We start from the raw sequence: 144,179 nt of genomic DNA, 5'->3' as shown, positions 1-144,179 counted from the left end.
AATTCATGATCAGCTCCGTGCGACTATGGCAAACCCTCTAATAACACAGTAAGTTCAAGGTCATTCAAAGACAGAATTACATTTATGGAAAGTTTTGCATTTTATTAAAGAAGACAAAATTTAAGCTAAAAAGGCATGACTAGAAGCACCAGAATGTTAAATTATTATGTATAATTCTGTGATTCAGAAACAGGAATTAGCTGATGCTTAAGGCAATGAACTGTTGAAGTTTTAATGTGGAAAGCTCTGCCTATTGCCATTAATAAGAACTGGCCTGAGAAATAGTTCTCTCTCACATGCTGCAAACATCCATGCAATGATGCCCAGCTGCAGCTTCTTCTGAAATCCACCTTAATACACACCAAGACTTTTTATAATTCTGACATTTACTTTCAGAAAATGAATAACACATAGTGATGAGTAGGGCCACAAAGTTCAAATTTGGGATTAACCTGTTTTGAATGTACTATACAGAGATATGACAAGGGCAGGATCCATTAAAATGGTGGACACACCATATCACACAATGAGGCACAATGTAACTATGCATCCCTTCTATCAGTAATGGTACATTAACAGTATTTTTTGTCACATAATAAATATATGGGGTGAAGGAAGCAATTACAATATGCAAAAATTGTTTGAAAATCCTCCTGAAAGTATGAGCTTAAATGTTTAACAGATGCTGCAATGCATATTCATCCTTAAAATATTCTTAGCAGTAAGAAGGGAGAATCAAGTTTGCATATTTTAAACAAAACAGTACTATGACAGTTTTCTGCATTTAAACCTAATTTTGTTTATTTATTTCATCTAAAATGATACATTGAGGTTTTATACACAATATTTGGCTTCTTTTCTGAAGTGTTAATTCTCTAAAGCACTTTTATATGGCAACATGAATTTCAACCAAGATCTCCTTTAATTCATTTTAGTTCTCAGAAAGTCTGCTTCTCTTTGAACTTCTGGTGCAATTTCAAGCAAAACAGTACCCAGTCCAAAGTAAATGTCTGTTCTAAACCAGCCTAGTCACACAGAGACTGCACAGTAACTAGTTGTATTTATATTATTTGGTTTGTGCTATAGATGTTTTAATCCTTCACAATATGGACTATCTCTTTGTTCTTGAAAAATCTCTTACTGGTTAATGCAAAAGGTAAACACCGAGCCGTAATTTTGAAATGTCAGAGAAATTTAGTAAATTTTAAAACAAATAAAAACACCCATAAAAGATGGGATGCATCATCATCCATTTCTAAAGGATAAAGTCATAAAAATTTATTAGAATTTCTCTTGCCTTTTTTTCATCATTAATGTAAGAACTCATGATATCAAATTTTAACTTGAAGACTTGTCCTCATGGTTTGATTATGACAAAAAAAAAAAATTAAGCTCTTACGTGCAAATCTAGAAAGAAGCTATGAAGTCAATTTTATTTTCAAAACTCAGATATGAGTTCAGCTAACTATATTTGCAGTTTTCTGATCAAATGTTTAGAAACTTCAGTTCCCTTAGGTCTACGTGTCAATTCTTTCATACATTGAAGTCAAAGGCAAAATTCCAGCTGACTTCAGTGAAGTACTAGAAAATATTACATAAACATAAAGAGTTTTTCAAAAACACTCAAACCCTACAAATAACAACATAGAAATATCTGCATGTTTTTATTAAATACATTGACATATATTCATTTACATATTGTCCTAATAATATAAAAATTTTATGTTAGATAGACCATCCTGGAATCTCTTTATTGAAAAGCTTCTCATAAGTTAATAAAGCTTTAACATTTCTGAAAACTGTATTTTTCCATCTGTAGTTTTTAAGTGTTTCTTATATCTGTCAAAACAGCACATGGACACAAACACATTTAAAGTAATATAGTCACAGAAAAATAGTTTACTCTGCATTTTCATTATCAAAAATCAAAAACTGAGAAAATTATTTTAAGCTTCAGCATTGTAGTAAGAAATGTGTCTGGACCATTAAAAGAAGACAAACTTCTTTTTTCTCTAGAGGTCAATTAGCTCATTTTTTATTTTGTTGTAAGATGTCTCACTGCTATTGTTCCTTGCTTATTCATTAGTTAAAAGTTTGACCTCTAGTTTGATTCCTGCATTTTAAAAATGCATTGAACATTAATAACAACAACAAGTAGGAGCTTATTGATTACAGAAATTAATAAAATTTGTCCTAGACCAGGTTAATGCAGTCCTGTGCCTTTGACAAGATCTAATTTGGCAGGATTCTGGTTAGAGTTAAATGAATGGCAAAAATCACAATTACTTCAGGTCAAGTTTTTGCCTAAAGTGGCATCAAATCTTTACTGTGTTTTTTGAGCTACACAAGACAAATTATCTTTAAGATAATTCATATTTAATGAAAGACGGCTAACAATTCTTTGAGGATTTTTTTTTTTTTTTTTTAAGAAATTATAGATGTTACCTGAAGTAATGTTACAGAAAAGTTATCTTCCCATTAGCTCTTTCCTGGCCAGGAAGTTGTTATAACCATGACACATCTATCATCAGCAAATGATTATTCATTTATTTTCTCACATGCATGAAATTACTTGAAGTTTCACTGTTACTCTATTCTGCATTTGCACCAGTCTTCTCTGTGATAGCGTATATGTTCTATAGCATTGTTCTTGAAGTTCTGACATCAGAAAACTATACCTTCAAGGTCTCCAATACCAGCCTTTTCACTTATTTACAGGTCATTGATCTTAGTATTGGATATAGTTTGGAAATATATTACTGTTAAATTTGTCCCAGATCATTTGTAATGATTTTCTACAGTGTGTTTATAATGAACTCAAAATAAATTTGTATGGCAATCTACTGCTCACATAATTGTGAACTAATCATTACTTATTAGTGTGACAGACACCAGTGGATGATACTTTTAAACGCAGACAATATAGGAGTTGAATATCCAGCTTCAGGTGTAATTTGATGGATAAGAGTAGCTAACAGTTAAGAGGAGTTCACCAATTCTAAGAAAAATGAGAAGGATGTAATACTTTAATTTGCTAATAGTAAGAAATAAAGTATGGGACAGAATGGTCAATAATAAGTACTCCCTACTGCTGGGTTGTGATTACAGGTGAGAATTGTTGCAAAGCGCTCAACCTCAAAGCAAAACTGGAATTTTATTCAGTGCTGAGTAGTCATGTCTTAATTCTTTAATTTGAGAACTAATCCTTGATTCTATTACCTTTGCTGCCAACATTATAGTTAAGCTAACTGATTGCTTCTTCAACAAAGTCGGTTGTATACAACTTAACAATTCAATCAGAGACCCAGTGATTTGTTGGGTAGAAATGCCATGCCATTGGGCTGCATAAGCGCAAATGGGCATGTTAGACATAGCTTGGCAGTTCTCCATATCGAGCATTACAAGTTTCAAAGGATTCTATGTATGCATAAAGAAAATTCTGTTTATGAGAGCCAGCCTGTAGCTCATTCCTACTTCTGGTTAGTCACTCTATTCAGACACTTCTGTCACTGCTTCTGCAACATGAAGCAATGTGTTGGCAGCTGTGTTCATCTTTCAAACCGTAAAAAGTTAGAATAAACATCATTAATTCAGTATCGGGCAGGATAAAAGTTGGGATGCAAGATGAACAGTAAAATTTAAGGTACAGTAGATTCTAAGAATTTGAGTTGAGAGAAAAAGGTGATAACTACATTGAAAATAAATCTGCAGTTACAGTAGAGCACCGAGTATTTCATTTTTTGATAATACAAAACCTCTCCAGCAGCCAGTCACTGAAATTACTTGTTAGGCACACATAAACCTGTCTGAAGCAGGTTATTTAAAAATGCATTCTGCAATTCTTAGCCCAGAACAACTTGCTAGTTTCTCTCTATTATGCTATTTATATCCCTGTCTTCTAAAGAAGCTGGTACTTGAGTTGACAGAGCAGAGCTCCCAGATCAGGTGTTGCACTGGAGAGACTGCACAGCCACAGGGACTGACAGTGTCCAGATCCACAACTTCCAACAGACCCACTGAAGAAAATGGGACTAGCTGCAAAATGTGGGTCTGGATCTGAACTTATAACTCAAAATATCATTCTGTATCCATTTTTATTACAAAACCTATTCCACTATTGCACATGGGGGTTTTGGGGTCTACTTCTTCTCCCTCCAATTTTCTTATTTTTGGACGTGACTGTGGCCTTATTTTGACTAATTTTTGAGCAACACTACTTCACTAGTTTCAAGGAAACCAAATTTCTTTTACAGTGATGGACTTTTGATGTGATCATTGTCAATGTTTGACTCATTTTGCAAAAAGTAGATATTTTTCCCCCATTTGCTGTCACTATGGCAACGACATTCAATGACTTGCTGTGGCAGCATCGGCAGGTGTGGGTGTCACGATGAAAATGAAGCCATAAAAATATTCCTCTTGGCAACAAATTAAATCTGAAGTGGAGTCATATTACTGTTTTCTCTCCACACAGCTATCTTTTCCATGCTATCTTTTCACCAGACTGCTAAAAGTCCCTGGTTGCTATTTCTAAACTGTGTGATGCATGAAAAATTTTTTGCTTTGGTACTTTTAAGATTGGAGGCTGCTGATGCAGAGTTCTCATGCTAATAAATTCAGGATTTAGCATTTACCTTGGCTCTTTAAGGCTATATTTTATTACTTCCCGTAATTACAGAAAAGACCTGAGCATGCCTTGGGTGATACATACAGTATAAATATGAATATTGATTCAGGTCAGTCAGTCAACCAGTACAATATAGTACATTTACCTTTCTATGTTCATCTTTGGTCGCCACAGACAAATAATGTAAAAGGAATTAGAACCATAAATAAAGATCATGCATGGGAAGAATAGCTCTGACAGAAGATGTAGTACATAATAAATATGCACATGAGAGAAACATGAATAAGATAACTAGTATTTTAGCTTCTGTAGTAGTGCTCTCAATCGTGCCATGAACCAGATGCCAACTGTGGCCCCTAGAGGCCAGCTATTAATTCCTTGGCTAAGCAGCAATATAACCAACATTACTTAAAGCACAGGCTGTTTCTCCTCTGCTCTTTAACTATCCCACAGTGCTGAAATTGTAATGAAGAGGGATATGGAGATCAGCCAGATAGTAATTTGCTATCCAGTCAACTGGATATAACTGCACAAGGAGAGGTTTTTTTCTTTTTATGCTTCTTATCAAATTAAGGTTAAATACATCTGGTTTCTTAAAATTCCTCCTTTCACTCCCTTAAGTATATGTACTTCCAAGTGACCTTCTTATTTGTAGATCCACAGATTGGATAGGACACACGCTGCATGGTGCTAATCCAGCCAAAGATTAAAAAGCATTCTTAACTTTATGAGCAATCCCACTCTCATTGAATCAAAGAGTGTTAGCTAAGTTTTAAGAGAAATATATGTGTAAGTGCTTTGCTCAATAAGATATAAAGTTTTTATATTTCTACTTTTTCCTTGAGAAATAATTGATTCTTAAAAAAAAAAAAAAAAGAAAAAATAGAAAATCTGAAATCTAGTTATGTTCTGAATATTATAATAATGTTGTTTAGTAAGAATAGAAGTTTACTGGTATTTCAACTCTCAAAATAGTATTCATATTTACAAAAAAACTGCATACTGTGTTGATCCTGGCTGGCAGATATGCCTTTATCCTGTCAGTCACTCACTTCCTCTCACAGCAAGATGGAGGAGAGAATTGGAAGAGGGTAAGTGAATTACAGAGAGTTTAATAAGTGAAGGAGAGAAAAACAGAGAAAATTAAAAAATGGAAAAAATAGGAAAAAATAGTGATTCAAAGGCACTGAGCTCCTCTCACAAGTAGACTGATGATCACCCAGCCCTCAAGAAATGGCTATCTGCACCAAACCCATCTCCCCTCCAGTTTTAATGATGCTTATGGTGTAATATGGTGTGGAGTATCCTTTTGGCTGGTTGGGATCAGCTGTCCCTGCTGTGTCCCCCTGCCAGTCACTTGCCCACTCCCAACCTAATCACTGGTGGGGCAGAGTGAAAGACAGAGGAGGCCTTGCCACTGTGCAAGCCCTGCTCAGGGATAGTCAAAATATTGGTGTTATCAACACTGTTTTGGTAACAAATACAAGCCACACACTACCATGGATGCTATAAAAAAGTTAATTCCACCCCAGCCAGATCCAGAAGAGCTGTAATTCCAGAAAAATACATAGAATTAAAATAAATTTTAAAAATAAGTTGCAATATTTTATGCATCAAAGCACTATTAGATAGTTTTGCAAGTAGAACTGATTCTTTCCATTAAAAACCAAAAAGTGTGAAGATGAGCCTGCACTAAACCCAGACTCTAATATCTTTCCACTAGACTGATGATCCAGCAGTTTTTTTCTAGTCTTACTTCCCGTGAATAGTACCGCTTCCACATACTGTTTATTTCATCAAGAGAACTTGCCAAGCTTTCTTCTTATAATCAAGGCACCAGAATTTTTCCTACATGGGATCCAACCCAACATCCAAAACCAGTTTTGAGAAATGTTATTTTGATCTAGGCCACAGTCTAGCATGAACTTTTACCAACCTACGGCTCAGTGAGTGGCCTCTGCTAAGTTAAACAGATCTGATCAACACTGTTACATACTAGTAGGCCACATAATACCTCTTCCAAAACAGATCTGAAGCAAGTAATAACATTGTCTTTTGCTCCATTCTCCTATATATTCAACTCATAAGCAAGGTTGTTGGTCAATGATCCTGACATATAAACTCTTGGAAATGTTAAATTCTTTTAGAGAAATATCAATTAACGCCTGACCATTTAGTTGCTATTCTGTCTGGCAAACCTTTATGGGATTCTTAAATAACAGCTGAATGAATAATGGAGTTCATCTAGAAAAGAGAGGCTAAATTATTTCAAAGTGGCATTTACCAGAATTATATTATTGAAAAGCACATTATTATATTACTTTTTCCTTCACAGTACAATGAAATATAACATATTTTTTGAGAGGTCAATAACATTTCACTTTCTTCAGTTAAATTGATTTGATTTCTGACTTAACAGTTGCTCTGTATGCCTTAACAACTAAGTCTATCCAACTGTACCACAGCAGGAAAGCTTTTAAAGTGACGGTCTAAGGAACAGAATGTAAATATCTTCAGATTTTCTATTCAAGCATATTGATAAGTACACACCTGCTGAAATGCAAGGATATTCCAAGAAACATGTAACAGAGTTTCAGTACCAAAATTAATTTGAATTCTTATAAATTTATGTAACAATTTATACAATTTATACTTTATAAATAGGGGAATAATTCTGGAGACATTCTTGTTTTCTTTCCAGAGCTAACAAGTTATTATTCTTAAAATCCCCTGAGCAACCAAGTGCAGTCTCAGGTATCCTCAAAAACAGCACAATTCCCTCTGAACACAATTTGTCTTGATTTCATTTGTTTTTGAAAACTGTCAAGTGTATAACAAATGAACATCATTATTAGCATCATAAGTCTGTTAGGATTATTGAACAACGAATAATGTGGAAATATCATGCATGAGTCTGATTCAAGTCTCCATTTATCAGCCTGCCCAAGATCTACTTGCAAAGACTGTATCAACCACTTCCAGTTTTTTATAAAACCCTCTTCGCTCATACATTGTAAGGAGGAAAATGTCAACATTTCTAATTGCCATTTGGAAGGCCAAAAGGGGTTGGGGGAAATGCCACCACAGAAGTCTTGCTATACATCTGTCCTCCCAAATTTGGCTGCTTTGGAAAACTAGACTTTCATACTCTCTCATCTCAATTATTTAAAGTATATAGAGACTTCAAAAGTAACGAATATTCCTCTCCAAGTAAGGCTAGTGAAAGTCGAAAGTGTTCAAAGATGCATCCTAGCATTTTACAGGATGAAGCTGAAAGGCACCTCACTGTGCAGGAAGAAGGCAGGCATGCCTCTTGGAAATGGGTTACTGTAAGCTGACTCCAAATAACACAACAAGCTTTGTCAGACCTGTTCACACTCTCTCTTTTACCTAAAATTCTTCATTCACAAGCTCTGACAATTTGCAATGCGACAGCTTAAGAATTTAACCTTCTCATTCTTTTTCCCTGCCCCCATGCCTTGGCAGAGAAAACAAAATGGGCAGAGTCTGTATGAGGATCACAGAGTCATTCTGGTGGGAAGGAAACTCAAGACCCTGTCAGCCTCCTCATTGCCTACCTTGACACTACACAGTCTGCTCACCTCTTCCACAGCTTCTTCCTCTGCAACTCAACCACGATCACCATCTCCTCCAGAGGAGGAGAGACAATAGGCAACTTCTGAACCCCAAGAGCAGCAACATCCTTCCAGAGCTCCTGCTGTGTCAGTGCCTCTGATGCGTCAGGACAGCATCTTTAGCTGGTGCTGGGATCATCCTGGCACATCACTACCACATCACTACACACTGTCAAGCAATCCCATGCTGTCTAAAGCAGAATTTTTAGCACCCTTTACATCCACCTTCACTGCCAAAGTCACTATTAGTTGCTCCTTTTTTCTGGACTCCTGTTAATCACAGAATCACAGAATGTTAGGGATTGGAAGGGACCTCAAAAGATCATCTAGTCCAATCCCCCTGCCAGAGCAGGAACACCTAGGTGAGGTTACACAGGAATGCATCCAGGCAGGTTTTGAATGTCTCCAGAGAAGGAGACTCCACAACCAACCTGGGCAGCCTGTTTCAGTGTTCTGTCACCCTCACTATGAAGAGGTTTCTTCTCAAATTTAAATAGAACTTCCTGTGTTCCAGTTTACACCCACTGCCCCTTGTCTTATCATTGATTGTCACCAAGAAGAGCCTGGCTCCATCCTCGTGACAAGATAAATGCTGAAAAGTAGCCAGTCATCTGATATATGTAAATCACGCATCAGTTAAAGTCTAAACATGGAGACTTTCCCTAATTGAGAACTGGTTAATCATGAAACACCTAACAGAAGACACTACATGCAGATTCACCCAGAAGCAACTAAAAGCTGAAGTCCAAATCTAAACAAAGCCATGGTTGGTGGGCTGCAGCATGGAGCACACCTCAAACCCTTGCAGAAAGTTCAGGAGTTCCTGGAGGAGAGGCCCCTCTCTGCAGCAATCATCAGCCTGGCATCTGCCTATGATGCACACAACATTGAGTCTTCAGTGAGGGCCAAAGCTGAGTGTGGGCTCCAGCAGGGTCCACAGCTCAGGAGAGATGTCTGCAGTGGACTTCAGAGGCAAGCAGCTTTGTGCAACTGTTGTCAGTCTTTCTCACAACTAGGCAGATCCAGGTTGAAGGCCACTTCCAGGATGGTCAGTCTCATGCTGACTGCAACACTGTGTTTTCCAGACAGCCCCTCCACTCCTACATGGAGATGGCTGTCCTGCACCTGATCTGGTGCCCACCTCATTGTGAAAGCAGTGTTGGGCCTGCTTCTCTCAGGCCCCCAAGTGCTCAGGTTTTTGCAGCAAGACCTGAGGAGGGATCTGCCCACAGCTTCTCCCATCTCCTTCCGCTTTTGTTCCTGGCAATCTCCTTGCCACTGTCTCTGGAGCTGAGCTAGCTATGTGGCAAACTGGCTACATCAGGAGTGAAAACGTCAGATGATTTTTCATCTACTTACTGAAGGACGGGACAGGAAGACATGGCTGGTATCAGAAGGAAGACCACAGTGGAGACAAAAGGAGTATCATCTTAGTTTGTTAGATCTGTCTCATGGCATTACACTTGGAAATCTTTGTTTTCCCTGTAATCCAAAGAGTATCTGCATTTTTCAACTGAGACCTAGCAAACACTTTCCTAGTTTTTTATTATACGAGACATAGCTGTTGTGGGAACAGTATGTATGAAGCATGGAGGGTTAGACATTTGCCCCTTTTGCTCTGATTATGGTTACAGCCCAATTTATGTGTTCCATACAGAAAAAATAGTCACAAATCTGGAATGCCCATTTAGGAATGTATATCCGAGGGCATTCTTCTACAAGATGTTATTCATGCTTCCTTGTTTCTGATATGTAAGAAGAAATTACGTTGGAATTTTCCTTGTTCTGAGTTTGAGAGAGATTTCTTTATGTATGTATGAACAAATGAACAAATATCATGAGGTACTTTTTTCTAGTGAAATCCCTACTTTAAAAAACGTGCTTAACAAATTTGTATACAGCATTTATGAGTTAGTCAATATTCAGTCATGATGACTTATGATGAGAATGATCTGTTAACACTCTTTGACAGCTATCAGAAACACTAGATTAAGGTGGCTTGATATAATACTGTTCATGTAAATAAACAGAGCACTAGAGATTGCAAAACTGTTTAAATCAGGTTTAGCAGATAACTGGGACAATGTTACCCTCGGCAGAAGATGAACTGAGAATAGCACATAAATTATTTAATGCTGGGTTTGTGAAGGGTTTGGTATGCCAATTTTGATGAACAAAATACTTGAACAAAATACAACAAAGTTTCTCTTTTCAAGATGCACAAAATTATGTCTCAATCTTGGATATTTTTTTCTTAACATCTCCCTTCTAGAGATTTCACTATTCCTCAAGCCACAGCCTCCATGTGGATGTAGCGATTTTGCCAGATTGGCACACACAGAGCTTCTAAAAATATTCCAGTACAACTAAAATCTTTTAAACCCTAAACATTTTGTATATGAACTCAGGAAAAGACATTACTCTCCATAAACAGAAACATGTCAATGACCTGTATTTTAAAAGCTGATATTGTCTATCCAAAATAACCAACTGTGCAGGAAGAAATCCCATCAGAGTTCCAGACCCGAGCGGATGGAGGAAGAAATGCAGCCAACTCAATGTGAGTGATAAAGCATACTTCAACTTTATTGCCCGAGATAGCGTGCATTTATACCAAATACCATAATTATGCATACTTGTCTCTATCTAATAGGCTAAGCACTAAAAGGTTACATTTACTTACTCCACCTACTTGGGTTTAGCTAGCTATGCGCATCCCGCATTCTTCTGACTCTTATCTCTTCAAGGATATCCTGACCCTGCCTTAGTTAGTACTTTTCCGTTCCCCCCTTTTCCCACGGCCTAATAGACAAGCTAACTAAGGCCTACTTATGTCAACTAAAATGGGCTCTGCTCGTACAGTTGCTTGGTGGACTCATGTCCATGCTCCTTGAGCCAATCCCCGACACAACTGAACATGTTCCTTGCCAGTGAACAGACTAATAGGCGGTGTCCATCCTATCCATCACTCATAATTTCAGTGTTTGCATGAGCAGTCACCATCATTTCTATTGACACACAGCACTTGTAAAACATCCAAGTGGCACTGACGTAGTAGCACCATCATAGATGGAAAATGGAAATCTGCCAAAATATAAATGAAGTTTTATGGTATGCAAGGCCTTCTTAGGGAAATTCTATTCTCAGAACATATGGGGTTAAAGCACTGCATTCATACTAGAGATCATATCTGTAACTATTTGAGTAAAATAGCACATCCACAACTGATAATCACACCAATCTAAAATGTATGCATGATCTCAAAGACTAAAACCTTTTCCATTATTATCATATGTAAATTAAATTTGGGTGCAAAATGTACTGAGACAAGGTGGAGTAATTTCTAGAGAAATTTGAATTGAATGCACTCATTCCACCAGCTGGTTAAAAGAAATAAGTAAAAAGCAATCAGTAAAGTGAACAAAAACCTGAAGTCATATCTGAATTTCTAAGCTCACAGTGTCAGAGCCCAGGGTGAGAGGCAGAGCAGCTTCGACTGTCTCCTAGGGGTTCACATTCATGGCTGGCCTGGCATGGTGCAGCCCCACGGCCTTAGGGCAGCCTGCTGGGAAAGAGCTGGGACTGGAAAACCTGCAAGGAACCTCCCTGGGCTCTCCCTGCCTCCTCAGGCCCTCATCCTTCACCTGCTTGTTCTCAGCCTTGCACCACAACTACCTTGACCCACTGGCTTGGCTTCCTGGCTTGGCCTCGGACCTGTGCCACATTGATGCAGTACGGCACTGCTGGCCTCCTTGTCCTTGCAAAGCTGCCTGCTCTCTTGCTGCCTCATACATGTACTCAAAACAGATCTAGTATTAAATGCTCAAAAGCATGGACTTATTATTTATGACTGCTAAAGATATGACAAATCAGGATGAAATCCAAAATCACATGCCGGAAGTACATGGGTTTAGATTCATCTCCTGTATGTCAACATTAAACACAGGCCTATAGTCAACAGAAAATGACCCTTGGGGCTCACAGAAATCCAGCATGTTTGCTTAATTGTGGTTTTGTTGCCACTATAATGCCACTACAATAAACCAAGTGAGAACTCAAAACCCAAGACAGGCACAGAATTTCATAAAGCAAACTGAGGACCTTTTCTATGGCACTGTCAACCATACCTTTAATTCAATAAATGATTTTCTTCATCAAGACTATTCTAGAGCTCAAAATTTGCCAAAGTTCCAAATGACAGGGAAACACAGTAATGAACGTATTTCATGTACTATCATTCAGTTCACATTTTCACTTGTGGATCTTAACTACCCAAAGTGGATAAGTAACTGTTTTTAGAATTTTGGTGTAACAACGAGGTCAGAGTTCAGGATCTTGAAAGAAGAAGAAATCAAATCCAGTAACTTCGACAGGAAAAAATATCCACAAATGTAACAAAGGTCAAATAATGCAAATAAGATTAATATCAATCATAACTTCGCAAAGATTTAACTGTCCATTGCAGCAAAAAATGTCACTTTACTGTCACCAGATAAAATTACTGTGACTGATTGGCAAATTTCATTTTTATCTCCTGTCATGAACTACTAAAGCATTATAATAAGCTATGTAAGTACTAAAGAGACTGTTCAGCTTTATCAATTTTGACAGCTAACCCCAGGAAACATTTGCTTCTGTGATAACTGGATGTTCTCATTATTTTGTTGCCTTTTTTTTTTTTTTTTTTTTTTATTATTTTAAGCAGCTCTTCTGGTGGTTTTCAAAGGTCCCACCTCTATACCTCTAGAATATAGCAAATACATTACAGTACATAGTCAGTATATAGGAAGAGTTCACAGTGTTATGCCTAATTCAAACAGCAAGTTCTAACGTGCTGCAATAGCCAATAGAACTCTTCTGTAGGGCTCCTTAACTACTTAACTACAATGTGTTTGCCCTCTCCTCTCCCATATCCAGTTTGCCGATGTTTGCTTTTAACCTCCTCAAAATTCAGGGGGTTTTGTAATCTCTATGATTAAAACTCTCCTGGTAGATGTTGGTCTTCTAAAGCAATAGTACTGTCACTTGTCTAGGTTGTTATTACCCTCATTTGTCCCTTTTCAGTTTAGAAAGTCACTGCAAGAATCATCTTTCACGCTCAAAAATCAGAGATCATCTTATTTTTTTTATCAGTTTATTGGCTTCTTACAGTTTCTGACTTCTCATAAGCCTGAGTCATCCTCCTTAATTTCTTTTCTTGTTTGCTTTTGCCCAGTAACCTCACGATCCTACCAATTCTTCCGTGCTACATCTTCGTCTGCTTAAGCCTTCCCACCTTTCAACATACAGCTTCAACACCAGTCCTAATCTACTGAAAAATGTCACCTCAGAGAAACGGATACAATTGTACCTGTATGCTTGATAATTGTTGGTGTACAACAACTGGCCATTAAAAACGTCTGCATATTTGAAATGAGCCAGATAGCAGATCTATGTTTCAAGCATCTAGAACAGTATACCTGTTCTCCCGTGCCTTGGAAACTGACTTTACATTCTCATTTTCTTCGTTGCTGCTCCGAGTTAAGTAGCAATTTCTCATATCTTGGGTAAATTTCAAAATCTTTGGAACAAGAAACACACACTTAACTCATGCTGATAAAAGTATCTTTCATAGTGGCCCACACGGATGTGTTGATTGTGATTATTTACTAAGGTCTTAGGTGAGATTTTCAAGCTTATTTCATGTGCAGTGAGCTGTTATGCAAAATTTAACACTTACTGTAAGTTTCTCTGCTGGCTTGAATTAGCATTTTATTCTGAACTTGGTTATAGAAAACCAATGGTTTTGGATAGCCTTTTATTTAGAATGAACATTAGGCACATGGAAAATTTATTCTGTCTTATGCTTTCCTAGTTGATATTCTTGCCATAACTCATTCTTTCTCACCTTCTAAAATTACATTATAGTAAGCAAGCCCAAAATATTATTTTATTCCAAAAGTGCTTATATAATTTTTTTAAAAATACCAATTTAAAAAAATACATGCATTTGCTGACATTTATGTTACTCTGCTTCACTGTACCTCCTTTATCACCTATGCTTTATTACCCATGAAGTCAGTATGGTTTAGTCATGTCTTTCCACTGGGGAGAATTAGATTCAATACTGCAACCATTTAATTTTTTACTATCCCCTACAATTTAATTTATATTTCACCTTGAATTGTTAATAACTTCTTCCCTTTACGCATTTGCACTTAAATAAAGGCAGAAAGTTCATTGACAATGCAATGTCGACTCTGGACTTCTACCTTTATTAATTCATTTTAACCTACTTCATCTGTTTGGGGGTTTTTGTTTGGGGTGTTTGTTTGTTTGTTTGTTTGTTTGTTTGAAACTGTTTAATATTATTCTTTAAGGCTCTGTTTAGCTACCAATTAATTACTTGACTCAGGTTAAACGCAAACACAGAAAGCTGATGTTGCAGAGTCTGTTTTCCCATTAGCTACTGAAAAGCCTTCTCCATGTAAGTCTTCCTTTTTATTATTTCCCATTAGAGTGAGAAAGCTCCATTTTAATGCAAAAAAAGTTTGATGGCATTTTATTTAATAGGTTTGCTTTTTGCAGTAGCCTTCTTAGTTAAAAAATAAGAATCCAAATGAATGAAAGGAGTGCTACACTCATTAGATCCTATGCATGACAAAAAAAGGAAAACAAAGGCTGACTTAGTCTCTCAGCAAAGACTGCCAAGAAACTTGTAAGATTAGTCAGAATCGAGAATTTAAAAATTAGAAGCAAAAGGCAATAGCAAATATAGCAAAAAACGCTGCTGCTTGAGTTTATTCCCTATATGGCTTGTTCAGAGTCTGCTAACTCTGAGAAGACTGAATGGATTTATATTTAAATTCATCAGCCAGAAGTGAAATGTGCAGTCAATAAGATACTACAATTGTGTTTAAAAAATTACAGGAATTTAAACTTTTTTTTACAAATTGCATAGAAAGAGGTGGAAAAATATAGATATAGCAGCAGGGGAGTTCAGTTTTCAAGTACTCAAGAAATCACCATCTATTTTTAAAGTAGTCTCTTACTGGGACTACTGGCAATGGTAATTAGCTAAAATTGACAAGGTATTCATTGTGACATATTATGACAGGAAAGAATTTGTAACACATCTCTGCTTTAGCACTTCAATATATTATAATAAGTTATCCTCATGGCCTCAGAAGGATATTCAAGTCTCCTCTTTTTTTTTATGTTTTCTAAATCTGTCACATTTTCTAGTGTATTTCTAGTGTATTTTCTAGTGTATTTTCTAGTGTATTTCTAGTGTATTTTCTAGTGTATTACTGTAAGTACTTCTATATCATCAAACTGTTTATAGAGTCTCTCTATAAAATACAGTTTGTATCTCCTAATCACTGACTTATTGACTTTTACCTCAATGCATAGCTACATAGAAGATTTCTTCTTGCTAAAGTATAAAAATCTTGCAGCGTAATTTACTGTTTACCTTGAAATACAGGAAATCTTTGACACTTCAGAAGTAATCATTCTAAGAGTTAGGTTTTTGATTTATTATTTGTTTGGGAATTATGAAGCTTTGATTTTTTTTTTTCTTTGGTTAGTACTGCATTTTAGTGCATCTCAGAGAGCAAAAGAGTTTAGGAGTACATTAAAAATTGCTCAACACTTTAAAACCTTTTCTTGCTTAAAGCTATTAATGACACATCATCAGAAACACTAGATGACTGCCTAAACTTTACACTAATGCCTCTCAGATGAAAGGATTTTTTGACATGCGAAACAGCACAGGCAGGCAGCTAGGAGTAACTACAAAAGAATATTGCATATCCTTGTTTTTTCTTTTCAGTTGGTTTATAAAGCAAAATGTGCCCTTCTGACATTGATCATTAAGCACCAGCGGTGAGGGAAGTGAAAAGGGCACTTTCCTTCAACAGTAGTCACAACCCCTATTAATATAAACACTATGGAAGTCTTCTAATACCTCCTATATGATATTGTTATTCAAGCAGTAGTTCAGTGTCCTTAGCTGAACTGGAAGCTCTCCAGCACAGGCGCTGTGCAATCAAGTATTTAAGTAAGTTAATAAGACAATAAAGTCTGCTTTTTAAAACTTAGAGCCCACAGAGCATGGATACATCTCTGTTCTGTGCCAGGTTTTTTGTAATTCAACAGCTTTCTATGAGAATTTCCACTTAAAAAGCATGATAGATACAAAAAAAGCTATAATTCATAACTGTAAAGCTGCAGTATGTAACATCTAAGGGTTTGTTTTGGGTCTATGCAATAGTCTAGCCCAATTACAAGATTATTGCTTCAGTGGTAATTTGTGTGTTCATTAAATGCAGAGGAACATAAATGGAGGGTAATGTCCTTTTGCCACTCATTAGTCTTGATAATAAATCACAAACCCTAGATTCTCTGAATAAAAATGACTGTGTTTGGCTAGCATCAGCAGCATCTTTTCATGGAGACTCTGCATAGGGCTGAGAGTTCATTTCCTTTCAAAAACTAGAAATTCTAGGAGATACTGCTAAATCCCTGTCCATAGCTCTACATCAAAAAAAGTCAGTTATGCGACACAGATCTTGGTTTAAAAGCACATTCTTCTCCATGTCATACAAAATGCTGAAGTAGAAAAATTCACCATTCGTGTTTCAGATACTGTGAGAGAATTTCATGTTTTCAGTGATATGACTGGCACCATCTTGAATGTTGTCATACAATGGCCTGAGCAGAACTGTTCATGGGGGTCTCTGAAAACACTGCTAGTCTGCACTAGGCAGTAATAGAATTCATCATTTCAAGATGCTGGGTCTGATAAGATTACACTTACAGCACTGAGCAAGCAACTTCCTGCACACAGAACAGGAGCCTCAATGGCACATGCCACAGGTTTTATTTCCGTGGTGTAGTAAGTCCCAGAATTTGATCACAGAGTATTTTCACAAGAGCTACTGAGACCTGAACTTTTAAAGCAAGTTTTCTTTAAAAGTATTTTTTATTCTTTCTTTACTATATCCTCCCAGTGTTTTTTTCCTGATGTCCATTCAGTAACACACAGCATGCAAATCACCCAGACATTACCTTCAGGAAACTCAGACCTAACAGAAAATGCTTGAAGTAATGCACTAAATCAAAATAACTTTTTTATTTTTTAAGCTGCATACTAAGAAAAAAGCTAGAGATATGAAATACGGTCTTGAAAAGATCATCCTCTGATTAAGGCAAGGGACTGGAAGCCAACAAGTTTCAGCCTCTACCATAGCTCTGTCTCAGATCCTTAATAACCTTGGGATGTTTTTCACATCTGAAAACAATGATGATAACAACTGTCCAAAAGTCTCAAAAGGTCCCTCTGAGGCTTTACTCTTCAATGTTATTAAGAGTGATGAACTGTTTGTCAGAAGGCAATAAAGTACACAACACTATTATTTCATGTGGAGTGGATGGTAAGAACCATGACTTCTGGCAGAATGACCCCTTTTCTTTCTGGGTTCATGTCTACAAGTATTAGAGACTGACACCTGGGCCTCTTCCATTTTTAAAAATGTTTGAAGCATCACTTCAGTTCTCCGCTTCTCTGAGCAGAAAATGATAAGGCCCTTCCTGGTCTCCATAGGATTTTCTCTATTTTATAGTAGTAATGTAGGAATACTAACTACCGGTAAAATAATTTAACTTTAATAAATTTAATTTAATAATTTAAGTTACAGACTGTGATACATTGATCCACATTTGAGCATGAAACTAGGCAGATGCCATCTATGGAGCTGACTGAGCAACAGCTCAGAATCGGATTATTGCTTCTAGTTAAAGACACTTCCAGACTAAGTAGTTGTAGAGGAAATGATACCTACAAATGTCTCAAGATCAGAATTAGGAAGAATCCAATTCTGTATATAGGCACTAAGAGCAGGGTGGGGAAGGAAAGGCTGTGTTTCATTGTTTTGCGTATTTATGGTTGACATGCAGAACTCTTTTGCATTCAGTATGAAGTAGTCACCGTGTTTATAGAATAAATGTGTCTATGACAGAAATAGTATGTAGTCTCTCGAAATAAGTTTCTTATCATTCTGTGATTCTGTGATTATTTTTTACTAAAAAGAGCATGATGAACATTAGATCACCAGTTTCTACTGAAATGTTGGACTTCCTGAAGGCTGTTGGATCCAGATTAAAAATTTAGTAGAGCTTCCACAGATCCACATGTATAGTTCATAAAGTTGTTTAATTAATAGTAAAGCTCATTATGAATTTTCCACACAAATGAAAAACCTAAAATCTGATTTCCTGATGTAAAGTCAAAATCAAATACTCCATTGTAGTTCCCTCTGACTCACACATTTTATACTGCACCAAAAAGTACATTCTTGTTTTCAAAATAACAAAACATTAAATAGCATTTCTCAGACTCTGCATTGCATTATGGAAATCATATGTCAGGTTTCCATTCCCTTTTGGCCTAGGCTCTCCAAATGAACATTTCCCACAATGCAATATGAACTTCTCTTTGCTCAAGCTGGCTGGTGGTACATGAGAGAAAAATTTGAATTCACCATGAAAGAAACTGGAAAGCAGAAAGGACCCTGGATGAAAAGGCATTGCATAATGTATTCAGAATAGTCTTTGATTCTTTAGTCAACTACTGGAGTGCTGAAATGTCACCAACTATCAGTTTAAAAAAGAAAAAAAAGCTGAAAGCTGACTGGTATCTCTCAAAGCAACGTTACAAATACATCAAATTTGCTGTCACTTAAGTGCATTCTTAGTGTCAGAGTAGTTTGTGTCAAACTCTCAGTGTCACAGTCCTTCTTCTTGGCAGTGCATGAGCGACTGCCAATATGCTCTAGAAAAAGTTCAACTTCACAGAATTCTAAGAAAAACATTCACTCTTCTAGAACAATTTCCTGTAGTATTTTATTCTCATACCCCATTTATGTGTAAAAACTCTTTAGAATTTTCTGACAATATCTGTCTGCTTAAAAATAAAGAAATAAATACAGAGACATGTCAGCTTTACTAAATCTCCTTAAGAAACGACGTGTTTCCGGAATGTTTCCAGTGGATACCTGATGAGGTGGGAGAGGGGGAGTACTGCAAGTTTTTGTCAGTGAAACCTGGACCAGCTCTAGCAGAGTGCCACATCCTGACAACTCTTTGGAGAATCTTTGCTCTTCTGAGATAAGCACTCTCAAAAGGATTACTGCTCACTCAGTCCTAGAAAGTGATTTCCCTTAATCCAGATCAATAGACTGGCAGATCTATTTGCAGACCACAATCTCTAAAACATCTTTCGGAACCCAAGAATCATATATCAGCCTTTTTTGCTGCCTTTCTTCCACCATTGAGTTGGCTGGAGTTTTTCCTGAAGGAAAAGATGTGGAATAAAGGTGAGCACATATTCGCATGTCTAGTGGTGTAAAAGGAAAATATTGCAGAACATTGTTTCCTGACCACTGTTTCAGGGGAACAGAAACTTCTTTTTATTTCTGTTTCCTTTTGGCAGCTCTTGTTTCACAGTGAGGCCCAGATGGGGCAGGGAAATAAGGGAGTACACAAAGTTCAAATAAGAAACAGATGTTGGGAAAAAGTGTTGAAACAATACTCAATGTCTCAACAGCTATTTGTTTCAGCACAAAGACTGTAATGAAAATACATTATAAGAAAGCATGTATCAGTATTCTGATGGAAATTAAGAACACATTAAGAACACAGCTTTTAAAAGTAACCTTACAAAGTTAAACATACTGAAACACTTTCATATTTAAATAATTATTAACTAATTTTAGGATTTAGATAATTACATTCTAATCTAACAATACAGAGCTTGGTAATATGATTTTGTAAGTTATTAGATAGCAAATTATTTTGAAATTAAATTCGTAGGCAAAAACACAACTGAAATCAGAGCTAGCAATGATATGCTAGTTTTCCAGCAGCTCCAGCAGGAGCTTTTGCAACTGCCATTGTTTTAGTACTTGTAGAGTAAACTAAATACCATAATCTTAAATCACTAATGACCATGAAGACTTTTCAGAAATGAAAGTCCTATTTGTTTCAAAAGTCAAAATCTAGACTGACCCAACCACAGTTTTTCACGTACTCTTTTTTCTCTACAAGCAAGCCGATTGTCTTTTTTAGTTACACGTACACAGTGATGTCTCCAGTGAGGATCTGAAAGCATGTATAGCAAGATAGCTTTTCTATCACACTGTTATATATACACTGATTTTGGGAAAAGAACATGGTCTATGGAATACTTACTACTTCATTTTTTCCCTTGCAAGAGGTCAATGTCATGTTATGGTTGCAGGTTGTTGGTTAGGCTATCTGAGGGGCTTTCAAGGGCACTTTGTCAAGTTGTATTTTTCTGAAGGGAATGCCACTTCAGTCCCATTACTGCTCGCTATCATACCTTGCAAAGAATTCAAAATGAACAACTGAAGAAACATATTTCTTACATTGGTTGAAATGTATCTGGTTATGTATCTGACTATTTCATATATACATTCATACATTTAATATATTTTTTGAGCTGGATTAGAGTATATATCTCACTACTTCATATATTACAATATGAACTCAAGATATAGATATAGATATAGATATATAGATATAGATATAAATATAGATATAGATATATATACCCAGTGAAGTATATACATATATATATCTTGAGTTCTGCCAGCTCTGCTTCAGTAGTGAAGAGGCCTTTTCTAGAAGTGTTCAAACATTTCAGTAATTTTAAAACTCTACCCTCTAACTTCAGCTGCTGTAATTCGATGTTGCAATTTTGCTTTCACCTACTGCCCATGAAATTTGTTGCCACAAATCACATTGGCAGCAACCACTTGTAATGACAACTCTCCTATAGAAGACTGCTGTAATAATCACCCTAGTACCAAGCAATTTGGAGTGAATCAACAGGAACACTATTGCTAGCGCAATTCTGTTCCTCACATTTCTTGTTCTCTTGAAATGAGAGATTACAGATGTGAGGTGGTGTTCACATCTAAGCTTGAATAACTGTGGCTTGTAGACAGACAGATTGATTTTTACATGCTTCAGAAAATCCCAAAGCTCTAGCTGTATTTTTTTTTTTGACTTATAAAAAGGTGAATATTAAAGTAAACTTTAGACAAACATTGTTGGACTTTCAGAGAAAAGTTTTATATTCTTGAGAAAGCACAAGATTTAAGGACATATATACAAAATTGACTTCTACCAATACACAAAGCTAAAAGGCCTTCATGAAAGAAAGCAGTTTTACGGCTAAGTTCCTCCCTATTCATAAAAATTGTAAAATACACAATGAAAGTCAAGATTGTATCTACACATCACATTATGTCACCATCTACTGCAGGGCGACAATAAACCATGGCAGATGCTCTCTGTTAACCTCCCATCCTCCCCGCATAGGAAAGGTAATAGGAGGAAAAGAGAGAGAGACTTGCAAGTTGGAAAAGTTTTAAATGCTTTATTAACGCTACTAATAAATAGAGAAAATAATACAATATATACAAAACCAATCTTGTATTTCCCAGGTGTAATGCAGCATTCCACCCTCTTGGGCAGACCTGGCATTGCTTCAGCAACTGCAGGGCAAGCACCTGGAAGTCCTGGGCTGGACTCCACAGTAAAGCAGAACTGGATTCAGGAATGTAGGGTCTAGCACCAGGCCTTGGGTAGCAGGCACGACAGGCAGGGTTCTCTTCAGTTGCCGGCCATGGTAGAAGAGAGCAAGACCCTCATGATCTTGTACTTTTATAGGGTGTATGACATGTATGGGGTGGAATACTCAGTTGGTTTTAGTCACCTGGTCTGTCCTCCCCTTCTTGCAAATATGCCCCTCTCACTTATGGGACATGTGAAATTTTATCAGTATCCTTGGTTGCTATAGCAATAAATCTAAGCATAGGCCTCTTCTGCATACCATTTTTCACCTTACCAGCTCCAGAGTGAACAGCATCTCAAAAAACATGCAGCTAAATTCAGAAAAGTGTAGTTAGTTAGAAGAACTTAGCTGAAAGGAAAATTCACTAAAAGAGAAATGATCTTGTTTTTAACAAAACCAGGACACATTATAGGTATTTTATACATATGTGCTTATATATATGTGTTATATTTATCACATATTCTAAATAAGCCAGGGCCTACATTTTGGAAGCACAGATGTTAAACTTGTAATACAAGAGCAAGTTTACTTTCAAATCAAAGTCAAAACACCTGACTGGTTTCTAGCAACTTTAAATAATATTTAGGATCTTGTGATTTAATTCAACTTCCAAAAAATTATTTATTAGTGTCGAGGGTTAAGATTGCGGGGTGACAATAAAACCCTGGCAGATGTATTGTTAACCCCCTCTTCCTACCCCCACTTCCCTTTTTTTGCCCTTCCCTCTCCCTCCTTTCCACTAAGGAGAGGTGATTGGGAGGAAAAGAAGGACAGAGAGAAGAGAGTTGGAAAAAATTAAAGATGTTTTACTAATGCTACTAATAAGAATAGAGAAAATAATACAAAATATACAAAACCAATCTTGAAAGTCTCAGCAACTGCAGAGCCGGCAACCAAAGTCCTGGATTAGACTCTGCAGCCAATCAGAGCTGGATTCAGTCTGTCACTAGGCCTCAGTTTGCAGGGACGACTAGCAAGGTCCTCTCCTAATGTTGGCCATAAGGAAAAAGGGAAAAGAGACGAGATCCTCCTGATCTCACACTTTTATATGAAGTATTCACGTGAATTGAATGTTATACACAGTTGGTCAGTTTCTTGGTCACTTGTTTCTCGTCGCCCCTCTTGTGAGATGTCCATCCATGCTTATCAATAAGTTTGCATTCCATTGCTAGGTTTACCAAAACATGTGTCTGGTTCTCCAGGAAAATGCAGTTAATATGAAGGCTTTAGCTGACAGGAAAATTCACTAAAAAAGAAACTCGTTTTTAGCAAAACCAGGACAATGAGTTTTTAATTTACTCATATTTTCTGGGTCTCAGATTTTAAACACAGTCAAGACAAAAAAGCTCCAGGGCAGTAAAATCAGCTAATAATACACAAGTGTTAAGAGTTTTGTTATCTTGAAAAAGTGATCTCCCATGGCCTGAACATCTCTGCATCTCACCCCTGCTGTCAAGATTTGCCTTGAAGATTGAATAAGAAATAATTATCTTAAACAGTGTGAACTTTCAGAATAAAAGTGTGAACTTTCAGAAAGCTGTCCCTTCTGGCAGTGCCAAGTCCTTGATTAATTCCAGCAGTAGTCTTAATATTCTTTCTCCAAAACAAAAATTAAAGAATTTCAGTATCAGCACAGCAAAAGATGGGATACATGCTTATAAACCCTTTGAAGTCTCCTTCAATCAGTGAATACTTCCTTCCTAAAGGTTCTCCCAGGTTTTGGTGGTAGAAGACAGGCTATTTATTTGTTAGTGAGCAAAATTTGTAAGGACAGCTGTAATAAACAATTAGAGCTGACTGTTGAGTGATGTCTGAAGGCATTGCTCAGTGATATTAAAAGCTGGAGAATTTCTCCTTCCATATGCACCTTAATTGGTAGTTGTATAACTTAAAGTTACAAATATCAGCTTTACGTTTTTACTCTGTCTTGTACGAGAAAGAAAACACACTGTTCCAATACATGTGCTGTGCCCCATGGCCCGTATCACATGGATAACTATTTTCACAGGCTACTATTCCTATCACGTAGAACTATCACACACCAGACACATGGTGTAAAACCTGCTTACCGTAATTTAACAAGCACTTTCATGGATTTATATTCATAAAGCAGACAGAATTTGGCCAGTATTTCTTTAATATTATTACAAACTATTTTCTCTCTGCTGACTTCAGCAGAAAGAGAACCCACTTGATCAATGTATCACTATAAATACACTACAAAATGTATTTGAACATCCATGTAAATGAATGTTAGTGGGTTTTGAAACTCCTACTGATAACAGCCAATAATAAGCCCTGTAGGGTTTCTTCATTTAGATGTATTATCCTAATTGTAAATCAGACTCCTGAGAATCACATAAAATATGTTTTTGCAAGACTTGTGCATTTTTTCAGCTTTCGAACCATTGGGAGAAGTACTAACTTCTTCTGTCAGTACAATCATTCCTCAATTTACCAAACATGTCCAAAATGCATTTAACACTTCTTGCCATTGAACTGACAAACATAACAATGAAAGAGGTTTCATTACAGAGGCTCTAAATAATATTCTGCATGGATAAGCAAATTTTATTAAATTATTTGCTGAAAAATCCAGGTGTAATCAACCTAGAGCTATAAAAAAAAATTGGGTTAAACTTATTCATTTCGAGAAGAAAAATGGAGGAATAGAAACTGGAATTCAGAAACCAAGGGAGAAGAGATTGTGTCATCTACTCATGTCGAGGTTTTAATTGCAGGGTGACAATAAAACCATAGCAGACGTATTGTTAAACCCCTCTCCCTGCGCTTTCCCCTTCAGCCCCTCCCTCTTCCCCCTTCCCACTAAGGACAGGCAATCGGGAGGGAAAGAAGGACAGAGAGAAGAGAAATGGAAAAATTAAAAATATTTTACTAATGCTACTGATAAGAATAGAGAAAATAATACAAAATATACAAAACCAATCTTGAAAGTGCCAGCAACTGCAGAGCTGGCACCCAAGGTCCTGGATTGGACTCTGCAGCCAACCGGAGCTGGATTCAGTCTGTCACCAGGCCTCAGTTTGCAGGGACAACTAGCAAAGTCCTCTCCTAATGTCGGCCATAAGGAAATAAAGGGACGAGATCCTCATGATCTCCCACTTTTATATGAAGTATTCACATGAATGGGATGTTATACTCTGTTGGTTAGTTTCTTGGTCACCTGTTTCTCATTGCCCCTCTCGCAAGATGTCCTTCCATTGTTATCAATAACCTCTCATTCCAATGCTATGTTTACCAAAACATGTATCTGGTTTTCCAGGAAAATGCAGCTAATATGAAGGCTTTAGCTGACAGGCAAATTCACTAAAAGAGAAACTTGTGTTTAACAAAAACAGGACAACTCAAAATCCAATAGCTGTGTCTATTTCTGTTTTTTCCTTCACCACAGACATGAGAACAGCTATTTCCTATAGCAGCGTTAGAAACATCATGTTAGGGTATATCTTAAGGTGGATTTTTTTCTTTTTGAAGTTGCCCTATAAATGCTTGCATCAGAGAGATAAAGTGAGGAAGACTTTTTAACCCATTCCTTAAGGAATGCAACACAGAGAATACCAAAACCTGGACTCTAGACCTTGCTGTACTGAACACTAAATTTGTATAACTTCAGAAGACATATACAAGACCAACTCATAGAATAGCTCAGAAGTTCATACACAAGATATATGAGGACAAACCAAGTGAAACTGCAATTCCTACTCTATCATCAAATTTAGAACTAAGTTGCTATAACAGACTTGATGGAAATAGTTGAATGACTGGAATGTTAATGTTGTTAATGTTAATATTAATATAGAATGTGTGGAGATATCTTCTTGTGTATCAAGAACAGGTCTTCCCTAATGTTCAGGATGTGGAGGGAAACCTGCTGAAAATATATACATTTTGATAAAATCAGAAAACAAGAATTTATCACTGAGCACTAATAATGTTACAGCAGTAATCTACTATAGATAACCCGAATCAGGGACCTCAGATGGAGCAGGAATATTATGAGTCAATAATAGAATCATTCAAAGCATCACACATGGCAGTAACTGGGGATTTTTAACCATTCAGACATCCATCGCAAAAAGAGTATGACAAAAGAAAGACCACACAGAAACTTCTTTGAATAAAGTGGTGGTAATTAATTGATAACTTTTCAGTAATTTGTCAGACAATAATACAAAGAAAGGTGTAGCAAGAAAAATATTTATATTCTAGATGCATTTCCAAATGCTGTTCTACACAATAAGAAAGATGTGGTTTAAATGGGAACTGCAAAACTGACATAAATGGCCACTATTTTAAATCTATAATCATCTAGTTCTGAGTTTTTTTTCTTTAAGTTTCCATGTTTGATGTCAGGCCACAAAAAATAAATTATTCACACTGCATTTTTCAGGCTATTCATGTATGGTGAATCTGCTCATTCCTTTTGCTGTACTTGCATAGTCCATGGAGGCTCATGTATTACTTTAATGACTGTATTATCATTCAAAAAGCAGTGTGGAAATTGGCTTCTGGTCTTTTTCACTGATTTTCCTTTTTAGTGGTATCATAAACAAACTCAACATCTCTAATAGAAATACCTCTTAGAGGTAGTAGAAAAATCCCCATTGGTCAGATCATTACAATAAAACAAACCCTCTGCCCCTTCCAAACCACTCGGGACTCGAGCAATCTTAATTAGTGAGCTTTAACAAGAGACTTGACATTAATTTGTATTTAAAAAGTATGGCTAAGTGAATGAATTACTTACACAAGCTGAAGCCAAACTCTATATGCATGAAGCCTGCGCACAAGGGTGGTTATGCACCGCAGATTTTAGATACCCTGATTTCAGCCTAGATTTTCTGGTTCCCAGTTGAACTACTCTTAGCAATGAGTTTTTGCCAGCTTTGAACTTCCAGCAGCCCTGCAATTGTCTTACTTGACCCTCACATAAATTAAAGCACCCTGACAGCCTGCTGCCAGAAACTGCAGAGAAAAATTCAGTAGCTAAGGACTACCCTGACCTTGCTTCCCCAGGAGCTTCCATGTCAGGGTGAGGACTATGATCAGAACCTATTAGCATTCTTTACCCTCCTAGAAGTTGTGCACAGAAGTCATATGAGGCTGACCTATCAACTTTGTATCTACTTACCAAAACTATTGTGTTGCACAATAGTCATGCAGAGTCAGGTCCTTCACCTACAAATAAATGAATAAGAAACTAGAAGGACTGACTTGATTTTCCTTTGGAAGTCAGTGGTTAAAATATTGTTAATGAAGTAGATAGGCCATGAAGCTGAAAAACAAAAACCAAATTTATTTTGTTGGCTTGAGCTCAAATTTGAGCACTTACAAACTCAACAATTTAAATTCTGAAATCCTGAGTGGTCTGAAAAGACCTTCTTAACATGTCTCTTATGGCTGTCCATCTTTCTAAAATTATGCCAGAGGACAGCATACATCATGTGCCAGCAAAAAATCAGAGGATGTGAAATAATTTCACAGGATTTCTTATTCATATATTCATTTGAAAATTACTCTTGAAATATTCTTCTTTCTGATTGGAACAAATTGAATATCCTTGTTCATTTCCCAGGCTTGACTGCCATGAATAGAAGAATTACAATCAGGTATTAATCAAGATGCTGTTATGGGCTGTAGGGATTTTGTATATTTGTTGGCAGAAAACCAGACAAGATCACTATGTGCGTGCATTTCTTCATAAAATATCTGATATTCATTCAGAGCTGTATATCACCATGACTGCCATCCACTTATGGATATTCACTTATGCTGACCATTTTCAGGAGAACTCACATGCATATTTACTTACTATATCAGGCCAGTCATAACTTTCCATAATTAATAACAATAAAGAGCCTACAACCAGTCCTAAAATATTGTGACTGAATGATTGCCTGCCACTGTTGTCTTCTGTTGCAGCAGAAGCATCTGGCCAAAACATTCACTTTCAGCTTCTCTCCTATTCTCTTTGCTTTTAAAACAACAAAATCTGCTCAGACCTGTGTCTGCTCTAGTTCAGCTGTGCAGATGCTGCTGCACCAGCCTTATGAAGACTTTGTGAATTAATTCCTGTAATTTTTTCTCAGTAGTACAAAAGACTTTCCTATTTATTCTCTCATGTAGAATCAAAACAGAGTCACAGGTCCGTGATGCCAATATGCACACACACAGAGAAGTCAGATGGTTATAGAAAAAAAAAAGGAACACTTATCTATACCTCATTTATTAGCAGGATTAATAGTTTTGCTAATGCTAAAAAATTCAAGAAAAAAAGCAAATAAGAAATTATAATATTCTTCCTGCAGTAATTTTAAATTAAAATGTAGAGTTTAATAAAACTTCTGAAGTACTAGCTGAAATCTTCAATTCACTTGCAAGAGAAAATGAAAAAATAAAAAACAAATGAACAAACAACAACAGACATTGCTACTTACACATTATTTCACAGCTTATTCCATCAAAGACAGGATTTTACTACAGAAATGAAAGACAGACCAAGTTAAAACCAAGACCAGATGTATATCTTTAGGTAATTTGAAAAAAAAAAAAGGAAGAAAACTCAGGAAATCCCTGATGATCACCAGGCAGAGCTTGGATGCAGTCTGCTCTTCAATGAACTAAAAAGCCAGGTCTAATTTGGAGAGTGTGAAGAAAACCATGGCTGATGCCCAAACTGTGCAGTAATACCATCCATGAGTGTCACATGTTCTAGCATATTCCTCTACTCACTTGCTACAGAAAGTCCACTTTCTTAGAAAATTATGTCAGAAAATGAAAAATCAGAAACGGGAATGCATCCTCTTTTGTGCAAATCACTCAGGTCTATTGACTAAATCTCTTTACCATTCTAGAAGAAATCCAGATGACCAAAATACTAGATTCTACCATTGAATCCCACAAGATATGACTGAAAGTTGCTAAAAAAAAAAAAAAAAAAAAAAGGAATGAGACTTGCATCATAATCAGTGGGCACAATTACTTCCATAAGGTATTTATAGACGCTGATAAGATCACCTTGAGCTTTCTCAGGGCTCTCTTAAATGCTCCTTTATGCTCTAGGCCTGTAGTCATCCTCATGATGCTTTCCTTGACTTCATCCAGGATGTCCATATCTCTCTTGCACTGAGAAGCCCAGAACTGGACCAAGTTTCAGATGTCTCTCACCAGGTCTGAGTGGAAGGATCTTCTCCCTCAACATACTGCCACACCTTTCCTAATGTAACCCAGGTGTGTGAACCAACACAGGCTCCTTGCAAGAAGCGAGCAGAGGCCATGAATGCAATTGCAAAGAGCAAGTTTTATTTTAGTTACCTCTCTACCAGGGGATCTCTGAAGCAGCACCTAAGCTCCCAGGCAGAGGTGACACAAGTGGGGACACAGGCACTGCAGAATTCAGCCATGGTAGAAGATCACTGGGCCTGCTGCATTTTCCTGTATTTCAAGGCTTCCAGCAGGCACAGCCTCACACTCTTTCACTCAAAGCAGGAATTTCAGGCATAATGATAAGGCGCCTTAGAGTTTCTCCCAGGCCCATGCTATCTAACACAGAGGTTCTATTTGTCAAGCACACAAGGTCAGTAAAACAATTAGTGTGATGTATGTGCTTTTTCTTCACCCAGCTGCAGCCACTTGAGCATATTTACAATTAGCCTCCTTGCCATTCTTGTGCAATTCCCATACACCAGGAGACCGCTAGCCTTCTTTGCCATGAGGCTGCATTGCTTGTTCATGGTCAGCTACAGTCCAGCAGAACATCAAGGTCCTTTCCTGCCAAGTTGCTTTCAAGCCTGACAGCCCCCAGCACAGGTGGGGCAAGGGTTCATTGCTACCCAGGGGCAAGTCTTGACTTTTTCCTTGGCTAAACTTCAGATTACCTCTCTGTCCATTTCACCAGCCTATCCACATCTCTCTCAATGGCACTGTAACTATTTGGTGTACCCTTCCAAAATGTTATCTTCTGCAAACTTCTTGAACAACACACTCTGTCCTATCATTAGTGAAGACGTTAAATACTACTGACCCCCGCACAGAACCCTGCGGTATAACACCTGTTACTGGTCCCGAGTTACATGTTCTTCATGCTGCTATCAAAATCCTTTCTTATCAGCAGTCCAGCCAGTTTTTGATCCAGGTCACTGTCATAGAACCATAGAGGAAAGGACACACAAGAATCATCAAGCCCAATTCTCTGTCACTGCACAGGACAAGCCCCAAAATCACACTGTATTTCTGAGGGCATTATCTAATTTCTTCTGAATATTGACAGCATTGGGGCTATGACTGCCTTCCTGGGGAGCCTGTTTCAGTGCTCCACCACACTCCAGGTGAAGAACCTCTTCCTAATATCCAAACTAAACCTCCCCTGGCACATCTTCCTGCCACTCTCTCAGGTCCTGTCATTGGTCGCCAGAGAGATCAGCACCTGCTCCTCCTCCTTGCCTTGTGAGGAAGCTGTAGACCACGATGAGGCCTCCTCTCAGTTTCCTCTTCTCAAGGCTGAACAAACCAAGTGATTTTAGCTGCTCCTCATATGGATTCCCCTCTAAACACTTCATGACATTCGTGGCCCTCCTCCGGGCACTCTCCCGTAGCTTTATATCCTTTTTATCCAGTGGCACCCAGAACTGCACACAGTGCTCCAGGTGAGGCCGCACCACCACAGAGCAGAGCTGGACAATCACCTCCCTTGCCCAGCTGGCAATGCTGTGCTGGATACACCCAGGACATGGTTGGCCCTCTTGGCTGCCAGAACACACTGCTGGCTCATGTTCAACTTGCTGTTGACCATAACTTCCAGATCCCTCTCTACGGAGCTGCTCTCCAGCATCTCATATGCTAGGTCTGTATGTATAGCCAGGGCTGCTGTGTCCCAGGTGCAAAATCCAGCATTTGTCCTTGTTAAACTTCATGCAGTTGGGGAATGCCCATCTCTCTAATTTGTCTAGATCCCTCTGCAGGGCTTCTCTGACCTTGAGCGTGTCAACAGCTCTTCCCTGTTTCGTGTCATTCGTACCTTCTTTGAAAGTCCTTCAAGTCCTGCATCCAAGTCATTTATAAGACGTTGAAGAGCACTGGCCCTAAGATGGATCCTTGAGGAACTCAGATTGTGAGTGGTCACCAGCCTGACATAACCACATTTACTAGAACCCATCAGCCACTTGCTCACCCACTGCATTATGTGTTCATTCAGCTGGATGCTGGATATTTTGTACAGGGAATTGCTATGAGAGACAGTGTCAAAAGTGTTACTGAAATCCAAAAAAATCACATTGACTGGGTTCCCTTAGACAATGAGACAGATAATCTTGTCATAGAAGATAATTAAGTTTGTTAAGCCTGACTTTCGCTGCATGAACCAATGCTAGCTGGGACCCTCTACATAGTCCTTGCTTCCTCAGTTTGCCTGTGCAGATGATAGGATATATGATGTCACAAGCTTTACTGAATTAGAGACAAACAACCACTGTTCATGTCGCCCATCAAGCTAGTCACCTCACCATAGAAGGTTATGAGGTTAGTCAAATGTGATTTCCCCATTGTAACTCTGCTGACTATCCTCAGTCAGCTGCTTTTCCTTTATATTTTTGTAAGTGGTTTGCAGCACTATGTGCTCCATTCATCCCCATCAGCCATTGAGGAAAGGCTGCCTGGCCTTCTCAGCTGTCAGGAATCTCCCTGCAATGTCCCCTCAGTTGGCTTTGCCAGGACCTTTTAAAAATGACTGACTGGTGACAATGGCCAGCTTCCTCATCAACTAAGGGTCCACTCCAGCAGGTCCCATGGACTTGTGTATGTCCACTTTGTTGAACTGTTCCCTAACCTGACCCTCCTCCTCCAAGGGTTGATCTTCCTTGATCTGGACTTTCCCACCAGTTCCAGGGATCCAGTACTCCTGGAGGCTCCTCTTACCTGCACTAAAGACTGCAATGGACAATGATTGATTGCAGTGGCCTTTTGAATGTACTTCATCTGAAATCTCCTGTCCACTCATCAGTGGGCTCACATTTTCCCTGGTCTTCCTTTGCCTGCTGATATTCCTGCAGAATATTCCTCCTTTTTTGTTTCTTTTTCTCAGGATTCCAAATTCCACCAGCTTGGGGTCACTGTTAGCAACAGTGCCCCTGACCTTCATCTTGCTGACCAGTTCCTCCTTCTTTGTATATACCAGGTCTCGCAGAGCATCTTCTACCGTTGGCTTGTCAATCATCTATGCTAGAAAGTTGCTATCAGCATTCACCAAAAATCTCCTGGATTGCTTGACAGCTGCAGTTCATATCTCTGCAGCAGAGAGTGGGGCAATTCAAGTCTGCAAGAGGCTGTGGACATGAGGTTCCTTTAACTTGTCTGAAGAAGGCCTCACCTATGCCCCAGGGACACTCCACGTGGCCAACGGGGAAAGCTGGTGGTGGAGAAAGTTGGGCTGGGGTGGGGAGGCTCAAGCCAGCACTGGTGTCACTGCTGGCGAGGGACACTGTGTGCAATCACACTACCCTTCATGCACCCAGTACTTTCACCTTGAAAACTTAGCAGGAGCAAGCCCCAGAGACGCCCCTTTGCCTCTGCCCCTTTCACTTTTGGATTTTTCCCCACTCTCTCTTCCACTGTCCTCCTTCTAAAGCCTCCTCACACACAATGTGGAAACTGGCCAGATGGGAGCTAATGGGTGTAGGGCCATCCGCCCACCTCCTTTTTTCATGCTGGCCCAGAGATTAGGAGATGCATCTTCCACCTCCTTGGGGTGGGGTGGGGGAGGTGTGAGGAGGTCTTTCTGCCCAGCCAAGCTGGTGCAGGGGCTTCTCTCGTCCCCTTTGAGGGGCTGGGGTGAGTCCCTGGTCTGGATGGAGCACGTGGTGTCCTGGGTGTAATGGGAGGTGAGGGCAGGAGGAGGCAGGCAGGACACTGATGGCAGAGCTCCAGCACTGTGGGTGCTGGTGGGGAGCACGGGGGAAATCAGATACTAACCATGGCCGGGCCTTGTGGGTACACGGCACCCCAAGAGAGGAGACTGCTATGGTGCTTTGAACTGCATCGCAGGGCGTGCACCCAGTGTCATGGGCAGCCTTTGCCCGCTGGGAGCTGTGTAACATCCGAAAGTTGTGCTCTGCAGATGGGATGGGGTGCATGAATTGATCTGGAAAGGGGTCTTCATCTTTGTATCAGAAATAGTGTGGCCAGCAGGACAAGGAAAGTAATTGTCTTGTACTTGGCACTGGTGAGGCCCCCCTCAAATACTGTGTTCAGTTTTTCAACCTCTCACTACATGAAAGGCATTGAGGTGCTGGAGCAAGTTCAAACAAGAGCAACAATGCTGGTGAAGGGTCTGGACCACAAGTCTCATGAGGAGCGGCTGAAGAAACTGGGGCTGTTTAGCCTGGAGAAAAGGAGGACACCTTATCACTCTCTACAGCTATGTGAAAGGAGGTTGTAGTGACATGAATAACCCCTTCTCCCAAATAAGAAATGATAGGACGAGAGGAAATGGCCTCAAGTTGCACCAGGGGAGGTATAGATTGGATATCAGGAAAAAAATCTTTGGGGAAAGGGTTGTCAGCTGTTGGAACAGCCTGCCCAGGGAAGTGGTGGAGTCACCATCCCTGACGGTGTGTAGATGTGGCCCTTAGGGATTCAGTTTAGAGATGGGCTTGGCAGTGCTAGGTTTCCAGTTGGACTTGATGATCTTAAAGGGCTTTTCCAACCTAAATGATTCTATGATTCTATTAATTACCTGAGAACAAAGCCCAAAACTAAAAAAATATACTGCCTTCCTGAGGTGTCACTTAGCTATATTCAGCATCCACACTGCAACGCTCACTAATCCCAGAAGTTCTCTCTTTGTGTCATTAAAAAAAACAAAGAAACAAACGAACACTTTTTTTTTTTTTTCCCCCTAGTTGGAAATTTCTCAGTTTATTTATAAAATAACTCCATAATTTTGGATGCTGCTGGTAATGCCAAAGGGGACTTAAAAGCTTAGTGAGCTTGTTAATATGTGATTTTGCTAGATTTTCACAACCAGTCAAATACCAAAGAAAAGTATAACCAAAAGATTTAATTATCTCACAAAATGAAAGGTGATTAGTGGAACAGATTAAGAAATACAAGTTGTTTATTGCTAGAAATTTTGTATATATAAGTTCTCACAAAGAAGTAATTTTATTCCTGAAAATACAACAAAACTGAAAGATAAAGTCAGCACCACAAGTTTCCTGGAAGCTCAAAAATAAGGAAATCTGTGCCTGTAGCATAAATATTACGCCAGTCATTCACTTACCATCACTTTCCTACCAAGCCCACTTCTCTTCAAAATGAATATAGAAATCAGTGTGTAGCCTCTGATGGTGCTGTCAAACATGACTGTAATAGAGAAAATGTGTCTTTGACAGTAATAATAATATATTTTCAGTCTTCAGAAATCAGGAAATTATGTCGAGTTTTTACTGGTTCATAGCAAACATTCAACAATTGCTTTGATATTGGAAAGACACCAGATTTTTTCCATCATTTTGTGGCTTGAAAGCTCAGTGAGTTTAATCAATGCCAAGGGATCAAGTTACATAAACTCTGGGTATATCACATAATGTGCTTTTTTGCAATGATAGAGAGTGCTATTAAATGAAATCCTTTTTGCTGGTTGTGCTGGTTCAACAACTCAGTAAATTAAGAAGACATATCAATTTTTCATCTGTATTTTTCGACTCCAGTTATAAAAACCTTGAAATACAATTCTGCTAACGCTGCTGCAGTTACAGATTCATCATTCAGAATTTTCACTACAGACTCTTACTCTGAAAGCTACATCATAAAATTGTATTTAGGTATTAACATTATCTTCAGATTGCTTTCTAAAACTAATTGTAAACTATTTCTAAGCCAGAACCACATAAAGAAAACTTTAAAGCATTAGGTCTCCAATTTTTTTTTGTTCGTGTAAGCTGTATAAAACAAAAAGCAGCCTGTTTTATAAACTAGATTTTGAACAGAGATTACCCAAAATTTAGTTCTAATCTTTTGCTGATTTTAATGAATAAATGATGCTTTTATCTTTGACAAATTGTTACTGCACATGAGTACCCATTTATTGGACCCACAGGTTTAGAAGTAGAATTTACTGTTCTGAAGTCGCTACAATATGTCTGTTATACGAATCTTTAAATTGACTCATAATGTACTTTCCTATTCAGATTTGTAACAGATGACCATGTGAATACATATAAGGGCAGTTTTTGAAGTATCTATTAGAATATAAAATACAGTATGTACTTAATACTGCGACTTTTATTAATTCTTAGCTACCTGAAGTTTTTCGAACCTGCTTTAGTTTTGTGATTATGCTCATAAGTGCCAGCAGCTGCATCTTTAAAGCCAGACCAGTGACAGAAAAAGTGATAATTTCAAAAACTACTGTGAATAACTAACTACTTTAAGGAGACTTTTAGTATATTCTAGACTTTAATTTACACTTTGTTGACTTTTTTTTAAAAGAAATGTGAAATTTTTTTCTAGTATAAATTCAGTTTGAGAACAGGATATGAGAACAATCCCTTTAAAAAGCTTAGGTTAAAATGCAGCAATCCTTTGTACGTTCTAGTCAAAACAACTGTTAATTAGCAGACTGAAAGAAATTCAGAGGATTTACACTGTAAAGAATTTGGTTTTGTATGTGTGCTATCTTTCTTGATATATCAAAACTCACATCAGTATCAACCCTAAAACAGGATTCCCATTAATCACCACCTAACGGTGTTATGCAAATATGCAATTCCAAAGCAGTACTGTTCCAAACTCTGATTATGAAAAACTCTAATCATTTGAGCTACCAAAGTAAGGCTTCACTTAAGAAGTGTATAGCTTCCACCAGATCACCTTCTGGTCTGTTTGATGAGTTCCTTTCATTCAGCTCCTCTAAGGGAGGAATCCTGGTTGAATTTTGCTCAGCTCCACAGACTTAACTCATATACCAGTTTTAAAGGGGAAAGAAAACAGAGCGAGATTGATCAGTCAGATGCCCCTTAGAATAGACTATGAGACTCCAATCCCCCAAATGCTTTTGCTCACGAACCTGATGAAAGGTGACGTTGAGTCAAACACTGACTTTCAGTTGTCATGGGGTCAAAAAATACCTTGTGATATCTGGATTAAATCATGTCTGTTTATGATTCCAGACTGAGGTAGACAGTAAATACCAACTACACTCAGCACATATCTTAGCTTTTCTTCACAACCACAATGATACCCATGCCAAGATTCATCCTACCTAATACTTCATTGAGACATTAAGCTAAGAATCTAGTCACCCTAGACTTCTACTATCCTCAGCAACAAGATCTTAGATAAGCTTAAGTGCTTTCCGGAAGTATCCCAGTGTCTCCCTCTGAAGGGAATGGAAGGGACAATTAATGCTGATTTGACCCCTGATTAAAAATCCTGCTTGAAAGGCTAACATTGGGTGTGATGAACTCCAGCCTTCAGACTTTCCTATACAGAGAATTCATATTTATAAAATCTAAATTCCGGAATAAAATAATTCCTGGTTTGTCAGAGTACAATTAGGCTATGATGCTTTACTTTATATTTTCACATAAGCAACTAAAATTATTCTATAGATGCTAAATTCTCTTTCATTTTAGCCAAGAAGTTTCTCATGCCCTCATCTGTACACATCTCTCCATTTGTACTGACCCCATGCTATTCCTGATCCCACTTATTTTCAGTTTCATACTATGCTTTATTCTTTCCTTGTCCACTTATACCCTGCAGCTTTTTCTTTAAAATTAAGTCAGCAGACAGCCCCATTAATGCCATCAGCCACCCCAGCTGCTATCCCATAGACACTTTCCCTGTCCATCTCCAAACTCGATCATCCACTTCTGAATTCCCTTCCAGGGACTCATTAGTAGGATTTATCCTATATAGCTTTCACCCAAGACACCATATGCACTCCCAATGCATCTTTTACTATGAAATCCAATAACCTCTCACTGAGAGTCAGATCCACTTCACTCTCATCTTTCCCAGAATATCACTTGTTTGTCTGCTATGACAAAGACTCATTGTTAATCTTAATATTGAATGCTCACACAGTTTCCACTCATGGTATGTCTGTTCAGAGCACTTCTGCACCTTAATTTCAAGTGATTCTCCTGCAAGGGGTTGGAGAGAGCTGAGTCTTTTGTCCTTTTCTCCCCGACATATAGGTGTATACTGGGCATCAGAGCCCATATTCCGGGCCTTAAATATTCAGAAAACTTTGTTGTCTAAGTCATAATGATTTTGTTTTGCCCTAAACACACAGTTTATCCTATTCGCTCATGGAGATGATACACTGATCAAGGTTTCTGTTATGACTTTTGTATTACAATCACTGCTACATCATAGTCTCCACCCTGACTAATACAGTCCTGTGCCTTGGCACTGTATGCATAGATCATCTTCCTAGAAAGTAACTTTCACCTTACCTCCCTTCTCTTTGCAGCATCCATTATGCATTAAATACAAGCTTCTTATGTTCACTTTCAAGATCTTAATAGTCTTTCCAAGACTCTACTGGAGTCCACAGAAAACTGTGTGTAGACAGTTATTATGAGAAGGTTGGAGAGCCAGCAGTGTCCAAGCTGATGTCTGCCTCTCAGTGCTGCTCAGCAGTGCAAGCAAACAATAGTGCCATGAAGATGAATAGGAGTGCGGCCAGCAGGTTGAGGGAGGTGCTTTTGCCCCTCTACTCCGCTCTGATGAGACCCCACCTGGAGTGCTGAGTCCAGCACTGGAGCCATCAGCACAGGCAAGACATGGAGCTGTTGGAGAGGGTCCAGAGGAGGCGACAAAAAATGTTCATAAGGATGGAACAGCTCTGCTATGAGGACAGGCTGACAGGATTGGGGCTGTTCAGCCTGAAGAAGGGAAGGCTCTCGGAGATCTTATTGCAGCCTTTAAGTACTTAAAAGGGGCCTATAAGAAAGATGAGGATAGACTTTCTAGCAAGGCTTGTTATGACAGCGTGAGGGGTAATGGTTTTAAACTAAAAGAGGGAAGATCAAGGATAGACATGAGGAAGAAATTTTTGACAATGTGGATGGTAAAGCACTGGCACAGGTTGCCCAGAGAGTCGGTGGATGCCCCATCCTTGGAGACATTCGAGGCCAGGCTGGACAGGGCTCTGAGCAACGTGATCTAGCTGAAGATGTCCCTTCTCAATGCAGTGAGGTTGGACTCGATGACCTTTGAAGGCCCCTTCCAACCTGAACTGTTCTATGATTCTATGATTCTATAACATGCACATGGCTTCTGGACAACTCAGAGCAAAACAAGCTTGAGTTTGCTTCAAATAGAAGCAAACAGTATTTGAAATGGAGGAACTGCACTTCCGAGTCTGCTCACAATATACTGTGTATTTACAGGGTAGTATGTAAAGGAGCAGAAAGTTACACCAAAATGCATTAAACTAGAAAATGCCAGAAGGCAACAATCCTTTGTAGAAATCCAACTGTACATCGTCTGTCTTCTCTGACAGATGTCAAACTACTTTTCTACTTTGAAGAATCTTGATTTCTTATTACTATGTATTTGAAAAAACATATTTAATATATTTTGAAATAGGCCTTTAATTGTATTAGAAATGTAATTAAAATGCTGGCACCTTTCTCTCAAGAAGTTTTGCACTATGTCTTTGCAATTACTGCCACTGTTCTGGAATACATTTTAATAGCTATTTCAGTTGGATACGTTGACAAAATCCACTGCTTGCAAAGCATCTGCAAAAAATGCTACACCAGGCGACATTACTCCTATGGTGGAGTGTTTCTAGACTCTCCTGTACTCCATATTTTAAACTTGTACAAAGTTGTAGCCTGTCACAAGAAAAAAAAAAAAAAATAAAACCAAAACACAACAACAAAAACACCCCCCACAAAAAAAAATAACCAAACTAACAACCAAAAAAAAACCACCCCAAAACCAAAACAAGAATATGCTTAATATGTGAAATACTTTCCGTTTAAGCTTCTTATATTATTGTGTTAACACATGGAATCTACTGTGCCATACATGTATGTCTGAGCCCACTTATAGCTGGATCTTATTTTGGTCAAGCCAACATGCTGCAAGATGCTAGTGGCATTATTTCTGTAATGATGTGTTTTACAAACGCCAGGTAGTTGCTATAATATAGGTGATTTAATGATATTAATTCACACAAAAAATCCACTGAACACACTCTTTAGAAAAAAATCAGTCAGAAAATGCAACTACCTTGTTTTTAACACAATAACAAGCCATATATGAAGATACAGTAATGTGGTTATTAATTTAATTATCATATTGATATGTGAGCTCTTATTTCTGTAAGAAAAATATTGAAAAATATATATTAAAAAATTCCCTGGTCATCTATAAAAATGTGTTATTAAATGGGTTATTCTGACTTCCAAGACAGAATAGAAAAATTGCCTCTTGTTATTGCAGATAACTTGTCACTTTCCTCACTTCTAAAAATTTTTGTGTCTTCATACACACTTACTGGCTACTGCCCTTAGGTACACACTAGAACATGCTGTTCACTGAAATTCAGTGTATTCAATCCTAAGTGACCACATCCTCTGTTATTAAAGAAGCAGAATTAACTTTGAGATTGCTTCTTACTTAGAATCCATTCAATGTTCCATCACACTGCAAGCACTTAGATTTCGAAAATATTTCTGAATTTAAAGGATATTTTCATGTTTATTAAAAAAAGACTCTGGAAAGATGATCTTGTGGTGAACACCAGTGTGGAACATTAAGTTTAAATGAGTACTGCACATTGTCTTCTCCTGCAACCCATCATAAATCACTTAATAATTCCTATATCCTACACTTTCCTTCTATCAGAAGCAGTTTCAGTAGTTCACTTGCATATTTCAGTTGCTTGTTGTGTGATGCTGAAATTTTGTTTTACTACTTATATGTAAAGAGCTAAGTAAAAACGAATATCTTAACATCAGATAGATCCTCTTATTATAATTAAAAAATAAATACTACAATTTCCAATAAAAGAAAGGAAGCAAGTCCAAAACAGATGCCTTGGTATGCATAAGAAACTCCTCTAGGAAAACTCAGAGCACAAGCTGCTATACAGGAAGCTACAAGTCGCAGAACACCTTCTGGTTTTGTGGTCCTCAATGTCTAGTTAACATTATTGGCACTTTCATTATGTGAAACTTTCTAAACTCTTAAATAGGGTCACAAAACATGAAAACTAATTGAAATTGCTAAAATTTACTTATTTTCCTTTTCAATACAAAACACACTTAACACATATTTCTTTACATCTGTACTGTGCATATGAATGCAAGTGACTGCAATAATCATGAATCTCAGTAAGTGCTCAAAAAATATGACTTATATGCACGGCCTCTGGGATCAAGGCCAGATGTAGCTTCAAGATGGTCTGCACAGCTGCTGCCACATCACAGAAGCCTGGAGAGTGCCAAGATAAAGGGAGGGAGATGGGAGCCAGTCATAACCCCATTTTTCCCTAAATAGCCTACCGCTCTGAATCCCTTGTATTGTTTTGAAAAATATTATGTCCTACAAATACATGCTGCCCTGCCATGTGCACACACAGGCATCTGTGCTCAAAGCAGAGAAGATGGTTCAGAAAAATTTGTTCAAACACTGAGGAAGCATGCCAACATATCTGAATGAAATACTGACATGAAAGGAAGAAAGGTCAGAACAAAGCATCGAAGTATGAAAGTGTTATATGGGGCAATGCCTCAAAGCATCCTAACTGTGACAAGCTGACAAGAAAATCTTGACTTAGAATGAAGTGAGGTCAAAAAATAGTATGACAAAGAGCCAATGAACCAGCTGTGAGGCACAGTGATTCTAAGTTCTGGAAGGTCACAAAGATTTAAAAAGATGAATGCAACAAAAACGTATATTTTTATCAGTGACTGACTGAGTAACAAGAAAACAAAACTGTTGGATGAAGAACGGCCAGAAGTATGTCATCAGGATCTACAAGAAACTTGCAAAGCAAATAATTTTAGTGTCCAGAGGAAATGGAATGGAAAATTGAAGTTATGACCCGGTAGGCTACACAGACAGGAAACAACCCTAACTGATGTGAGGCCAGGCTGGCACTGGTTGGAGTCACAGAACCACATCTGTCTCCCTGGTCCCACTTTTTTCTTCCTCTTTGCTGCAGTGCACAATGGAATTTTAGACTGGCATATCTAGGAATTAGTTCTGCTTCAAAGCTCAGGACAAAGGCAAGCATCTCTTTATTTTCCTCAGAAGATCTTCCCATGTTGTTCCTGATTCCAATTTTACACTCAGTGTACATAAATCCAACCTTGATATGAGATCATATTCTTTAATTTTTAAAAATATATTGATGGTGTTGAGTGCATCACATCCACATCTGCTTTATATGAAGACATGATCAAATGCATCTACTTCTCATGTAGAACAGTATAGCTGTTTGCCATCAGTGTTACTAAAAAGCAAAGAATAGTCTATGATGGTCAGCTGACTTTAGGTAGGCTGGATGTAACTGCCCAAGTCACAATCTTTCCAAAACAGCAGCTGTGGTAAACACTCCTCACCTGCAGTTAGAGCCAAAGCATTCTCAACAACAATATGTTTAACCTGGAATTCAGCTTCTGTTGTAACAAAATACCTTTACTACATTATGAAGGCATGGCTTTAAAGTAGTTTCAGTTGGGTCTTTATTGATCCAAATGAAAACTAGATTGATACTGAAAAAATGGAACTGGAAAGTTTTACTATGAAGGATTAGTCTGGTCTGGTCCTACTTGCATGTAAGACTTGATAAAAATTGTAAAGGTGATTTAGCTGCAATTCACGTACAAGAGATTCCCGAACGCCAACTAAAAATCAAACATTAAAACACAGCAAGATCTAAATGCTAGATCCTGCAGAAAAAAATGCATTACAGAGACAGCTGACAACAATTGTAGTTGTCTAGTCAGACTTCAAAGAAGAATTCCGGGCACAACAGTGCCATCCAGCGGCCAGCTAACTGCTGGTGAATGTCCAAAGAATTTCCCGAAACTGATATTATTCGTATAAACAAAGGGGTTTATAACAACTCGTATAAACAAAAAGGTTTTATATTTAAAACAAGTTCTCCAAATATTTTCAAATATTATCTCAGTTCTTTTGAATGCTGAAACAGATAAACAGTGATGTGAAACAACTGATTCATTTTCTAAACATGCTAAGACTTCCTTACATTCAGACACAAGTTTTGTGAAAGTCCTGTTTCAATAAAATAGAAAAATATTTGTAACAATTTAAATCAACAATTCATTCTAAAACAATAAACTGGAAATAATGAGGAAAAAGTCTCATGAAACGTTGCCAAAATTTCAGACTGAGATCTCACAAAGTCAAAAACACATGCTCAGCCCCACTTCACCACAAATATTGAAAATGAACTGTGCATACAAAATTTTATGCAGCTGGAGCTTCAGATGACCTTATTTCAGCACAAACTATACTCTGCGTCCTCCACAAGTGGAAAAAATCAGTCTGAAAATTTCAAAGCAGTTTGAAAATCGTGGCTGGTTTTGCATCATAGGGAAAAACAAGGAGTGAGGATAAGACAAAACCTATAAATGCAGAATTGTGCACTGTTTACTCATGTAATGTTTTTCGGGCTGGCAGCAACAAGAGGAGAAAAGCAAGAATCCCAGATCATTTCTAAGATTATAAACTACTAGTGATAGAGGGAACTAACACTTTAAGGATGCCTAGTTTAGAGCTTTATGTAAACAATTTTAAGAAAAGACAGAACCCCATCGAATGCTAAGATAAGAAGTTTTTCAGCGCCTAGCTGCAGACTTGAGGAGGCGAGATAATGAAGATTTACAGCAAAATGGAGGGAACCAGACTGGTTTCAACCGACGTGGCAGCTTGTGTTCCAGTCAATTCAACATAATGAGCCAAAAGTAAGAAGTTCACTGTGGCGAAGCTGACGGAGCCTTCACCCAAAGATCCCCGAAGACCCCACCTGAAGACCGCCAGACGGCACTGCGCAGGCGTAACAGGGAGGGGTCAAGGAGGAGACTACGGAAATGATTAACTAGGGCTCAGTAAGAAGCGGGGAGAGGTTATAAATATCTACAGGCGTTCCTGGGGTCGTTATGACTATGTAACACCTTACTGTATTTAAACACACCTCTTATTGTTAGAAGTTGCGCATTAATGGTGGAATGATTCCCCCTTGTGCCCGACGTCAAAATAAACATATCTGCTTTATAACCTTGTGGGTTGTAAAGTTTTATGACTTTATAGGTTGTAAAGTTGTTTCCGCGCGTCACTAGGTGGGGCAGATGTCTTATAGTTTGAGGATTCAGACATCTTCTCAGGTCTTCGCTCTGGCCGGCCGATGACGGGATGCAGCAACACAAGCACAAGGCCGCAGTGCCAGGGTCACCACGAGCCAGCCGAGCGGCTCGGGCAGGTCAGCCGGGAGATCCTCTTCCTGCCCACGTCGCTTATCACCCGCCGGAGTCAGAAGGAGACTCTCTTCACCCCCATTTCTAAAGAAACGCGACTGCGGGCTGGGTGGCCTGCGCGGTGCAAGGTCCCCGCACTTCATAATGCCCCGCCCCGCCTCCCCAGGGCACGGTGGGAGCCGCCGGAAGCCGGCGCGGCCAGGGCGGAGTCGGAGGACCGCGGCCCGCAAGAGTTAGCCTAGAGAGGCTCTAGCCATAGAGCGCCAGCCTGGAGCGGGCCTGCCGCCGCGCGCGAGGCGCATGCGTCCGGTTTCGCTTCGTGCTGCGGCGTGGGGAGCGCTCGGAGGGACGGCGGAGCTGTACGGGCAGGGGCCGGCACCATGGCTCCCGTGCTGAACCTCAACAACGAGGTGAGCCGTCCTCTCCCGCGTTCCGTGCGGCGGCGGTCGGAGCAGGCCGGCGGGGGCAGGGCGGGAGGCCTTGGCGCGGAGAGCCTGGCGGGACAGGTGGAGGCAGCGGCCATGGGAGGGTTCTGCTCACCGGGAGCCGAGGAAGTGGCGGAGCTGGGGAAGTGGCAGAGCTGGGCGGCAGCGTGTCACCCTGCGAGCGAGCCGGGATGGACTCCATCCTCCCCAGAGCCGCGTGGCTACCTGGAGTGGTGGGAACGGCCCTGGCGCGGCCCTGGCCGGGCTGTCGCCATGTGGCCTGAGGCAGCTGCCGCCGTCCCCCCAAGGGAAACGCCGCTCACCGCTCTGGCCCCCAGCAAAAGGGCTGTGTGGTGAAGGAAAATCCGCCTTGCGAAAATAAACCACGTCTAAGGGGGTGCTGTGCAATTGTCTACACGTGTGCCTCGGTTCTACATCCTGTCACTGCGTGTCATATCGTTATTATATCGTGTTATCTCTTACCGTGTTTGTGTTCACACTGAAGTTTTGCAGGTGATTCTAGTGAACCTACCAAAGTCCCAGCTGCCTGTCTCCTGGATAGCAAAGATATGATGTTGCTTTATTTTCTTGGGTGTGGAGGGACTGAGAACGACAAATTAATGGGTTAGATTTAATTTTTTACTCTTTTGTAAGAAGGTTGGTGTTTCATATTTCTTTCATTTTTTTGCTACTCTATAAAGTGAATTTAATTAGTTAAATGTGTTTCACTTGTGATGGGCTTTGACTACATGTTTGCAAATTATTGTTTATAATAAGTCTGACAGAACTAAACTGTCTTCTTTAAACTGCTACTGCAGCACCTGAAGAGTATCTGACAGTTCTGCTGAGCGTGGGTTGTATCAGCTTCTGCAGATGGCATTGTGCACTTCCTGGATTCCTAGATAATTCACAGTATAATTCAAGTTACAATTTGTCACTAACAGAACCAAAATGACAGATTGTACAAACATTCTCAGATTACGTTTGTATTTAAAGTAAGTTTTATGTTCTATGCATACAATGACTCTGAGAGAGGTAGATTTTCAAGTGAAGAATTTAGTGAGAAGTAGTCTGTTCATCAGAAGAAATGTGATTTGCTATTACATAAAATATAGATATTTAATGGGTAGTTTATTACAGGTTTTCAGTCCTTACTCTTAACAAATGTAAGGTCAAATGTGAGCGATTGCACATTGAAATATGCCAGTGAACCACTGAAGAAGCAGGGGAGTATTTCCTGCATTTCTGAAGCAGCAATTTCTTTGACTGATCAAGTTCAGGTGGTGATTCATAGTCTTTCAGCTAAGATACACTTGTGTAACAAGAGATGAAAAAAGCATTGTTTGACTGAGTAATGACCAAACTGTTCTTGAGAAAAAAAAATAGAATACAGTGAGTTTCTGTACAAAAGTTTAAAAGTTACAGTATGGACACTAGGCACACTAGGCATCTTGTTCCTTCTTATAGTTCAAAGTCACCCTATCCTAAGAGGAAACTGAAAGTAAGTTCTTAAATGTTCTGGAGGTGGGAGATTTCATCAGAGTTTGGACAAAAATTAGGCACTCTCTAATAAACGTGTCTGAGCCTGATCTGTCTAAGACTAGAATGGAGACTTGGTATGAATAGGTTAAACAATTTTTTCCATTTCTACATTTCATAAGAATGAGAGCCATATTATTTTAATATGGTGAGTAGTTATAAAATCTGAAATACGCATTTTTTTTAAATAATACTTGGATATTCTCTGTATTTATTAAAGTTACTGAGATGCTCTTGTGTAAGCACATTTTGCTTTCAAGAGATATTTACCTTCCTCTAATTAAATGTGAAATAGTGGAATTTGACCATGAATAAAGTAATGATTTTAGAAAGACTGGATTTACAGTAGTTCTGTGTAAGAATTTGTAAATTCAGCTGTATTATATTTACATATTCCATATTCTAATTCTGGCCAAGGCAGACTTTAGCTATTAATATAATAAAATACAATGGTTCGCTAAATGATAGAGTCCTAAGAAATTTTCAGATGACAGGTTGCTTTTTTTGTTGTTTTTTTTACCAGTTCATGTTTTGATTACAGGAAGAGCAAATAGTCTAAGAACAGTGTTTCTGAGTAACATAATTTGGTACCTTTCCTAATGTTAATTGACCTTTAGTTTCATTACTTCCTATTATATGTTTGGTACTAGCAACTGATGAAAGAAATAGTTATTGATGTGCAAAAACTCTTTTCTTGAATGTCTTCAGTATTCCTATGAACAGTATTGTCATAAGTAAAAGTTGCACAGCGTCTCCTTTATGCAGATAACATACATTTATTTCTGAATGTGAAGGACAATGACTTACCACTTGAGTAGCTAACTTCAGGTCTGTGCCATTCGATGGCGGAATTTGTTCTGGTATTACTGTCCTGATGAAAACAAAACTAAAAAACCCTCACACACTTAATGGAAAGTTTTGTTACTACACTGTAAAAATCAAGACTTTGGTTCTGATATAGTAATGAAGTAAAGTGTATACATGTTTTGAAATTAGAGGATATTCAACTGGGTGATGATGTAACCTCTTATCACCAAAGAAACTTGAAAGTTAACTATTATTATTATGAAAAGCTAATCCTCTAAGTAAATAAGACAAATAAAAGACCGATGTGTGTCTCCTTTCTGACAGCTTTTGGATTCATTGGCTAATTTTAGAGAATTTGGAAAAGAGTAGAGACCTCAGAAGTGTTTGTTTTGTGGGTTTTTTGTTGTTGCTGTTGTTGTTTGGTTTGGGTTGTTTTGTTTAAGTTATTGTTTGATTAAAGAATAGTGCCTTTGCGAAGCAACATGCTCCCAACTGTTCTGACTTTATAGGAAACAAAGAATGAAAATGTCATTCTGTTCAGGTGATTGTATGAATAGGCTCTGAAATTATTGTACAGAGGTAAGTATCCTGGGTGAAAATAAGAGGGAATTGCAGTTGTTGTGATAAGGTGAAATTAGACAGAAAAAGGTAAGAAATCAGTCATCATTATTCAGCTATACACAGAATAATTAGTTTAGACATACTGTTCATCGTTTATTGTATTTTTTCGTGTAAAATTGTTTGTATCAATTAACAGCTTCAGAAACTCAGGTTATTTCCATGTTAACAAATAGCTGTTGTGCTAGAAGGGCATAAATGTTCTTTTTCTCTAATTCATGTATAGCTAGATAATAACAGCAAAAAGCAAGTTAGCAAGGTCTGGTAATTTTAAGAAGCGATCAGCTTTCTGCTGGCAAGTGTGGTACAGTTTCAGTGTGCCTGCATGACTGAAAAATTAAGATTGAAAAGAGTTAAAAAACATGAATTTTTTTGTAATCCAAACATTCGATTCCTGTATGGGATTATTGCATTTTTATTTCTGAGCCCAAAGAAGAGCTGGGGGGAGTGGAGGAAGTAAAGACCGGAGAAAGTTACAAAGTAAAACAGTGAAGACTGGGGTTTTTGAGGAAGAAGAGGAAAATGCAGTATTTCTTACCATTATTACTCGTGTTCTTTTGTACAAGGAAAAACATGACTTGTATAATGACAAAGTTAAGTTTTGCAATTATTATGCATCAACTGTATAAGATCATGCATGCTTTTGCAGGGTTTATCTGTATTAAGCCTAATTCTCATCTTGTGTTTAATTTTATAGGCATGCAGGCTGAAGGAATATTTTAAAAAAAAAACAATTGCTGTCTTCTACATGTTTCTTATTTTGAAAAGCTTGCTAAGAATTTTCAGGTGTCTTGTCACAGAATAGCTTCCAAAGTTAAACTTTTCTGGAAACATGTGCTAGATGGCAGCACATAATCATTAACTGCCATGGACAAGGACAAGTTTAAACAGAAGATGGCTCATGTTTAATGTGAAAAATGATCGTTGTTGATCAGCAATATACAATAGAATGAAACTGAAGCTTTTGAATGGGAACCAACCCAGATTTGTGGTTTTGTTTTTTTTTTCAGAACCCAGCCTTCTTCAATTTTGTTCTGTTTTTACAGTCGTACTTTGCTAGAATTGATCTTCTGTTCAGTGTGCGGTGTCTCAGACATGCAACATGCTCCCTGCAGGAGTGTGATTCTCTGATGGTGGTTTCGTGGGCAGCTGTACTCTCTGCTTCTAGAGCCGGACCTTCTCATTCCTTTTTCCTGATCCATTCCAGCCACATGGTCCTGCCTCCCCTTTCTGTGAGCAGACTCATTTTTTTTTGCTAGGGCAGTTTCCTCCTGTTGGTAGTAGGGTCTCACAGGGAATGAGAGCAGGAGAAACGTAGGACCAGGGGTGAGTGGGCCGGGGATGGAGGAGTACTGTCCCACTTCCACTACAGTGAACTATTCACTTGACTTAGAGGGCTGGTGAAATGGTGCCATTCATCTCAATTAAGTGTTTGCCTTTAGGCAGTGACATTTTTGTGAAATAAGCATAAGGTTTGGGAAGGGCGTTCAACCAGCAAAATTTAAAATAGTCAGGATGATTATATGATGTGCTATTATGTTGTCTGGCAGGTGTTTATGTTTTGGAAATTAGCTAGTGGTCAAAGCTACAAGGGTGGGAGAACTAGAGGGTTCAACGAGGAAACCACAGAACCCCTTCTGTTTGTCTGATCTTGATAATGTTACATGATGAGTTCTTTGGAGAAGAATATTATCATTTCACTGTTATAAGTAAGTTTATATTTCTTTTTGGAAAACGTGACCTGGGGTATATCAAGGGGAAAACCAAACAAATAAAAAACCAACCACACCAATGTAGTCTCTTACCTGTTGCAAAAGAACTCTTAAAAGAAGTTGCAGTTCAGTTAAGTAAAGCAAAATTTAAATTTCAGGAGTTGTATTCGCCATAGTAATCAGAGAGGTGAACTCTTAGACCTTCTTTCTTGGGCTTTCTTTGAAATTACTTTTCACTATCATGAACAAGCTGATGTGAGCATTCAGTTTTTTAGTATATTATATCCAAACGGCTAATGTTACTTAAGGAATGTTGTGATATTCTTAAATGCATTCCTAGACCTTCTTTACCAGTGATAAAAAAGAATTCTAGATGGAAACTTTCAAGATAACAATGACTGAGTACTTTAGGCGTTATGGTGTTTAAAGTGGTCTGAAATACTAGGCATCCAGCCCAGTGCGGTGATCCAGGCTTCTCTTTGAAATAAAGTAGCTACCTTCAAAGATCTGATTTGTGTGCTATCCTCTGGGGGATGTGGTGATCTAGGCGTTCTTTAGGGCAATTTAATATCCCTGTGTGCTAACTTTTTATCTACCTAAAGGGAAGGTGAGGAAGCTGGTGTATAGGTCCTCTCAGCCTTAGATGAGTTGAATCCAGTGATTCAGTGACCAGCAGAGTGCACTAATCACAAACACCAACAAATATGAGTGCTGGGCTACTGTCTGGCAAAAAAGGTGGATTATGTGGGTGAGGGGTGCTTGGTCATATGTTTCACCAGTTTCTGTAGGAAAAGTCATTGGCAGTGCTCCAAAGGCTGCTTATCCAACAATTAACATAAAATACATGAGCTCCATCAAAAGAAGTACTGGAATTCTGAACTCTTTACCCCTGAGGAAATTCTTCTTGCTGTTTTACAGATGAGTTCCCTTTTGGTGTTTTGTCTCTGACTTACAAGCCTTGTTTTTTCCAGTACCTATCCAGCATGCTGGCCTAGCCACTCGCTTGATGTAGAAGCATTTGTATTAGGCTTCTTCACATTGAATAGGGTCTGTAATTTTAGACTTTTCAGTCTGATAAATGCCCCAACACCTGAACTGTTCCTCAGATGGTGAACACAAGTGCTGTTACTGTTCTGAGCTGTCTGCCAATATTGTTAAGCTGGATCAGAGTGTCTCTGTCTTCGGCAACTTAAGTCAGCTTTAGGTTCACCTGTGACCACTTCAAAATTATTTTTAAGGCAAGGTGATTAGCACTTAGTTTTGAAAAAGTACTGGTCCCTAGGGTGCTCTGTAGTCAAAATTAGAGCTGTGGCCGAATTCTGGCAATGCCAAGATCTGTGTATCCCTGACATGCATATGGTCCTAAATACTTCTTTGAAGCTGGTCATACCATCTCTCATATGTCACTGAAATCAGTCTAAAGTCTTGGAAAGGTCAAGAGAACTGAGAAAAAACATATCTCTACATAATTCAAAACCAAATAACTAGTCTATTCTATGAGTTTATTTCTCATACTGGGAAATCACCACTTTTTGCTGTAAATTACAGGTCTGCGCATAGTTAGAAAGCAAGCAGGACTTTTTCTTTAAATGTTGGTGTACTTGGCAGCAGTCATTTTAGCTCTATAGAAGTGCATGTAAAAATTCTTGCATTACTTGTGTTACTACGAAATAACTCTAAGTACAGCAGTTTCTTGAAGGAGAAGAAAACTGCTAGTTTGGGCTCGAATTCTGCTTAAAACTGTTCAAGTGTTAAATTACTGACATTCTTTTACAGACCATGTAAATGTCCTAAGGAAAAGGTCTTTTGAAAGCTTATGAAATTTCCAAAGTTATACTCTGTGAGATAGAATTCTGAGGAATTGTGGCTTTTTTTTTCCTTCCTGGGAGCTGTTCCAGCAGCTGTTTCTAAAGTTTCTAGAGTTGCCACATCATCAGTTATATTAACAGCAAATTCTGATCTGCTGTTCACACAGATTTTGTTCCAGCAGATTCCTGAAGCAATTAAACATAGTAATCTGTGCAGTTTTTTATGTTTACCAATATTGTATACAACCATTATCAAACTACTGTTCTTCAGGACAGAAATGAAAACTTTTCCTTAGCTCAAGTGATTTATATAAAGTGTGTGTGGTAGGCCACGTAGACTAGTAAGATGCTCTCATAAAACAAAACATCTGTGGTTCCTTGCTGTGGTAGTGTACAATAATGAAAAAAACGTGCAAACACAGTCATGGGAAACTTTGTAACGTATTTTAAAAGAACTGTGAGGTACTTGCAGTACGCAGTATAGTCTTTTATCGGATGTTATTTATGGATATATATGCCTGCATAAAATATGATTTAAAGAAATTATTCTGTTACTATAAATGTGCTTAATTGCTTGCTGCTGTAATTGCAGACATCCTTTTGCAACCTTTGCATTTCTGGGCATGAAGCTTGCTGCCAATTGAAGAAAGAAGTGAGGCTGAAATGGGTGTAGAAAGGAAGGACTGGTGTTGGGTTTTTTCCTAACAGAATTTGGAGGCTTGGGGAAGGAGGAGTTGCTCAAAGGAGAATAGCAATCAGTTGCGAATTCATTGCAAATTGCCAGTTGGTATGGCAATGCTGAAACTCCATTCAGTTTGTCTTATGCTATGGCAGTCAGTAGTGAAGAGCAAGGGGTAATGGCTTTAAAATGAAAGTGTGTACATTTAGATTAAATATAAGGAAGATACTCTCCACCATGAGTGTGGTGAGGCCCTGGAACAGGGTGCTCTGAAAAGTTGTGGATGCCCCATCCCTGGGAGTGTTCAAGGCCAGGTTGGACGGGGGGGTGTGAGCAACCTGGTCTAGAGGAAGGTGTCCCTGCCCATGGAAGGGGAGTTGAACTAGATGATCTTTAAGGTCTTTTCCAACCTAAACCATTCCGTGATTCTGTGAATTAAGGGTGAAAGTTTTTTTAGTTAGGATTTTCAGCACAAAAGTAACCAGCTACTAAATTCAGTTACTCTCTTGATTGTACTTTAAATCCTATAAGAGAAAGGGATTTAAAATTCTTATTCTGATTTTATATGAAAAAAAAAAGTACCATTACATTATTTCTGTTGCAAAGATGGGTCACAATGACACATATTTATTCATATGGCATTTAGTATGAGATGAAGTGTGTGTATATATATTCAAAACTAACTACGTGAAATGTAAATCGGTTGATAATTTTTTTTAGAATGCAAGTATTCTGTTCATTTTTATTCTGGTGTATTTTCTCTTCTGTAGTCACCTGACCTAGAGTCATTTTGTTCTGTAATTTTTGTGTTGAATAAACAGGTCAAAATTGGGTCCACCAGAGTATTTGTGTGATGGCTCTTAGAGAACATCCATTTAAAACATCAGTAAGCTTGATACTGAGATCTCCATGGCACCAAAAATATGCTAGGGGCTCTGATTGAGAAATTAGACTTTTACTGTACTGTCTAGAGATCTGGTAGGATTCATTCAGTTGTGTTGGAGGCTGGTTTATCATATGTTTGTAGACTTGTCTAAATTATTTTCATTTGTGCTCAAGCAAACATTGGATATAAAGTGGCTCTCAGGAGCTGAATTGGACAGCTATCAGTTTAAGACAGTATTATATAGCAGCATGGTGGGGTGAGAAGTTAGGCTGCAAGGTCTTTAAAATAGATACAAAACGAAAGAGTTCAGTCTCAAAAATTCATGAGATTGACTAGGGATGGAAACGAGTAATATTCCAGTAGGAACAGGAGCTCAGAGCAAGGAGTAAAATGTGAGGGACTATTTGTTCTCATTTTTAATGAGTCAAATGTTGGAATTACTGCTTGTTTTTCTCCTGGAAGATAGTGCATGTTAAGGTAAGGTGCAGATGTAAGCAGTGCATCTGGAGTAGCTCTTTGTTGGGAAGTTACTTTAGATAAAGAGTGCCATCTTGTGATTTGTCTTCCTCAGTTTCCAAATGACTATAGTAATGAGACTAAGCCAGTTTCACATAAAAATCTCCAAACATGCTTTAAAATGGCTATAAAATTGTGCTTTTTCTTTTGTTATTTCTGTTCTTTTTTCCTTCTGCAGTTCAGTAGTTCTTTGCTCATTTCCCTAGATTCTGGCCTTGATAATTTTATTCTCAGTAGAGAATGAAAACTAGCCAGCAAAATAAAATTGACCAACGGGAAAAAAAACCTTATTCCTCAGGGTGTAACTCTTCTTACTTTTTATACTAAAAATATTGAAATAACATTTATTTTTGTCTTTAAAGAAGATATTCACAAGAAAGCGCACCCGTTTTTAAAAACAAATTATTGAAAGCTAGTGGTGGAGCAGGACAAATAGAAATGAGTTTTTATGTAAGCAGTACACACAGCATTAATATGACTGGCATAGAGATACCAGAAAATACTGAGTATGGATATCTGAATCTCTAAGGGGCTAGTGGAATATTTTCCATTAAATTTGTAGCTATTATCATGTGTCAGGTACATGGCAACTGGAAATTTTTGCTGTGATAACAGGCTATCTTAGTTAATTTCAGGATCTGCGGTACTTTTGGGATACATGCATGGGTTCTGAGGGAGCTGGCAGAGATGCTTACCAAGCCACTTTCAATCATTTATCAGCAGTTCTGGCTGACTGGGGAGATCCCAGTTGACTGGAAGTTGGCAAATGTGATGCCCATCTACAAGAAGAGCTCCAAGGAGAATCCAGGGGTTTACAGGTGTGTCAGTCTAACCTCATTGCTGGGGAAGGCCATGGAACAGATCATCCTGAGTGCCATCATGCAGCACATACAGCACAACCAAATGATCAGGCCCAGTCAACATGGGTTTATGAAAGGCAGGTCCCGCTTGACTAACCTGATCTCCTTCTATGACAAGGTGAACCACTTAGTGGATGGGAGAAGGGCTGTGGATATTGTTTACCTGGACTTCAGTAAAGCCTTTGACATTGTTCCCACAGCATTCTCCTGGAGAAGCTGGCTGCTTACAACTTGGATGGGTGTACTCCTTACTGGGTAAAGAACTGGCTGGACGGCCAGGCCCAAAGACTTGTGGTGAACGGAGTCAAATCCAGTTGGCAGCTGATCACAAGTGGTGCTCCTCAGGGGTCAGTTCTGTTTAATATCTTTATCAGTGATGTGGACAAGTGAATCAAGTGCACCCTTAGTAAGTCTGCAGATGACACCAAGCTGGGTGGCAGTGTTGATCTGATGGAGTGTAGGAAGGCTCTACATGGGCATCTGGAGCAGCTGGATGGATGGGCTACAGCCAGCTGTGTGAGGTTCAATTCAACAAGGCCAAGTGTCAGGTGCTTCATTTAGGTAACACCAACCCCATGTGACACTACAGACTTGAGGAAGAGTGGCTGGAAAGCTGCTTCATGGGAAAGGATCTGAGGTTGTTGGTCAGCAGCCAGGTGAATATGAGCCAGCAGTGTGCCCAGGTGGCCAGAAGCACAACAACAGCATCCTGGCTTGTATCAGAAATAGTATGGCCAGCAGAACTAAGGAACTGATTGTGCCACTGTACTTGGTACTGGTGAGGCCTCATCTCAAATCCTGTGTTCAGTTTTGGGCTGCTTACTACAAGAAAGATATTGAGGTGCAGGGCAATTTCAGAGGAGGGCAACAAAGCTGGTGAGGAGTCTGGAGCATGAGTCTTACAAGGAGCAGCTGAGGGAACTGGGGCTTTTTAGCCTGGAGAAAAGGAGGCTGAGGGGATACCTTATCACTCTCTCCATCTATCTGAAAGAAGGCTGTAGCGTGTGTTGGTCTCTGCCAAGTAGCAAGTGACAGGAAGAGTGGCTTCAAGTTGTGCCAGGAGATTTTTACATTGGATATTAGGAAAAAATTCTTCACAGAAAGGCACTGGAAAAGGCTGCTCAAGGAAGTGGTGGAGTCACCATCCCTGGAGCTATTTAAAACATGGCACTTAGGGATATGGTTTAACAATGGACTTGGCAGTGTTACGTTCATGGTTGGACTCAGTGATCTTGAGGGTCTTTTCCAACCTAAATGATTCTATGATTCCTCTTTGTTGTTTTATGAGGGGTCATTAGAAAAAGTCTGAAGTCATGTACAGATACGCTAATGTAGGAAGGGATGAGTGAATAGAGACTGGTTGCATGAGAAACTGGTAAAAATTGTTTTGAATAGCAGCTGGTTCAAATGAATGAATAAGGGATTTCATCCAGAGGCAGAAATCACTGGGAGGCTGCTGCAAAGGAAATGAGTAGCATGGGAGCAGGAGAGCATAACTTAAACTTGGTTGCATGGTAAAATCAGAATTCCAGATGATGGAAAACAAAGGGCAGTTAAGGTGATTGCTCATGGAGCAATTCGGAAATAATGACAATGATGGAAGGAAGGGATGAGAGGGATAGCTGGTAATTCTTTAGATGTTGCAGCAGTCAAAAGTGATAGGTGAGTAATAAGGTGTTTTGGACAAGAGGGAATAGGACGAGGAATGAGGAGAGCTCATGAAGGGAAACGTGTTGTTTGGTATGGAAAAGCTGGATACTTGAAGAAGAAAGTAGCAAGCTGCAGAAGGGAATGCACCAACAAAACCAGCACATAGTGTCCGGGAGAACTTCAAAATGGCTGGGCAATAAACATACCGTACCTAAAATAGATGGGTATTGTGAGAGCATTTGGTCTGTTTTAACAAAGAAGATTGTGCAGGAACCAAGTGCTGTTCTAAGGTGTTAGAAACATAATACTGGTGTAGTTACACAAGCTCTCGTATATCTGGTGTCTTGGCAACTGCTTGACAGAGAACTAAGTGCTTGAAGGTATAGTTTTTAAACAAAAGAATAGTGTATGTCAGACATCTGGCAGGGATATTTTAAGCTCTTTATTCATTCTGCTTTTCATACTTGTCATTTTCCCCAGTTCCCATTTTATGTCATGAAGAAACTTCCAGGAAGAAATCACATTATTAGATTTTTCTATTATTTTTTTTTTCAAACACTTTCCCATGTGTATGTGAAAAATCCTCATCATGAAATAGATTTTTCTTTTTAAACAGTTCCCAGGGAATAAAGAACACTAACTTCTGTAGCATGGTAATTCTCCGTTCCCACTAGAAAGAATTCTTCCTGTCCTTCTAAAAAGACTGAAAAGTAAGTTATATGCTAGTGCTGTTGAAATACCCCACTTTTTAAGATTTGGTTTGGTGTTTTGTTGTTTTGTTTTTTTTTACCCTGATCTGTAACTGTTGTGCGAGAGAAAGTTCTCACACAAAAAAAAAAAAAAAAAAAAAAAAAGTCATAGACACCTGATAGCAGCAGTTGCCTTAATGGAAGAGCATTTTTGGGAGAGGGGAAGTAGTATACTGTTTCAGAGTCTGACAGGCCAATAATATTGAAGCATGTTTGAAGCCAGCAGAAGCTCACCTCAGATTCTGATGATTTTAGTAGTCTTTGGCAGAGGCTATGCACCCTATATGAAGGAGTGAATAGTTGAGAACTTCCCCTTTTTGATGGGAGTTTTCGCATATGTAAAGAACCTTCCTGCCTTTTGGTTTCCTAGTATTTATTCCTTTTCTTACCTATATAGAGAGGGGAAAAAATTGCTGAGGAGGAGTTTGAAGAAAAGTAGTTCAGATTTTAAAGCAGAAAGTTCCTTTTTCATATAGTTAGATCAGTTACTTTTATTTTCAGTTTTCACAAAAGCAGGTTGTACTTTATAGACAATCTAAAAATTGTGGTATTTGCTTCATTTTTTTTTATCCTTCAGATGTACAGAGAAATGGAGAAATGGTTTAATAGGTATTTCTCCAACTTGATGATGCCTAAGCTGATGCTAAGTTTTATTTGTTTAGTGAACTTGAAACCATTTTTCCTTTATGATTCCTTTATGCCTGTATAATAACTATATAGTGACATTGAAGTAGAAATTTTGAAGTGGATGAGTCTTAGTACAAAATGAATGACTGTAGTGAATGACAGATTCACAAAAATACTTAATACATTTTCTGGTAATATTTAGATATGAATATTTGGCAAATGTTTGCTGCTATAATGTTTCAAAGTCTTGCCATTCTTTCCTTGGTTTCTTAGCATGTGAGACTAGTATAAGTTGAAGGTAATTGAAGTAAGTATAAAAATGTCTCGTTTTGCATGGTGTATGTTGAACAGAAGAACCCCTCCCCTCCCCCTCTCCATTCCTCCCGTTCTCTATCCAGTTCAGCAAGCTATTCATGTTATAATTTCCCTTGAAGCTTCAATCACCACATTAAAAACACCAGTCGAGTGACAGTGGTAAGAATAAAACGTATGTTCAAGTCACAGAGCCAGTGATGACTGGCATGTTACGGTGTTCCTTAAAACTTCAAACCAGTATCCTCTGTTATTCCTTTGTCTCTACAGTTTTTTAGTGTATTATGCTTGGAGTTGCTCTGAGTGCTAATCAGTAATTAGTTATGGCCCATGTTTCCCACCTGTTTTGACAGTTAGGAGATGTGACTGATGTTCTGTGGCTGGTTCAGAGCCAGATGTGCTGGTGAATGAGTATGCATGTACTAGTTGGCAGTGAAAATAAGAAAGATTTGATTTCTGCTTATGAATTTCTTCTATGCTAGGCATGCTAATTTTAGTCCTTATCTCCTACTTGGCTACTAGTTTTCACAAAATATGTAGGAGCTCTGGCCTGTGCTGATTTGTCAAAGTTGATTTCTGTTTAGTAAGCCTGAAAGTTACTAGGGAGGGATGCTGACAGGCAAACAATGTGATGACAACTTTAATTTCCTCAGAAACCAGGTTAACAAATTCAATTCCAGAATACACAGTTTTAATATTCCACTCTCTCAGGATAGCTGAGCAAAGTTGTAATGTATTGGCTCTCAGGACCCTGTGGTGTTTTCTTTGACTTAGGAGGCCAATGCCACCATGTCTTTGCAAAAAGGATTATTAATTAAACTCAAGTGGAAATGTTGAGCAGCAAACAAATTCTGAAAATCTAAATTTCTAAGTAAAGTTGAGAAAGTGAGGCTTTCAAGATGACATGGACACAATATGTTTTAAATGTTGGATAAGATATGTTTTTCTTCATTTTTTTGAGTATATAACTAATTTATCATAACATCAGTGTTACATAAAAATAGTTATACAAATTGATGTAATATTTAAGGAATTTCAAGTCTAAATAAACTATTAAAAAGCAAAATTATACACAGAAGAATCAGCTTGGCTGGCAGTCTTCAGAATTTCCATCTTACGCTTTTGAGTCAGCTCAGGTGCTAATTGTCTGCTTTTGAAACCCATCATAAGCAGTGCCACCCTTCAGGATGCAAATAATTGCTTTCAGTGGGTGTTCTCCAAAGCATTTCCAAAACAAATGCATGAATAATATGAGATCAGTTCTACCAGTGTAAAAATAAGGGGCAGCATGCGTTTTTGTAGAGCTTATTGTCATACAACTGCCCCTGTCCCTACTTCCCCATTCCCGCCTCACCCCGTATCAGAACGTAGCAGAGCAGACCGATCTTCTCACAGATGGAGCTGAGCACCTTTGTTGTGGTTTGAAAATGGATTTTGTTGTTTCACTTAGAGAAAAAGTACACTTACATCCTGATCTGAGACAGTGTGACGGTTGACCTGCTGACGGTTTGGCCATAGGATATTGGAGGCCTGTTGACAATCCATGAATGCCAAAGTCTTGTAGTTCCTTGAAGGCAAACGGTGGCATACAAAGAAAATGTGTTTGGCCAGAAGAATGGTATGAGGGTTCTTGAAATGCATATTGTTATTTTGAACCTCATGATGTTCGGCAAGGACAAGTGCAAGGTCCTGCACCTGGATCAGAACAACTCCCGGTGTCTATACAGGCTGGTTAATGAAGAGATTGAGAGTAGCTCTGCGGAGGAGGACTTGGGACTACTGGTGGATGAAAGATTGGACACGAGCTGGCAATGTGCACCTGCAGCCCAGAAGGCCAGTCATATCTTGGGCTGCATCAAAAAGATCATGGCCAGCTGGTTGAGAAGGTGATTCTGCCCCGCTACTGTGCTGTACTGAGACCCCGCCTGGAGTCCTGCATCCAGCTCTGGAACCCTCAGTACAGGAAAGACACAGACCTGCTGTGGCCTCCAGAGGAGGCCACAAAAATTACCAGAGGGCTGGAACAGCTCACCTGTGAGGACAGGCTGAGAGGGTCGGGGTTGTTTGGCCTGGAGAAGAAAAGGTTCCAGGGAGACTTTATTGTAGCCTTTCAGTACTTAAAAGGGGCCCAAAAGACAGATGAGGACAGACTTTTCAGCAAGACTTGTTATGATAGCATGAGGTGGTGAAACACTGGCTCAGGTTGCCCAGAGAAGTGGTGAGTGCCTCATCTCTAGAGACATCCCAGGCCAGGCTGGACAGGGCTCTGAGCATCCTGATCTAGCTGAAGATGTCCCTGCTCATTGAAGGGGGTTGGTCTGGATGACATTTGAAGGTCCCTTCCAACCCACAATTCTATCAATATTAAACAGTCAGGTGCTATGTGGAATTAGTGCTATGTAGAAGTGGCATGTAAATGAGTGAAAACATAGAAAAATACAAGGAAAACAGCTCTGCATTTACAGTTTGCCAATTTATTCACTCTGTTACCATTTCTGTCTTGTAAACAGAAGTCTTTCTACAGTGCACATTTTCAGTGAGTGACAACCACGACTGAGAGAATCAAACTGAAGTAGAATAGGGGAAAATGGTCTGATGATTTGTCCTTTCAGCTGAGCTGCCAGCTGGTTGTTCTGCTGCTGCTTTTCTTGCAAGATGGAGTGATACCTGTTCAAGTGCTTTAGTTTTATGTTCTGTTGCAAACAAGTTCTTTTGCTGGCTTATGTAACAAGGACTCTTGCATCTCTTAGTTCTGTCAGACAAACCCATCACTTCATGTTTTATGGTTTTGACAGGTTGAATTTAACTTGCATTTGAAGTGCCTTTATCTTTGTACCCAGCAATTAGAAGAGTTCTAGCCCCTTGCTAGTGGTTAGGCCAATACTGTGGTTTTTGAATTGTGGTGAGTGAAAGGGTTGTGAGTGTTTAACAGTGTTACTCAGGCTCATTTTGGGGTAAAACAAGATTAATCTTTAAAAACTACACATGAACTTGAGTTATGTTATATTTTTAAAATATGCAGAGAAGTGTAAGTTTCTGAACATCTTTTAACTTTTTTTTTTTTTTTTTTTTTAAACAACTATTGTCTCTACAAAAAAGTATATATGTTACTTGAAGTGGAAGAAGAGAGAGTAGCAACATGAGAGTGTACCTTTACAGGAAAACAAATAAACAAACAAATAAACTAACTCCAAGCAAAAGCAATCACATCACCCCTGAAAAGTTAATATTGGAAACACTGTTGTTGCATTTCAGACTTTATGTGAAAGGTGTCATACCAGTTCTGCCTCAATTTTATTTTCATGATAGCAGTTTAAATCTACAGTGTGAATGTTTGTGATTGGTTTAATTAATGCAAAAAATTACACAGATTGTTTGTGAGTCAGTATTGTCAAGCTATGGTGTTATGCTTCAGATTATGCGACTAATGAGATTTGTAGTGTTGCAATGGGACCAGTGCTCTCTTTTTAATCTTCTTTTAAGAAGTTCACCATTTAAAGTGAAGAATGGAAAAAACCCTCACAGCTCTCATTATACGTGTGTGTTCATCCTGATAGTTTGTGTGTCACTATTATAGCTTCTGCTGTTACTGTCTTCCTGTGAAATCAAAGCATAAGGGGATGTGAAATTCACACATGGCTTCTAGCTAGAGCTTTGGTCTAATTAAGAAATCCTAGACATAGAAATGCATTGATTTGAGCTTGGCTGTTTTGACTGCCTTGATCACATCATCCTATAACATTCCAGGGAAATACTTTTAGCAGAGTGCTAGCTAGGGGTTTTCAAACTCACATCCACCCAATCAATTAAATACAGGGCTAGAAATGGCCTTCGGATGATCCTCTGTTTTGGAGGACTTGTGTAATTTTTATTTCCACATGGTGACCCATGCACTGATTTATGTAGTATAGCATCCTGGGCTAGAGTATCACAGTTATTTCTTATGTGGACGTTTACAACTACTGCTGCTTATTTAGGGTTTAGAAATGTGTCTAGCCAGATCATGATCCTGGTTTGGACTTGAGAGCTCAAATGCTGCCTGAAGTACTACATAGAACCTGACTCCATGCAGTGAGACACTGACTTTGAAGCAGTAAATCCATTAAGTTTTGGCCTTTGGCAATGATCAAGTAATTGTAGACTAGCCTTACTCCCTCCCAACTATCTGAGGTATTTGGAATTACTTTTCAAAATCTTTAGATGAAAATAATCTGTGCTAGCAGTCTGAGTACTCCTTGTGGTTTCCGCTTCAAGAAATTATGCTAGAAATGACAACTCTTCTCCATGCAGGAGGAAATACGGTGCTGTATTGAAATGAGACACACGTATTTCATTGCTTCAGTTGAGAAAAGTACAAAAAAAGCAGCATGGACACACTGTGGAGGAAGGCTTTGATGTTAATTCACAAGGAGTGTGTATATTACTTTTCCCGTGAGAAAGGTGCAAACATGCTCCAGTTTGAAATGTGCTTTTTCCCACTCATCTTTAGTATCCCACCTTGGGAACCTGTCAGGGTGAGTTCCCAGAGGACTGAGAGGCTGCAGGTGTTTTGCTTTGTGGGTACTTCCAGCTAGTGATGGCACTTCTGCCTGCTTTGGGCAGCAGGTTGCTGTATTTTAATCCAGAAGAAGTTGCCTCATTTTGTTAAAATTATAGTGATAAAGTTCAGTCTACTTGGTTTGAACCTGTTTGCATGTAGCTGAAAATGGCAAAGGCAAGATCAATGCTACAGTGGTACAGCACAGATGTTAACTGAAGAAGCTATGTTCCTTAGCACTCTCTGTGCTGGAATTTGATTCTTATATTAAATAAGGCAATAGCTCATTGATCATAGTCTGGTTTGTTGGAGCCCATCTCTCTGTCTCCTCCTGCTCATTCTCATTTTGCTCTTTTGCCCTGGAACTAGCCAGCACTCGTGGCCACGAAGGGAAACAGTTCAATAAATTGATCTGGTTGAAAACTCACCTTGTTTCTTTTACTATAAGGTTAGGATGTGTGGCTTTTTTTTTTTTTTTTTTTTTTTTTGGTGGATATATATTTGCATAAAACTGCCCTGAAACTGAACAACTGAACCCTGATATAGTACATAGGTGCACTTAACATTGTTCTTGCTGCCTTTATCTCCCTACTTATATATGTTTTTATAATGAAAATATATGAAACTATAATAAGTCTGAGGCTGGCTATTTCCAGATATTTTGACATGTATAAAATACATACTGTAATAAAAAGATTCTTTTTCTAAAAAATAAGAAAAAAAAAAAATCAAACTTGGCAATTCCTCACTTTTCCTAAGACTCTAAAAGTTGTTGGATCTTTCAAGCTGACATTCCAGATAATAGAGAGAAATATTTGTAATGAAGTTCCAGAAACATTTTTTCACTTAGATTATTCACTCAAAAGATTATGTACTATTGTTAGTTCTGGCTAATATGTGATGCAGCTGCAGGTGTTTTGAATTTTAAAACTCTCTGTTTCCAAATAGCACCAAAATTTAGCATTTAGAATACTCTGTTGTCATGGTAATTTCTTGGTTAGAAGACTGCCAAGTAACTATAAAATGAAACCAATGCTTTTGGTGTGCCCTAAAATGGGAAAGGAAGATCAGTGAGAACTGAAACATACTTAGTCCTGTGTTTTTCTTGTAGATATTGGAGAGACCTTGAATACTCAACTTAAATACATTTCACTTTAATTTTTTTACCTGGATTTCTTGCTTTGACACTTGTTGACACATAATTTAATATGCCTATACAACTGGTTTGATGTGTTTTGTTGACTTTTTTCCTTTCTACTCTAGCAGTGCTGTTGAAATTTGAGGGGGTTCAGAAGCAGATTTGTAAAAGGAGTAAAATCAAGAAGCTAATGTATACCTTTAGGCACACGTAAACAGTTTTTTCCTATTGATTTGGGTCATTTTGATGTTAATGAATCAGACTCCTATTCCTACTTGCTAGATTCTCTTGGCATGAAATCTTTCCACTAGGACTAAGGTACAGTTTGTATCTATGATTTTTTTTATCACTGTCATTCATTCACTAGTCCCAGTTTGTGCAGGTATGTACGAAATTGTTGACAGCAATGCGATCACATGTATCAAAAGTAAATTTTTTCCTGAGACAGAATTTACAGGGTAGATTCTCGATATTTTCTCATTGTCATCCCACTTTCAGCTGTGACCTTCATGTCAGAGAAAGCCTTTTAGCCTTGAGAGCACAGAAAGAAACGGAAGCAGAAAAGCTCAGAACTACCTTTTTTTTTTCTCTTTTTTTGCAGGCATTAAGTGGTAGAAAAGACATATGAGATGTCATATTGGAAAGCAGATTTGAACATGTCTATGTAAAATTACAAAGCATGGTTTAAGAATAGTCTCTTCAAACTGTAAATTAATTTTTTGCAACTGTTTTTAGACCTTGAAGATGATCTTCATGTAGGAGAGACTTTACCATGTTGGGGAGAGGAAGGAGGTCTCTGTTTAATGGGGGTGTGGGTGTGTGTGACATTATGGATATTTCAGAACTCTTGAGTTTTTTCACTGGATGAGGTTAGGTGCAGTGTCCTTCCTTGAGGATAACATAATTATTTGTCTTTTCTGGTTACTTGTACAAGAACTAGGACTAGACTGTGTGCTGGCATAAAGCAGAAATGGATGAAGAAACTCCAGTCTGTCTGGTGCTGGTTATTTAAGGATTTTTAATAATTTAAGTGCATTATTGAGTCAGGACCAAAATGTTTAGCACCTCATGGGCTGAAGCCCAAGCAGAACAATTGTATATACTTCAGGCTACTCAGAGGAAAAAGTCATGGCCATCTGCTTACTGGCTTTCGTGCATTTTGGATAGCCAGGGCTTACTGCATAAGTAAAGTTTTATTAACTTTGACTTCAGAAGAATTTAAGATATTCTGGGTCTTTCAGGTATTTTCATGTACATTACTAGCTTTTGTACACAGTAACATGAAATAAATACTTTCCATGTTGTAAACCTACATAGGTCTGCTAGTATTTCAATGTTTTTGAATAGAATATATTAAACAAGTCATGGGCAAAAATACATTATTGCTTTTTTTTTTTCTCTTAATCCACCAGATTAATAATTTTTGAATAATGGTTTGGTTTTGGGGTTTGTTTTTTTTTTTTTTTTTTTTTTTGGTCATGTATAGTTGATACTGCAATTCAGAGAAGACATGTACCTTTCTTGATATAAATCTTTAGTCACACTTTCCTGTATTTTTTTCTTATTGGCTGAACACTAGCTTAGTTTGGAGGCATGTTGCCTGTGCAGACATCAAAACAAGTTTCAGAAGTGGCCAAGTATAACATTTTATTCTAGTGTAGTGTTCCTTTGAGAAGTTTGCTGCTGTTGTCTTAAAAATATGTAGGCAAATACCTTTGACTGGTCATGTGAATTTGAGTCTAATGCACATTACTGTCATTTTGTCCACATTGCTTGGTGTGTTTTTTTTGCCATCACCAATATGAGGACCTTTCCATAATGATTTATGTTTTTTGGAACCTAAACCAGGTATTTTTTCTTTCTTTCTTTCTTTCATCTAAAAATACCATATGCTTCTCTTCAAGAAACTTGAAAATTTTCATAGAATGTTTTTTGCAACAGCTTAATTGTGTGAGAGGCTCTTAAAATAACTTTCTGTTCTATTACAGGTTTTGTCTTGTATGCAATAACCTATTAATTTAAAAGGGATAATATATGTGATCAGAAGCCTTTTCCAGTAAGTCCAACACTGATTCAGGCACTGACTCAGCCCATACAAGACTTTTGTTAGTTGAAATTAGGTAATTTGTAACTATAACTGAAACCTCAGTATTCAAACTATTGTCTTGCAGAAAAAAAATAGAAGGAAACTAAGAGATCAAAGTTATGATAGAACAGTCATGTATCAGTATCTTTCTTTTTATTCCCCCTCTTTGGGCATCAGAAGGGCTTGGACATGGCTGAGGACTGGGGAAAGCTTGACTGGAATACCACACAAGAGGACAAATCTGTGGGAAGGGTTATTCACCCTTCAGAGGCAGGAGCAATCTGGACTAAGATGGCAAAGCGGCTGAAGCTGTTGGTTTCTCACTTCCTCAGCTATAAATTCAGGGTTAAATATAGTTATTGTGGGGCTTTTAAACACACACTTGTTAGATGCATTATTTGCTGGAAATCACCCTCTTGGTTTGACACATACCCTCTTGTTCATTTGTACCAATGACAAGTGTACCCATCCATCCAAATCAGGGCTCTTTTTGTTGCCAGATACTGCTGCTACTAGCAGTGAGTACGGGAAGGCATAGGTTGTGCTGAAGTCAGCAATTCCTGTTGTAATCCCCCTCAGCAATGTGCACTCTATGCGTAAAGGTAAATTGCAGGACGGGGTTTCTGGTTCTTGTCTGGCAACTAATCTGCTGATCTCATACCTTACTCTTTCTCTCTTGAAACAGCAGCAGCCACTGTCTGCCTGTGGCTTGAAATGGCTTGTGTGCAGCCAGTTGGTAGAGATCATGGTTTGTGGCAAAGCCTACTGTAGGTTGCAGGCTGCTGGGGTGGTGGAAGCCTCTCATTGTGGAATACCTGCAGCCATGAAACCTTTTTGGGTTTCATCTTTGTTCAGGATTTGTAGTAATATAACTACTTATAATGTACTGTGGAAAGCACAGTGCAGAATGGATGCGATTTTTATTCCGAACCATAGCTTTTGAAACATCATGACATGCTTTCAGGCTAGTAGGTATTACTACACAGGCTTGTTTTTAAAAGTAGGTTCATTTCCCCTATAATTTATTTTAGATTGATTATTTAATAATTATATCTATTATCGATTACCTTTTCTTAATGACTTAATAGTATTAATCACGAATAAATACAGATATTTGCTAGTATGAATAAATAGTAAAGTCTTGTCTTGTAGATAATGTTTTCCTGCAGAAAAACAAAAGTCTTCAACAAAGCAAGCAGTGGTCAATTCCACTTAAAATTGCGCACATCCTGTATTTCCAGGAGTCCTAGAATTTGTTCCTGTTGGTAGAAGAAATTGTTTGCTTTTAGATGTGCCTGTGGTCATAATTATTCTATTGTGTTTACTGCCATCTCTAAGTAGATTAAAAATCCTTATTGCCTGACCCTGAATTTTACTGCAGCTTTTCTGCAGTAAAATTTTCTCTTTTTGTCTTTTCTAGTGTATTTATTAAAAATATCTTACTTATTATGTGTAAATGTTTGTTATTATTTTTCAAAATCTACTACTGGTTTTGGTAGGAGTTTTCTTGGTATTTTATTTACTCAAGAGGAAGTTGCCTATCTCTGTTAAGAAGAGAGGCGAACAGTTCAGTGAGTCCTAGGAACCACCCTGGTGGTCTAAGCCCCATTCTTTCAGGCACGCTGTAAATTTAAAGCAAAACTTTTTTGATTTCTGTCCCAAAGAGCTGGCTGCTTTCTTGAAAACTTTGTATTTCCAAGAACACAGTTGATGCGTACTGTCCCGTGTGAAAGAAGTGACTGTGGATTACATAAATTGATTCTTCTAGTCTGCCAAAGAGGGAATATCTTCCTGCATTCCTGCTGTCATATGTCTATGTAGCCTTCATGGGCTGGCAGAGGGGGAGGCTGGTTTTTGGCTCTTGTAGGCCCCAGAAACTTAGTGTGTCTGCATCAATATTTCTATTAAGAAATAAGTTACAAAATACTTTTTGAGAGAGGTTAAATATACTTTGTGTTTTGATTCACGGTAACTAGTATGTAAAGTATGAGTTATTTAAATTTGAATGTGTTTGTAGCTTGTGGATGTTTTTAATAGTTATTTAAAAAAAAAAAAATCACCCCCTTCACATTCTAAGAAAGCATACACAGTTTGCATCTGAAATGCCCAGCTCATTGAATGTACATCCAACAGATATTAAACCAGAAGATGCTTTGTTTTCTTTCTTCCATTTAGAAGATGATGTAATGTAGGGAGCTGTGATAATTCCATTCAGTATTTTATAAAACTAAATGTTAACATGCCACATGGCAAATCATAATGGTAAGGATTTCTTCCTTAGCTCATGGAGACTTGAGCAGTGCTTCTGTGTAGCAGAGACTTGGCGCAGGTGCTTTTTGGCACATCATTTCTACTGTTAACTGAAGTAGAAATGCTTGCAGGTAGACCTGTGTGCACAGTTACTTTCACTCGGGTAACCGAGGTAAGTACTGACCTTTGCAGTACAACTTTTAGAACAGGAGACAAATTTTAAGTCAGTTGTTTGTGTCTCAAAAGCCTTCTTTGCCTTTTCCCTTTTCTCTGCGCAAGTGCCAGTAATGCTGCCCTAGTATAGTTACCCTCTCCCTGTTTGGGGCACGTTCTGCTCTACTCTGCCCCGCAAGCATGGGGCTGGCAATCAGCATGTATGTCTCTCCAGAAATTGTTCTTATCTGACTGATTGAGCCTTCAGCAGAACCATTACTGAATACAGTTCAAGCCGTCACCACTTACTTTTGTCGGTAACCTAAGTACAAGCCTAACCAAGTGTGCAAAATATGTGGGGGTTTTTTGTTGTGTTTTGTGTGTTGTGTTTTGGTTTCGTTTGTATGGTGTTTTTTAATAAATATAGTTTCACCTTTATGGTTGCGGCACAGGGCATATATACCAGCCAGGCTTCCCATTGTAGGTGCAAAATGTTACTCTGTGAGCTTTGTAGACTTGTTGCTTCTCTTTTTTGGTCAAGCTTGATGCAGTACTAATATTCCTGATGGAACTGACTTGACGGTGCAAACACCATGAAGCAATCATTTTTATGTTATCTCTGAGAAATCTGAGGTAAAGAATTTCCTTGAGGAAGAGGTACCAACCTATTTTGAAACACTAGATAATTTTAAGGTAAATTTGGCATTTTGACAAGAAGATTGATTTCTGTTGTTTTAATATTTTGTGTCTTCTAAGTTTAACTGTCAAATACAAAATCTTAACAGTGATGGTTAAGACATATCTGAATAAATAAGTGGGTTTTGAGTTGTAAAAAATAAGGTCACTATCAACTCCCTTATCTCCAAAATGTGCATCACTAACAAGGCAATATCTAGGCCTAATGTTTCCCATTATGGCATTTAATAGCAAAAAGTTCCAAAGTTTTGTCTGTTTGTACCATCTGTCTAATAAAATTACAACTGTGTTTCTTTTATTTTGGGGCAAAAAATAAGACAAAAGCATCCTTGTCAGGTTTTCTTTAATACTGTCTATTTTGAAACACATTTTGGGAGCAGAGTACTGAGTAGGATAGGGAGTTGAAACACACTGTAGTGTGTTGGAAGTCACCTTCATTTTATTTTCTACAAAAATCAATACAAATATATAAAAATATTTTAATATTTCAGGTTCTGTTCTATAATAAATAATGTTTAGTTTGGGAGTCTTTCCTTATTCTTTCAGAATGTTTCACGCTGAAATGCTTTTACATATTATGTACTAATGGAAAAGTACTGATGCTGTTTTATTGGGACAAAGTAAAGGAAAAACGTGAGTCTCTTCAAGTCTGTAGCTCAGTCTGCCTCAAAGAATAATAGTAAAATATGGCTGGTTAGGAAAGTCTTGTCTTCTGTTGAGAGCTCAGACAAATTTCAGATGGTTGGTTGTTCTTCCTCTAATGTTTATGGAAGCAGTTTGATTTTAAATGAAATCTGAATTATTTTGAACTGGGATTTGGTTAGCAGGGAACTGCACTCTGTTTTCAAAAATTGTTCGTTTTGTTGAATTAATTTCTAAAATTTAAATCAATGTAATTAATATATTCTACATGGAAACTAATCAGGGAAAACAAGCTTTATAATGTCTCCTATCTTTCTGACAGGTTGTGAAGATGAGAAAAGACGTGAAGAAGGCCAGAGTCCTGACTATCCGCAGACTAACCAGACACATTGCGAAACTAAAGTTGAAAAAGTCAGTTTTAAGTATCAGTGTTCTTGTTTTTGTATTTATAAATGAGACAGTATCTTAATTGTTTTCCCAAAACCACACAAGTGGGAGAAACATATATTAAAGTTTCAGGGTCTATGATGCATAAGTTCTATTTATCTTATTTTTACATTACTTTAGATAAACTAACGATACTATAGAAAAAGCAGTTTCATAAAGCAGAATTGCAATAACATTTTTAAGCTGATACAGTATATTGGAAGCTAATGCAAATCACAGAACCTTTTACAGTACTTTTAAAAGTGTTAGACTTGATTTTTTTATGTTATTCTGCTGCTAAGTTGTGCAGCATTTTCTCACTGCAATTGTCTGCATGGTTCTATAGCAAAAAATACTGTTTAGCTTCCATAGGTACGCAGATTGTACTCGATTTTTATTGATTAGTATTGATTAATGCTTAAGTAAATAGTTAAAACAACATTTTGTATATTATGTTCTTAAAGATAATTGGCCCAAAGTAACTTATGACATGTCTTATTGGAGACTGTATAAGATACATCTGTTACTGTGTTCAAAGAGTAAGTTGAATGTGCTCTTCTCCCACAATTTTAGGAAATTGTGCAAAATTAGAAGCAAACCAAATGATCTTTTATAAATATTACAGATCTTAAAATGTAGTTATATTTGAGATATCAGTGTCTCCTACGTATCATAAATAGGGATTGTAGTTACTGTTTTCTAGTAAAGCAACATTTGTCTTTCTTATTATTTTAGTAAATCCCCAGTGTGTTTTCCTCTGTTCAGATCAGTGAAAGCATTAGATTATGTTCAATTCTTTTCTAAAATGTCCATTTAGAAACAAGTGAATGTGTTCATGCTTGCTTCTGTGATATTTTTATTTTGCTACTTAGTACGTGGGGAAATAAAATTAACAGAGTTTAGTTTTTTTTTAATGATGACAGACTTTATTTGCAGGGGTTCAGAAGACTTGAAATTAAAGAACCAAAAACGAGTTGAGAGATTAATAGAAGAAATCCATGCCATGAAGGTAACACTATGTTTAGTTATTTCAATATTAGAGGTCATTAATTTCAGTAGCAAAAAGCTTTGTCTCTTTTCTGGAACTGAATTACTGAAACTTAACTGAAATATTTCCAGAGTCAGCTTGGTCATTAGCACAGATGGAAAATTATGGATATTTGTATATTTCCATGTTTGTTTGCTGCATCTGTCAAGGTGTTAGACAACTTGAGTCTTATACTTGCCAGGCTAAACTCGAATTTGTTTAGAAATGTGTGATGCTTGTAGTTTTTACTGTAACACTTAAAGCATGGAAGCTGAAGTTCTCATGCTGCTCAGCATTATAGAAGCCATTTTTTGTCCCTGACAATGTAGTATCCTCCTTGTCAGGCCTCTTAGTTTCAAGTATGATGCAACTTGTATTTTACTTTCAACTTCAAAGTTCTGGGGTAGTTTGAAGTTTTAGCTGCAAGGGAATGGTAACGCTTCAGTCAGACCTGTTGTTATCTTCAGCCTTGCTGTCAATTGATATAGCTTTTATATGTTATGACATATCAGCAAATGCTTCAGAAATTTTGGAACTTGATAGTGTTTTGTGCTAGTAGTATCCCAATTTTAGCCAATATTGCTTCAAATCTTGTGTGTTGAAATGAGGTACAAATTCCAGTCATAAGGCTTGAGCACTAGAGTCCTGTGTAGGCCAAGAAAATGGTTTTCACATATATCTCTTCTGTTTGTTTTCCATTGATGACTGTTGTGATTAAATCACCACTACTTTGCAGGTTTGGTTTTTTGTGTTTATTTATTTGTGGGGGGTTTTGTTAGCATTTCTGTCTTGGTTTCTTTCCTGATCCTTGTGCAGACCTTAGTCTTCAGAAAAACTGGGTACTGGAAAGGCTTCATTGACCCTTTTAGATAGATGTGCTTTGTGTGAGATTCCTCAGGTGGAATCAGGAATTTTTAGCACTGTGCTTACAAAACAAGGGTCCTCACAAATCAGTGAAGTGGAAAAGGACATGGGCAGTGGTGTACTGAATGGTAAAGCACTGGTCGTAAGCATTCTGCTTTCCTGGCTTGCCATCAGTCTTAAGCTTGGTCTTGTGATTGTGGTTTTTTGTTTGGTTTTTGGTGTGTTTTTTTGTTTGTTTTGTTTAGTGGTTTTGGGGATTTTTTTTTTTTGTTTTTGTTGTTTGTTGTTGTTCGGGTTTTTTTAATTTTTGATGACACATTTATGTGCCTGTTGGAGCATGATGAGGATTCTGGAAACATCTCTCAGTTTTTAAGAGGAAATACATCAAGTGATGAGATGTGATACATCCGATGCCCCATGTTTTACAGGGCTTCTGTGAGCCCTCCTGAGAGGGTTTCACTGCAAAACCCATTCTGCACATGACTTCTTGAGCTGTTTGCTTTGTCCACATTGTGCTTTTCCTCTCAGGATTGACTGATGCAGACATCTTAAAGGCTGCCTGTACTCAGGCTATACTGGCCAAGTACATTCAGGCTGTTTCTTCAGTTGGTGTAATGAGTGCAGGACTTGTAAGTGTTAATTTTAAGAGCGTATGTCAAGGGAGAGTAAATTTGTAATCTGGAGAGCTAAAGGCAAACAAATTTTGCTTTGAAATACTTTTCTATAGAGAAAGGAGTCTTCAGAGTGGGCAGCTGAGAAAGAGGAAAAGCTCTGACACTTCTTAGGCAGATAGCTAGTAAATGTGTTCAGTTATCTCAAATGGTGCTGTAAATGGTCTTTATTGTTAGAAAAAGTGCACCTTTATATTAATAAATTTTTTATAGCAAAAAGGTTTGTTCTCTTGAAATTTTTTAGTCTTTAAAAATGAATAAATAGACACTTACTAGCTTTACAGGATATTTGTTTCTTAGACAAAATAAAATTTCCTGTTTCTTATGAATCACAGCCTAAAAGACACTAGTTGTTTACATATTTTTCCATACTGTTGATTTCTAGACTAAGAGCTTTTTAGAGTTGGTGTAGAAATATTCCTCATTTAGCATGGAACAGCAACAAGACAACTTTCACAGAAATCACTGATATTATCTGAGATAGTCAGAGACTTTATGTTGGTGAAACAGCACTCCCAGCAACCTTTTGTCTGAAGTTTTTCATCATAGGGTTTCATAAAGAACTCTTTGCATAACCTAAATGGATATTTTTGAATTTTTAGGAAAGAATGGACAGAGTAGAAATTGTCAATAAGGTAAATTGGAAAGCAGTCTACCAAGTTGCACCTTAGAGCAGGCTTGTATTATCCGGACTTTCCTAGCAGTTTCAGTGTGTAGATCTGCAAACACTTGTCAGAGGAGGTGCACATCCTTTCAGAACTGATAGACTGTGTGCAGAATATAGGAATTGGTCATTTTCCATATAACATGCAGAAGTAGTCCATAAACCTCTACTTAAGTGTGTTATGTGAGAAGAAACGTCTGCCTTCTCCTTTACTGAATATTTAGGCTTGAGAAGTATACCAAGCTGCAAAGAGTTCGTTTAAAAAGACAACAAAACCCAAAAATATTTACACCAGCCGAAGTGGCTGGGAACTAGAAACTGCATGTTACACCAAAGTCTGACAGCTTGTTTAGTTTCAGATTAAAAGATTTGTTGAGATGGCTACTTAAAACTTCTAAACATTCTTTATTTGTTGGACAAAACATGAAGGGTTGATATAGCTTGAAGAAAATACAAATTTGGAAGAAATGAAAATAGTAGAATTTTTTCCAAGTTTTTCACAGTTGCCAAAGACAGCACACCTCTTTCTAGATATTCATTTTTATTCCGTCAGTCGAGAACAGACCCAGACCACCTTTCTGCAATCACGTGTCCATAAAATAAAAGCCTTCTGGGGACTGCTGGTGTTAACAGGTTTTTTGGGAAGGACTTCATATATCCTGATGACCTCAGGCATAAGGGGATTCCACTTCACAGGGAACTTGTTTCAAGATTAGAAAGAACTGAAATTCTGGGACTGCCACAGTTGTCTGTTTTACTGCCGTTTTTATTTCCATGGCTTAAGTTTCTTTTACTCGGAAAAAAAATCTGGGGGCTTGAAATCTCAGTAAGGAAGAATTCCTCGCCATCTTCAGAACTACATTTCTGCATTCAGCTGCCTCTAAACCCACAAGCCTTTTGTATTAGCTCATTTACTTTGGGAGTCTGTTGCTTGGTCAGCACTGTGTTTCAGTATGGCTGCAGCCACTTCATGGAACAACTGTTTTCTTTCATCCAGACTGTAATAACAACAACAACAAATCAGTTGTCTGACTGTGCATCTGTTGTTAAGGGGCTGGCTGCCTGCAGCTCAGCAGGACTTACAAGAGCTGCTGTCCTTCTGAATAACACAAATGTAGGCTTTCAGTTACAAGATCTTAACTTCTCTTTCTAGAGTGTATCTTTACTAATTACTATCTGATATTACAGGAAGGAGAAAATGCTTGCTATTATTTGATAACACTGGTCTTGTCACTAACTTGTGAGGATACTCTTTTACTGTCTTCAGGTAGACTCTAAACAGGCACTGTAAATTTCACCGTAAATATACTGTTTCCAAGGAGTAGGACATAATTAGATGCTCAGCTTTCAAGTTAAATACTGTGTCTGTGTCTACTTTTTTATATCCTGTAGACACTTGCACACGCAGAGTTCTGCATATATCGAAAACCTGAGAAGGGTTGTTGATGGGCTGTATTAAGCTTTTTGTTATTTTGCAGATAGCCTGTATGGTGTGTTCTTGATGTTTTCATTGGTAAAACTGGAGATTAAAATTAACTTAATTGACAAATACAATTGATAGTGTCTCAAACACAACAATCAGAAGTAAACACTGTGGGAAATAAGAGCAGTTAAAAATTCCAATTACGTGGATGCAGGAACTGGATTGATTATTTGCAGGAATTCTCCAAGCTGTTGGAATAGTACACTGCTTTTGAGTTCATCAGATTTTTGTTTCACCAAAACTGTATAAAATATTTATTTAACGACTAATGAAAGATGAAAGGAAAAAAAAAAAATATGACCCTTTTAGTCCTTCCACTATGTTGTTACTTTTTTTAAAAACATAAATTTTTGTATACTCATAGAATTTTCTTCTTTTACGGGTTTATCAAGCTTGATGATACTGTCAAAATAAATGAATTACCCATTGTAGAGTACTTTCTAACCTATTTAAGAAGCTATGATTTTTTTAAAGTTTATTTACAGGAAAAAAATAAATGGTTGTCTAGTAATTTCTTAGCAACTTATAGCTTATCTTGAATTGTCTAAATTTCTTAGCAGAAAGTAAGTCTTAATACAACTTTATGTAGTTGCTTTACTGTGTATTTAGGAGTAGTTTTTGCTTTTACCTTACAACGAAAACCTTGTTATTATGACAGGTGTTGCTATAGGAATGTCGTGTTTGGAGGATGCACATTAATGAGATACAGAAGGAAGCCTTTTTACAGTGCTTGAAGTGAAAATGTCTTCCAGTTGTTGAGAATGAGCAGCAGTTGCTTACAACCATTGTTACATGGCTTGGAAAGATACTTTCTCTGTCCTGAAAATAATCACTGGAAAAATAGTTGCACTAAAAACACAGTATTTATTGAAGAATAATGACTTTAGTACAAGAGAGATCAGAAAAAATAATTCTTTACTCTATTTTCTCTCAACTTTATAGTTTAGCAAGATATGAGCAGAAGTATGAACTCCAGTATTACTGTCAAGCTTTTAAAAGCCAAATCCTTTTGTAAAGGTAGAGCTTCAGTCTGAAGGATGTTTTTACAGTCTTTGCCCTTGGAACAAAAATCATCCCATTTCATGAAAGTAATACTGATATCAGTGAGAACTTATTTTCTCAGGACTGGGAAACTTATGATTTTAGAGTAGGTCAGCCTAAGGAGTGTGATAGATCTTTCTTTTAGTATGGTCCTTTTCCATGGAATTTTTTCAAAAAGCCTTTATCATTTTCTTCTAACAGTGGTGGTTCCTTTTTTGGTTAATGCTTTCATCTTTTGTACCCTCAGTTTCAGTTAACATCTCACTGTAGAATTACCTTAAGTAAGAGTGAGGACTAATGCACTTTTTGCAGTTTTGCTTTTTCTGACTCTTAGTGTATGTTTCCAACAACAGTCTTACATATTTTCTTCCATGATAGATAGCAGACCTCCATATTACCGATAGCATGTTTAACCTTTGAAGGTCTTTGAACAAGTAATGGGGAAGCTCTTAAACTGTAGTGTAATCAGCTTAGGAAGGGTCCTTGATGCTTCTCAACCAAAGACAAAGTCAGGGGTGGTCCAGCTCTCACGATGGTGTAGGTCAGGTGCCACTTTCAGACCGTTTCAGGGAAGGAAGAAGGGGTAGAACTTGAAGTCATTCAGCCCTCCTTCAACAAAGCAGTGCAGATTCTTGCTGTGGGAAGTGTTTGACTTTTTATTGATGCATGATGCATTTCTCTGCAATAGTGCAGGAAACTTGGTGCTTTGAGTGGTGGATAGATCTGTGTGTGCGTTACTCAGGAGAACGTGCAGGAAGTCAGTCTCTTTTAAAAAACACTGAATTTCATTGCTTGCATTCTCAATGGCACGTTCTACTTTTTCAATGGTATTACATGGCTCTTCTAGGTACTGTATGCCCTAGTAAGGCAGATGATTTTTGTCATAAAAACTCTGTAAATTCCCTTAATCCACATCTCAGATTATGTCAGGGCTGAAGTAGAAAGCTCTTCCAAGTAGAAAACACAATGTAAAGAGCACCTAATGTAACACAGAAGAAGATGGCATGGATAAACAGTGTGTTCCTGAGCCCAAATGAGAAAAGGAGGTCCACCAAAGGTGGAAGCAAGAACAGACTACCTGGGAGGAATGTAGAGACACTACCTGAATGCACACAGTGTTAAAACATAGAAAACTCAGATGGATTTCCAACTAGTGGGGAATGTGAAGGTCTGCAGGAATCGCTTCTATAAGTACACTGGGAGTGAGTGTGGCAGAATGCAATCCCCCTCTCTCCCCCTCCCTCCTTCGATATGGAAGGAGTAGACACAACTCCTCCTCTCTCTGCTGTTTGAGGCTAACAGCTTCTTTTGTTTGGCCCCAGAACACCCTGGCCAGGACAGTTAGGAGAAGGGAGTGCCGAGCCGCCAGGGAGCCGCTGGGCGCCAAAGGCTAGTGTGGGGGATGTTTGGAGGCTTCAGGGGCACCCCGCAGCCAGGGTGGGGGTACAAAGAAGCTTCTGGAATGCCCACAGTCAGATCTGATCAGCCAATAAAAAACAGGACTCTCGTCGAGATGTGCCGTTTAACGCACTATCTCTTGGAGTTACGAGCTTAGCCGCTGCTGCACCGGCAGGAGCCACGGCCCCAACTTCCCTGGATCTGAGAATCCACTTGCCTTGCCACCACGTGTGTAAGTAAAATTAACCCTTGCAGGATTGCGAGTGTATTTATACTTTCCATGCACATTTACACGTGTATTTTCCGTGCTCAACACGAGCACGTGTATAAGTTAATCCTTGCAGAATCGCGAGTATATTTTCCTCCCGTGCTTCCAATAAGCACGTGTAATATTCCATGTACATTTGCATATCTATCTCTCCTCGCTGGATTGTGGGTGTACTATAAATTTACCCTCGCAGTATCGCAAGTGTACACTTCCCGTACTCAATACGATTACGTGTATCTCTTTAAAATAATCCCACACCGTATCAGGCAAATGTGTACTCTTCCCAGACTCAGGGTTGGCTCCGGCATTATTTTTGGTGTAGCCATGTGTATGGACACTGTGGACCTCCTGTTGTATTAGTTGCTGCCCCTTAATAATTTTCCTCAACTGATATCCGAACCTGTATTTAAGTCACTTTTGGAGTGCTACAACCCTGTTTCTCACCAGTTTACCCTCTTGTCCCTTAAACTAACCTTGGGGTGCCTCTGTGACAGTGAGCTAAAGGAAAATAAAGGGTCCACTGCTCAGTCACACGATATGGAAAAGGGTGAGGTATTCAGTGCTTTCTTTTTTTTTCCCATCTTGCTTTTTACTGGTCAGTTCTGCCCTTTGGCTTCTTAGCTTCCAGAACCTGCAACCAGAGTCTGGGGGACTGAAGTGTTATCCACAGCAGAAAATTATGCCATTAAGGAATGCATAAGTCACTTGAGCATATACAAGTCCAGGGGCCCAGATGTGTTGAACTGTGGAATGCAGAAGGAGCTGACTGATGTAATGATGAGGCTGCTTTCATGGGTGTTAAAAGGTCATAATAATTGGAAAAGGTTACTGATATTTGGAAAGTGGCAAACATTGTGGTTAACTTGAAGAAGGAAGATCTGAAGAAATACAGCCTGGTCAGTCTCAACTTAGTCTCTTAGAAGGCTGTGGATGCGAGTCTTTCTGGAAGCTAATTCCAGGAACAGGAAGGACAGTAAAATGACTGTTAGTAGCCAACATGGATTTACCGAGGGTGACTTGTGCCTAACTGACCTGATAATGGTCTGTGATGAGATCACTGTATGGACAACAAAGAAGCAGTGTATGTCATATACCTTGACTTTAGCAAAATCTGTGACATAATACTCTATAATCATATACCCAAACTAGGGCTAGGAAGACAATGATGGCAAATTTGCCCTTTATGTGAGAGGGCATCAGGAATTGGGACGGATAATAAACCAGATAAGAGCATAAGGGTCAGCATTACCAGACAGACCAACATAGGCAACATTATTGTAACAATGTGACACACATGGAATGATCAGAAACAGATAACAGAATCATAATCTTTGAGATTGGAAAAGCCCTGTAGGATCATCAAGTCAACTGGAAACCTAACACTACTGAGCCCACCTCTAAACTGTGTCCCTAAGTACCACATTTACTTGACTTCTAGACATCTTCAGGGATGGTGACTCAACCATTTCCTTGGGCAACTTGTTCCAATGCCTGACAACCTTTTCCATGAAGAAACTTTTCCTAATATCCAATCTAAACCACCTTTGCTGCAACCTGATGTCATTTACTCTTGCCTATCACTTGTTATTTGGGAGAAGGGATGGAAATTCACCTCACTACAACCTCCTTTCAGGTAATTGCAGACAGTGATAAGGTCTCCCCTCAGCCTCCTTTTCTCCAGGCTAGGTGGCCCCAGTTCCCTCAGCCACTTCTCATCAGACTTGTGCTCCAGGCTCCTGACCAGCTTCATTGCCTTTTCTCTGAACTCTCTCCAGCACCTTAGTGTCTTTTGTGTACTGAGGGACCCAAAACTGAACATGGGATGTGAGTTGAGGCCTCACTAGTTCTGAGTATGGGGAGTGATCACTTCCTTACTAGTGCCGGCCACACTATTTCTGATACAAAGGTGGAGACCCTCCTTCCAGATCACCCACCTGATCTCATCTGCAGCGGACAACTTTTCAATGTTACACAGCTCCCAGCAGGCAAAGGCTGCCCATGACACTGGGTGCACGCCCTGCGATGCAGTTCAAAGCACCATAGCAGTCTCCTCTCTTGGGGTGCCGTGTACCCACAAGGCCCGGCCATGGTTAGTATCTGATTTCCCCCGTGCTCCCCACCAGCACCCACAGTGCTGGAGCTCTGCCATCAGTGTCCTGCCTGCCTCCTCCTGCCCTCACCTCCCATTACACCCAGGACACCTCGTGCTCCATCCAGACCAGGGACTCACCCCAGCCCCTCAAAGGGGACGAGAGAAGACCCTGCACCAGCTTGGCTGGGCAGAAAGACCTCCTCACACCTCCCCCACCCCACCCCAAGGAGGTGGAAGATGCATCTCCTAATCTCTGGGCCAGCATGAAAAAAGGAGGTGGGCGGATGGCCCTACACCCATTAGCTCCCATCTGGCCAGTTTCCACATTGTGTGTGAGGAGGCTTTGAAGGAGGACAGTGGAAGAGAGAGTGGGGAAAAATCCAAAAGTGAAAGGGGCAGAGGCAAAGGGGCGTCTCTGGGGCCTGCCCCTGCTAAGTTTTCAAGGTGAAAGTACTGGGTGCATGAAGGGTAGTGTGATTGCACACAGTGTCCCCCGCCAGCAGTGACACCAGTGCTGGCTTGAGCCTCCCCACCCCAGCCCAACTTTCTCCACCACCACCCGTTGGCCACGTGGAGTGTCCCTGGGGCATAGGTGAGGCCTTCTTCAGACAAGTTAAAGGAACCTCGTGTCCACAGCCTCTTGCAGACTTGAATTGCCCCACTCTCTGCTGCAGAGATATGAACTGCAGCTGTCAAGCAATCCAGGAGATTTTTGGTGAATGCTGATAGCAACTTTCTAGCATAGATGATTGACAAGCCAACGGTAGAAGATGCTCTGCGAGACCTGGTATATACAAAGAAGGAGGAACTGGTCAGCAAGATGAAGGTCAAGGGCACTGTTGCTAACAGTGACCCCAAGCTGGTGGAATTTGGAATCCTAAGAAAAAGAAACAAAAAAGGAGGAATATTCTGCAGGAATTTCAGCAGGCAAAGGAAGACCAGGGAAAATGTGAGCCCACTGATGAGTGGACATGAGATTTCAGATGAAGTACATTCAAAAGGCCACTGTAATCAATCATTGTCCATTGCAGTCTTTAGTGCAGGTAAGAGGAGCCTCCAGGAGTACTGGATCCCTGGAACTGGTGGGAAAGTCCAGATCAAGGAAGATCAACCCTTGGAGGAGGAGGGTCAGGTTAGGGAACAGTTCAACAAAGTGGACATACACAAGTCCATGGGACCTGCTGGAGTGGACCCTTAGTTGATGAGGAAGCTGGCCATTGTCACCAGTCAGTCATTTTTAAAAGGTCCTGGCAAAGCCAACTGAGGGGACATTGCAGGGAGATTCCTGACAGCTGAGAAGAAGCAAATTTCACTCCTATCTTCAGGAAAGGTATGAAGGTAAATTGGGGTACTGCAGGCCAGGCAGCCTTTCCTCAATGGCTGAGGGGATGAATGGAGCACATAATCCTGTAGACCATTTATAAAAATATAAAGGGCAAGCAGCTGATTGAGTGTAGTCAGCAGGGTTACAGTGGGGAAATCACAGTTGACTAACCTCATAGCCTTCTACGGTGAGGTGACTAGTTTGATGGGCTACATGAACAGTGGTTGTTTCTGCTTCAGTAAAGCTTGTGACACCCTATCCCATGGCATGCTCATTGAAAAACTGAAGAAGCAAGGACTATATAAAGGGAAAGTGAAGTGGATCAAAACTTTCTGGAGTGCTGAGCAAAAAGGATTTTTATGGCAGCATGAAGACCACGTAAGTGGGGGCCAGTGGTATACTACAGAGTTCAATACTGTGGTCAGTGTCAGCAGAAGGATGTTACTTCTAAATAGAATTTAGTTTGTGGAAAGTTAGCTTACATCTTTCTACCAATATGTACGTGTGCTTGCCCTTAGAAGTGAATGTTGACAACATTTTTATCAAATTAGAAATGTTTTGTTCTCCATAACTGAGGTGGAATACAAGTATGCAGAAGAAGTGATAAGCTGAATGAATGTTTGTTGGTTTGGCTTTCTCAGTGTTCATGATATCGGAGGCTTGGATCATGATATTCTTGATTAATAATATTGAGGGAGGAATGCCTTGTCAGGAGACTACATGATTGTGTCTCCTCAGTATACCTACTTCCCTAGGATATTCCTACCTAGCACCTTTCTCTACATGATTCTTAAAATAGGCAGGTTGGTGTACCCACCAACTGAGTTCTATTCTTAATCTACATAGCATTTTATATTATTTCCACCGATACATTTCTTCCATTCATGTTTATGCTAAAATGGGAAACCTCATATTTAATGTAAGTGCTTTCCCAAGTCATTCTCCTGTTTGGTCCTCCTGCAAGGTCAAAATATCTTAACTGAGGAAGCTTAATCATCTTAGCATGAGAAAGCTGCAGAATATGATGCAATTTGTTTTTTAGATACCAAGCATGAAAGAATAGTTAGAAGGAAATATTTCGTTTCAGAGTTTTGTTCTGGAATGAGAAAACAAGTGACAGACATTCCTACTGTTTTATTTTGTTATGATAACAGAAGCAAAGATTTTTTTTTTTAAACACCAAATACTGCTTTGGATTGCATAAAAAGATGGGCTGCATTTCTTAAATGTAAAAGTCAATGAAAATACCACCAGCTTCATTTTTCAAGATTTCATAGTTGACAAGATACTTAAATAAAAGCAGTTATAATGTCCTTTTTTAATGTACTAGACTGTTAGTTACAAAGTGAAAACAGATCACAAAGACAGCTTTTTGTTGGATTTGACACAACTAAAAGGAAATATTAAAGTAGGTTCTGAGTAAAGTTTGTCAACTGTCTTAAAAATGTGGTTGCAGATGAAGCTTTTTCCTCTTGAGTCTTGCGTAAGGATTTTACTAGCCTTTTTTTGTTTTTGTAGGGATGCAAAATATCTGTTTTCACTTTTTTTAAAAAATATGGCTTGCCAGTGAGACTCCATGTCCTTTCTGAATTCTCTATCAGTTCTTTTGTAGTTGATTTTAGTAAAGAGGCAACCTTTGTAGTAGCACCAAAAAAAAAAAAAAAATGCAACACATATGCCATTTTTTTTTAAACTGAGCAGTGACAGCACATCAAAACACGTAGTGTTGTTATTTATTATTCAAAATAATGACAGAAGTGTCAGCGTGTTTCTGTGCTCATTTTGAAAATATTTATGTGAATTCCAAACGGATATTTTGTTGTTGTTGTTGATTTCAATTTAGTGCATCAGCTTGGATGTCTTTGCTAATCTTCTCTATAATTCGTCTGAACCTAAGATAGAAAAAACTGTTTCTGTAAGCACTGCATACCTTTTCAGTTTTGCCATCTCATGCTGAAGTGTACTAATTGTTACCATGTAAGATGGTCCTTGTGAGATCTCTGAGCCAGTTCTAGTTAATTTCTTGCTGTATACTAGATGGTCTTTGTACTTAGTTTATTCTGGAGAAGCTAAGAAAAATACCTCCAGTAAACAGTGAATGTAGTTAATATGGCAGATGAAAATTACACTGTCTCAAAATCCTTAACCAAATGTTAGGTCTTTTGTTCTTCACAGCTGTAAAATAATTTTTTTTTTTTGTATAACGTAGTAAAGGTTTTATTCTTTCTTCTTCTAACTGGAGGGTTTGAAAGAGGGAGGAAAAAATAAATTGGAGACCTACTGTAAATATCTTGATAGTCACTTGGAAACTAATGAATTCAGAATGGTGACTGCAGCTGCTATGACTCCTTACTCCAGCTGATGCTTTTTTGTGTAAAATAGTGTTTCCCCCATGATTGCCTCTTGCTTACAAAAAAAAAAAAAATATATATATATATATATATGTATGTAAAGTCTGTTCTGGGAATGTAATACTAATATAAGTATAACTTCAGTGCTGGACAGACTTATTGGCACATTTATTAAATAATGGATTTAGTGAACATGTGAGTGAATAGGTTGAGGCAGAATAATTACACCTTTAGGAGACGAAAGTTATGCCTCACTAATCAGTGGGAGGTCTTTGAAATACATACAGTGGATGTTGCTGATTGAGGCTGTATATTGTTTTAAATTTCAAAAAAGCCATTCCAGCTTTCACCAAAGATTCTGGGTTTTTGTGGGGTTTTTGTTTGTTTTGGTTTTGTTTTAAATTTGTTCATGGATATTAATTCTTTTGGTCACAGAGTTATACACTGTAAGTGGAAGAAAGGAATAGATTGTTAGCTTTCATAGTGTTGGAAAGTTAACAGTGGAGTTCTGCTGGGATCAGTGCTGGAAATTATTCAGAAAAAGAGTGTGAATGATGGAGCTTGGTGATCTAAAATTTCAGGATAGCGAAGATGCTAACACTAAAACACTGTGAAATAATATTACAAAACTGACTAGCTGAGTAATGAAATGACCAAAGAAATTCAGTAATGATAAATACAAAGTAATTCATGGGGTAGTGGTGAGAATTACGTTTTGAATAGTTAACTTTCATTGGATCAAAATAGACTTTTACCAGTGAGGAGGTGGATATTGAAGTTACCATAGATACCTGTATGAAAATCCGATATTGCTGTCTTCAGACAGAAGACACTATGTTCCTATTTGAATCAATTGTTTTATCATAAGTCTTCTTGGTGTGTTTAAAAAAAAAAAAACAAACAACCACCTACCCACTAAAAGTATAAAGAGAAGTGAAAAGGATGATCAGAGATATGGCATAGCATCTACTAAAGATGTAACAAAATTAGAATGATAGAAGGTGATCTACTGATGTTGGAGATTTACACAATTCACATATTTGTGCTGGGTAGTTCTTTTGCACTTTGTATGCCTATATTTTGCTTAGGAACTTTTAGCAGCCAATTTTGAAATCTTCAGGTACTGAAAAAATTGTATTTTTTGTGCTTTATTACCAGATGTCTTCTTTCCGCCTTTACCCCTTACCTTGAGCAACTGAGATAAGAGGTTTGTCGTGCACAAGTTTCAAGATCTCTAGGAAAGGACAAAAAGTAATTCATTTTCTTCCCCATGGTACTTTAAGAAAAGGCTGCAGGAGGAGTGCTTTTCCTTGGATGTAGTGCACACTGGGAAAGGGAACGGAAAAAGGAAATTCTTTCTCCATTGTATCTAATCTTTGAACTCTTCTATGCCCTCTAGAAGCAGACAGACTGTGTATGTAGCTCTGTGTATTCACACTCTTCTACCTCTTTCTGCATCTCTCCAGGTTCTTCTGTCTTCATTATTCATTTCTGTATCCATATCTATGTCAAACCAGAATCTAGTGAGTGGGGATGAATAGCTGAATTGCACCCATTTTTCAGTCGCTGTCTTCATTGGGAACGTTTTGAGAATATAGCACATCCTTTCCCTGGCTGTTTTGGTGACTGATTATCTTGCTGGCTCAGGCTCCTGCTGGGAGAAGAAGCTAAACTAAGAACGAGGTGGCTAGTTGTGCATAGCGTCCCCTTCTGTCAGGTAACACTGTTTTTCTTTAATTTTTATGAAAACAGTTCATCTGGCAACCAGCACTACTGGCAGCGTTTGTGAATACCAGGGATAGTAATTCAAAACCGAAGACAGTTCCAGCCAGCCCAGGACTGCTTAGAAATATGTTAACCCTGAAATTGCATGTGGTTGTTATTTTAATATTAGAAAAGCAGCATGGAACAAATTGCCAGTACAGAGTGAAATTACAGATTGTACTGGTCTAAGTGAACACTGACATTCAGAACTAAAAGAAGTTTGAAGAAAAAAGAATATTTGGATAATTTTGGCATAATCATGCTTGCTGTAAGGAATAATCCAGAGTTTGTTTTTTCCTTTTTTGTGACTTTTCTTTTGAATGTGTGTAATTCTAGTTTACTTTCATAATACCTTCTTACTTCTGCATTTATTTTTTTTTTTTTATTCTATGGGAAAAACAGTCACTGTTGCTTCCTGAATGTGATGGGGCTACTGATTCAGATGGGTACCTCCAACATTAAGCAATTCATTTAATCTAATTGACCAAATAAAGTGCCAAGTTCACAGTGTTCATCTCAGTGAACTGATGTAATTGCTGGCATTTAACTTGCATACCTCTTGAAATATTAAATTAGTTTATAAACGTGGCAGAAAAGAGCAGCCTATACTTGCCAAATAAAGTCTGGGTACAGCATCTTAAGCTAGTTATGTTAACTCTTGTTTTAGGGAATTGTTTTTTCGTTTTATTATGTTCTTAAATGCCATGGATAAGTGGTCTTTGCCTCAGCTGCATGCTCTACTTTTAAGAGAACTTGTACAGCATAGCAAAATAAAGATGTTTAACTAGAAGAAGGTAACCATTTGGACAAAAATATGTATTTATAGGAATATTGTGTAGTTTTGTTTGATAAGTGTTTTAATAACTGTGATTTTCCAGAGAACTATAAAACCAGAAAATTACAAAATCTTGTAGTGTGAAACTTAGTAGATGAAAACTCACAGGTTCACACTGAATTTCACTTGGATCTAAACTGAGACAGCAATACTGTAGACGTTTAGTAATGTTTAAAATTGGTGCCAGCAAAAACCTGACACCAGTGTAGTTTACTAAAAGAACAATTGCTAGACAAGTTCCACTTGAAATACATTCTTGCATTCCCCATGATTAACTGTAATTTTGGAGTGCCTTTTTTTTAACAGGCTAGTAATAGTTAATTCCCATCAAAATCACATGCCATATATTCATCTAAAGTGAGATGGCTGTACAGCTTTCAACTTTCTGGGGTGAAGTTCTGTTGTAATAATTTAGTCTATGACTTCTTTGATTTTTGTTATTTTAAAATAAAAATGAAGTTTTACTGTTTTTTCTTAGTCCATTCTGTAGTATTACTGCCAAAGTTGTTATTAATCCAAAAAAACTGAAAAGTAACGATTTTAAGGAAGATTATTTTAAGAAGTTAATATTAAAATAAAAGGCAAGTTAAAACAACATTAAAGCTTTTGAAAATTTCATGCAATCAGCAAAGCATGCAAAGTGTTTGGAAAACACATGAAATTTTCCTTAGCATATATTTTAGGAAAATTAGCAACTGTAGAACCCTTTTATGCTTTCCTTCCTCTTTGTAATACAGAATCTAGATATTTGATAAGTGAAAAAGGCTATAATTACTTTAGGACATAATATAATCTTAAACCCTAATGACACAGGAGAATGTATTTAAATTATAATTCACTTAATTTGTCTGCAATTAGAGAGAAAATGTCTTCATTTTTACTGGATAAAACCTCTGGTTTCAGTCTGTGATGATATAGAATCAAGTCATCCAGTCAGGTTGCCGGGAAAAGCTTTGTTGGCTAGACTGGTGGAACAGAAAAAGAACTATGGAATCTTTTTTTGTAGTGGTTTTGCTTTCCTGTAGTTGTCTGTTTTTAATGACACAGGTATTTACAGTAAAACTTGACTTCTACAGAAAGTTAAATCTGTACATCTGCATACTTCGAATTTTTATCAGGTTTTTTTGAAGCTTTATCAGTTTTACTATGTTGGCTTAATGAAAGTTTAAGTTCTTGAAGTCATTTATTAATAGGTGATGTCATTCCTGAAAATGTGAAAACTTCTGAAATAGTATTTATTCAAATAATATTAGTAAATATTTGCAAGACTGATAATATTAAAACAGCTTAATAGTGAGAAGTTCCCACAACATGCAAAGCACTGATAATTGGAAAGGTATTCCTACCCCTGTTGTAACGTCACGTCATTTTTACTTATAAAACAGAATACATTGCTAATATACAGATTTATTTGTCTTGTTTATATTAATTTTGAGTGCACTTATGCCTCAACAAACAGTCTTTACTTTGTCAGTAAATAACATTATCCTAGATGTGAAGAATGGGAATCTGTCTTCCCAAACACATTCACCCTGCAGTGATTCATTATTGTCTTTTATGGTCTCTGTTAGTACATGGTAGAGTATTGTCTACTTTCATAAGCTTTATATGTTTGTACCACTTATATTTTGTGTCCATCTGTAATTTAAAATGCAAAGTTTTATGCCTGTGAGATGCCAATGAGTCACCAAACCAGCCAAGATGGTAGCTCCCAAATAGACTCCTTCACTTTCTCTGTCTGAAGGGTGCAAGCTGTGGCATAAATATGCACAAACATTGAAAATCCCTAGTGTCACCTTGCTAGGAAGAGTGGCAACTCAACGTCAGCAAGGCAGGGAGATCTTTAACTGTGGTGTGAGTAGATTAAGCATATCTTGTCTTTCATTTCTCTACCTGAGCATTTTATAAATGTTTCTATGTCTGTTTCAAGTATTACAAATAAATGCTTTTAATTGCATTTTATTTAAACGTAGCATGAACTGAGTGTGGCTTGAGAGGCATAGCATGGCCCTTCTCTGTGTAGTATGGAGCAATTCTGTAAACTGGGAGGAGTTGAAGTGCTGAAGTTTCCCAGCACATCCTCTGCCCTGAGCCCTGGGTGTGATCCACCCAAGAACCACAAGAATGAATCCCCACTTCGACTGTGTGGGCCAGTGGGTGAGCTGATACTTCTGGGGTTAGTGGGTGCAGGTTTTTTCCAGATAACTGTTAAGAAAAAAAAAAAGGGAGGGGGGGGCAGGAAAGCTTTTAACCCAATGATATATATTCATTTGATTAATGAAGGGCAACAATACTCTGATGTGAGCAAGTGGCTTGGGAGACTGTATACCTTCTTAATTTTCTGGGCATCAGTCAAATTCAGACCTGTGACAACGATGTCCCTAACAATGCCATCCTAGACTCCCTGTGAATCAGTCTACCTCTAATTAGACTATTAACTGCCCTGACCGGATTCTCACCTGTGGGCTGAAAATCTCAGTCCTCCTCAGCAGTAATTTGAAGCTCTTGGTAACTGTGGCATAATGCTTTTACATCCACCGATGTGAAATATTGTGTGTGTGTTTGCAGTCTGCTGCAACAGGAGGCAGTGGCAGGTCTTTTTAGAATGGAAATGCTGGATTGAATTCCTGATGAAAAAATCTGGTTTTTACTTGCCACGCTTTCAGATGGTGCTGAATTTTTAGTACAAATGTATGGGTGCAAAGACTGGAGATTTCTAGGGTCTGCAAGCAACAGAAATTTTAGTATCAAAGTAGTGATAATATATCCCATTCATATATATTGGTAATTAAGAATGAAACATTCAATGATTATCCAATCTCTTTCTTAGCACCAAGTAAAATAAATGGTGCGGTTGCATCATACAGGTGTTCTTATGTTGTCATTTGGCCAGAGGACATGAATGGGTTTTCAGGATTACTTGTCACAGTCAACAAAGCAGGAAATCATTAAAAGAAAACTGAGTCTTTAGTTGTCAAAAGCTTTACTGTAGAAAGCGCAAGCAAAACCAAGTACCAAATACAGTGTTCTGTGTTTACCTAACATCAGGCTACAGTTTGGGAAATTTGAAACAAATCAGTGGACCTCTCTGGCAGGATTTTATGTAATTTAAAGGTGGTGGATAAAGATGAGAGTGACCTGGATTGCCTGGATTCCATTGAGGAAAAAAGTAAAGCCAAATGGAAGATTAAATTTCCAGGAGTAAGGAAGGCTATGGGCTCTCTGTCTAGAATAAGAGTTCTTCTCTTCTGTATGATATTACCAAGACAGATACTGCATCCCATTCTATTCCTGTCTTTTAAATTGTAGTTAAAAAAAGAGAGCAAATGCGGAAAATACTTACAGAGGTTACATATGGACAAATTTTCATTCTGTGGTAGATGAAGTTCGGGACATTTAATTACTCGAAAGGGGGCTTGAGAGGTAACTTGATAATAGTTTGTAAGTACTGTCAGGAAAGCAGCCAGCTTCTTTAAAGTGCTTAATTTTGTCTGTTGGTAAATTACACAGTGACTTTTTAATAAAGCAGATATGTCAATGTAGTGCTGATCTGTTTAATAAACTTATTAATAAGCTTAAGGCATACTTAACTAGACAATATTAGAGTTTTACTTACCAGCTTAAATTTTCTGTCCTTCTGTTCTGCTTACTGATTTTACCCAAATTCCCCTACTGGCAATACTATTCATCTTGGCCTCACAAAACTGAGGTTTGGGGGGCTATGTCTTAGGGGGTGGATTTATTAGGTTGGTGCAAAAGTAGTCATGGTTTTGGACCATGAATTTTAAATCATTTTAACTAGGCTCAAACACATCTTCATTAATCAAAACAAGAACCATTAGAATCAGCACATTGTTGCCAATGAGAAATAAGTTTGTTTATTCCTGTAGCATAAAAATCCATGCTTTGGGATTCAACAAACTCTTGGAAAGCATTTTCTGTTGGTTGTGGAAGCATTTTCCATGAAAAAAGTTGTCGAGATGCTTGGAGAAGTGGTAGTCAGTTGGCGAGAGGTCAGCTGAATATGGCAAATGAGGCAAAACTTCATAGCCCAATTTGTTCAACTTTTGAAACTCTGGTTGTGCGACATGCAGTCGGGCGTTGTTGTGGAGAAGAATTTCACCCTTTCTGATGACCAGTGGTAGCTGCAGGTGTTGCAGTTTTTAGTGTATTTCATTGATTCACTGAGCATATTTCTCAGATGGAATGGTTTTGCTGGAATTCAGAAAGCTGGAGTGGATCAAACTGGCAGCAGACCACCAAATAGTGACATGACTTCTTTTTGTGCAAGTTTGTCTTTGAGAACTGCTTTGGTTCTTCTTCTCTGTCCACCCACTGAGCTGGTTGTCGCCATTTGTCATATTAAATCCATTTTTTGTCACATGTTACAATCCAATCGAGAAAAGGTTTGTTATTGTGTAGAATAAGAGAGGGCAACAGTTCAAAATGATGATTTTTTTGATTTTTTCAGTCAGCTGATGGGACACCCACCTCTCGAGCTTTTTCACCTTTCCAATTTGCTTCAAATGCCAAACAACTGTATAATGGTCAACACTGAGTTCCTCGGCAACTTCTTGTGTAGTTGTAAGAGGATCAGCTTCCATGATTGCTCTCAACAGGTTGTTGCCAACTTCTGATGGCCACCACTATGCTCATCTTTGAGGTTTTCCTCTTCTTTGTGAAACTTCTTGAACCATCACTGCATTGTACATTCGTGAGCAGTTCCTGGGCTGAATGTGTTGTTGATATCATGAGTTGTATCCATTTTGAATTCAAATAAGAAAATCTCACAAATTTGCTTGTTGTCTAATATCATTTCCATAGTCTAAAATAGATATAAAATAAACAGCAAGTGATAAGTCAGTAGCAAAAAAACATAAAGTGAGAAAAGCACATTAAAATGAGGTGTAATATAACCACGTTTATTTAAGATTGTATTCCAATATCAAATGGCAAATTTCAACAATGCAAAACCCACAGTTATTTTTGCACCAACATAACACTTATTTTTTTACATAGAGTGCTATTTAGTTAGTTATGGTGGTCCACTAGTGAGACTTATATCTGTAGCAATTCTTGGTTATGTGTGTATGTATGTGTGGTTTTATATTTGGGTAACAGTTACTGGCAAAAGGTTTAGATTTGTAAACTGTCAGGGGAAGAAAGTGTCACTTTTTCTTCAAAATCAGTTTGGTATAACCAATTAGAGTACTGCATTTCTTGAAAACAGGCCTTCATAGCTGAAGCAAACTTGTACACCTATCATGGATTTAGTTTCTTTTTGAAAAGCAAATAAACTTTCAGAAGCATCATGGCTGATGTGTTTCATTAGTTTGTGTGCATGATCCCATTTGTATGTACTTTCCCAGTGATAGTATGTGTGCTGAGAGTCTCTTTTGCCCTGAATAACTATAATACTGAACAAATTGGTTATAACAGGAAGCCATGCACTCATTCAGTTATAGAAGAAAGAAACTGAAGACCTGTTTTGAAACTAAGTTTGTTTTATTTCTGTTCCTTTTTCCTCACTAAGAAACCTAGAAAATGATGGGAAACAGCAAAATGAGACTGAATGCTGTGAAAAAATTCAAGAAAGCTTGCAAGAAAGTGTTCTCAAATAGCTGTTCAAGGACAAAAATCATGATAAAGTTTTTAAAGATATAAGTGGGTAACTACAGTTGAGATTTCACCAGAAATATTTGATTTTTTTTGTATAGGTGTTCTGTTATCTACTTATGTAAACCCTGATTCTGTTTTGTTTTGTTTTAAGAAATTTCTCCATTTCAACACAAAAATCATATTATAAAGATGGTGGATCTGGAATGATTTCACAAGGAAAGGCTTAACACTTGTACAGTTTGAAAATGTGAAAAAAAAATAGGAAAAATAATTTATTATATTATAAAGGTAAAAGGAAAATCCTAGTCAAAATGAAATTGAATTTGGGTAGTTTTTAATAGTCTGAGGACTCTAAAATTTCTTCCATGGACCACAACTGGCAAGCTAACTTTTTCCTGAGTCATCTAAAACTGCTTTAGACAGCATAACTGGGGATGCATTTTATGTGAATAATCTTGCCTTTCTGAGGTGTGCCAAAGCCTCATCTGACAAGAGTTCTTTTGTGTCTTTCACGTCTTCTGAAGGCTCTTCAATAAATTACATTTCCATGCCTGTTAAGTTAGAAACTCAATCTTCCTCAGTATCACTTGCATGAAGTGTCATGTGAGCAACCACTATAAATGTCAGCATGAAATCATATTTTCAGATGCCATTTGTGCTTCACATACTTTGTTCAGTATAGCCTTGCTTTTCTGTCTAAGACAGTTATAGCTTATTTAAATAAATTCATCATTTAAAAAAAAATCAAACCTTGCTGTTCTGAGTTTCTGTAAGTAGTGGGGTGAGCTGTCTGTCTCTGGTACTGGGACTGGCTTCAGCAGAGCTGCATGGCAGCACCCCAGCTGCCCCACTCCGTGCTGCCACATCCCTTCCTGTGCCCCAGTGCTCCCTTTTCCCAGCTCAGGCCAGTCTTTTTTCCCACCCGTAGTTACTTTCCCCAAACAGGCAGTCTTGGCTTCATGTGCTATTACCAGTACAGTTACCTTTATACCATCAGCCTTTCAAGATATCCCACCCCCTGCCCCTGCAAGCTGCCCAGCACTGCTCTTCAGCTTTCCATGGAGCTTGTCTGTTTTTCACGTAACTCTCCTTTAATGATCAGTAAAATCCAGCTGCTCCATCAGCTTCTCGCATTATCTGTCACATCCAGCAGTTTTCTTATGTCACATCCAGTAGTTTTTCACATCCTGTTTATTCAGCGTAATTTCGGGCCAAGGCCTAGTCATCTGCCTGCAGCTGTGACGAGGTCCAACTGGCTGACAGGTCACTTTGCTAACGCCCGCCTGCTGGAGCGCAGAGCAGCTGCTCAAGTGGCCAACGCCTGGAGGAGCTTTGGTCCGCACAATGTGAAAATCACTGGAAGACTGTGCAAATCCCAGTCCTGAAAGTCAGGCTGGTCCTGCTGCTGCCGCTGCTCTGTCACCTTTGCCACCTCCCCGTCTTGTCTTGGTTGCTTCTGTGGAAGTTGTTGGCTCAGCTCAGGCACCACAACAAAGAGAACTACACACAGAGTGTGCACACTGTTGTGCTTTGTGTTGTGTACATCAGCCTGCAGAGAGCCTTCCCTTGCCCTGTCTCTTAAAGCGTTTCATGACAGAAGTTGAGATAAGGATACAGTCTAACTAAAAGAAATCTATCTGTTCCCCTTGTTGCTTACAACAAGCCTTTGCCACTAGGCATGTTTTTCAGATATTATTTTCAAGAAGAGGAGGTTGTCTGGTTCGTAGCAAGGCTTTGTCTATATTTACCTCATCTGGGATAATTGTGGATGAAATACTTTGTGAAGTAGCATACTTATCTGGTTCCCTCTAAACTTTTTTATTCCCTCTTCACTCTGAACATAACACTTAATTGATCTTGGAAACTTGCTGGCATGTAATGTTATGACACCAAGCATCATTTCAGAAAGTAGTAAGTAATCTGTTAGGTCACAGAATCACAGAATGTTAGGTCTTGGAAGGGACCTCAAAAGATCATCTAGTCCAATGATTGTCAATATGTCATGTGGAAGTGATGAGAGCATTCTCTGTTACGAGCCTTCAGGCTTGAACCTTGTCAATGCTTAGGGTGAAGGAGTAAACAAAAACACAGAGGAGCAGAACTAGTAGACTGGGGATAACAGAAGCAGTGACGAAGACAAAATGTCTCCAGTCACTAAATAATAGGCCATTAAGAAACTACTGATATTGCTTTGGGGAAGGCAAGCCTGCACTTTACAACTGGTAATACGGGGAAACAAGATGAACGTGATTATTTTGGAATATGGGGTATCTGTGAACTATGCTAAGGTTAATAAATAATGTTTAGGGGGCATAGGTGGGAGTGAGTATTGGAGAGGTCCATCCCAACTAGGGCTGGTGAGTACATTTCTCTGACCAAGCCCTTTATCTGAGCACCAGAGTCTGTCATCTTTATAAATCTTTTCTTAACTGTCCACGTAATCTCACTCCTTATGCTGTGTGTGCACGTGCATTAAGAATTAAGTGTTAGCTACTGGGAGGACAGGCATGAGTGGATATGGGGCTAACAACTGGAGTCACACCAGGGGTGTAGGTCCCTGGAGCCTGTGGTGTCAGCAACAGGGGCAGGCAATGGTTTTGGCCCCAGTGGTGGGGGCAGGAGAAGCTGTGTCCTAGCTGGGAAGAAAGCAACAATGTGTATCCTGGGCACAGCTACTCTGGGGAATGAAGCATTTGAAGCTCTCTGCAGCATTTCACTGGGACTGCAGCTCACAGCCCATGTGCCTGGTGCTTGCTGCTGACAGGGGCAGGCAAGCTGTTGGTATTTTCAACCATGCCATGTGGGTTGACCCCATATATGTGTTTCTTTGGTACACTGGCAAACTTCAAGTTGGACTAGCAGTGAGTGGGAGATGCCAGGCTTGGGCGGAGTTATCAGGTGGGTAGAGGACCTGTGCTGGTGTTTGGCAGGGAACTGTGAGCCTGTAAGACAAGAGTACATGTAATACAAGAGTGTGAGTGCATGCATCTGCCTACTAATGACTTACTGCCAGCCAGTAAGTAGGAAGCCCATGAAATGGATGAAAGGGCTCTGAACCCAGTCTGAGAAGTATTAGATGGACAGAGTGATATGGTTTGCTGGTATTTGAGGGATCCATGAATGCGCGTGTGCTTGTGCATCTGGTGGGAGTTGGGAGCACATACTCTCAATAGTGAGCTTCAATCTTGACTAGGCAAAAAGAAGGAAGGGGTCTTAGCTGACTGTACTGAAGTTCATGTGAGTCCTGGAAGTGTCACGTGTGGTTGCTGCCAAAGGTAGAGCCTTGTCTGTAGCAGCTAGCTGCTTAGCTGAGCTTCATATCTGGTTGAACCTTATGATGCAAAAGCAACTGTCATGTCGATGGACCTGGGATGGAGACCTCCAGCAGCAGGGCAGGAGGAATCCATGGACTGGTCCCAGAGATGCTGGAGGTGGCAGTAACTTGTGACATCCATTAACATAACTGGTGAAATAAGTTTTCATAGTAGATATTTAATACAAATGTTCTCTTTGGGAGTCAGGAGTTCCTGAGCTACATGCATCTCAGACTTGATAAAAGTATGCTGAGAAAAATATCACTATATGCTTTTTCTGTTTTCCTGTCTGCTGCTGACCATTAATAGACACAGAAGAAACATTTCTTTATTCCAGTAACTTGACTTACATGGCTGTTTTTACAAAACCAGATGTTGCTGAAGACTATATAAGTCACAAATGCTTGTTCTGCCTTAAATCTAAGAGAAGGAGATGCTTTATAAATGTGGGGGTTTAAGTATTAACAGGAGATTTGTGGCCTTGTTCTATATACTAAGCATTTCAGTGAAGCTTCATTAATGATTTCACATTCCAAACTAATTTTTTTCTCCGTTATTATGCATGATTCTGCAATGTTAAGGGAGTTTTGCAATATTGTTGTATCAAAATTAGACCTCTGACATTCTTATGTAGGGATTGCTGAAGTTTGCCTGCCTCCCCTCCGAAGCATGTTGTTGCAATTACATATGGAAATATGAAGTTTTAGTGGAGATGACGATCAAATAAATTCTTTTTTTCTTTTATAAAGCAACAGCTTGATTTAATGAATAGTATAGGGTTCCAGAGCGTCACCTGTAGCCCCCAACCAGCTATGTGACAGTAAGCATGTCACTTAACCACTGTGTCCTACTTTTACCATCTGTGAAATGCTTTGGAAAGTCATGGAAAACTGAATCACAGGTCTTTTCCATCTCAACATTCTATTAGGTCATCCAACTGTCCATCTGCCAGTAGAAGATTGTTTCCTACATCCACCAGTGTTTTTCCAGTCTGGATTTCATCCTCCAAGTGATTGGGCTTCCATCAGTACCTTTGGGAGATGATTTTGCAGACTTCTAGACCTCATTATCAGGAGGCTCTTCTGATATTCACAAAAAGAGAATTTTTTAAATTAATTTTTTTTCATTCTGTTACTTTGTTCCCATTATTACATGCCTGCTTATAGTTTTAAGGCATATGCAATTTGCCCAACACCTTAAAGATCTAAGTAAGATGAAAACTCTCTGTAAGGTATCTAATATATAGAAGGAAGGACAACGTAAGGTTTTGAAATGCAAGGTATGAGAAATATATAAGAAAGTAAGCTACTTGTTTTTTCCTGAAATTGCATCTAAGTAAGTGTGCAGACTACTGCAGATTTAGGACAGAAACATAACAGAATATGGAAACTTAGCAATGGAGCAGGATGTTAAGTGAGTGTTGGGATACTTATCAAGAATGATTAAGTAGGGAGAAAAAAAAGAAAGGAACAAGTATCATTTAGTAGTTGAATATGGAAGCCTTTTCCTATTATGTAGTACTATTTTTTTATAGACACTTATAAATTATCGTGCCTCCTGTAATTTGATTTGCATTTGACTATTTGACAAAACATTAATTCTTCTGAGCCAACAGTCACAATAGTTGCTTTTAAGGGTTTTCAGTTAGCACCTTTCTTGTCCAGATCTAAACACCTGGACACATCTCATTTTCTCAAACAATAATACTTTGCATGGGTACTTCCAGTTTAGGTTTTCTTCTTCTTTATTGACGACAAGTGTTTCAAAATTATTGTATTTCATATTTAAGTCATCCACTTTACTATAGTTTGAGAAATTTAGCAGACATAATTTTTTTCACATTTTGAAGCCACCAGCATTGTGATATAGGCTAGATGTAGATGAAAGCTATCAGAATAAGATTTCTTTGTACAAACTTCTTCAATTTTTCAAACTACGAATGTGTGAAAGTTATTTGGGGTCTGCATAACAGTCATTAAACTGCTTTTAAAATGGCTGTCTGACAAATAACTGATATGTAACATGATTTATTTGATGGAACATCCTAAGGGAAAAGCCAATATTCAGTACATTAAATTGATATGGTTAATAGGGCTTTTGTAATACACTGTATATAAAGTATGTATTATAAAATAACAGGAAATTTGCCATGGGGACATGTTTCACAAAATATTCAAGTTTTAACAAAATCCATTTGTTCAGGGTTTTCATTCCTCTATTTCAGTTGCCAATGGAAATGCTTAAGTCCAGCAATGAAAACTGCATGTGTAGTCAGTCTCTCCAGAAAAAATAATTTTTTGGTCATCTCAACTTCATTTTCATTGTCTTAGACATATATTCATATATGTTGGTAAGGTGTGACATAACCGCAGAGTCTAAGATAAGTGGGGCTTTTCAAACCTTTGAAAGCTTATTTGTAGGACAACAAAACAGGCAATTTAAACATTTCTATAAATAAAATCATCTTCTTCATACTTAGGTGTTGAAAATCTCTGTTGCCCTCAGTAGTAGTAATAGATTAGGTATAAATAATGTTTTGAAAGTCAGAATAAGTATTATTTACATCCACACAAAAGAAATCTCTATATCACAGAATGTTAGGGATTGGAAGGGACCTCACATGATCATCTAGTCCAATCCTCCTGCCAGAGCAGGAACACCTAGATGAGGGTACACAGGACTGTGTCCAGACAGCTTTTGAATGTCTCCAGAGAACCAGAAGCCACAACCTGTTCCAGTGTTCTGTCACCCTCACTGTGAAGAAGTTTCTTCTCGTATTTAAGGGGAACCTCCTGTGTTCCAGTTTGTACCCATTGCCCCTTGTCTTATCATTGGCTGTCACTGAGAAGAGCCTGGCTCCATCCTCATGACACTCACCCTTTAAATATTTATGAACATTAATGTGGTCACCCCTCAGTCTCCTCCAAACTAAAGAGACCCAGCTCCCTCAGCCTTTCCTCATAAGGGAGGTGCTCCAGTCCCTCCATCATCTTCATGGCTCTGTGCTGGACTCTCTCCAGCAGTTCCCTGTCCTTCTTGAACTGATGGGCCCAGAACCATACACAATATTCTAGATGTGGTCTCACCAGGGCAGAGTAGAGCAGGAGGAGAACTTCTCTTGACCTACTAACCACCCCCTTTCTAATACACCCAGGATGCCATTGGCCTTCCTGGCCCCAATGGTGGCTCATGGTCATCCTGCTGTCCACCAGGACCCCCAGGTCCCTTTCCCCTACACTGCTCTCCAACAGATCGTTCCCCTACTTATACTGGAACCTGGGGTTGCTCCTGCCCAGATGCAAGACTCTACACTTGCCCTTGTTATATTTATTTAAATTTTTCCCCGTCCAGCTCTCCAGCCTGTCCAGGTCTCGCTGGATGGCAGCACAGCCTTCTGGCATGTCAGCCACTCCTCCCAGCTTGGTGTCATCAGCAAACTTGCTGACAGTGCACTCTATTCCCTCATCCAAGTCATTGATTAATATTTTGAAGAGTACTGGTCCCAGTACCGACCCTTGAGGGTCTCCTAGAAACTAGACTTTGCCCCATTGACCACAACTCTCTGGCTTCTTTCCTTCAGACAGTTCACAGTCCACCTCACTACCCGATCATCCAGACCACACTTCCTCAGTTTAGCTGTGAAGATGCTGTGGGAGACTGTGTCAGATGCTTTAATGACATCAAGACAGACCACATCCACTGCTTTGCCATCATGTATCCACCTGGTTATGTCCTCATAAAAGCCTCTGAGGTTGACTTCTCATATTTTCTTCCTTTAAAAGAGATCAGTGGAAGATGCCATGGAGTTAGAATGTTTATAAGGAAGATGAACCATATAAAGATTTTGCAAAGTCTGATGATAAGAAGAATAAATATATCTTTTATCCACAGGATATAAAGCCAGATGAAGTTACCAGACTTGCTCTTAGGACAGAAGTTAATTTTGAAAGTGTGTGCAGAAAGGTAAGGCTTGTTGTTTTTTTTTTATTTTCTTTCTCCTGCTTCTCTGAAAGTGAGAGCACTCCTTGGGAAAAGGTACCTATGTGGGTAGGAGCACATGCATTTGCACACTGTGTTCTGTATGTTATATTTTGTCTTTGTTGTAGACCTTACTTCCTTTTCTAAAGAAATTCATCAGCTAGGACATATCTACAAAAAATTGTGCAGCAGTTTAGTACAAGTGGCTTGTCATCTAAGCTGGTGGGCTAATCCCTAATTCCTAACTGGAATATAATACCAGGAAGCACAGTAGTGGTTTTTTAGTCTTTATAAATAGATTTAGTTTGTTTATATCCTACATACATATGGTAGTGTTTCTCCTGAAGCCCACTGATGGTATGTTATTAAATATTAACTGTCTGACTAATAATGTCTGTAAAAGATGAAGACATACAAGTGAGAAGATGCTTGTTGAAATAAGCAGTTGAGGTTGAGAACAGACAAGACATTGTAAAATAAGTGCTAAAGAGCACAAATAATACTGTTTTAAGGGATGTGCTGGAGAAGAGATGCCAGAGTGCAATTCTGAACCAAAAAATATCAATACTATATCAATAATATCAAAAATATCAAGTTGTATATTTTCCTCCACTTCATCCTAAATTGCTATGTGTGGTTGATCCACTGAGGGAGTCTGAAGCCTGAAATGTTTATTGTTTGCAGGTGAAGTTTTAATGTATAACTTGGTCATTTCCTCCTATAATGGCATCATTAGTTTGTAATATAACACTGTTGCAAAGCACAGTTATATGTGATATAGCTCAGCCATTAGCATAATGTGAAGCAGGATTTCCATGCTTCATGTGAGCAAAATCAAGTCAATAGGAAAATATTGTAGGAGTTTGGTATTTCTGGAGCAATGTTTGGATGGAAGCATCTTACTGCTTTTCCTTCTCTTAATGATAGAAGAGGGTAAGGAAAAGGTCACAGATATACTGACATGGAACTAAAAAGCAGCATTCTTCTTTTAAATTTATTTGACCAGAATTTTCCAGTCTGAAGGTGAGCTACTCAGAAACTGGTTACTGTAATGTTAGAAATGGTGCAGAAGTAAAGATTCTGGAAGTGTGAGGACATGTGGAGAGGGATTTAATGCTTGAAGATGGATGCCAAATACAAACAATAAAATATTTTGGTACTTCCTGTAGGAGATTCTTCTGCCAAGGATTCAAATGCATCAGGCCTATGCTGGTTGCATAAAATATAGGAGCCCCAAAATGAAATAATTAATGCTATATTTTTAAAAGAGTTTACAGTTGAAATTTTATTTTCTAAGAAGATATTTTTATTGCTAAGAATACAGAAGGAATGTTACTAATCTTACTAATTCATTATGTCCCATAATTTTTGATGTATTCATAGTGATGGCTGACTGTATGCTTTCCATATTTACTTAAAATAGGCTTTCATTTAGCTATAATTCTTGAAAACAGGTCATACATGTGTCTTCATGGAGTTATTTCGGGTTGTAGAACTGTTGTTATTTATAGAATCATAGAATCATTTTGGTTGGAAGAGACACTCAAGATGATAGAATCCAACCATTAGCCTAACCCTGGCACTAAGCCATGTCCCTAAGAACCTTATCTACACATCTTTTAAACCCCAGTGGTGACTCCACCACTTCCCTGGGCAGCCTCTTCACCCTTTCCTTGAATAATTTTTTCCTAATATCAATCTAAACATCCCCTGGCACAACTTGAAGCCACTTCCTCTCTTCCCATCACTTGCTACTTGGAAGAGGAGACAACACCCTCTATGCTACAGCCTCCTTTCAGATGGTTGTAGACAGCCTCCTTTTTTCCAGGCTAAACAGCCCCAGTTCCCTCAGCCTCTCCTCATAAGGCTTGTGCTCTAGGCTCCTCACCAACTTTGTTGCCCTCCTCTGCACTCTCTCTAGCACCTCAATGTCATTCTTGTAGTGAGGGCCCCAAAACTTAACACAATGTTCAAGGTGGGGCCTCACCAACCAGTCCCAAGTACAGGGGGATGATCACTTCCCTGGTCCTGCTGGCTACAGTATTACTGATATAAGCCAGGATGCTGTTGCTGTTCTTCTGGCCACTTGGGCACACTGCTGGCTCATATTCAGCCAACTGTTGACCAACATCCCCAGATCTTTTTCCATCAGGCAGCTTTCCAGCCTTGCTTCTCCAAGTCTGTAGCACTGCCTGGGGTGGTTGTGACCCAAGTGCAGGACCTGGCACTTGGCCTTTTTGAATCTTACACAATTGGCCTCAGCCCAACAATCCAGCTGGTCCAGATCCCTCTTGTAGACTCTTCCTACCCTCAAGATCAACACTCCCGCCTAACTTGGTGTGTCTGCAAAGTTACCAAGGATGCACTCAATCCCCTTGTCCAGATCATTGATAAAGAGATTAAACAGAACTGGCCTCAACGCTGAGCCCTGGGAACACCACTTGTGACCGGCCACCATCTGGGTTTGACTCCATTCACCACAACTCTTCAAGCCCAGACATCCAGCCAGTTCTTTATCCCTCCCAGAGTACACCCTGGATGGCCATGAGATGCCAGCCTTTCCAGGAGAATGCTGTGGGACACAGTGTGAAAGGGTTTTCTGACATCTAGGTACAAAATGTCCATAGCCTTTTCCCTCATCTACTAGGTGGATCACCTTGTCATAGAAGGAGATCAGGTTGGTCAAGCAGGACCTGCCTTTCATAAACCCATGTCGACTCGGCCTGATCATTTGGTTGTGCTGTATGTGCTGCATGATGGCACTCAGGATGATCTTCCCCAGCACTGAGGTCATACTGAGAGGCCTGTAATTTTCCCTGGATCCTCCTTCTGGCCCTTCTTGTAGATGAACATCGCATTTTGTTGCTTTCAGTTTTTCAATGGTGTGAAAGTCTGTTAATCTCGCACCTTGTAGTGAATTGGTCTTATGTTTCAGATCGAGTTTATAGGCGGATGCTGATGCTTTTATAAAATTACAGAGGATTTTTAACCTCACTACATTAGAAGAACATGTACAATTAATTATTACGATACTATTAACAAGTGGTGGCTAAGCCATCAAACTATCGCTTGCTGTTGGTTGGCCACAGCATATCACCAATTAAAGAAAGCATCCCTTCCATGTTTTAACAAAAGTTAATTTTCCAATATATTATTTCTTCTTTTCCCACAGTTAATTATTAAACATACAATTAAAAAAAAAAAAAAAAAAGAGTTTCTATCCCTAGCAATATTCTAGGTCATATGAAATGCAGACCACACTGTTTACCTTTTCATTAACTTGAGTTTCGAAATATTTGAAGGAAAACATCCTGTGGCTGTTTTCATTTTCAGAATAGGTTTGTTTTCATTGATAAAAGGCAATCTGCTTTTAATTCACTGTGGAATGTTGAATATTAGTTTTGCATAGTGGTCATGTTTTATGTTCCATTACTACATTTCCCCATATATTTTTCAGAAATGGATAAGCATACTTTTCAACTTAAGAGGAGTTTGCACAGATTTCAGTCAAGTATGATAAAAGTGTGCTATGTGTTTAGCAAGTGGCACTATAACTTGAGTTCTAATGATTTAACCGTCAGTATTTTTATACCGACACTTACTAATAAGCAAATCAAATTTATGATAGTTGCAAAGTGTGTTGGCAAGAGTCACCAACCACATTACTCAAGACTTCTTCCTTTTCCAATTTATGGTAGTGTTATAGGGCTTACAACATTACTTTAAGAGAAGAAGCTGTAGGTGAAGAGTTCTTTTTGCACCTCTGCTGAAATGTTTTTAAAATCCTGAACTCTTACAGGAGGCTTGCTTCATTACTGTTGTGCTCCAGCACACCAAAGTTAGAAGTAAGCTAATCCTAAAAATGCTGTTGATGACAAGCAGGAAACTGACTTGGGAACTGAGAAAGGTCTTAACTGTTATTTTCAACTTATTGCTAACAGTTTTAAGGTAACTTAGATAAGCTAAGGTAGACAGGGTAGATAGGTTAATATGTATTAATATTTTTCCAGTGTTAGAGAAATTATATGCATCATCTCTGCTGTTTCTCCAAACAAAGGGTCATTTGTCCATCTGTGACCGCCCTCATCATTACTGCAGTTGGTTTTGTTGCTTTTGCACTAGTGCTAACAGATATTGACTAGCTTATTTTAGCATCTCCTTTAGTTTTTTTTTTTATAAGTCTTCGGCATATAGAACATGAGGAAAACTAACAACAACAAAAACCTGTGTTTTAAACACTGAAAATGACAGAATTCTGCTCCAGCATAATGGAACTTTATTATTACAAGCAATTGTCTGGAGTCCATCATGCCCTAAGTCAAAATACTTTTTTTTCCTCCTAGTAATAAAGTCTGTGCTTCAAATTCAGTGAGTTTCAGATTTTTGGAGAAGGGGGAACTGAAACAGCAAAAATTGTGGTATTTAATTGAGAAACAGGAGTACCAGTATACATTATTGTCAGAGCTTGAATTGAGCATGTGGTTCTGGCTTGCAGAAATACCAACACATATTCACTGATATACGTCCTCTATTTTTTGCTTCCAGATAGAGTCTTTGTGTAACCTTAGCAGCATAATTTTCATTTTTTTGCACTGAGTTCTAATCTTTGGTCCTTGAGAAAAGCATCACCTTTTCTTACTAAGTCCTGTATTTTCACCTGAATCCTGTCATGTTTGAATCATGAATACACTTATTTATTAAGAACATATTAAACTTGATACTGCTAGTAGTTTTTAACTGTGTGGCAGGGAAGGAAGATGTGGTTTCTGAATCAAACAGAACTTTTGATTAAGCACGTCTGCATCCACCGAGCAACATTCATATCTGTGTTTTCTAACTTTGGAAAATATAAGGGTTTCTATTTTAGCTGACGAACCTGAATGTATGCTTGTGATCTTTGGCTTAATTTACCTTAGAAATGTATGTTCTAGTGGAAAATATATAAACAAAACCTGTCTATTCTGTGTATTTAATCTGAGGAAATGCACTAAATCATAAAAGGGGCCTGACGCAAAGTCTCTTGCAGTTTAATTGAAGACTTTCCGTTAACTTCAAAGGCTTTGGATCAAGCACAGAATAGTTTCTGTCTTTCGTCTGGGCTTTGGGGGATTTTTCCACAACCTCCTCCCTTCTCCCCCTCTCCCCCCCCGTGAGCCCCTCTGAAGTCTTCTACTCATTACAAAAACATTCTGATTATGATAGATGTTATTATTGATATGAAACTTCTGTTTCTCTTGTTAGTGCCTTTAATAGCAGCATAACTAGATAATTACTTAGGTGGATTTTTAACATTCTTTGCTTATGAAAATATTTTGCTTGTAATCCATAAACCACAGAGAGAAGGACTACTGTATGAATCAGGGTTTTTTGTAATAATAATGTGATAGACTATTAGCTTTGTATAATATGCATGTTAATTTTGTGGTTTGATTTTGGCAATGTAGGGGTGAATGGCTTGTGTTTTTCAGGGGTCCATGAAAAACTCATTCTCTTTTTTAATCTAAATTCTGGTTGTTACACTCTTTTAAATTAGAAATTGTGTATAGACAATCAGAGCATAATTATAAGAAGAATATTTGATAATTTAGTAGTTTAATGATCACATGCCTAGACTAACAATCTCTCATTGCCCCCACCTTCTTTCTAAGTATCAATACTTGGAAACATTGTTATCAGCTTTTGCTTTGGAATGAATGTATTGCTTTGTACTTAGGAAGACATTTCCATTCTCCACCAATGTGTTTATGCTGAGAACAGTAAAACAATGATACTCCATTTATTTTCCTACATGTTTAAAATGTTATGTTACGTTCCTTTCTTATTTCAGTATGAAAATAAAGGTACTAATTTGCATGTCAAATACCACATGCACTTTGCTCTAATAGTGGCATCTGTCAACATTTTATGGTTTTGGAAATGTGTTGCATTGATTTAATAGCACGATTTCCTGTAACATGTTCTAAAATAATTGACTTGATGCTGGGAATCAGTGTTACAGAATTGAATTCTTTTTGTCCTGAGTATTTTGACTCTGTTTGAATGTAAGTTACACTGAATGTATGAAACCACTGTTTCCTGAGAATTTTCCATGTCAAACACCAGATGTTAATGTTAAACAGGAATGTCTGTGGTCTTCCTAACACTACTGATGAAGTGAAGAATTTTGCGTTCAGTGATGAATATCACATTCAGGTGTAAATACTTTCTCTGGATGACTGATTGGGTTTTGTTTTCTTTTCCTGACGGTTCCTCATCTTCCAAATTTGTTCACCTGAACTGCAAGCTGTTAGCATGTCTTTTATATATAATTCTTTATTTTAGAACTAAGAATCCATTGTTATGGCAGCAATTGACATTTTATGTCAGTATAAAACTGTCTGTTGATTTTTGACAAATCTTTTTCCACTCTCTCCCTACTTCTCCACTCAATTGTCTATCTGCTAGCCCAGCCAGTATCAGTCCCTTCCCAGTCTTCAGTGGGAGAGTTCAGGCTCCTGATTATGCTGTTCTGTCCATTGCCCACCTACCTTAGGTTAGCCATTCCTTCCCCCTACAAAACTCTTTCCTTTACTGGGCCAATTTATACATCTCTTCTCCATTTGCCCCTTTGCATTCAAACTACGCTGCCACACATGGCTGTCACAGCTTGGGAGTAAGGAGATAGACTAGACCAAAGTTACCATCATCTTCAACAACAGAGTAGCAATTGCAGTGATCTCAGTTTAATTACAGCTTGGATTTTGTCCATTCTGGAAAGAATCTTTTTTAAGTTCAGTACCGAAATAAACTGCTAGTAAGTTTGGCAGTTTTTCACAGAGATAATATGTTTATCTGTGACACAAAAAGGCTGTCTCCTGTCAAATTTTAAATTAATAGTTCAGGGATCTTTCTACCACTCATTTGCATTCCTGTGAAGCTGTATTACTTACTGTTGTTGCCTGGCTGAACTGATTGTTATTAATGTGTATTCCTGTCCTTAGACAAGGTTCAGTCTTGAAAGTGATGTGGTTGCTTTCAATTTTAATATGCTCATTTCACTTACTTGGTGTGTCAGACCAGAATGTGGGCAGGCATATTGTCAATAAAGCTGAATTGTTAAGTCAATTCACATTTTTGTTAGCAGTATTTGGCTTGGAACACCTAGTTAATTCAGACACAATAGGCATACTTGAAAGAGCATAAATGAAAAAAAAAAAAAAGGTAGATTGGGTAGATTGGTGTTTTTAGGTTCATGTGTGCCTGTGGTAGTGGTGGTGTGATGCATGGTGCTTCACATGCATGTGACTGTACTTTTTCAGTACCAGAAAGACTCATATCACAGCACTCATAAAAGACAAGCAACCCTCAACTTTTATTCCTATTTTAAATGAATATAAGAGTGATGTGTGTAAATATCTTACTGGATATGAGCTGTCATGGGAACAATAGAGGAAAATGTTAGAAATCATCTTGGGTTTATGCTTTCATTGAATAAAATGCAGGAAAAAAAGTGTAGTGTAACAAGAGATTCTCAGGATATGGTGGTTGGTTAGGCTACCTTTTTTTTTTTTTTTTAATAGAGGAAGGCGAAGTTGCTGATGCCCAGAATCTCCTTGGTATTCTTCTCCAAATTATTGTTCAGACTTCACCCAATACCCAAAAGGCGGGCAGAGGTCCAGAATCAAAATGCGGCCAACACAAGTATGGTATAGGAAGGAGAGATTTAGGTGTTTGGGGAATCTTTGAGGCAAGATGAACTTGGACAGGAAAGATGAGCTGCAGCATAGTCAAAATTGTGCCAGGCTGTTGGAACTTAAAATTTTCAAGGTCATAACGGAATACTTAAACTAAAAGCAGGGAAATGCATGGAAGAGCATCTGATTGACAGTGACGTGACCAACAGGGGGCATGTGGCTACTTTTCAGAATGTCTCTTAAAGGCCAAAGAGAACAGCTTGAGCCAATAAATAAGAAAGGTAGATTGGGCTGCCTACAGGGACAGTTGATTGGCCCCTCCAGTACTAAGCTACAGAGAAAGAATGTAAATTATGAATGCTTCCATATCAATCCTTGAACTGAAAAAATTAATGGAGAGAAATTAGAGTACCTGATATACGACATCATCACAGATATAATAGCTACCCTTCTACCAGATCTTCAAGATAATGAAATGTACCATCTTTACAGGGATAAAGGGGGAGGATGTATGTGCATGAGAGTGGTGCTGTGTTGTGAAGCACTGTATTTTAAGTCTAACAGCACAAATATATTACAGGAAAAGAGAAACACTAAGAAGCCTTTTGAATGGAAGTTCCAGCTGTCTTAAAAGTTTGGTACTATTAATGTGCTACATCCTCCAGTCAGAACGGTGTTGGTGAACAGAAAATGTTAAATGAGGTTAAAGAAGCTACAAATTTACGACACATTAATAGTGATAGTTTTCATTTACCCTTAATTCATTTGGATACTAAAGAGACAATCTTTGAATTGCATCCTTTATGTATTCATAGGGAAAGTAATTGGTTTACAAAGTTCATCCAGATGAAGGGGCAGGGAGAAGGTTACTAATCCAGTAAGTATTAGTACCTATTGAGCAATTTCAACCAAAGTTACCGGAGGTGATTTTAAAAGCATTAACTTCCAACAGAGTTTTTTGTGTGTGAGGGAGGAACCAAAATCAGTGTACCATTGAGGGAAAGGTGTTCATAGTTCATAACCTCTTGATCTTGTTTTGAGAAGCACCACAGAGTTGGTGTTGGCACAGAAGTGCACAGAGAGAGGACATGAAGTACAACATACCTGTGTTGGAATCTTTCATTATTTTGGTTCCTTCAAGAGCTTAAAGTGTTAAGGTGTCTTTAATGTTATATAAACAATTGTAATCAACTATGTTCAAGGCAGGCAGCTACTCATAAATTGCTAACTGGAAAAGCTCTTTCTGTATATACGCTTTGTAGTGTGACTCAGAATTGCATTACAAAATCAGAAAAAAAATAAAACTGTCATTCCTGTTATTTCTGAAAATGAAAAACATCTGCTACTGTCTTTTTATTTTTATAAATGAAACTCTCTCCATTTTTCATTACTTATCATATAAAAATAAAGTACTAAACCATTCTGATTTCTTTCCCCCTTTCTTATCCAGATCAGTTTTTAAAGTGCTGCAACTCAGAACAGGGAAATGGAGACTTATAAAAATGAAAACAAACAAACAAAAAAGTGTTCTGGGATTAGGAGCTCAATATGAAGCCCATCAGTCTCTTAATATTGGAAAATTAGATGAAAAATGCTGGAGGCACTATTGTTTGAACCTTTTGAAACTTAACTGTAGAAGGAGAAAACTTATATGTTATTGAATTCCTAGAATTCTGTTTGAAGTAAAATCTTATCTATTGGGACGTCAATGAATGTAGGTGCTAAGACTGGCTACATTAATGAGTTACACCTCAGTAAAATGAGAGCATTAAGTTTAGAGGATAATGCCCCTCTATGACAAGATTACTAGGTAAGAGAAAGTTATTGGAAACGTGAGGTCGCTGAGAAATATAACAGCATTAAATTTAAAGGGTGATGGTCTATTTTTTCTTGGGTTTGGAATACAAATAACTGCATAATGATTGAAATGGTTGAGTGATTACACATCAGGAAAATTCTACATGCCAGAGTTCAGTTAATAATGATGTAATGGCCTAGAAGATGCCCGAGAGCCTCTAAGCATAAAGACGACTATTCTGTTTGTCATATGGTGAAATACCTGCTATAAAATGTGAACATCCAGAATTTCCATTTATTTTACATCCATTATCTGCTGATTTGCTCAAATAATATCAGGGCTTCCATACATATCTGACATGTGTTTATTGTTAGTTTTGATTGCATATACTCCCTCAATAGACTTAAAGATGGAAAATCTACATTTTGATGCCAGATAACTGGTATGTTTATCTCAGATGTTTTAATAGCTTTTCAGTGAATAGGATTTTATTTCCATTGTCTTTTCAGAAAGTGGCTGAAAAACGTATATATATATTAAAAGAAATCTGTTTTCAGTTGTGCACGAAAATTGCAATGTGGTATGCCAAGAAATTCTGTCTTGTTTTGGATGGCGTATTATAATGTGGCCTACACCTGGTTAGTGTGTGCAGTGTTTGTGAGGTCTTTAAGTCATGTGTGCCTCCAAATCCCTGGTTCTCGTATTTAGTTCCTTCAGCAGCACTCTAAACATAAGTACATCTCTCCCAAGAGTTTTATCTAAAGGCGTCAACCTGACAGCAGTTATATATGAGTGTGTTCCTGGTGGCAACGCTTGTAAATGTGAAGGTCTGAGCAAGACAGGCTTTCTTGGCAGGGATAAATCTTTTACCTTTATGTTATAAATCATCTGAAATGTGATTAAATTGGAGCTTGTTTTTCAAAAGTTAGCTAGTTTTGAAGCTTTGCATCTGTTTTAAATTTGAAAATCTGAACTGTGTCTACTTTCTCTATTATAAAGTCTGTCATATATGCTTATACATATGGTGCTATATTGGGCTGCATCTGACAAGTGATAATTTGAAGTCTGAGCATCTGTTTTACAGTGAAATATTGTATGGATGTCTCAGGGTTACATTCCTGAAAGTTCAGTACGAAGTTTTGTCACCAAATAGACTTCAGAAGGAGACTGGTGGATATCTCAATTTTGAAACTTCACAGGTTTGTCCAAGGCAGAATATTGTGAACTTCTTGGTCCGTTAAATAGTTTAATCATGTGGTGCTCATCCCGGCATCTCACCAGTTTATTTGCCACCATCTGTTTTCACTCAGTCTTTGGACATGCTCGTGATGCATAGCTAGATCTTGGGAGCTCAGATGCATTCAAGTTGTAGAGAACTCTCATGCAGTTCTGTTTCCTGCTTGGTTTGCAGCGCTGCCTGACTGTTGTTGGTCTCTTTTCTATAATAAATATAAGTAATAATTTTATTTTTAAATTTTGGTTTCCCAAATAATTGTTTCACATTTCATTTTGAGATTGGTTAGCTTAAGTCCCTGTTTGGAGTTAATAAACAACTGCCTATTTTGAGTTTCTAGACCCTCATTCTAGATGGCCAGTTGCAGGCAAATGATCTCTCAACTTCACACTTTTCTGCAAAAGTCAGTTTGGTTTTCAGATCTGAAATATAGTTGTTGTCAAACTAATTTATATATGACCTTTCCTACAAATTTCATTATGCTCTCTGAAGAAGTCTGTGTGAATTTTGTGACATAGACCTTTCTCTTTGTATTGTTCCCAATTAGTGCCTGTTACCCAAGAGGCATTTTGTTTCTGTTCCCTCTGAAGTACATTTTTTGCTTCAGGGTTTCTATTTCATCGAATTTTGCTTTCCAGTTTACTTTGACAATATGATTGTCGTTTGCCTGATTTGGGTTGAAGGAGGGGAGTTGGTTGGTTTTTTTGTGGGGTTTTGGTTTGGGTTTGTTTTGTTTTGGGTTTTGGTTTTTTTTTGTGTTACTGGTTGGGTTTTGGGGGGTTTTTTATTGCATCTATTTTACTGTGCTGCATGCCAAGATTTTTTACTCAGTTTGGCAAGATGCATGTGTTTTATAGTGATATCATGCCTCAACTGTTCAGATGTCAAAAAATATGAAATGCATCTATTTTATACAAAGTAAAAACATGTAGCCTTTATACGGTTAGGTTTTATGTATTTGATTTTACGTTGCTATAGGTCAGAACTGTACGTATTTTATACTGGTTAATTGTACTGGATATACAATTCAAATTATGCAATATTTTTACATTACAGATACTTCTTAATAATATTTTAGCATCTAATATGGGGAGTACTCTGTTCACAACTGCTTTCCACTGGGAATTTGTCTGCATCATAGATATGTTTGTCCATAGCATAAAGTGATGTTCAACCTGCTTCTAGGTTTTTCCAACAGCCAGCAGAGGTTTCAGTGTTGGTAGTTACAATGAGTTAGACCGCAACTGTGGAGGGAAGTTGGCACTGTGCTCACTTTAGGTCCTCTTTCATGACCTTAAGAAGTTAACATTTTTTACCTAAAGAAGTGTGCATTGTTTGTTTGGGCTTCCAAAGTGAGAGGATTAAAACACGTATTCCTTCTAGCTTTTGAAGAAATGTCAAAGAGTTAGCAGCATTTGAGTTTTCCCACAATCTTGCTGTTTCAGCTTATATGTAGAGTTGACCCTGTTTGCCATGAGGAGCTAATTAAGAATCCATGCGTGCTTTATTCGGGATTTTTTTGCTCTGACTTCGTTATTGAAACAGTCATAGAAATTATTTTATACATAAAGAGAAGAAGGAAAGAATTAGTAGAAGATTAAGTACATAATTTGTACTTGGGCAGGTCTGGGGTTTATGCCAAGTTCTGCTATAGTTCACTGTGATAGTTAGGGGTGAAACACTCCCATTTCTCTTTGACCATTTCCCAGTCTGAAAAATAAGCATTTGACTCACACTTGCATGGTTAGCCAAATAAATTGTGGCAGGTTAATCCAGAGAAACTCTGTTGACTCTTTTATAGTCCAATCAAATGTGGTCTTCTAACACCTGTAGAGTGGTAGGCTTCTTAAAGGGCCTTTAAACTTTTTAAAATGTTTGGATAGTAGGTGTTTTCTATTGTGCATGCAGCAAAGAAGAGCAAGAAATCTTTTTTTTTTTTTTTTTTTAATTTATGACCTATCTTGAAATTCTTATTTTAAAAAAAGAGGAGACAATAGAAACAAGTTTATACTTGATCCTCATTTTGATAAAAGACAAAACAAACTGGATGGAGGAGTGAGGGTAAATCTAAGTGAACAAACTGTGGGGAAAAGAACAGCTTTGGTCCAGACATACAAATGAAGTAGGGCAGTGTAAACACCTTGATATTATTAGAGGAATCTCATGCTTCTGCCTGATGCTGGATTCAAAAGTCTGCAGACATCAGTGATTAGTTGACAATCAGTGCTACTGCAAGGTCAGCTAGATTCTCCAGACCTTGATGGTCTGTTGTGTGCCAGAGTTGCCATGGGTCTTCAACTTCCATACTTCTTGAAAGATAAATAATGTAAATAATCCAGACATTTTCATGGTTGAATTACCATGATAGCAGAAAACAATGTAAACCAATATAAACTATGGCAAGCTTTGTATAATAAACAGGAAGCCAAGGGGGACTTCAGGTTTATTGTGTATCTTGATGTTTTGTAAGAAATTGTTTAGTTTTTCTTCTGTTGTTCTGTTAGAAGGTGCCCTGCTGAGGTTTGTGTTTTGTTTTTTGTTGTTGTTTGGGTTTCTTGGTTTGCTTGTTTTTTCCAAAGGCTTTAGATCTGTTAGGACATACATTTTCGCTTCAATTGGAAATTTTTTATCAGTCTACTTTAAAAATTGTATGTAGTCCAATAAAATCTGGTGAAACTTGTATGATTTCCTAAGATCTGTACAGAAGTAATTGCCATAGGTATTTCTCACCTGTCTTGGTTTTAAGCTTATATAGCTATTTCTTCATAACACCTGTACCATCATTTTGATGTTACATAGAAAATTGGGAAAGCTTGAGTAAAAACTGAGTAAAAGTTGATTATAAATCTGACAGGTTTGGGCTGTCCATTTGCAGTGTAGAGTCTGAAGCATTTAGTGCTGATGTTCCTCTCCTTTGAATGTGATGGGCTTGCTCTCTGTTATTTATGTATTTTGGAGACCCATTCTCTTTTAAACTCTCACCAAATCTAACAGACACCTGCTTACTGTATTCCTTAGCTGATCCATCTTCCTATTATCAGAGTGTTTTGGGTCCACATTGACAAGGTTTTGGTGGCAGGTGGTCTACAGGGGTGGCTTCTGTTAGAAGCTGGTAGAAGCTTCCCCCATGTATGACAGAGCCAATGTCAAGCAGGCTCCAAGATGGACCAACCGCTGGCCAAGGCAGAGCCCATCAGTGATGGTGGTAGCACCTCCAGGATATCATAGTTAAGGGGGAAAAAAAAAAACTGCACAACTTCAGCTAGAGAGAATAGTGGGAATATGTGAGAGGATCAGCCCTGCACACACCCAGGTAAGAAGGGGGCAGAAGGAGGGGCAGGAGGTGCTCCAGGTGCTGGAGCACATATTCTCCTGCGGCCTATGCTGCAGACCCTGGTGAGGCCAGCTGTCCTCCTGCAGCACATGGAAGTCCCTGGTAGCACAGATACCCACCCACAGCCCATGGAGGACCCCACACTGGAGCAGTAGGCTGTGACCCCTTGGAGAACCCACACTGGATAAGGCTCCTGGCAGGACCTGTGAACCTGTGGAGAGAGTAGCCCACGCTGGAGAAGGTTTGCTGGCAGGACTTGTGACCCTGTGGGGGACCCACACTGGAGCAGTTCAGGAAGAACTGCAGCCAGTGGGTGGGACTCACATTGGAGAAGTTTATGGAGGACTGTCTTGCATGGGAGGAACCCCACACTTGAGCAGGGGAAGAGTGTGAAGACTCTTCCCTCTGAAGAGAAAAGAGCAGCAGACACAACATGGCCCTGTCCAGCTGAGGAGGGGGAGTGATAGACCAGCTTTGATGGACATGTGGTGTCCAGCCAGGGTCAACGCACCACAGTCAACAAACAATATCTTGCTGTCACAAGCAGAAAGACAACATGCTGCCACAAGTGATACCAATAATCAATTGTCTCTCATACCAACATCTTCATGTCTAACATCCGCAAATCACACACTGTATGTCTTACAGACATAAAGAATGAGGGAGGACTAGCAACATTTCACAGTCAGAAAGTAACTTCTCTGAAGGGTCTGGTTCCAAAGCAGTATGAGGTCATGGAACAGGCTTGGGTGACAGCCGTGATCTGGCACCTTCAGACATCCTGTGACCCTACATTAACCATATCTGCTATTACAAAGGACAACTGTAACTAGTTAGACCTCTGGGAAGAATGTGGGGATTAACAGGGTTTCTGAGTCCTTTTTTTTTTTTTTTTAGAAGAGAGACAGCTCTTCTTCTAATCTGCTACAAAGGGTATGAAATGACACCTTGGTTTAGCTCTGAATATTGCATTATTTTTTTAATGCTTATCCTGGTTAGCATTTGCTCTGCCATTTCTATGCTTAAAATCAGGCTGTTAATCTCAACATAAAACTGCACTTCCAGTTGGATTAGATATTTGAGTATGACATGCTTCAAGGTTACTTTTTCTGTCTTGGCTTTTGACATGTACTGCATATTTGTCAGTGGGGTTTCTGATTGTCTCCATTTCAGTGTCATTGCTTTTAAATAACTGAGAGACGATCTGAAGTGACAGATGGAAGGCCACCAGCATTACTACTTTAGTAGCACTGTGCTTTGACCCAGTTGAAATTCTAGTAGTAGTTTTTGTAGTAGTATACTCTTCTAGTAGCAGTCTTGTTTCTGATGAGACCTGTAACAAGGCAATCCTCCTTTATACAAAAGTCAATTGAAGAATAGATGTATGACCTCTTTTTTCCCTATTGTTGATTATAATTATAGTAGAGAGGGTACAAACAAAACTAGACTTGAACAGGAAGAGTAATCAGAATGAAGGAATGTTCAGAAGTCTCCATTTCATGTCCCCAAGTTAATCCCAGGTTTCTGCCCTTTAATTCTTCCTGAAGCTCTACTGTCTCAAGCATGCAAACATGGTGTCCCTTTCAACTCCTGCAGTCATGTCTCCTCCAGTGCCCTGAGACATGCAGTTTCTTGTTCTAACTTTGTCACCTACGTTGTATGAAGTAGGTACTACCCACACAACTTCTGCCTGACTCTTTTTTTACCCAGTGCTGCCAGCTTTCAAGAGCCATTGCATACTTCTTCTGGCCCCGCACATCTCAGAACTTGCATTGTGAATCTGTTTCTTTCTTAACAAGCTTGAAATGTCCATTCCCTTCCAAATCATTGCCACATGGTACAAAATTTGTCTGCCATATGTGGGACAGGCATGCGTGTTTGCAGATGTGTAATATACACAACTCTTGCTTTATTATGCTATGACTAACAAGTTATGTTTTGAGGCTTGTGCATCTGTGTGCACATTTACCATTCAGGATGAAGAATGCTTGTTTATGCAGTTTGGGTTTCTTTTCCTTTTAAGAGATTTGAAAATACAGAAGTCAGTACAGTTAATTCAGTTAAATGTCCACATGAAGTTTAATGAAACATGGTAGTGATGATAGACAGACATCTTTGATACTATATACAAAAATAATGCATCACTTACTAAGATAAAAAGTTTAAAGAGACTCTGACATTCAGGTGGTTCTTTCTGTGACGTACAGCTTGTCACTGTTCACTGCTCCACTGCTTCTTTTCACATTGCAGAGCTTCATTTGCACACTGAATGAGAGTGTTCCTATGGAAAGTACTAGGACATTCTTGCATTAAAATGAATAGTGCAAAATAATACAAGAAGTAACAGGAACACATGAGGATACATGTGTACAGTTCCAGTATCTGCATAATTAAACGTACTGGGGTGTGGGCAGGGGGGCAGGGTGTTCTTCCTGTAAATACAGTTGACATTTTTCTATCAAGTTTTATTTTCTGACATGGTTTTATATACTGGAAAATACTTGAGGGAAAATAAATTGAGCATTGGAAGTGCCAAAAAAACAGAAGAACAGGAAATTGTAAGGAATATGAATATCATGTTGTTAGCTTTTGACTACTGTCTATCAGTGTGAGTAGTCTTTGTGAAGTATTTTGCTATAAGGAAAAAATGTGTTTATTCCATAGGGATTGGCATGTATATGCTTAAACCTTTTCTATAAACATTTTAATTAAAGGACACCAGATGTTGCACAGAAGCTACTGCTGCTGCTTTCTGAACTTCATGGTATATTCTTTCAAAACCCACAGGAAGTAACTGAGGGAAAAAGTGTATTAATTAAGTTCAGAAATAGATTTTCCAGCTATAGAAAAATGTCCAAAGAAAATAATGTTTGATCTTCAGAAATGTGAGCTTGCTGTCCCAGGAATCTGGTGGCAGCATGCAGCACTGTCACATGGGGATCAGAATTCTGATTTCAGATTCTCAGAGCTAGGCTAGCTTGAAAGTAAGCCAGTCTGTGACCCTTGGAAATAGACCCATGTTTTGACCTAGCTCTTCTTGCCATGTTTATAGTTCTGTAGACAGTCTACAGTGAAAACATTTTTCCAGTTTTTCTTGACCTGAAGAGATGAAGTTGTAATAGCAGAGACTCAAGGAGAAACAAAAATAGAATTCCCAAATGCTCTGCACTTCAAACATGAAACATGAGCAGACATACCCAAAGAATATTTTGTAAGCTCTAGAACCACGGCAAAAGAAGTACAGGTGAGATTTGCTTTGCTCCGGTGGAGGAACAAGATTCAGGTTTTTGCAAACCAATTAAATGCTTCTGCATGTAGAGGTACTGGCTCTGCTGTAGCTGTAGTGTCATCTTCTTTCCTTCAGACTAAAGCACTGAAAGTGACTCTCCTGCACTAGTAGTTGGCATGAATTGTCTATCTTTATGCAATGAATAGAATACATAACTGTTTGGACTAAGTGGCATAATTCTGCTGAAATAAAATGTACATACAAACAAGTAAGATTCTCCACTGAGCGCTGCTATGTCGAGCAAATCATATACTTTAAACATGCATTGCTGATGTATTAGGTAGTGTTTGTGTTGTGGTTTGACCCTAGCCAGCAACTAAGCACCATGCAGCTGGTCGCTCACCCCACCCCCACAGGATGGGGATAGCATCGGAAGAGCATAAGTGAGAAAAACTCACAGCTTGAGATAATGACAGTTCAATAAGTGAAACAAAGACGTGTGTGCAAGCAAAGGAGGATAAAAATTTATTCACTACTTCACATCAGCAGACAGATCTTTAGCCACATCCTGGAAAGCAGGACTTCATTTCATATAACGGTTACTTGGGAAGACAAACGCCAAAACCACAAACATCCCCTCTTTCTTTTCCTTTCCTAGAGCTGAGCATGATTTGATGTGGAATATCCTTTTGGTCTGTCCTGGGTTCAGCTGAGATAGTTAATTTTCCCAGGAAGCTGTAAGGGGGCCCAGCTGGGACAGCTGACCCGAACTAGCCAAAGGGATTTTCTATACCAAAAGACGTCATGGTCAGTACATAAACTGAGGGAGCTGGTTGGGAGAGGGAATTCCTGCTCATGGGGTGGGCATAGGTTTCTGGGTGGTGAGTGATTGCATTTGTATCCCTCGTGTATATTCTTTTATTATTATTGTTATTACTGTTGTTGTTTATCTCTTCCTTTGTTGTCCTGTTAAACTCTCTTTATTCCAACACACAAGTTTTACACTTTTTTTTTTAATTCTCTCCATCCAACTGTGGGGGGAAGGAGTGAGTGAGCTGCCACATGGGACTCAGTTGTCAGCTGGAGCTAAACCATGACAGTCAATTTGGATCAGCTGTCCCAGGTGTATTTCTCTCCCAACCTCTTGCCTACACCCTACTTTCTTGTTGTGAGGGCAGACTGAGAAAGAGAAGGCCTTGATGCTGTGCAAGCACTGCTCAGCAATAATTAAAACATTGGTATGTTACCAACTCTCAAATGTTTTTGTCACAAATCCAAAGCACAGCACCATCTTGGCTGCTAACTCCATCCCAGGACAGAGCCAGTACTGTCTCAAGCCCTTATTCTGTACCATTTACATACCTGTGACTTGGGCTCCATCTGTTGCAGCAGTCACTCAGGACACAAGAGGCAAAGGGTTGTGTTTATTTGCTGGGCACTAAAACCAGCTCTAGGTTTGGCCATGGGACCCTTGCTCGGTTCTTTATGAGGCCCGTCATCTGTTGGTTCCATTAGCTTCTGCTGTAGTCTTTCCTGTAGCATAGCTCAAATTGCAGGTAACAACAGTTTAACATATATCAATTACAGCACCACTAGGATGGAGGGAGGAAGGTGTGTCTTTTCCCCTTTCTCCCAAAGAATTTCACTTCAGGCTCTAAGAAATCTTCCTGCTAGGATTGTGTTTTACAAATCTGTAATACCCCCTTTCCCTCCCTTCAAAATAAAAGAAGACAAAACTGTCTTTGGAAAACTCTTAGGGAAGTCTCATTTTTTTCTCCAATCAGAGTAATTACAAGAACCTAAAAATGAGATAGGTTTTACAATGTGTTGTACCTATGGTCTTTAGTATATAAAAGAGGAAGTCTGAAATTGAAGAAATTCCTACTTTTCTCCTTTTTCTTTAAATTAAAGCACGAAGGTCATATTTGTTCTTTGAATCAGTCTACAGAGTTTCAGTATTCTGCCACAGGAAATTCAAGGTGGTTTGTCTTTAAAATCAGGTTAGACACTGTCTCTCAACCACATTAAGTATATATTCCTTCAATACCTGCTGTGTCATTTTGCCTACTTTTGTGGCATACATACTGCACTTCTTGCAAGCTGCTGTATTCCTTCATGAAGAATGCCTTCTGCCAATATGATGGTTTTTATTCGGGGGGTTCATAAATTTGCTTTGCACTTGTAAGAAATAGTGAATGTAAACTCAGTGTGTTAGCTCTGAAGAATGTGTCTCGTACACTTTTAAAATAAAAATCATGTTATCCCGTTTCAAAACCTGAGAAATCGCAGATTTACATGTCTGTTATGATTCCGTCAGTGTTTTGGTAGTCAGTTTTTTCCTCCTTTAGGATGACAATAACACAGGAAAAATAAGAAATACTCAAATATTACAGTGTCATAAGCTTTTCCTCTTGTTCAGTTCATAGTCCAGAATCACATTAGTTGCATTGTAACATAACCAATACAGACCTGTGTAAGTATTCACAATTCTATTGACTTCATGCCTTTGGATTTTTTTTTATATAGCCAAATTGTACTGCCACTGAGAGAGCCATTGCACGACTTGCAACACACCCCATCTTGAAGCCCAGATTTGTTGAACTTAAAGGTATGAAATATATATTAACTTGTTTATGACTTCAGTAGCCTACTGATATATTACCTTGCTGCTGTACATTCCAGACATGAACAACCAGTATAAAAAGAAAGGTAAAAAACAAACAAATAAAAAAAAAAAAAAAATCACAAAAACAACACCATTCTTGTAATTACCTTAACTAGCTGCAGTGAACTGTCACCATCTTGTAGCCATTTATATTGGATGAAATGGGCATATGTGTGACAGTATGCTATATGACATTTAAAATATAGGGTGTAGGATAAACAGGTCTCATAATGGGAATTCTAAAAATCGAATGCATGTAATGGAGTATCTCTAAATTAAATAGGACTGAACTGGCAATGAGCACAGTAACTATCAGATACACAGGTGGAAGGAATGTTTCAGCTGGGTTTCTAAAGGCAGCTAAAAGGTTTTTTTGCAAATGAGTCCCTTCAACTTTCCTGGGACCTGTCATTACAATCCTTTTTTTCAACTAAAATTGATGTTTAAAAGGGTTGAGTCCTAGTAATAATGTCACAAAGTTACTTTGTTAATAACAGAGTATTGAAAACACCCATTCAGTTATTTCTGAGCAATTTACTGTGTATTTGCAGTTTTTACGCACAAAGTAATGCCCTAGATGAACAACTGCAGGTTATTTGTTGAAGAGTTCACAGTTAAACCCAAGTTTAACAGTGTATTCAGTTGGTAATAGTTTCAGGTTCTTTTCCTCGCTTTTGTTGATGCTGTACTCTAAGGTATTTCCATCTTCCGTGTGTTCAGTGAATGATTGATAAGGACAGTCAAAATATGCTTATTCAATAAAACTTATCTAACTTGCAAAAATGTTTCATTATGTTAAAATAACTCTGTAAACTCATGTGTAGCTGCAACAAAATATTTTTCTTCTTGCCCTTGTACAGCTGCTGTAAAAGCTTTTAAGGATGCAAGAAAGAACCCAGCCACAACCATACCTGCAGAAGAACAGCCTAAGTCAGCACAACATTTCAATAGTAGTTTGGGTGACCAAGGTCTTAAACAAGCTTGTAGACAGCAAGGATATGAACACAAAACAAAAAAGAGTGTGAAAATAGAAACTGACAGGGTGGGTAAAGACCCCTGTGAGAGTGAATCTGAGCAGGAAACTGTGGAAATGGAAAGAGCATATGCTCCAGAAGAATCTTCATTTCAGGCAGGAGAAGTGCAAGCAGTCAGTCAGAATAAAACAGGAAAGAAACTTGGCTATCAGAAAAGGAAAGAAAATATGAGCATGAACAAATTAAATGCAATAAAAGAAATAATTAATGATGATAGTGACCAAGAGCAACCTAATGAAGAGGAGTACTTTGATGATAGTACTGAAGAGAGATTTTATAACCAGTCATCAGATTCTGACAGTGACAGCAATGATGATTTCTTCATTGGCAAAGTAAAAAGAAAGAACAAGATAGCAGCAGTTGATGATCTTTCTTCAGCAAATGAAAAGGGTAAGCTTCAGAAAAATGTAGTGAAGAATGAAAAGAACACAGCACCCGGGACAGCACAAAATGTGACCCTGGAAGAAGGAAAGCCACATGCAAAAACAAGCAGGCTAGAATCAATGTTCTGCAGTTCGTTGTCTACCTCTAATGAGAAGTCTCAAAACAGAAGAAGGTAAACTTTTCCACTTATGTTCACCATTCCCTCCTTCCCAGTAATGGAAATTGTTGTGATTTTTTAGTAGCCCTTACCAAACCAGGAGAATTTCAGCCAACCACAGCTTAAAATAGTTTCATATATAGTACTCTGCAGTTTTATGTTTTCTTGACCCTTAAGTATTTTTCACATTCATACTAGCACTGACATATACATAGGATTCCTAACTAGACCTGCATCCAGTCACTACTGAATACTTCTATTTTTACTTCTTTATTAACAAAGAGGAAACAATATACATTATGCTTGCAAGGTCATTGCATGAGTGTTTGGGTGATTGTGATTCATTATTCATGGGTGTTTGTCATCTTACAAGTTTGTTGAAAAAAAACCTGAATTTTCTCTTTATTTTTAGAAATACAAAAGACCAGCCTCTCAAAAATGGAAGAACAGGTATGCTTACTTAGCCTGGTAAAGTTATAAAAGTAAAAACATCTTGAGATTTTATTGCCTCTGCAATCTAAACATGTTAGGCTATTTTTTGTTTCATTTCAATTTTTTTGCATGTATTTTAATGTTTTTTAGTAAACTGGTCGAATAGTGGAGGTTTCATTTTAGTCTGGATATTGTTCACTCTTTCTTTCTTTCAATATTAGAAATACTTAGAGTAGGTTTTACACAGGAAAGTGCTTTTCCATCTGTCTTCATGTTGAGTGGTTAGTGTTACCTGTGTACAGGTAAAGGTGTCAGATTTTGTTAGCAGGTTATCACATAAGTAATTCCTTCAATAGTTCTTTCAGTATTTTATTCCATTGATAGTACATGGTTCCATTTTGGAATTCATTGGATCAAGGATATAATTTCAGTCTTATTGAGTTACATTGTATAACATCTTATTAGTTTATTGTGAAGGAAGGAGTTGAGATTGTGCTCTTTGTCTGCACGAATTTTGAATGTGATTCATAATAACAAATCTCAACTATCTGCATTCTACTAAGTGACAATTTACTGGGCTGCAAGATTAGGAAATCTTGGTGTGAAAATTCAGATGAGTGTGTTCTCTGTGGCTCATTAAGAAATTATTGAAAATATCTGCAGTCTCAAGGTAGTTTTAGCATATTTGTATAAAGATTCATGATGTATTTAATGTCTTATTTTGTACTTCTTGCACAGCTCTTCTTAAAAAGGAACCACAGCTCAAGAAGCAACCATTTGCAAAAGCTGCAGGTATTAAATGCGACAATAAGAAAGCAAGTTTGGAGCAGCCTCTTCATCCTTCATGGGAAGCAAGCAGGAGACGGCGGGAACAAATGTCTCAAATTACAGCATTCCAAGGCAAAAAGATTAAATTTGATGACTAGACTATATGTAAATCGAGATTAAAAAAAAATACTCGTTGGGGATTTGCATCTCACGGTGTTACAACTACTGTTTGAACATTTTTGTTATACTGTCCTTATCCTTTGCAACCTGTAAAATAGCAACTGCTAGAATTTACTGTAATACCATTATGAAGATTACTTCGTTTATTCAATATGCTGTCTGCTGATGAATGTGGTCATATGGTCTTCGTTCATAGGTCCCATTATATAGTGCCACTAATTATGAAATACCCCTTAACGTGAATTAATGGATTTTAGGAACATCATTAGTGCCCTGTAGAAATAGTACAGATTCTTTGGAGCTTTTTTTTTGTGTAAAAATGTACTTTAAACTACACAAGGACTTGGCTGTCAAGAGAGAGAGGAGAATACAAAATACTGAGGTGATAATCTGTATTACCAAACACATCTTAACTGAGAAAAACTAAGAGATTCTTAAACTTGAATAGACTTTAAAAATTCCTGAATGTATCAGGCAGCTGGTAAAGCTGATCAGTAGCATGCATGATGATATGAAAGTTTCTGGAGAGCAATAAAATATTAGCGTGTTAAATTGTCATCTCTGTCCTTTGATTATACTGCAGATTTGAAGAACTGAGTGTCTTTATTACTGTTGTCCTGGAGGATATTTCTGGGTACTCCAACATGTCTGTCTTGCACTTTTTGAAAGAATGATGAAAAACTGAAAGGTCTTTGTACGCTAAGAAATATTTGACTTTTAAGTGCCATTCTGAGTTTGGGAGTTGGTTTGATTGGTTAAATTTTTGTTGTAACTTTCTTCAAGGGCTTTTCCTACTGCTTAATTGAAAAAAAATTCTGAACTTGTAATTCATCTTTAATAGTGTTGTTTATTTAAATATAGTTAACTTTCATAATTAAATAAATTTGGAAACTTGGTAAATTACTGCAGTGGGCATAATATAATACAAAGCACAATTCATGTGGTGCTGCCATGGCTATGTTGCCACCCAGCGGGACCTGGACAGGCTGGAGAGTTGGACGGGGAATAACCTGATGAAGTTTAACAAGGTTCCGGTATAGGTTGGGAAATTACATATTAGAGAGCAGTGTAGAGGAAAGGGACCTGGGGGTCCTGGTGGACAACAGGATGACCATGAGCCAGCACTGTGCCCTTGTGGCCAGGAAGGCCAATGGCATCCTGGGGTGTATTACAAGGGAGGTGGTTAGTAGATCAAGAGAGGTTCTCCTACCCCTCTACTCTGCCCTGGTGAGACCACATCTGGAATATTGTGTCCAGTTCTGGGCCCCTCAGTTCAAGAAGGACAGGGAACTGCTGGAGAGGGTCCAGCGTAGGGCAACAAAGATGATGAAGGGAGTGGAGCACCTCCCTTATGAAGAAAGGCTGAGGGAGCTGGGTCTCTTTAGTTTAGAGAAGAGGAGACTGAAGGGTGACCTTATTAATGTTTATAAATATATAAAGGGTGAGCACCATGAGGACGGAGCCAGGCTCTTCTCAGTGGCAAACAATGATAGGACAAGGGGTAATGGGATCAAGCTGGAACACAGGAGGTTCCACTTAAATTTGAGAAAAAGCTTCTTCTCAGTAAGGGTGACAGAGCACTGGAACAGGCTGCCCAGGGATGTTGTGGAGTCTCCTTCTCTGGAGACATTCAAAACCCACCTGGAAATGTTCCTGTGTAACCTCACCTAGGCATTCCTGCTCCAGCAGGGGGATTGGACTAGATGATCTTTTGAGGTCCCTTCCAATCCCAAACATACTGTGATACTGTGTTTGGAATGCCTAAAAATAGCGCTGCATCATACTAAATGTCCATCTAGCCTAATACCTTCAACAGTTGTCAAACAGGAATGCTTAAGCATAGGCATAGAGGAAGCACACAGTGCTTCCAATTTCCAGCTTGTTTAGCTTCCCGTTTTAGAGCTCAGGGACATCTTGTGATATTGTGGGTTATTGTATTTAATAATCCTTAATGGATTTATTTTCTGCAGATTTGTCTGCTCTTAAATCCACGTGAACTTGTGAAATCTGTATTCCCTTAAGGTGTAGAAGTCCTTCCTGTGTATTAAACTTTTATGAAAAACAATCTTTTTCTGTGTCTTGGCAAAGAAGGCCCCATCAGCCTCCTGGGCTGCATCAGAAAGTGTTGCCAGCAGGATGAGGGAGGTGATCTTGCCCTGTACTCAGCACTGGGGAGGCCACATCAGAAGTGCTGGGTCCAGTTCTGGACTCCCCAGTGCACAAGGGACATGGACAGATGGGAATGAGTCCATCAAAAGGTGACCAAGATGATTAAGGGCTTTGAAATATATGACAAAGGAGTAGAGACTGAGAGAGCTGAGAGACTGTTCAGGAGAAGAGAAGGCTCGGTGAGACCATGATGTGTATAAATATGGGGCAGGGGAAGGGAAGTGTAAAGAAGGTTGAGCCGGACTCAGTGCTGTTGATTGGCAGCACAAGATGCAATGGGCACAAATTGAAATACAATAAATTCCACTTAAACAAGAAAAACTTTTTTCACTGAGAGAGTGGCAGAGCACTGGCACGGGTGCCCAGAAATATTTTGAAGTCTCCATCCTTGGAGATCCTGAGAACCTGGCTGGACACAGTCCTGGGTAACTGTCTTGAGGTGACCCTGCTTGGACAGTGCGTTTGAAATAAATGATATGCAGAGGTCTCTTCCTACCTCATCTGCTCCTTCTGATTTTGTACACTTAGGACTGAGTCAAGCAATGACTCCCTAACCATCAGTCGCTTCACACTGGAGTTACTGATTGTGTCTAAAACATGCAATCACCATATAATACCTCAGTGTATTCCACTTGGGATGACAATAGCCTCAAATGACAGGAACAAGTTTAGATTTTCTAGTGTTAATCTGTTGCTGATATTGCCACCTCTCTCCTGCAGATGTTTTATGTTATTTGTAGCCCAGCAACTTCTGCCCATTCTCCCATCCTGTGTTAAGTTCCTGAACGCTAAATGTTCTGGTTGTTCTATTTTATGTTGTTATCTAGGCATGTCTTGGCCCCACTTGGTTAGGCTTTCTCTTCTGCATCCTAAACAAATGTTACTGTATGTGGTGTTATCCTCCTGAATGGCATTGCTACTCAGGAGCTGGAAATTTGAATACCCTTCCATTTTCCAGTGTTTTCAGTTGTTTTTATTGTACCATACGGAACAACATTTAAGGCCAGGAGCATCAAAATAAACATGGAAACATGTTTACTGTACTTTTGTAGGGAAGGGTCATATTTTCTAGAAAAAGCTATGGTTTTATGTGCTATAGACAAACTTTTAAGTTTTCCAGGTGCAAATGCTAATCCTTAATGCTTTAAATAAATCCTAGCCGAATGCCATGTCAACCACATGTTTAGTATGCGACTTCTCTGATTCCAATAAAAGGCAATTAAAAAATCTTTTGGTAGGTGTCTTCAGCTACAATAGTTTTTCATGGACAGCTTATCTTTGTTTCTGCAGAGAAGCACCTATTTTTAAGAGCTGATTCACATTAAAGACCAAAAATTAAAGATTGCAGATAGTTTGGGAAAGAAGAAAAAAAGAATGAAAATACTCTTAAGGAGCTTGTGTTCTGAAGTGCTTTTTTACATGTGCTTAGAGATCTAAAAGCATTAGTTTATCTTGGCATTTTAACAAGTTCCTTTCTCCATTCTTACAGCTGTAATTTGTGGCCACAGAACTCTTCCTGAAGGAAGCCTGACTTATCAAGACATCTTTTTTTTTGTCTTCAAAAACACTTCTTTAAAGAAAAGAAAAAAGATAACATACACTGAATATGAATGAGAGGAGATTAGGTTACTGGCATTGTCTCATATTTTAATGGGTTACTGCTACTTCTAGCTAGTGCTTAGTGACTCACCTGTATCACAGCCTTAATAAACTATACAAACAAGTTGTGATTGCTGAGATTTGATAATATCTTTTATGTGCAACTGGGCAATTTTTTATTAACTGATAAACCTATGAACTTATCTGGAGGCTGTTGATAAAGTTCAGAACATTTTCTCCTCATTGTAACAACATAACATTTTCAATATATACATTATTTTAACATAACTTTTATCTGTAACAGTGTTTAGACAGAGATCTCACAAAGTACTAGCGATTTATTTTTATAATGATATGGAAAGTTATTTCATTCTGTGATGATTAGATTTAAAAAACCTTCAGAACCATGCTTTCCAGTTCAGCGACATACCATAGAATAAATGTTCCCAGTCAGGGTACATACTGTCAGATACTACCAGACTGCTTCAGGTACGCATTTTTTTCAGTTCAGACTTAATGACTAAACAACGTCTATCAAGAGAGTCAATGTTAGTTTAAATGTGATTTTTTTTTTTTTAAGAAAGACAGGTATTACAGCACCAGTTTGAAGACTTCCAAACAGATGTAAATATTTCTGTCATCAGTTTCTATGGACAGATTAGATCAGGAGCAATAGGGCTTGAATGAAAATTCAGTTACAGCAATACTTTCTTAACCAAAAATGTTGGGCTGCATTCTAATTGTAGGTAGGTGATAGATCATTTTGCAGTACTAGGCAGGTGATCTAATGTGAAAATGAGATAGTACAATAGCAGGCAGAAGATACTTGGAAACCTGGAGGTGCTTTATTTTCAATAAATTCAAAGACAGCTTCTGCAATAACTGCATGTGGAGTTTTTTTACTGCATTTTTGGTTTTGCGTGCATTCTGATGCACAGTGAGTTCTGTGCTGTAAGCATAGTACTTGCAGGAATTCACAATTTTAAGTTCTTGGCTCTAATATATAGCAGTATAGGAATAACTTCGTTAAATAAATCGTAGAAACATAATCACAACATTGTTTATATCTGAAATAATTCTACATTTATTTTATGAATTTTAAAAGTTACTACATCATTTTTGTCTCCATTTACTCAAAGTCAAGAGTGCTATGAGTTGATATTTAAGTGTTTGACAACCTCTTACTGGAGTGAACATTCCAAAGTTTTTAACCATGCTCTTATGTATTAATCCATCAATGACAGGACAAGAGATGCTTCACAATTTAGCCTATTTCATTCATTTAGCATACAGATTGAAGAGGCAGCAGGACATTGGTTTGTACTCAGAGAATGTAAATAACAAAGAGTACAATGTTTTTGGAATAACTGAGTGTTAAATGTATTAGTCAATTTTCTAGCAGACTTTCTACCATGGACTGCTCAAATGTTCTTTCCATTAAAGTAAAGGTTTTAGAGCAGAAGTTATGAAAGGGGTTTCTAAGTTCCTGTTCCTACAGAGACAGCCAATATGGTAAGGAAATCTTGTATTCTGATGAACGATACCTCATCCTGTTACACCTTCACGTGTTAAGCCGTCGTGTCGTGTGAGAGGTAATTTATCATGCCTTGCAATTTTTTCTTTCTTGTTTCTAACTTGTTGCGACATTTTTTTCTGAGAATGTGTCAACATGATAGAATCTTCCTCATTTCCAAATAGATACAACAACTTCAATTGAAGCTTTCTCACTGAGAGATGGTTCTGGCCTATGCATGAAGTATAATACTTTGACAAGTAGCACGCTTGAAACATTTTATTCAAGTCATTTTCACATAAACTTGCAACCATTATACGGGCATGTAACACAAGAATATGAAAGTGCAATGAAGAATATAAAGCTAGTGCCTGAATATTATAAATTAGAGCGCTTCAGATAAAGATGTAAAGTTACTGAAATTAAGACACTCGAAAGAAAAGTGAAGGAAATAATGAAAAACCTTCAAAAAAGTTGCAAAAACAAGTGGCATTTCACTGTATCTAGCACTGAGTTGCATAATAAAAACCTCCCAATAACATACTCTTTGGTTTTAATTCAAGTTAAAATCTTTCAGCACCTTTTAGGATGTGGAGAAAATGAAAATGCCTTATCGGCATAAATGTGAGACACAGGATAAACCACCTTTCAATGTCTCATGTATGAAATTCACCCTGCTGATTTTGAATGAGTACAATGCAGATGATGCATGAATGGCTAGAGGAAGGTACAGCTGGTGTTTGCACTCATTCGACACTGCATAGTAAACTCTGGAGCAGAGAGAAAACAAGTAGACTTTTACTAACACAAAAAAAATCATCTACACAATACGTTGGTTCCATTGGTGACCAATCTGTCATTTTTCTTACACTTTTGTCTAGAAATATGCAAATATCAAATGTATTTCAGGATTAAAAAAAACATAACAAACCCCTCCTGTAATGAACCTGGCTGGCATACAATATGTTCCTTATGTGCAATATTTATCTAGAGATCTGAAATGTGGGAGGTAATTGCTTCACACACATTTTTACAATTCAGCTTTTCAAAGGAAATTTGAGACTACAAGAGAGCAAGTTTGTTCTAGATTTCTCACAAAATCTAAATCTGATTTTGCTCCCACTGAGACCAATGGCAAGATGCCTTGCAAAGATGATGGGAATAAGCCAAATATCTGGCAGAAAGTATTCCAAAGTATAATTTGCTGAATAAGCTTTTATCAAACAGTTTTTATAAATGTTTTTCAACAAAAATGCATGTAATCACATAAATATATTCCAGTATGAAAAAAGTAAGTTAAAGTGTCTGGGTCAAAACTGCAGAGCCAAGATACTGAAAATACCGGTTGGCACTCCCTTATTTAGAACTACTTCTACACATGCTATATAATAAACTTTTCTACTGTATTATGATTTACTATAGTTGAACAGGGGAAGTTAAAGTCACATCCATTCATTTTTTTTAATCCTAAAATCCCTCCTTTTTTCTAAATAGACTGTTCATGTTATCTTAGGCAATTTTTGTGCTATTGTACATCACTGTCATGTTGCTTAACACACATTTCAAAACAAATAAAATATTTTGCTACCAAAAAAAAAAAAAAAAAAAAAAAAAAGCTACATTTTTGTAGCTACAATATCCCCAATATTCAAAGTTGTGGCATTCAGCACCTTGCCGAACCAGGCCATTCCCACTGAAAGGACCAGGTTCAGTATTACAACTTGCTCCACCTACACAGATGCTCAAGGTCCTCTGGCTCCTTGCTGACTTCTGTGGAGTTCTGCAAGTGGTTTGGGTATAGGCATGTGAGCAGGTTACTACCTCGTAAGTCGAGGGATAAACTCAGTTTCTGTGGCTGCTCTGTGTCCAGCTAGTGCTCCCTCATTCCACATTAGCATCAGGCACAAGGACGTACGAGCACACAACCTCTTGCCAGGAAGCAGCCCGTGCCCACAGCCTAGCTTCCATTACAGTAGCTTTTGTGTCCACTGCCCAAGCTGCTGTCGGGACTTTCACCCCAGTTTTGTCTCAAGTCTACAAAAAGGTGAATGCACTTGCATCCCTTAACACCACTTAATCTTAAAAACTCTAGGCTGAGGTTTCAAAAGCCTAGACTTTAAGCAGACCCCCAGTTTTTGCAGACATACGTAACAAATGGCTTTCTAATACTCCTAATTTCCAAATTTTGCTTCTGTTTGTTGCCTGTACTGGTGACTAATCGTTAAAATGGATCTCTCAGCAAATAAAAGGGGACCTCCGGGTATAAATAGTATTCATTCTGCACCCTTTCCCAATGTTGGATAATAATCACTGGGTTGCTGGTTTTCAGATTCTTTTAAGTATACATTGTAGTTGTGTAAATTTGTAACCAAGTTACGATTAGGGTGGAAATACTTTATAATTATGAAATAAGGTTAAATATTGGTAGCAAACAAGTTGATCCATAAAGGATATTAGGATAATTCATAAAACTACCAAAGTAAATCCATAGGGTTCTATTGCACAAAATCATTCCAAATACTGCCTGAAGTATTCTCAATGGAGATAATAAAACCTCTCCATACCCCTCAGATTTTTCATTTTTAACTATACTGAATGTCTTATTCAATTTTTTTAAGAAGATATTGAGCTTTCCATGTTTCATTAGGTGTTTTGAAACGTTGACTAAATCAATACCAATCAGTATTTCTACATCCCTTTATCTCAGAAGTAGATCCTTCATTTTACATAAGAAGAAATCTTCTGGGGGAAAAAAAAAACAAAACAAAACAAAACAAAAAACCACCAGATCCCCTTGTGATATGTTATTTCACAGTTTAAAAACAAAATCACAGCTACTGTAGCTTACAGCAGGGTACACTGCAAAAGCAAAATAATCTGGGGATGGGTGGAGGAGTGGTATACGCAGCACCAGTTAAGCAGTTCAGCAAAAACTTTGATTTGGGCTGGATTTTTTTCCCCTTAACAATGTTGTATTTGGTTCCTGAACAGCCTAGCAGGGCTTCTGTTCTCCCTCTATATAGAGTATATTTTCAACTTCATTGTTTGAATACTGAGATATACATTTTAAAAGTCAAATACAGTACTTAAGGGGGAAGCAGGTAGTAGGCTTTTTCATTATAAAATATTTTGGTAGAGATTCTGACCTACTTCTGTTTGTGGTGCCACCTGAGTTAATTGCCTGTATTATTTTGATGGTTAACCTGTTCAAGTTGGATGTTTTTCACGGATGACTACATTTAGGACTCTTCTTCATCTCCAAGAGCCCTTTTCTGGACAAGTATTTATTTTTTATCCACATTAAGTTTGCAGAAGTCTTTTAAAAGCCCCACCTTGAAAAATCTCTTGAACATAGAAAGGTGGATAAGTTCTTTAATTCATTTCCACAGATGAAAGGTTTTTTTCAAAACCCCATCTGTTTTTACTTAAGAAAATGGAAAAACTTCTAATGTATTAAAAATGTAAACATAACTTTTCTTGCAGGGGTTATAACTGTTTTATATATATATATATATATATGTATTTCTCTGCTATATGTTAATAGTCCTTGAAAACTGAACATACTTTTCTCATTCATATCAATGTGTCCTAGCAAGTTTTATATTAATGGTACTGTAGCATTACTCTCAAGCTGGTTTTCATTCTGCTTTTTTCTGAGATAGCTGAAATTAGTACTTTCTATTGTATTTTATTTAATTCATTTAACTTAAATTTTTGCTACTTTTTAAAATATGTTCAACTCATTCACCAGTAATATTCCCACTAAAGCCTATTATCACATAAACTCCCAATTTTCAAGACTTAAGAAATGCTTGTGTTTTAATGAATGAGTTAGATTTTCGAAATTCAAAGGATCTGTGCATGAATCACCAGTTCCACACATTTCAAGAGTAATAAAACTAATGCCAATTTAAATGCTTAAAATCCAGTTACAGATTTGGTTGAGAAGCAGCTGAAGTGCTTCAATATCACATAAGGTGTGTGGGTGTATGTGTGTATGCTCTGTAGTTTTTGTTTCTATAGTGTTTACATCCTATTGAAGTTTATACAATGATATTTCAGTTCAAAACATTTGGCACCTCTCATCCATTTTCTTGCAACTTTCTCAGTACCTGTCAAAAGAAAAGAAACAACGTTATACAGATGACGAAGCAGATAAAAAAGGGTATCTGCTTAACACTCTTTTGTCAGCTTGAAGGTGCAGGTCAGCAAACAATAACAGAGATTTTGTTTCCTCACCTTACATGATATGTTTCCTTGATAACATTCAAAGAGGTTAGATGGGTAGACTAAACGTTAAAGGCATGAAGCATAAATTTCCCTTCCACTTGAATGTGAGCAAGAACGATGTTCCCATTAGTCCTGCTACACAGAAACGCTTTAAAAGCTCCTGCTTCAGGTCTGCCAAAAATAATGGCTCATGACTTGCAATACACCTGTTGTTCCTTTTCGTCCATTTCCTGCAAGTCTGACCACCACACAGCAAGAACAAATAGAGGATTTTGTTGAAGCCATTTAAATTCTCATGTTTATGAGCAAAGTGCGATTTTAAGTGCAAATCTCCACAGTGGCATGAAAAATTGTTTTTCATTTAGCCTCACTTAATTACTGGTTTCCTAATACAAAGTAAGGAATTAATATTTTAAAGGCTAATTAAGCAATAGTCAAATTCACTTAGTATGTTTATTTCACTGATGCTGTTATAGCAGACTATACTGGCCATTTATTTTACCTTTCATTTACTGCTCAGGAATTTATCTCACATGAACCTCTACAGAATATTAATACCCACTGCTTATGCAATCCAAATGAAATCACTTAGTGAATATTTTGTATGGGCAATTAAAATATTATCCTAAGAACTGCGTACCTCTGTGTTACAGAAGACTGATTGTTTTATGTGTGTGTCTGTGTTTCACAGATAACTAAGCTACAATAGATCAACCATGAGAACATTAATTAAATTAATTTGCCTTTTTGGAAAAAAAAAAAAACAAAACATAATTGTGGCATTGCTCAAACTGTTAAAGAACTAAACTGTAAACGGAGAGTGGAAGAACTGTTTCAGGGAGGATGGCTGCAGCGTCAGCAGCAGGAGCAAAGTAACATACATGTGTAGAATTTTGCAGAATGTTTTAAGGGCTCTGTAACTGCTCAGCAGTTGTGTGTGGATGCTGTAAATGGGTATCGGATGAGCACAGAAAGGTTTTAGTGCAAATACAAAGAGGGCATGAGCCAGAGGTAGTTATCTAGCAGCCCAAGTAGTAGCAACAATTTTGAAAATGCTATATATCCTGATGGCACGATTGCAAGAGCAAAATCCTCACTTATGATTGTCAAGCCTAAATAATTTATAAAAAACAGTGCTAGCCTCACTGAAATAGTTTAATTAGTGGAGGCCAGGACTGGAAAGCTATACTGTTATCAACAGCACAGCAACTGTTCCCATCATTCCTGCCAAAAAAGACCTTTGAAAAGTTCCATCTGAATTTTGAATTAACACACTAGATCCTGAAACCAAAGAAACAACATACTAAAGAAATTGATATAGCTGGAACTAATGGTGGGACTTATTTTTTCAATATAAAATGAATCTCTAGGCTTTATAAATCTGTGTGTCAGCTCTAGTACTACGAGTATAAAACAACTGCAAAGACAAAGGAATGTACTTACGGTGAAATTGTACAGCCAGAGGCATATGCATGGTGGCCTGTATAGCGTATATCGCAGCGTACTATGTTGTTGGAGTAATCGGATTCAGGCACCAAATAGCTGGGGTTTACACTCACCTTAAAGGGAGAAAGTACATTGTTGTCTACTTCCACGATTGAGTTGATAACTTACATTCACAAGGACACATTCATATGATTTGCTTCTTTAAAAAACAAAGAAACAAACCAACCCCAAACCTCCCCACTCCTAAAATCCTTACCTTCAGAATGTAATTTCCAGGTTTTACATCTGTAATATCAATCCACTGGCAGTCTATATCAGCATTGTAAGTGTCATAGCAGCCAGGGCTCAGTCCCTTAAAAAGAGAGTTAAGATGGATGTCAAAAAATCATTGGGCATGGTAACATTCTAGACATTAGTGACATCCAGGCTGAAGTACACTTAATCCTCTCATTTCACTACGAAAATTACCTCAGAAAATTAGCCTCATTTTTTCTTGGCATTTTATTTGAATAACTAAACTAGAATATGGAAATATATCGCTTTTATAGACAGCACTGTATTACTACTGCATAAGAAACACCTATACTATTGATAGTTGTTCATGTGTGAGATACCTGTATTTTATCTGCATTTTATTATCACTTGTTACAATACTCCCTTTATGTAAAAATTGTTGATGCTATTACTTGCAGTTCTTTACAAAGGTGAGAATAAAATCAAAACTGACCAAAAATTGGACCTGAATGTCTATAAATCTCAAGTAAATAGCTTCTGAGATCCTTAAATAAACACTTGATCACCATGTTGGAACCTGTCTCTACCCTTAGGAATGATGCAACTTTAGTTATAGGTGTACTCTGCCAAAATGCCATCTTTGAATAGTAGAGTCTAGGGCCATTTTCGCATCAAGTTTTGCTCTGAAATGGCGCCTCTTCAGGCAAATAGTGACACAAGAATCTGAGAGAACTGAAAATGTAGCCTTTCTTCTAGGTGAATCTTTTCTGAAAACTTCTTTGCTGTTAGGAACATTAGTAAGAATCTCCACATATGAATGTATTGATGGTTCAGATCCAGTGTCCTTAACCATGGCTGACACAGTTTGCTCTCGGCAAAGCTGATCTGCGCTGGTGACACGCATAGTGCACAAAACCCAAGTCCTGCAGGAATTCCCTCTTGACCCAGCTGGTGATCCGCTCAGACTCTTGCATGTATGTGCCAAGTCTGAGGCTGGAGGAAAGTTTTACAGTCCAATTACAAACCCCTGAAATATGGACTTCCATTGGAAATGCTGACACAGTCATGATTTTAGTGACACATACTCCAGCTGTAAAATATGTATATTGCTAAGTTAGATGTCATAGTCTACAGAAGGAGAAAGACATTTATAAAACCTCTTCAAAGCCTTCATGTATTGCAGATCATTCATTATATTTAAAATGCAAATGTGGACACGTCAGCCAGTGAAGCATAGCTGGCATTTCTCTGTGATAAAATAACTACCTCCTAGGTTTAAAACTGCAGAATAAGGGATACAAGTTTATGTATGAGTATGGCCACATTGACTTAAACCACAGATCCATCAAGCTCAGTGCCATGCCTCCGACAGCGGTCAGCAGCAGATGCTTGAGGAAAAAGAACGTAAGATATGGTATGTGTAATGTCCTTTACCCAGGAAAACTCCTTTCACCACACATTTAACTGTATTTAAGGCACGGGGTACCATCAGATTTTTGTGTTTAACAGCCTCCACTACTTTGTCTAAATTTGAGTCCATATAGATATTTTTGATCTCTGCAATATCATATAGCAAGGTATTTAATACTTTATGCATATGTCAAAAGAGCACTCCACCCTGTTTTAAAGCTGTTGCTTTTGGATATCCTGTAAGGAACAGTGAATATCAACATTTCCTTCTTTCCATCCAGGACCACTCAAGATTTGGTATTATTTCTGGTTTTCAAAACAGAATAGTCTCTGAAATCTCTCTGTATGGCAGCCATGCTACACTGCTGATCATCCTTATTCTCCTGGGGATGGTTGGTTGGCTTTTTTTAAGCTTTTCTTTAACAGTTTTGAGAGGTGGTGAGAAGTACTCCATGCAATAGTTAAGGTAAAAGTCTATCATGGATTTGTATAATAACATAATAGTACACTGGATTTTTTTGTCTGTTCTCTTAATAAGCCCTAACACATTGCTTTTAAGTTTGTATATCACCCATCATGATGTTCCCATGGCTGCCATTCTCTTTAACAGCCTTCTACATATGCATAAAACTATGCTGTAAGTTTTCTGTGTTGGATTGCCAGCCAATAGCTATAGATATTAAGGGAATTCAGCACCTTACATCCCCATGCTCTGCAAGGTAGAAAATACTTATGAACGCTGGGACCAGACAAGGACATGACCAAGTAGTTTGTGGGGGGATGAACACAGAAAACAATTTCTTTACTGACTCTATCTCGAGTTCCCTCTAGCTTGCTTGACACCACAAGAACTTGTGGTGTGTTTTAATGTAGTTTAATTACCAGAGATGCTAGGCTAATGAGTGTCCCTGCATATTAATGAAAACTCACGTATAGCAGTACTTGGGTAAATTATGTCTCCAAGCTGCTATCCTGGCCCCTGAGATGGAGAATTTCAGAGCTAGTTAGGGCATCAGGTAATTTAGGGTGTCAGATGATTGTTAGAAAAAAGATCCAAAGATAAATTACAGAGGGAAAAGAAACTTAGTAGTCTCTGAACCAACTCTTACTTGTGTATGCGCTGTACATGCATATCGTCTATAATATCCATAATCACAGGAGGTATCTTCAAGACAGAAACTTGCTTTGTGTCCTTCAGCGACTTTTCTGTGTGAGCTTGCATCCAACAAGTCATAGTGGCTGAATTCATCCATGCTGTGATAATGTCTGTTAAACCATAGATTATTAAAGATAAATCATATCTTGTCAATAACATTTTAACATATTCCTATCAGATCTACCTTTAATTAGATTTGGCCAAATTTTATTAATTACACAGTACTTGCATGTTAGTATACCTTCCTATTACTGGCCATTCAGTTAAGTTTTATTTTCATTTTTCTAATTTTAATGACTATAAAAATGCCATCTTCCATAAATAAATAAAAAATATATTTTAATTTGTTAAGAGAAAGACTCCATAGCAGCACTATTTTTCTGAAATTTCGTGTTTCAGCTCTGATCCAGTAACAAGAGCAAGTAGTTGGTATTTGAATTGTACATCTTATAACTGCCTTTAGCCAGAGTTTTGCTAGGAATGCTTACCTTACATACTATAAATTCCAGGGAAGTTTTCTACTTTCTAGCAAAAACCCAACAATTTACTTTCACATTTCCACGGCCGTCAATCAATATAATGCATTCACAACATTAGTGAAAACAAAACATGCACAAAGAAATCAGCTTCTCTGTACTGGCAATGCAGAACTTGTCTGATGTCAACAATTTTTTAGTCCATACTTTATGCAGTCTCTGTTTCAAAAGTGTGTATGCTTTTGATCTAGGCACAGCTTTCTTGCTTTCACACAATAAGAGTTCTAGTTCTTACTGTGGACTCGAACATCTATTATTCTTGTAATTTCATTTTATCAAAAAACATGGAAACCTGAGCTTGTAATTTAACAGAACTCAAACATCGTTAAAATGAAGAGAAGCACAAGTCTCACAAGTGCACGTCAAGAACATTAAAACTGGTATACAAATAACGATGATTAAGTCTGCAGTCTGGTGGCTAGCCAAACTAATCGGCAGTTATAGTTCACTTCCAAATGGGTTTGTTTCACTCTCATGGAAATGATCACAAGAAATGCATTTTTTTGCAGGCAAAGTATTTTCTGTCCAAGAACTGAATCAACATCAGAGACACTTCGCATCTGGACAATGATAGCTGGCCTATGATGGCAGAGTAAGAAAGGGCTTTTCTACAAATGGAAGATTTCAATCGCTAGTAATATCAGTCTTTTTTTTTTTTTTTTTTAAAGAATTTGCTCTAATGATACTGATTTTTCATTCCAAAGCTTGAAGCCTCTCAAGCTAGAGAGAAATATTCCATCGACTCCAGGGGCCTTTAGATCAAGCCCACACTACATATCTCTTTTGTAATAGAATAATATTAAGTTATCACTTATGTACGCACAACAGCGGAATTGTGTTTTAAGTAAGGTGGAGTAAGGTAAGATTTCTAGTATTTTATGATTGGTCCTGCTATGAAATAGCGAAATTTTGAACAAAAGTGCAAACTATGCATCTATTTTCCGAAAATGTAGAAGTTTGCAGTGTTAACAGCTCCCAAAATGCTGAAAATGTTCTACATTTGCCTTGCTGTGTTTCCAGCAATTTTGCTGTTTCTAGAGCAATACTGATATGTGAAAAGTATCATGATATGATAAGAACATTGATATTATCAGTCAACTCAGAATCTTCTCTTTTCTATATTGACCAGGCCATTCCTTGACAAGACCTAACCCATGAAATTCAAGTACATAAGTATGGGTCAATGTTTACAATGATGTATTATAGGGAATATGCTAGTACATGTACATTTTACACATTCTACAGTCATTTTAACATGATTGGGACTTTTATTTACTGGTTCCGCTTAAATGTAACTGGACCATAACCTGTATAAAAATATACGTAAATGCAGAAGGTGCTACAGTCAAAACTGATTTGAGACTCGTAATGAATTTATACTTTTAAGAGTTTTATACTTATAGATAAGCTTCATATTCATTTTGGTTTCATATGGCTATATAAAAAGTAACCACCAACTACCAAGAAATTAATCAGACAGTAAAAGGCTAAAGTTTCCCCATGGTTACCCCCCACTTCACTGCAGTTTTAGAAAATGTCACCTTGTAAGTGACAATTTGTTAGTGAAAAAGATAATAAGAGGATACCATACTGAGCACTTCACTCACTGGTGACAGCTGTGCCACTCCCATGAATAACGGGGTCTACTGGGCAGAAAATCTGACGTGCCTTGATTTTTCACTCTTTGGGGAAATCTCAGGAGCACCCGATTGTCGTAGTCTCTAACATCCGCTCGATAAGCAGAGCTGTAATAATACCAAAAAAAGAGCCATAAGTATACGCAAGAAACACTTTAAAAGCACTTTATGTTATCTCAGAACTAACTGCTAGCACAGATCTTTTAAGTCCCCTTAAAGATCATGCATTGGAGATGCGCAAGAATTCCAGATGGTATGCTCAGGAGTGCCTGAGGTCTGACCAAGACCTGAGTAAGACCCAGATCTGCTTCTAGTAATACAAATAGGAGTGTGATCACCTACTTTCTGCCTCCATTTCTGAAGCAGATTACTGCTTAGCTGTAAAATTACTCTGGTACCCAAAATATAATTTCATTAGTTGCTGTTAACCAAAATAACTTCTGTGTATGTAAGATCACACAACAGATGTTTGTTTCTGTTATAAAAACAAACAAACAAAAAAAAGGCTCCAGCTATATTTTCCTATTTCTCATAGCTATTATCTACAGACTTTTAAATACAGGAATATTTTAGTCAATTTATAGCCAGTAAGAACATTTCAATTAGTCTTCACTGTAAAGCTAGCATAAAAAATACTGCTTCTTATGCCATGTATTCTTTTTCCAATGAAGTGAAGAAAAAGCATGACCCTGGAAACAGTCTGACATCAATTAATGATGCTGGTAAATAAATAAATCTGGTTTACATGATAAGGTATCAAACAAGTTAAAATGGTGAAAAACAGACATGTTGATTTCTTTCCAAACAAAACAGGAAACATCCCTCTTTGCCAACTGGACAGGACCTAACTTCATAGCAAAGCTGTTATTTCAACCTGGTAAAATACTTTGAAACACTTTTCAAGGAGATTTTAGTCTTAAGAGACATTACAAGGCACAGGCCCAGAAACAATTAGCATGTTATAATTTTAATAGTAACTTGTGCTGATTACGAACAGGGCTTTTTTTTAAATACTATTTGGTTGGATTAGAGGAAGGAGATGAAAATCACCAGAATCAAGTGTTTTTTTTCAGGTGCTTCCATTTTGCAAAATTCAGATTTGTTCAAGTGAGCCTGATAATAGAACTGTGTAATATGAGTTTTCTCAAAATGTAGGTTCTTCAAGGCATCTGTATTTTGCCTCTCTAATATGGCAGTATTGTTTTCCTATGTACACACCCTACAATCTGCCGCAGGCTTAGAAGGTTACAAACTGAGCTGTTTCCTAGGGCCCTTCAGCCTCACTTTTCTCCACACACCACTGTGCCCGCAGGTACTCTGCAGTGGGTGCAGAAGGCCAAGAAGCCAGAGTGAACAGGCAAAAGCCAGAGTGATGCCTACCTTGCCAGACAGTTCTCCTCAGCAGCACATCTCAAGTTATACATGGACATCCTCTGGACATATGTGGACGCCTGGATGTAATAGGGATCCGGGACTAAGTCAGGGAGACCTGCAGTTCATCAAACCAACCACATAACAGCAAGATCAACCCAGGACACGTCTGCAAATACTTGGCTTCCATCCCAATTGTTAGGAGCCGTCGTTTTGCTACGGACCCCTGAGCCCATTAAGCTCGCTCTCCCTTTTGCTCAGGCCCTTCGCCTTTTCTCAAAGACCGCACCACGAGCACGACTCCCGGTCCCCGCGGTGGCCTTCCTGCTCTGGCCCGCGTAGCTCGCTCTCTCGCCCCCAGCCGCCCACCGGGCTTCCCGCAGACCCGGAGCCGTGCAAACGCTTGCCTGGTCCGGTTTTGGCCCGAGCGAGGGGCTGGCAGGGCCGCCGACCCCCGCACCGCACCCCGTCAGGACGCGCCGCGCTGGCACCGTCGTGCACGGGAGCGAGCGGCCGGCGCGGCGGGGCCGACGGGAGGGGAGAGAAGGGAAGACAAGGGACGGGAGGGCTCTTACCATACTGGAAGTAGCCGGTGCCATAGCCAGGTCTGTACCTGCTGCCCTGGCGGGGCCTCTCGTAGGTGTCGTAGTAGTTGTAATAGGGGTTATCGTCCGTATACTTGTAGGGGTTGTAGGGGTCGTCTCCTACCATGACATCTTCCCGCCCCGGTCTGAAGTTGCTGAGAGGCGGCAGTCCGCCAGCCCCGGTGCTGCTTCGGTTGCCGTCGGTCCCGGTGCCGCTGGCGGGGCTGGTGGAAGCGCTGGGTCGCGAAGGTCCCGAGGAGGCGCTTCTGGCCGCGGGGGTGGCAGCCCCTTGGCTCCGCTGCCCAGCGGCGCGACCCTCCGAGGGAGCCTGGTAGCCGGCCTGAAACCAGTGCCGTGCGCCGGTGCCCCCCCGGCTGCGGGCGGCGGGCTGGGGCTGCGCGGCGGCGGGCTGGGACTGCGCAGCGGTGGTCGCGGCAGCTCGGGCGGCGGCTCCCCGCGGCAGCGTGCCGTTGTTCCGCAGCAGCAGGATGGGGCTGCCCGCCGCCTCCGCCGCCTGCCTGCGCCGGGGAGGCTGGTACTGGGACCCGAGGCTGAGCAGGCTGTACACCTGCCCGTTGTTCTCCCACTGGATCCGCTGCCTCCAGGCGGCAGGGGGCGGCGGGGCGTCGCGGGGCGGCGGCTGCTGGGCACCGGCGGGCCACAGGCAGCTCCAGTAGATGCATGCGTGGAGATGGGCTAGCAGGAGCCCCGGCGGCGCGAAATGCATCTTCTCCTCTTTCCTGGGTGCCGGCGGGAGAGAGGAACGAGCGAAACCAGGGGGCGACCGGAGAGCGAGAGGCGCCTTCCTGCCCGGGATGGGGCGGGGGGTGTGGGGAGGCCGGGGGGTGCGGGCTGCGCCTCTAGAAGGGCTCGGCAGGCAGCGGGGTCTCAGACGCGGCGGCACCCAGCCAGTGCCATCGGGCAGGTCGGGCCGTCGGGAAGGAAACCTGGCCCGGGGGAGGCGGCGGGAGCGGCTTTTCTTCTTCCCGGTATTTATAGGCGAGGGGATGCGAATGGGAGCCGGAGCAAACAATCAGCCTCTCATCGTCCTCCGGCCCGCGCTTGTGTCTGGTGCGAGGGAAGGAGGAGGAGAGACCAGGGACTTTAAACTTGCTGGCACGCTCGCAAAGTTACACAAGCCCCGCTGGCTGCGCCCCCGCCATTTGTTCACGTAATGCGGCTGGAAACGTGCGGCCCTGACAGTTCCCCCACGGCTGCCCCCCGCCCGCCGCCGCCCTCCCCGCGCGGGGGCGGCCGGGGGGAACGGGGCGGCGAGGGCCGGCGCGGCTGCAGCGGCTGCCCATCCTCCCTTCCTTTTTCCCTGCCTCCTTCTCTGCCTGCCTCCTTCCATCCCTGCCTCCCCCCGGGCCTCGGGCCGCGCCGAGCCGAGCCGAGCCTGCGGCGAGCGGGCGCGCTCAGACACACGTAGGCTGCCAGAGTATGCCGTGGGGCAGCGCCAAAGTATGCAAAGGAAGAATGCTATTAGCTCATCAGCGCTGGAGAGACTAGAAACGGGGTGGCGGGGAGGGGGAAGGGGCCGCTAGCGAGAGAGGAAACGTGTTTCTGGAAAATGTGCTGGCCGGCACATCTCCCGGGCTGGAGCAGCTGCTGGGGACCTTCGTCTTAGCGCTGAGTAACAGTCGGATCCCCTTAATGACCTCTTAATCAGGAGAAAACCTCCATCAAATAAACTCTTGACTATTGACTTTTGGATTTTCTGAGTATGAGTCACACGATAAATACACTGGCAGTTGTCCTCCCAGAGTAAGTTTTCATTGAAAAGTGAAATTTCACAGGGGAGAGGCTGAGCCTCATCACCAGAACAAATAAACCTGTCTCAAGCAGCGTGTCCCCAAAACCGTGCTGGGAGAAGGAGGGCAGGCTGTGGCCCGAAAGCCTCTCCCGCCCTTCCTGCATTTACAAGAGTTCATCAACGCTGTGTTTTGATAAGTCAAATCACCCAGCAAGGCAAACGAATTAAGGTCTGTGGATTTCAGCCAGAACTACTTTTGGGTGTATTTTTTCAAGGGCTGTTTGCTTATGAATCCTTGCAAAGGAATGGAGAAGAATACACAAAAGTTCTCCTTCACCAAATGTTTAATGGTGAGGATATTTCTTAAGATATTCCTGTCAAAGCCAACCAGCCCAGGCTGGAAGGTTTTATCCTACTAAGGCAGATGCAAGGCACCTACCCACCACGGCTCACTTACCCAGTTCAGGTTAGCAGTCCATATACCACTGGCTGGGCAGGTATTTGCCACTGCATTTTGATATTCTTGATACAGTTCTTCTGTAGTTTTTTATATTGTAGTTTATTTTAATTGCATATTACTTCAAATGTTTCACAATAATCCAAATTCTGCAAAACGCAGTCCTGTGTTGTGGCTGTGATGCATTGTGATTGATGATTTACACTGCTATCCAACTATTATTAGTAGTGATTAGCTTTAAAATAACACCTTCTAGCCCCTGAAATCAGTGGTAGTGTCCTGGGAGTCCGTTTTATCCCTGTGGACAGGTGGGTCAGAGACTGTGGGTGATGCTCGGTACTGGCTGCCCAGGGAGTCAGACTGGCTGGCTCTGCTCTCCTTCTCAGGAGGTCAGTGCTGCAGACAAGTGTGCAGCCTAATAAGCTTATCTAAGCACTGTTAACCCTGCAGTCACCCAGACCACCTGGAGGGTTAAAATCACTGGGAAATCAGCAGTTAATTATAAAAAATCCCAGTCTGGAGAACACAGAGGGGCACAGGGCAGGTGTGCATCAAATAGATCAAAGTCTTCTTACTTGGGAGTAATATCCCCAATAGGACAGTGAGTGTTTGTCATCACTGTTAACCCACACCAGGCTGGTGGGGAGCATCTGCTGGACTGGGGTCCCAACCAGAACCGGTAACTGGTATCTTTCAACAACTGGGTTGTGCCTCACACTCAAGTTAGTGATACAGATCAGCCATCAGACTGCTTGCTACAGAGGTGGTTTGGTTTAGATTCTCTTATTCATCATATTTGCAGACTGCTCATCCCATCTGATCTTTCTCATTGTGGCTTTGAAAATATTATTCTCCATTTAAGGGTTTGCCTGGAACAATCAGTGACTAAGACTGAGTAAAATGGAAAGGTTGAAGATAGGGAAAATACAACACTGAAGGAATGAGATTTCTGTCTTTCTAATCTTCCTCTAAATCTTACTAGCATTACAAACAGCAGGTTGTTGCCCAATGTGTGATATTAGACAAAGTTTCCACACAGTAGGATTCTAGCTTTTTTTTTTTTTTTCTTTTTCCTGATTAAGTAACTATTTTTCATGCAATTGGAGGAAGCATAGTAGAGGCTAGTCCTGCACATTTATCAGCCATTCACATTGTTTGCCATTTTTTCCATACCACAAGTTTTATTTTTTAAAAGCACTGTCAGCATCCCTAGGAAGTCACGTCCTTCACTTATCATTAGGCGCCTATGTCCATTCAGCTCCTCTCCTCTCCTCTCCTCTCCTCTCCTCTCCTCTCCTCTCCTCTCCTCTCCTCTCCTCTCCTCTCCTCTCCTCTCCTCTCCTCTCCTCTCCTCTCCTCTCCTCTCCTCTCCTCTCCTCTCCTCTCCTCTCCTCTCCTCTCCTCTCCTCTCCTCTCCTCTCCTCTCCTCTCCTCTCCTCTCCTCTCCTCTCCTCTCCTCTCCTCTCCTCTCCTCTCCTCTCCTCTCCTCTCCTCTCCTCTCCTCTCCTCTCCTCTCCTCTCCTCTCCTCTCCTCTCCTCTCCTCTCCCTCTCTCTCCTCTCCCACAGGTTGCCTAATTATACTAGGTTTTATACCTAGTGTCTGTCTAGACCAGGGCTGTCAAACCCATTTTCACTGGAGCCACATCAGCCTGGCAGTTGCCTTCAAAGGGCTGAATGTAATTTTAGGACTGTATAAATGCAACTAGTCCTAAAGTGAAAATGTGTCCCAAGTGAAAATGAGTTTGACATCCCTGGTCTAGACCATCAAAAAGCCCACCAGTATCTGTGACCAGAGGTATGGAGGTGAAAATCTCTGCAGTGCCTGAAAAGTCTTGTAAGCAGGCCAGGTACTGGGATTGCTTTGAAAATTTCCTAAAAATTGTTGACTAATCTGATATTAAGCTTTCTCATGAGGTTAATGCAGCCTCTTTGTAAATCCCAGGTCTGACAGTGGATCAGAATTAATTTAGTTTCTTAAGCATTTGCTTACCTCTTTCCTTCTTGTCTGGAACGACTGGTATGCCTGGGTACTCCTTGCACTGGGGATTCTGATTTTTGTCACCTACAGAAATAAGTACAGTCTATGTCAACTGAGAAATTAAATTTTTTTTTTTACCAGAAAATGATGCTAATTGAAGCAGGTATCAGTAGGTAACTGCAGTAATTTCTCAAAACCTGAGATCACGAGGTATTTTATATTTAAATTTAATTGGTAGATTGTTGCAGTCCTCATTTGAAGGTTACAAATAGAAAAATGTCTTAAATTGAATGTGTAGCATTTGGAGTCTTCCTTATGTGTACACAACTATTAAACAACAATTATAAATCTCAAAAATGGAAAAAAAAAAATAACCTGTTCTTCAAAAGACCCCACAAACAGAACCAAAGTTATTTGAATTTGGTATGTCTTAGCACATCCAAGAAAAGATATTTTAAGATTCTCTAAGCTTACTGTTTAGTATGTGGATGAAAAAAGTCCTATAGTGTAGAAAAATGAAAGTTATTTAAAATGAGAGTTTACACCTATCACGTTATTTGTTACTTTTTATGTTATTTTTTTAAAATCATCAGTTATATTGTTACAAGATGGCTAATTTGTGTTCTTATTTAGTGTTAAATTGGGATGTTTAGCTAGAACCACATATGTGAAGCAAGAAATATAATTAATTTTATGAAAGCCTAACATGAAACTAGGCAAACTTAACATGTGTTAAGTACATGTCTTTGATGCCAGTATTTATTTGTTTGGGATCCAAGGGTCGGTTATTGAGGAGTCATTATGAAAAAAAGCTTGAAAAAATGTGTTTGGTTTCAGCTTTCTGTGTCTGAGAAGAACTTCATTTATTCATCCAAGTTATGCTTGAGTAGACAAAAAACTTACTATGATTTTTCTGTTTGTATAAACACCAAGTTGCAAGTAGATTATTCAAATTTATCTTGTTTAGCGTATCTTCCTATTAATAGTTTTAATAAATTGGGGTGTTTTTTTGCATTCAAATATTCAAAATTGGGTAATTTTGTTGCATACTAGAACACTGGGGATTTTTCTGGAGCACATTTTGCAGCAGGTCCAGGTATCTTTATTTAGAAACTCACTTGTCAGTGCATTGGATTAAAAGGTCCCTAAATATAATTAATTCTCCTTAATAGTTGGAATTAGGATATTAGATATTTTTATAGTATGTAAAGTTCACTAGAAACAAAGAACACTGAGTATTTTCTGATTCAGATCTGTAATGAGATTAAAAAAAAATAACATTTAAACATTTAACAATTTAAAATTAACATAGAGATCAGGGCTATGGACATTTTCTGACATCAGCAGTCTTTGGAACAGACTGTAAAAAACTATTTTCACAAAAGTTAATCTTCTAGTTAAATTTAGCTGATTTTGAAGTCTCTAATCAGGCAGCTTCCTATGACCATAAATAAAGTCCAAAAGGAGACTTTCAGAGTTTTTTCTGCTCTGAATTTGTAAAGGAACACACAGATTTTTGTTGCTAAAATGAACTTGTCAACTCGTTGAAGAAAGCAAACAGAATTTTATTGGAAGGTAATATCCTAATTTCAAAATGATCAGCCAAGATGCCACACCTAATATTTTGAGTTTATCTATTTGCATTACTCAACTATTTTCTAGTTACTTGGTTTTGTACACTGCAGGTAGAGCAACTGAATTGCGCATATTTGTGTCCAGTACAGGAAATAAAGCATCCTTGTCCATCTCTGCATGATCTGACAGCATTGTCAAGTAAAGCAGCTACAGGACCCAAGACAGCTGTTGTTATTTTCTAGCATGGGACCTGAAGACAAAAACCTTCTGATGTCAGTGGATTTTTTGTCAAATCAGGGTTTTGCAATGAGGTTTTAACAGCAGTATTTTTTTTAAGTTGAGAGTGTTCATGTGTTAGTGAAGCTGAATATGAGTGGTTTCACACTCTGCAGCTACATGATTTATTACTTGAACATAGATTTTAAAATAGCGTAGTGAAAATTA

At 38.7% G+C, this 144,179-nt stretch overlaps 2 protein-coding genes across 4 annotated transcripts; one reads left to right on the top strand and one right to left on the bottom strand.

Moving 5' to 3' along the window:
* The first annotated feature begins 43,580 nt into the window (after window positions 1-43,580).
* On the top strand, window positions 43,581-122,151 carry SRFBP1 (serum response factor binding protein 1). 2 transcript variants are annotated; one of them, XM_005506225.3, is made up of 8 exons: window positions 43,581-43,799; window positions 68,402-68,490; window positions 69,442-69,514; window positions 97,112-97,183; window positions 116,993-117,074; window positions 117,992-118,721; window positions 119,119-119,156; window positions 119,877-122,151. In XM_005506225.3, exons 1-8 carry the CDS (start codon window positions 43,770-43,772, stop codon window positions 120,062-120,064), a joined length of 1,302 nt encoding a protein of 433 aa, XP_005506282.1. In that variant the 5' UTR covers window positions 43,581-43,769; the 3' UTR covers window positions 120,065-122,151. The 2 variants fall into 2 exon arrangements, with proteins under 2 accessions (XP_005506282.1, XP_021148257.1); XM_021292582.2 differs by lacking the exon at window positions 97,112-97,183.
* Window positions 122,152-129,158: 7,007 nt separating this feature from the next.
* On the bottom strand, window positions 129,159-139,004 carry LOX (lysyl oxidase). 2 transcript variants are annotated; one of them, XM_065045329.1, is made up of 7 exons: window positions 137,963-139,004; window positions 137,397-137,505; window positions 135,987-136,124; window positions 133,797-133,953; window positions 131,300-131,395; window positions 131,041-131,156; window positions 129,159-129,479 (listed from the first exon to the last, which is right to left on the bottom strand). In XM_065045329.1, the coding sequence occupies exons 1-7, from the start codon at window positions 138,696-138,698 to the stop codon at window positions 129,473-129,475; spliced, it is 1,359 nt and encodes a 452-aa protein (XP_064901401.1). In that variant the 5' UTR covers window positions 138,699-139,004; the 3' UTR covers window positions 129,159-129,472. The 2 variants fall into 2 exon arrangements, with proteins under 2 accessions (XP_064901401.1, XP_064901400.1); XM_065045328.1 differs by lacking the exon at window positions 129,159-129,479 and having other exon boundaries at window positions 131,037-131,156; window positions 137,963-138,840.
* Between the last annotated feature and the right edge of the window lie 5,175 nt (window positions 139,005-144,179).

This window comes from Columba livia, chromosome Z (genome assembly GCF_036013475.1).
Source record: "Columba livia isolate bColLiv1 breed racing homer chromosome Z, bColLiv1.pat.W.v2, whole genome shotgun sequence".
NCBI classification, from domain to species: domain Eukaryota; kingdom Metazoa; phylum Chordata; class Aves; order Columbiformes; family Columbidae; genus Columba; species Columba livia.
The sequence above is the reverse complement of the archived record's forward strand: the minus strand, read 5'-3'. Positions and strand labels throughout refer to the sequence as shown.

Coding starts and splice junctions, on each gene's coding strand:
- SRFBP1 (XM_005506225.3), top strand. CDS start 43,770: ATGGCTCCCGTGCTGAACCTCAACAACGAG. Junction 43,800..68,401: donor TGCTGAACCTCAACAACGAG/GTGAGCCGTCCT, acceptor TCTTTCTGACAG/GTTGTGAAGATGAGAAAAGA. Junction 69,515..97,111: donor AAGAAATCCATGCCATGAAG/GTAACACTATGT, acceptor TTTTATCCACAG/GATATAAAGCCAGATGAAGT.
- LOX (XM_065045329.1), bottom strand. CDS start 138,698: ATGCATTTCGCGCCGCCGGGGCTCCTGCTAGCCCATCTCCACGCATGC. Junction 137,506..137,962: donor CACCGGCTACTTCCAGTATG/GTAAGAGCCCTC, acceptor GATGAACTGCAG/GTCTCCCTGACTTAGTCCCG. Junction 131,396..133,796: donor CATGTACAGCGCATACACAA/GTAAGAGTTGGT, acceptor TCTCTTTTTAAG/GGACTGAGCCCTGGCTGCTA.